Source organism: Callospermophilus lateralis, chromosome 6 (genome assembly GCF_048772815.1).
Source record: "Callospermophilus lateralis isolate mCalLat2 chromosome 6, mCalLat2.hap1, whole genome shotgun sequence".
Lineage (NCBI taxonomy): Eukaryota > Metazoa > Chordata > Mammalia > Rodentia > Sciuridae > Callospermophilus > Callospermophilus lateralis.
This window is the reverse complement of record NC_135310.1, coordinates 123,192,221-123,332,882: the sequence shown is the minus strand read 5'-3', so window position 1 is coordinate 123,332,882 and position 140,662 is coordinate 123,192,221. Positions and strand designations below refer to the sequence as shown.

The following is a 140,662-nucleotide window of genomic DNA, read 5'->3' as shown; positions in this document are numbered from 1 at the left end:
TCTCAGGAAGTTGCTAAACCTGGCTGCAAACTTGAGATCCTCCTGCCTCAGCATCCCTAGTCACTAGGATATAGATGTGCACCACTGGGTCAGGCTACATTTTGTTTTCTTTTTCTTCTTTAAATTTTTTATTATTCATTTATTAATTTATTTATTGAATTTTGGGTTCTCATTTCACAGAAGAAATAAGACATAGTAGAAAACACAGAAGTTTGATCCAATGGGAAGAGTATCTGTTGGGCTCAGAACCAGAACAGGGCCGGGCCACCGCCCAACAATGGCGACCACCCCTAGGGCTTTAGGCTCTAGGCTTCCTGTTCTTCTTCCTGTCTAAGAGAAGGGGCCCAGGACAGAGCCCACCAAAGGGCCATCACCGGCCCAGGAGCCCAATAGAAAACTGACCACAGATATGCCAGTCATAACCACGCACTTTCCGTGGGGGGTGATTTAAGTCCCTAAAACCACACTGCTGCTGATGCAAATGCTTCCTCCTCTACTGTAGCCTGTGCTGAATAAACTGATCTCTGAGGGACCTAGTGTGCTCCCTCACTGAGTAGTTGCGGTCTTCAGAGGTCTTTCAGTATCCAGGACTCACTCCTTCTATCTTTCCTTGAAGATCACTTAGATCCCTCCTCTTCAGAGATAGATGCCTCCTACTGTACATTTTACAGTCATCCAAGAGAAAAATATTGAAATTCTATGACCCCATCACATATTGTGTCACATGTTCTGTCACATTGTTTGAAGAAGGAGAGCCAAATGTCCTATGTTCAATTGCTGTTCACATAGAACCCTTCTCCACTTCAGCCTTCAAAGTTCTCATTTGAATATTTGCTACCCCAACCAAGATCTGCCCTACAGTGACTCCACCTGACCTGTGTCCTAGGCTTCAAGGCTCACCACAGCAGGACTCCTCTGTTGTTTTCATCATATCATTAACTTTCCCACTTTCTTTAATTAATTGCTTTAATTTTTATTTTTGTTTTCATTATATCCTTTCTTCCTTGATATTTTTTGTTGTTTGTTGTATTGTCTGTGTACTTTAGCACTTAACACTCTTATTTCCATTCTTTATTCTTTCATAATAAATGCTTTTAAGGCCATAAATTTTAATGCCTTTACATTTAAGTGCATTCATTATTGAGCCCTTTATAAGTATTCCATTGGTCTTGTTTTGAATCACAATTTTTTTGAAATTTTTAAAGTTGGGAAATGAATCACTTCATGAGACCATTGTTATCAGTACCTAATTTTATTACATTGAATTTATGAGAAGGATCAATATGAAATAAAGCCTCAGGAATGTTCTTCATTTATGTTCTCATATATTGAAGAATTTTATTAGTTAAGTATTTGTACCTGCTAACAATATGTGTTCTCCATTTGGTATGGGGCTAGGCAGATAAATATAGATGGATGGTTAGGTCATATATGATGGTTCTGCTAAATTTCTTCCATTTCTTTAAGGTGCTAGAGCTTGAACCAAGGGCCTCACATATCAGACATCACTTTTCCACTGAGCTACACCCCAGCCTCCTTCTACTTCTTATTCAACTCTGTAATGAACTCATCTGAGGCAATAATGCTGCAAGGAAAAACCTCTTAGCTGTATGCCCTACCCTGACAGTCCTCTATTACCTTCAGACTGACAGCTGGAGTCAGATCTGAGCATAACTTAGGAACCTAATGATAAAATAAATGAATTTCTGGGAAAGATTTACATAGAGAAATAATTAGAAGAAAGGAAAGGAGAATACATATGAAAAGGGACCCACAGAAGGGAGCAGGCTAAATGTGTGGACATGGGAAGGTCAATCAAAGATTTTGGACTTTTGGTGATATCTTGAGCAGCATAGGCTGGTCTACAGTTTGACTTAGTTTTCAATGTGAGTTAGTGGTGGCCTTACTAAGCAGGATTCGAATCAGAAAGTATTTGATATAAAGTATTTGCATTAGCTTTTCTTCACTGTGACCAAATACATGAGAAAATCAACTTGGAAGAGGAAAAAGATTTATTTTGATCACAGTTTCAGAGGTTTCAGTTGATGCTCACCTGGCTCCATCGCTGCAGACCTGTGGTGAGGCAGAGGATCTTGGCAAAGGGGGCGTGGTGGAGCAGAGGTGATCACCTCATGGTGGCAGGAAGCAGAGAGAGGAGGAAGGAAGGAGCTGGGGACAAGACATAGCCTTCCAGGGAATGCCCTCAATGACCTGTTTCCTCAGTAGACCCTATCTCCTCCAGTTTCCACCACTTCTTCACAAAGTCATCAGCTAAGAACTCATTAATGGATATGTTCATTGATGAGGTTAATACCCTCACGATCCAATTACTTCCCCAAAGCCCCACATCTAAACATTGCTACAGTGGGGATAAATCTTTCAACATATGAGTCTGGAGAATGCTTCATATCTAAATACTAACAGTATAGGAAGGAATCAAAAATTCATGAAGACAGGAATGTTGGGATAGATGTGCTGTCTTTAAGCAACCAGTTCTTCCTTCCTGACTCTCACCCAAAAAAAAAAAAAAGAAAAAGAAAGAAAGAAAAAGAAAATGCTCTTTCCACGGCTTTAAAACAAACTTTAGAGGAAAGCACCTGCAACTTTGACAAGTTTTGAGTGGCTGAGTGGTTTGCAGGATATTCTTGATGTTCTGATTATCAGTGGGATCAAAGGAACTCAGAAGGGGAGGAGTGAGAGGAAAAGCAGATGGTTACCTCAGTTAGCATATTACATGTTACTTGTGGGAACAAAAGAAGAATTACAAGAAAATAAATTACAAGAAAAGAATTCTTCAGAAACTCCTTAACCAGCTGGGTGCAGTAGCACCCACCTGTAATCCTAATAGCTCAGGAGGTTGTAGCAGGAGGATCATGAGTTCAAAACCAGCCTTCGAAACTTAGCAAGACCCTCAGCCACTTAGCAAGACCCTGTATCTGAATTAAAAATAAAGAGGTCTGAGGATGTGGCTCAGTGGTTAATTGAACCCATGGGTTCAATCCCCAGTATAAATAAATAAATAAATAAATAAATAAATGTGCTCCACCAAAAAACAACCTCATTAATTTCTTTATTGTTCTTTTTTATATGTTATTATCCACAGAGTCTTTCATTCTATCTTTCCATCATGAATACTCTACCAAACGTGCATGATTAAACTAAATTTCTGTATTTTGATATAAACAAAGTAAATTATACCACTGAGGTAGCCACGGGTTCAATCCCTACCACCCAGATAAAACAAAAAAAAAAGTGAACATTTTTTTTAAAAAACTAAATGATTTTATAAAAAGTAAAGACCAATATGAAAAAAACTAAAATTACCACAAAAGTTGAGAGAATTTCCTGAAGATATTTGAGTGAGAAAATGTTTCTTAAACGAGACAAAAATAGTTTGAATCATTTCTACAGCAATTTGAAAATGTTTGGACTTAAAAGGAAAAACATGTAACAAAAGTGTATGTCTGTGTGTGTGTGTGTGTGTGTGTGTGTGTGTGTGTATGTTTCTGTGCATAAGTTCATTAGAGATGAAACTGAGATTTCAACCAGGCAGCAAGATATAATAGATATTACTCTTACTGTCAAGTGGCAAACCACCATATGCATCAGCACAAATGAAAGTAAAGATAGAGAAATTAGAGTTTTCTGGAAAAATAGTATGAAATAACTATATATATGGGTTTGTCTCTGTGTCTTCTATTCTGTCTATACTGTCAAACAGACGCTGCTTATAAATACATCCTCACACTGTGAACAAGGATTAAAGGGAGACAAAATATATAATGCAGTTGTTGCAGGCATATAGCTGCAGCCAACCCAGGACTACCATCTTTGAGAAAATGCAAGTACCTGAAGTGAAACACACTCTCATCAATTCTCTTCCTAAAGCATTTTCCAAACTACAATGCAGGGAAATAGAACTCAGGCAAAGAGAAGCAATGTCAGGAGGCAAAGCAAACAGAGCAGAATTCGAGGGTGCCAAGGAGCAGGGATTAGAGGCTAGAGTACTGAGAGAGAACTACAAGAAAACCCTAAAGTCACACTCCTAGGCTGCATGTGCCCAAGGTGACATACCATGAAACCTATCATAGGACAGCTACTTAGGGTTTGCTGTGCTAAGTAGAAATCACAAAGGCTAAGAGTGCAGGGGACATGGGGGAATTTTAGATGAGCCAAATCTGAGTTTTCAGTTGAGACATCAGGATGAAGATCAAGTTGAGACCAAGGAGTGAAGACCATGACCTTGGAGTAAGTACCAACTAAAATAATCTGCCTTAACAAAGACTGAAATCAAGCTTAACGTAGGATGAAGAGTATAATGATTTTGACACAATAACCAATGGAACAGAATAGAAGACATAGAGACAAACCTATATATATACACAGTTATTTCATACTAGACAAAGGTACCATAAACATACATTAGAGAAAAGATAGCCTCTTCAACATATGGTGCAGGGAAAACTGGAAATCCACAGGTAGTAGAATGAAATTTAACCCCTATCTCTCACTCTACACAAACTCAACTCAAAGTGGATCTAGGACCTAGGCATTAGACCAGTGATCCTGAACCTAATAGAAGAAAATGTAGGCCCAACTCTCCATTATGCCAGCATAGAAAATGAATTCCTCAACAAGACTTCTAAAGAGCAAAAAGTAAAATCAAGAATCAATAAATGGGATGATATTAAATTAAAAATCTTCTTCACAGCAAATAAAACAATCAAGAATATGAAGAGAGAGCCTACAGAATGGGAGAAAATCTCTGCCACCTGCACCTCAGATAGAGCATTAATCTCCAGAATACACAAAGAACTCAAAAAAATTAACAACAACAAAAAAAAAAAACCCAATCAATGAATGGGCAAAGGAAATGAACAGACACTTCACAGAAGAAAAAAATAAAATCAGTCAACAAAGATATGAAAAAAATGTTCAACATCTCTAGCAATTAGAGAACTGCAAATTAAAACTACACTAACATTCCATCTCACTCCAGTCAGAATGCCAATCATCAAGAGTATAAGTAACAAGAAATGTTGGCAAGGATGTGGGGGGAAAGGTACACTAATACATTGCTGGCAGGATTGCAAATTAGTGCAACCAATCTGGAAAACAGTATGGAGATTCCTCAGAAAACTTGGAATGGAACCATCATTTGACCCAGTTATCACACTCCTCAGTATATACCCAAAGTACTTAAAATCAGCATACTGCAGTGACACAACCACATCAAAGTTTATAGCAGCTCAACTCACAATAGCTAAGCTATGGGACCAAATTAGGTGCCCTTCAACAGAAGAATGGCTAAAGAAAATGTGGTATATATACATAATGGAATATTACTGAGCCATAAAAAAAGATTATGGCATTTTCCAGTAAATGGATGGAACTGGAGACTATAATGTTAAGTGAAATAAACCAATCCTCCAAAAGCAAAATCTGAATGTTCTCTCTGATAAGTGGATACTAACACAGAATAAAGGGTAAATAGTGAAGAACAGAAGATCATTGGATTAGACAAAGGGAGATGAAGGGAAGGAAGGACGGATGGGAATAGAAAAGATAGTAAAATAAATAAGACATAACTTTCCTATGTTCACATATGAATACCTGTGAAACTCCACATCATGTTCAACCACAAGAATGGGATCCTAATTAGAACTAGTCATTCTCCACGTATGTATAATATGTCAAAATATATTCTGTTGGGAGTCGGCCCAGCTCCAAAGACTAATCTCCACATCCCCCAAGAAGAGCCTTCCAATGGTGAGCCCTGCTAACTCACATGATCCTTACCCACCAATCAGAACTTCCCCATCACCATCCAATGGTGAGTCCTGGTGACTCACATGATCCTTACCCACCAATCAGAAAGCACCCCATGCCAGCTGCCAAAACCATTAAACTGTTAAACTGTTTCAACCTGACCACCCCCGGCTCTATAAATATGCAGAGCTGACTCAATAAACTGGCATTTTCTCCAAGGCAAGCCTTGATTGTTCTTTCATATTCTACTGCCATGTATATCTAAAAAGAACAAATAAAAACAAGAGTATTCTGATTTTAGATATAAGTAGTTCTTTAGTAATTAACTAAATGTTGAAACTAATGTTAGCAGTCTTGGGAGAAAAAGCAAAACATAAAGGTTCTATAACAACCATCTACAATATTGGGCAAGGAAGTAATAAAATGGAAAGTGGAAAAGGTAAATAGGAAAGATAAAACAACCAAGAGAAGGTACTGAAGCCAGCAAACAAGAACTCACTTCACAATATGCTTAAGGAAAAAAAGGAAAGGTTTGGCAAAATATATGAAAATCTCCAGAAATTTCATCCATAAAATAGGGTCAACCCTCCAGCATATAGGTACAGGTAACAATTTTCTCAATAGGACCCCTAAAGCTAAGGAAATAACGCCAGGAGTTAATAAATGGATGGCATCAAATTAAAAAGCACAGCAAAGGAAACAATTAAGAATGTGAAAAAAGAATGTACAAAATGGGAGAAAAGCTTTGCTGTTCTGATGGAGGATTAATATTTAGAACATATAAAGAATTCAAAACACTTTACACCAAAAAATCAAATAACCAAATTAATAAATGAGTCAATGAATTAAACAGACACTTTCCAAAAGAAGAAATACAAATGGCCAATAAATATATGATAAATGCTCAATATCATTAGAAATTAGGGAAATGCAAATCAAACTACACTGAGATTTCATCTCATACCAGTCAGAATGGCAGTCAACAAGAATACAAATAGTAAATTCTGGAGAAAAGGGAACACTTTTACACTGTTGGCGGGATTGTAAATTAGTGCAACTACTATGGAAATCAATACAGAACTTTCTCAAAGAATCATCATTTGATCCAGCTGTGCTACTACTCAGTATTTATCCTAAAGAATTAAAGTCATCATACTACAGTGATGCATGCATGCCATGTTTATAGAAGCACAGTTCACAATAGCCAAACTATGGAACCAGCCTCAGTGTCCATCAAGGATGAATGGATAAAGAAATATACACAATGGAGTTTTATATACACAATGGAGTTTTATTCATCCATAGAGAAAATAAAATTATGGTATTTTCAAGGAAATAGATGGACCTTGAAAACAGTATATTAACCATAAGCCAAACTCAGAAGGTCAAAGTACAACTATAATGCATCAATGAAAAAATGTGGAAAATTTTTTGATTTTTTTATATACCAACAATTTATAAAAACACATTTAATAGACCAAATATTCATTTTTTTCTTATGGAATTTAAGAGACCAAGAGTGCTTGTATGTATATTTAACAATTGATTTTTTGGTATTTTAACTTACAAATAACACAGATGTTTTCTTCTAACAAATATGTTTATAAATGTTTATCCCATTTATATAAAATCTAATTAACCCACTTTAACAGCTCTTTTATATTAACCTAAAAACCAAGATATCAGACAAGCAGAGTTAATATTTTAAGATATTTTTCCTGTCCCACCCCATAAAAACCCTAAAAGCAATAGACAGTATACTTTAAACATCTTCCTTCCTTCCTTCCTTCCTTCCTTCCTTCCTTCCTTCCTTCCTTTCTTTATTTCTTAATTATGTGGAGCTGAGGGTCAAATCCAGGGCCTTGCATGTGTGAGGCAAACACTCTATCACTGAGCCATAACCCCAGTCCCTACTTTAAACATCATAGATATCATCCCAAATGTTTAGTAACCTAGACAGAAAAAAAGTGCATGTGAATAATTTTAAAGATGTCTTTACTTTGTCTTACCAAAAATTTAAATTAATTCATTTATTTAAGATTTATTTAAGTGGGCTGGAGCTGTGGCTCAGTGGTAGAGCACTTGCCTGGCATTCATGAGGTCTTAGGTTCAAACCTCAGCACCACATAAGTAAAAGTAAATAAATAAAATAAAAAGAACCATTGACAATTAAAAAATATTTTTTAAAAAAAGATTTATCTAAGTCATGTGAACTAATAAGTCATTGGATTTGTACCTTTTTTAAAATTTATGAGTACTCATTTACTTATCAGCCAATTTGGTACCATGTAGACACAATTATATGTACACAAACATACATTAAAATGACAGAAAATAAAAATTGCACTTAGATTCATCATTTGTCATTTTTTCAAACCAATCTGCTGATGCAATTACCATAGTAATAAACAATTCCTAATTTTAAACCTGCACTTCCAAAGATATAACTTGGTTGAAACAAAGCAGAATATTTACATCCCAAAGACACAGAATTTAATCTAAACATCATTGAGAAAGGTAAAGGCAAATGTCCAGTGTAAGCGAAAATTTTAAAGGTGAGATTTGTTATGCAGGCTTAAGATAACATTTTTCCCTATTTGAAGAGCTGATCAATAGCACACAGCATTTTTTGTAAAGGATTAGAAAAATCATATACTGGAGATCTAGTTGATAAGTCCTTCTGACCTAACCTATTTTCTAGTCAGATGTAGCCCTTCCAAGAGAAAGGCAAAGGGCACTTTCTAGGCCCATCTAACATGAGAAAGCCTGCTGTAAGCTTTCCAACGCTTTTTCTTCCTGCTTTAATTTATCACAGGTTTTTAGTCTTTTGAGAAAGAGTTTGCTTAAATTTTAAAACATGTCCCATTGTATCAGAATTTATATATCCTTTTGTGCTTTTATTTTACTGCCTAAGGACTCTAGACCAGCCCATAAGAAAACCAGTTTAAGATATTAAATGTTCCACATTTTTTAAGTACTTGCATTTTGAGGCATTGCAATCATCAAACATAAAACCAGCTGGAGTACCAGATTTTTTTTTCCTCCAAACACTCTCCCCCCTTGAATTTGTTTCCCATTTTAGCAGAAGTCCCCTTTCTCCCAAAATTGCAACCTTCGGAGTAAGTGGTGGACTTGTGTTTTGAACTAAAATGTGCAAGTTTGCAATTAGGAAAAAGAGACATAAAGCAAAAAGGCAAATTTACCTAATGGAGTGTGAGGAGAAAAAGACTAAATATATTATCCAACAATGTTCTGACAAAGTTTATGAAACAAAAAAATATTCAAATTAACCAGCTCAGAATAAACCAAGAATTGTCAGTCAAACAAATTTCCAGTAGAGATCGTCATTGCCAGCCATCATATTTTTTTCCTTTATCAAGTCAGTCTACATAAACACACATTAACAGATAAATAAACTCATAAAACAATTATGTTAAACTAGCATGCACTTTCAGATAAATAGGCCATACTGTACAAAAATCCAGCACACCTATAATGCCTGTAATCCTAGTGGCTCAGGAATCTGAGGCAAGAGGATTGCAAATTCAAGGCCAGCCTCAGCAACTTATTGAAGCCCTAAGCAATTTAAGGAGACCCTGTCTCAAAATTTTTTTTAAAAAAAGAAAGTAATTTTAAAAGGCTAGGGATGTGGCTCAGTGGTTAAATGTGTGGGTTCGATTCCTGGTACTAAAAAAAAAAAAAAAAAAAAATTCAACAAAATCTTCTCACTCTCCATTCCTATGCAAATCATAACTGAGATCTCCCAAAACCAACCCAGTTTCTCTGTGTACCTTAGGTCTACTTGGCACCACAGAAGAATCCTAACTTCTCTTTCAGACAAATGGGAAAAGCCCAGAGGGGTTCAGGAAAGAGCCCCCAACAAGGAAAAGGAAGGACAAGGCCTGCCATGCACTGTCAGGGAGAATTTATCAGGGGTCAGACTTCAGGGGCCAGAATCCCGAAGTTTGTTTCTCTGCTTCAGTAAATGATGGTATAAAGCAGCCAATGTCATTCCACAGTAGAAAGGAAGGGAGAGACCCTATAATAAATGTAATTTCAGCAGCTGCATGGGTAACTCCTTTTCTGCCTCTCACTGGGAGAAGAGGTGTCACAGAAGAAGGGTTCATGGAGTTCCCAGAGAGAAGAGAGAACTGGACTTTAAGACCAACAGGATCCTTGGCATTCGTGATGGAAAACAACTTCAGCACATGCCTGTCAAAGGCATAGACAGAGGTTTATTTAGGAAAATAGATACACAGACAAGGGAGAATGTGGGCAATCTCCAGAAGGAGAGACAGTCACCCACTGGTGTGGGATGTTAATATTTATAAAGGGCCAGTGCTGGGGGCTGGACAATTGGTGGAGACAGGCTGGAGCTACACAATTTCCTGGCAGTTTTTCCTTTGGGTATTTCCCTCATTTTACAAGGGCATGTGCCAAAGGGCATATTACTCAATATTTATAAATGTGCTTTCCCATCTCAAGGACTTGTGGGTCTTTAGACTCTCTCTTTATCAAAAATCCCTATTTCATGCCCTCTTCTTTCAGGTCTGGCCGGCTGTAAGTGGATAATGTTCAAAGAGCATGCTCTCTCCTGGCTCATCTCACCTAAATTATTATCCGACTCCCAGGCCAGAGGCCTGACTCTGGGAATCCAATAAATAAGATCTGGCCATTCACCCTAAAAAAACAAATCAAAAAAGTAATAATGAAAAGCAAGAAAGGAGCCAAGCATAGCGGTGCACGCCTATAATCCCAGCAGATCAGGAGGCTGAGGCAGGAAGATCGTGAATTCAGGCAGCCTCAGCAACATAGCGAGATGCTGCCTCTAAATAAAATATATGTTAAAAAAAATGGCTGGGAATATGGCTCAGTGTTTAAGTTCCCCTGGGTTCAATCCCCATAACCAAAACAAACATTAAAGGAACCAAGGAATCTTAATCAGTGTATCTGCACAGGGAAGACAAGGGAACACATGTCGTTAGCCTCATCTAAACTGATAATTATATCTTCACTTTTGAAGGACAGTCTACCAGGAAAGAGAGTTTGTGGTTGACAGTTTTAGTCTTTCAGCCTATTCCATATGTCATCCCATTGCCTTCTACTTCAGTGGTTGCTGATGAGAAACTGGTTATTAATCTTAATGAGAACCCCTTGTGTGTGGTGAGTTTTTTCTCATTTGCTTTCAAGTTTTTCTCTTGTCTCTGCATAGTGTATCCTCTGCCTCTTCCCACTAGGACCATGCTCCACGAGGCCAGCATTTTTTGTTTCTCCTCTAATGAGATTCACAGATGCAAAAAATACTGTCACATATCTGACACACGATAAGTGTCAATTGAATAAATGATCACTGTAGGGCACCTCCCTCTATCTTTATTGAAGGAGTCTCAGTCTCCGACTCCCCATGGCAGATGCAGCAAAACTGTCCTTACACTGACATTGGGGATGCCTGGGCTTTTCTCACAACGGCTCTTACACTCCCTCCCAAAACAGCCCTCCTGCTCCTGCTCTACACAGCGCATGCTCACACTTACACCTTCAGCAAAGAAAAGTCCTTGACATTTGGGTCTATTTTCCAAAATGTATATAAATAGGAATTATACTCTGTCCTATAAACCCTTCAGTTTAGACAGGAGCCAGCACTAGGATTACTAGAGCTAAAGGCATGGAGAGGGGTAGGCCAGGAGAGCAGAAAAGAATTTCAAAAGGAATTTACCTAAAAAGAGAAACAACAGGATCTCTCCCCTTGACTAATCCTAGAATCTATAATTCAATTTTTAAATATTGGGGGAAAGAAGGAAAGAACACAAACAAGGAAGCAACCTTGTAAGGAGGGCAGAAGATCATACTGTGAAAACTCATCTCTTGATACCACAGAGAGTCCTGTTTGCAGGGGCCTTATGAGAACAATGACAGGAAAAACTCCTCTTGCTGTTATCAAAAATGAAGGACACTAGAGGACAAGGAGACCAGCATCATTCCCAAGAACAAGAACAGACACAATCCTCTATGAGAAGCAAGAAATAAACACAAAAGTCATGGGCTGAAGACCACACCAGGGGCTGAGCTTAGGCTGGCCTAGTGTTGGAGCAGGCCCCAAATGGCCATAATTAGGCTCCCTCACCTAGGCTTCTGGCAAGCTCTGTTGTGCTTTTAGTGTGCGACCAAAACCATGAATCATCTATGCTATGGTCAGTGTAATCAAAGTCAGAAACACTCTGATTCAACATATATACTCAAAGTCATAAACATTCTGCTTGTGAGCACACATCCACTTATGTGACTAGTTTGCAGTGTGCCTTTGTTGTTGGCCTGAATATAAAAAGAGCCAAAGGAAAAGACTTGGGGGCTAAATGGAACTAACCAGGGCTAAACTGACGGGGGGCTAAAGCTGAAGCTGGAGGCTGTTGTCACCTCTGAATAAAGCATGTCTACTATCCTAACCGCTCCTTGCATCTTCTTCCACCTGTTGGGATACTGAATCTGTTTCCTAGGTCCGAGCCCCTACCCAACAACCTGGCCACAGAAAGCCCTTGCTACCCATGGTCCTGGCAATTCCTGTATCTCTGAGATCACAGATTGTAGAAGTTTTACCAGAGGGGCAAAGAGAAAGGAACAGGGACGATGACCAAAGTCCAGCATGAACTGAGCACTGACTGGGCACAGTCCCAATCACTCTCTACTCCTCACAGTCTTCTGTCCCCACCTGCAACAGACTCAGCACAGCAAAAACAGACTGTGGATGGTTCTCAGTGCTCCAATTTATTTCCTTCCTCAAATTTCAGGCATCTTTTTCTTTCATTAAGCAATCAACCCCTCATTTCAAATAACCCCAACTGTTTAAAAATCAATTTTATATTTAGATTCTTATTTTCTGTACAGAAATAAAAACTTGAAGATCAGTGTACTTGAGTCAGCAATGGAGTCCTCTAAGTCATATCTTTGTTGGAACAGGAAAGTTGACTGTGGAAAAGAACATAGGTCAGTATTGGGATGGTGTCCTGGTGGGTAGGGGTGCTCTGGTCTCCCCACCGTCTCACATTATGCCAACAAGGACACAGAGACATGTAGACACTTTGCAGGAAGAGAATTCAGGAGTTCTTAGAGTCACAAAGAGGAAGCTTGAACAAATCTTTCAGTCCCAAACAAAGCAGCTGTCTCAGACTACAGAACAAAATAATCAAGAACAAATTCAGGTCAAGTGCTATTAGTGGCAACAGCTGAACAAAGCTTCACTCACTCAAAAGGGTCAAATTCAGAAAGTCCTGGAACCCAGTTTGGTCTTCTCTGTCCCATCCCCTCTCCTACATCAGGCCCTGCAGAGTCTCACCTTTATGCCATGAGAGGCGCATCAGAGCCCTGGAAACTGTCCCTCCCTGGAACAGAAAAACAACTAGATATATTCAGATGGTAAAAGAGAACTGGCTGAAGGAAGAATTTTGGGATGGGTGACATTCCCCATGGACTACTGCCTATGCAATCCTAAGGGTCATTTCTTTCGCCATACTTACTTGGAGCCTGAGTGTAGCTCCTCCCTTCTTTTCTACCTGTGTGAGGTCAGCAAGGAGGAGGGCCATGAAGGCCCTTTAGGAAGCCCCTAGTACTAACACTCAAAGGATGTTCCAGAACATGACTTCAGACCCAGGAAATGACCAGGAGGCATGGGGAAAGGAGATTACAGGCACTGAGCCAACTGCTCTCCCAGAGGTTTGCCCTCAGCAGGGACCTTCCCTTCTGACCTCTGACTGCTGGGAATCAGGTCCCCATCACAAAGATCATCAGGGTGCAAAATCTGTCTTTTATTTTTCATGTGCTTTATGATAGAATGTCAGCAAACAGCTCGAGGCTGTATAACATGTATGTGTGGGTGGTACTTCCTATTAATGAGGCAGGACACACTTCTACCTGGGGCCTGAAATAAGAAAATTCAGACCCAGATCCTCCTCTATCTGCTTCCTCCTCCACTTCATCACAACAACCACCACAACTCCGATGTCCACAGCTGTGAGAAGAACCAGAACCAGGCCAACAATGATTCCCTTGGTGGAGACGGAGGGCTGAGGGGGTGGCTCTGTGAAGCCAACAGAGGGGAAGGTGAGGAGCTCTGACCCCCAGCTTTCAGCCCTGACCTGCGAAGAGGCTCCAGAATGGCTCCTGATTTTCATGAAAATAAGCTCTGTGCCCTCATCCCCTCCTTACCCCATCTCAGGGGAGGGGCTCCAGCAACCCCTCATGCTGCACAAGATATGTGAATTTCTGCTCCCCTCCTGAAGGCACCACCACAGCTGCCCACTTCTGGAAGCTTCCATCTCCTGCAGGCCTGGACTCTACAGGCTCCATGTCCTGGGTCTGATCCTCCTCATACCACTGCCAGATCAGAGTGATATCCTTAGGGCAGAAACCCAGGGCCCAGCATTTCAGGGTGACAGCTCCTTCAGGGCTAGGGTGTGAGTCACATGTGTCTTTGGGGGCCTGGGAAGAAGAATGACAAATTTTAGGTACTCTGAATTCTCTGTGGGTCACTCCAGCATCACTCAAGTGTCCAACCTGAGAATGAATAGGACAACTGGTATAGGGGAATGCCAAACCCCAACACTAAACAATACCTGCTCTGCTAAATCTGTATTTCCTACCACCACTTGAAGCTACATGTAGACACATGACTGTTACCACCAACTGAACACAAACAGAAGTGAAGTATCAACTTAACATTTCATAACTTACTGAGGATAAACTACTTGTAAGTGCTACTACTTCCCATGCTGCTGTGCCTGAGTTTCAACTTGACCATGCAGATGAAGATAAAGAACCACAAAATGAAAGAAGCTACATCCTTAAACAACTGTGTGGAGTTGAACTGGCTTCCCATGTGAGACTTAAAGAAGCCACAGTCTAAACCACAATATTTTGGGACCCCACGTTATAATTGCTTTGCCTATGTGTTAACTGCAACAATAGACTTCTGAAGAAGCCATTGAAAATTGGAGTATTACTAAATTGATTTGATAAAACAGTTCTTATACCAACTCTTTGCTGGAATTTACTATGTTTTGAATAGTAAAAGATATACTTATAAGCCAAATACAAACAAACCACAACAACAAACCCCCACATGCTAGCCTACACACAGGCAAAAGGAATAATCTATTTCTTAGAAAGTTGTAGAATCAGGGCAGGAAGCTCCAGGTATTTGAGGGGTTGTAAAGGGTCCTGACTGGGTGGAGGAGGCTGAAAGACTCAGAATCACTGCAATCAGATCTCCAAAGATATTGGGTGTAGCACAGAGAACAAGGCCTGAGAGAGGTCATGATTCACAATCTGTTCCCAGAATCAAAGGGAACCGCTGATCAGTTATTTCAGAGATCCACTCTCTTTTTCACAGTCACAGATTCCCAATTGTCCTGAGAGAAGAAAAAGTGGACCCTGAGGTCAGTCATTCTCTGCTACTGGATCTGAAAACCCAGGAGCACTTTACCTCCCCCCTGTTGATAAAGACAGTATTCTAGCTAGGATCTCATTTTCCTCCCCTCCTAAGAAGAAGCCCCACCCCACAGATGGGGAAATTGCCTTGTGGCAGCTCTTACCTTTGCGTCACAGTGTCTCCTTCCCATTCTCCAAGCTTCTCTGGAGCAACTCCACGCACTTGCCCTCTAGGTAGGCTTTCCATAGCTCTGCTGCACGCACCTTGGAAATTAGCATTATTCAGTTAGGTTGAATAAAATATGCTTTTGAATGGTACAATCCTATTCTTTATCTTTTTAAAAATATTTTTATTTAATTGTAGATGGACACAATGACTTTATTTTATTTTTTTATTTTCATGTGGTGCTGAGGATTGTACCCTGTGCCTCACACATGCTAGTTGAATGCTCTACCACTGAGCCACACCCCAGCCCCCTATTCCTGATTTTATGTTTGAGATCTTTCTTGCCTGTGTGTACAGGAGACATGTGCACTAATGTTTATGGCAGAGTGGAATCAACCACTTTTACATCCACAGGAAAGTACCACATGGTGGTATAATCATCAAAAGTAAAACTTCTGCATTAAAGTGAATGAAGGACAGCCTTGCACAGGAGGGATAAGGCTTCTACATGTTATGTGCATCACAGAAACACACATGCAGCAGGAAGGTTATAAACAGGAAGAATGGATTAACATTTAATTGGGGATGATACAATTATTGTAAAATTCTTTAGAGAAATGGAAGGGAACAGTTAACCCAAGACTCAGGATGGAGTTTCGATTTGGGGGATAAGACAAGGCAGCAGCTCAGGAGACTGCATAGTTTCTGTTTCTTGTGCCTGTGGTTAGCACCCAGGTATTCACTTGATCTCAACTCCTTAAACTGGCATTTTCAAACTACAACTTGTGAACAATTCCTGATTAATTTTTTTCCATGAAAGATAACAAAGCAACAAAGTTTATTGCAAGAATTGTTAGCAAGAATTATTCACGTTGGAATAAAGCCACCACTTTATAGAATTGCTTTATAAAACATTAGAAGCACATCCTAATGGGGTTTTTGTTTTAGAATTATACTGGTGTACAAATAGCCTCTGCCATATTTCATTCAAAAACATAGTGAAGGACATTTAATTCATTATAGGAAGCCAACCAAATAGCCAGTTTAAAAAAAAAAAAACATTAGTTTCTGGATGCAAGCTAACAATTTCTGACTACCAAAATTGTCATAATGATAGACTGAAGTATACACTTTAGACAATTCACAGTTTTCTTTTTTTAATTGATTTTATTATTTTTTAAATACATGACAACAGTGGGACAATTCACAGTTTTCTAACCGAAAAGCAATCTGTGTGTATTTTTGAAGATGACATTTGAGTATAAAAATTGGCAGGCTTAACAAGTAAATTTGAAACTTCCTAGGAAAAACAAAGATAGTTATCATTTAAAGGAACTATTGTGATTGCACTGAAGTCCTGGGTCTATGTCATGGCCTACCATACACCACTCTCAATGATGTTGCAACGTATTAAAAAGGAACATTTTTTTATTGAGAATTCACTTTCATGGTGAATAATACAATCATGATTTCAAATTTTTTAAATTTCTCAAAATTTATTTTATGACAGAATATAGTCTATCCCTATTAATTTTCTACTTGTCATTTTTTTGTGTGTGGTTCTCTATAAGTAACAAATAGGTCAAGGTAGCTGATAATGTTGTTAAGCCTTCTATATTATTATTCCTTCCAGCAAAGTGAGGGGGCTTAAAATCTCCAAATATGATTGTGGATTTGTCTTTATAGTTTTATTAATTTCTACATCATGTTTTGGAATTTTGTTGTTAGGTACATACATGTTTAGGATTGTTATACTTTCTTGAAGAAGTCACCTTATTATGATTATGAAATGTTCCCCTTTATCTCTGAAAATACTTTTTCTTGACATTTATTTTATATTAATAGCTCTACTTCAGATTTCTTGTGCTTATTTTACCCTTCTTTTGCTTTTAACCTACTGGTGTATCAATATTTATAGGATGACATATGTATAGAGCATATAGTTATTGTTTGCTTTTACACAGGTTGAAAATTACTACTTTTCATTACAACATCTGTATCATTTATATTTAAATTAATTATTGATATTGTTGGGGGGAAAAAAGAACCCCTGGCATGAAGATTAGTGAAAAATTGGGTAAATGGTAGTTTTGATGTAATATTGTGGAAAATGGATTGAATAGTCCTGTTATAGAGAGAAGATTGTTAGAAGGTTTTGTTTCAACTCTTCATTCTCTGATCTATCATATGGTACACAGCAACAGATTTATTTTAGTGTTTGTTAAAGTTTTTATTTTGCCAGTCAAAAATAATAGATACATATATACATAAAGCCATCAGAGATATTTTGTAAACAAGTATGTATATTGCAAATGTTAAAATAATAATAATAAAGGAATATCTTACAATAAAATATTCCAAGCCTTGAGCACATCATCCTTCCATGGAAAGACAGCTTATTTGTATTAGACCACAAGGCCATACAAGAAAGTACTAAATAAGGGCTGGGATTGTGGCTCAGAGGAAAAGTACTTGCTTAGCATGAGTGAGGCTCTGAGTTTGATCCTCAGCACCATATAAAAATTAAATAAGGGTATTGTGTCCACCTACAACTAAAGAATAAATGTTTTTAAAAAAAGAAAGAACTAATAAAATCATTCCCAGTACATAGGCAAATAAAATTTCTTCAGATTGCTTGCTGAGAAGATATTGCTACATTTAATTCCAGTTTTCCTGGTTTCTGGGTGGACTAGAAATCTATATCCCATTGAAACCACAACATTATTGCTCAGGCAAAAACAGATTCTGCTTGGATGTCATCTGTCCATAGTTTACAAAGGGTCTAACAGCTGGAAGGTAGCTGACTTTTTTCCAATGAAATCTCCCAAAGCAACACCAAAACTGAAGTTTCAGTGGTTGAGTGCATGGCTCCAGGGCAGAAACATCACAAGGAAGAACATGACAGAGGAAAACTTCTCCCCTTGTGGCAGCCAGAAAGCAGAGAGTGAGGAGCCAGGGACAAAATGTAATCCCCAAGGGCACACCACCACTGGCCTGCTTTCTCTAGTCAAGCACTGTGATTCATTCAAATTATTAATTCACCCAATGGATTTATCCACTGTTGAGGTTATGTAATAATTTAATCACTTCATCATTTAATCATTTCACCTCTGAACATTACTATATTGGATATCACGTTTCCAGTACATGGTTTCAGATCCAAATCATAACCGTGAAATTGCCTTTTCTTTTCTTTATCACTCATTTCTAGTAGTTACAACATAGAAAACTGTGCTTGTAGTAGTCAGGGTTCTACAGAGAATCACAACTAACAAGCTGTGTATCTACATGTATTTCTGTCTATCTGTTGAAGGAGATCCTTTAAGAAATTGTCATATGCAATTTTGGAGGCAATGATTTGAAAATATTCAAGGTAGACTAGCAGGATGGAAACTCAGGAAGAGCTGATGTTACACTTCAGTCCAAAAACAATGATGAGAAAATACATCTTCTTTGGGGGAGGACAATCTTTTTCTTAAGGTCTTCTATTGATTAATTGAAGCCCAACCACATTTTGAAGGGTGTCCTGCTTTACTCAAAGACTACTGACTTAAATGTGGATTTCATCTCAAAATGCCTTTACAACATCCAGACATGTTTGACAAATAACTGAGTATCGTGGCCCTAACCAATTTGACAAATAAAATTAACTATCATCAGTTCCCCCAACATCAATTCGGCACACAGAAGCATCTCCCTAAATCACAATGTACATCTAAATAAAGAGAATAACAAGTTATACTTCCACCTAACATGATAAGACTCTCTGCTTACAACTGAACTACACCCATGATGTCCTCTCCTCCTCCCCTTGATAGACATCCCAAAATGCAAGACACTAAGACATACACTTAACAATGCTTAATACTTTGATAAACAGTCAAAATTATTTATGTTACATATAAAAGGGTGAGATTCAAGAAAATAAGTATATTTGATTAATAAATACATACCACAAACATATTCATAAAAAAATAAAGAAGATATGCAAATGAAAATTACAGTCCTCTCCTCTGAAAATGGTCATGTGTTGCTGCTGGTACTCATAACTATCTTCTTCCACCTCCCATTCCATATTCCCTTCAATTCAGCAAGTAGTTCAGCTGCCTGTGGCATTTCTCCTGCTGTGGTGATGCCAGCCTTCATTCCTGAAGGGTCCTGGCCACTCTTACTCCTGCCTGGGTTAGGATGATGTAGTTCCCATGGACATTAAGCACAGGGGATGTAACACTAAGAGGCACCCTAAGGGACTTCTGTATTCCAGACATTCTCTTCCCTCCCTCCCTGGGGAGCAGCTGTCCCATGTCCCCCTGGCTGCCAGGATCCATCACCCAGGCCCACCAGCTAACTCCACTCTTGGGCTCTTGACTCAAAGCAAGAAGAGCCCAACATGGCCAGTGACAGTTACCCTTTCCAATTCAGTGAACTCATTTTTGTCCCTTGATGGAAGCATTTCTTCTGTGAAACTAAGATCTCCAGGCCAGCAGGGCATAAGATCATGGGGACAGGAAGCACATACATTGCTAGTGGGTCACTGGGGGCCATAGTGAGAGTTGCCACACCCATACCCATTTCTTGATTCCTGGACCCATGAATCCTGGCTGTGGGGGAAACAGTGCCACATGTCAGACACTAGTTCAGAGCACGTGCAGCCTCCTGAGGGACCTGGCCCCAGCCTGAAAGGTGTCTCCATGTAGCTGCCACTGTCATGGAGTCTTCAAAAGGCTACGGCACCCCTCATCAAGCCAGCTACCTCAGGAGGAGGGAGAACAAACATATACATAATCCTCCATAGAAACTAAGGGACAGGAAATACAAAGGATGAAGGGGGACAGCGTGATCTGGCCATAGGAAGCCATTGATGCCTAGGGTCTGGCTGACAGCAAAAGGCTCTGGTGATGTCTGTGTCCCAGTGATCACAAGTCCTGGTGGGACAAGGTTCTCCCGAGTGACAAGGACAAGGGAAAACAGAAGATGACCAAGCTAAAGAGGGACCACATGAAAGCCCAGCATGGACTGAGCACTAACTGGACACAGCCCTGTCCATACTGGGCTCCTCACAGCCTTCTTCTGTCTTCAGCTGTAGCTGACTCAGGACAATGAAAACAGGTTCTAGAAGGTTCTCAGTGTTTCCATTTATTTCCTCTCTCTAATTTGGAATTTTCTCTGTTTATTGACCAATCAATCCATTGGGTCAAGATTTTGAAAAATATTTATATTCTGATTCTTATATTCAGGATGGAAGTAAGAAGTTGTGGCTCAGTGCACAGTGATGTTGAGAGAGGGAAGGAGTTATCCCAGCGTCACCTCTGCTAGAACAGGAAAGGTGAATGGGCAAGGGACGGTGCAGGACAGGGGTCCTGTGCACTGGTCTCACTTCTGCACATTATGCCAATAGGAATGTGGGTGGCTTAATAATCTATGACAGAAAGGGACTCCAGAGTTCTTCTAGTCACAAATGCTTGAACAAATCTTGTGTTGCTCAGTCCCACACAAGGCAGCTGTCTCTGCTACAGAACAAAAGCGTCATGAACAAAATCAGGGCAGTTGCTCAAAGGGACAACATTCTGAAGAACCCAGAACTCACCCAAAGATCCAAGAGAATTCCCACAACCTTCTCCATTCCCCTCTATCACACCTTCTACCATTTGAAGCCCTCCAGAGTCTCACCTTTATGGGGCTAGAGAAGTATTGGAGTGATGGGCACTGTCATTGCCTGGGTCAGAAAAACAACAAGACAGAGTCAAAATCCAAAAGATATGTGAAGAATGAATAAATTATGGGGCAGATGAGGGACCCTCCTTGTTCTCCCATCTACACTACTCCAAGGGTTTCAGGGACAACACTCTATGAACAGTTATGGAATAGCTCTCTCTTTTCTACCTCTGAGAAGAAAACAACCTGTGTGTGCCAGGGAGGAGGCAGAGCTATGAGGGCATGAGGATTCCCCTAGGCCTGGATCCCAGGGAAGGTTCCTGAACTGTAACTGGAAACCTTAGAAAGGATCAAGAGGCATGAGGATAGGAGATGCCCAGGCACTTAACCAACCACTCTCCTGGAGGTCTGTATCCAGCAGGGACCTACCTACCCCTTTGCCCTCTGAATGCTGGGATCAGGTCCCCACCATGACAATCATAATGGTGATCATTTTGTCCTTTATTTTCCTTGTGCTTTACAATAGAGTGAGTGTCAGCAAGTGTGTATGGATGGTGCTTCCCATTAATGAGGCAGAGCTCACTTCTACCAGGGGCCTAGACCAGGTACACCCAGAACCCTTGACTTCCCTACCTGCATTCTGCCACGACCTCATAACAGCCACCGCAGCTCCAGTGACCACGACTACAAAGAGAACCAGGCCAGCAACAATTCCCATGACAGGGATGATGGACAGAGCAGGTGACTCTGGGAAGGGAAGGAAGGTAGGTGAGGGACCCTGACTCCTAGCTCTCAGTCCTGACCCTACTGAGGGTTTTCAGAAGGGCTCCTGCTTTTCCTGCCAACAGGCTCTGTGCCCTCAGCCCCTCCTTACCCCATCTCAGGGTGAGGGGTTCAGGCAGCCCCTCATGATGCACATGACATGTGTATCTCTGCTCCTCCTCAGCAGGCACCACCACAGCTGCCCACTTCTGAAAGGTTCCATCCCCTGCAGGCCTGGTCTCCACAAGCTCCATGTTCTGAATCTGGTCCTCTCCATCCCTCTGCCAGGTCAGGGTGATCTCCTTAGGGTAGAAGCCCAAGGCCCAGCACCTCAGGGTGACATCTCCTTCAGGGCTTAAGTGACGGGTCACATGTGTCTTTGGAGACTCTGAAGGGAAGAATTAGAAAAATAAGACATTTGGGGGCTGGGGCTGTAACTCACTGGTAGAGTGCTTGCCTAACACATGGGATGCACTGGGTTCGATCCTCAGCACCACACAAAAAATAAATAAATAAAATAAAAGTATTGTGTCCATCTACAACTAAAAATATTTTTTAATAAGACATTTTACATTATCTCCCATGGCCACTGAACCTGTGCTCATGTGACCATACTAAGAATACACAGGACAATGGAAGTGAGGAAGGAAAGCAAAACCCAAACACCAGCCTGGACTCAAGCTTCTGAGATAATCTCCTTTTCCTTGGAAAGTTGTAGAATCAGACTGACCAGGGAAAGATGCCCCAGGTCTCTAAGAGGGAATTCAGGTTCTGACCTGAATGGAGGCCCAAAGACTCACAAAACCTGGAGACCAACCCCAAACAATTTGAATGTGGAGCTGAGAACAAGGCCTGAGAAAGTCACCTTGTGGTACCCAAGGCTGCTGTCAGGGTCAAAGCAATGTGCTCTTAAGTTTGTTCAGAGATCTTCTCCCTCCCCATTCCAAGACAGACTTGATGCCTTAATTGTCTTGAGAGGAGGGAAGGCCCTCTGGTATTCTGTTAGCAATTTCATTTTTGTCCAAACTATGTCAGGCTCCCCTCATCCCCTGGTACCTGTGTGCAACAACTTGTCCTTCCCTCTCTCCAGGAATCTGCGGAGCCACTCCAGGCACTCCTCCTGCAGGTAGACCCTGTAGTGCTCTGCATCTCCTGAATCCTCCCATTTGCGCTGGGTGATCTGAGCAGCCTTGTCCCACGCGGTCCAAGAGCGCAGGTCCTCATTCAGGGAGATGTAATCCGCACCATCATAGGCAAATTCCTCATATCCACGAAGGAGGCTTCCATCTGGCCCAAGGTCACAGCCAGAAATCCACTGGAAGGTGTGAGAGCCTGCCCCGCCCCGCAAGTCAGACTGGCTCTGCTCCAGCTTTTACATCTGGTGCTTAACTGAGCCAGCGCAACCGGGAGCCAGGGTGGGAGGAGGGGTGGGTCTAAGGCCTTTTCCGCCTAAATGGAAAATGAAACCCCAGGGAATACCCGCGGGGTCTGAGTTGAGAGGCCAAGTGGTGTCTGGGGGCCTGGAAACGAGACACAGTCTCTGAGACCGCGGTCGACCTTAGCTCCTACAAAAGAGGTGGGGGCATTTGTCCCCTGCCACCGGGTCCCGGGTCACTCACCGTCCTCGCTCTGGTTGAGGTAGCGGAGGGTGGAGCGCAGGTTCCAGCGCAACTTCTGCTCGTGGGCTTCGGCGATCTTGGTTTGCGCTTCCCAAAACGCTGGCGTCTCATACTCCATCCACTGCGCGCGAGGCTCCACCCTCGGATTCAGGGCGTCGCTGTCGAAACGCAGGAACAGCGTGTCGTCCACATAGCCCACCGAGGTGTAAAAAGCCTCTTCGCGGCCAGCTTGGAACACGGAGGTGTGGAAATAACGCAGGGAGTGGGACCCTGAGGACAGAGAGCAGCTAGTGCGACCTCCTCCGGACCGGGGTCCCTGGTTGATCGGGCCGTGATGGGAAGAGGGGACGCGGGGACTCGTGAGACCAAAAGGGGGCAGAAGGACCAGTAATTTAGGTCAGGACAGGACGAGTCCGACATGGAGGAAAAGTTCAGGCTTCACAAGGTAGAAATGCCGCTTCCCTGAATCTGCGACCCCGCTGGGCGGTCGGTCCCCTAGATCCTACCCACAGAGGCTGTTTCCCGTGGGACCCCGTACTTACTCGCCCAGGTTTGGGTCAGGGTTAGAGGCCCCAAAAGCAGCAAGAACAGGGTTCTGAACTCCATGACTCACACCCCATAGACGGGGAGAATCCGAGTTCCTGCGGGTGTATGCAGCTTTTGTTACCGGGAATCGTGGCGACGACTCTGATTGGCTTCTCTAGGAACCACTAGTGTGACAAAAGAACTTCGGGCACGTCAGGAGTCACCAGGCAGAAGAACCTGACTCAGGTTGAGAGATGAGCAAGCGAAGTTCCCAGGAGGTGGGGAATCCCCAGAGTCTGGCTTCCTCCCCACACCCCCTATAGCTAGGTATTTGTTAAAAATCTATAAAACATACCGAAATCTGAGAATTCTACAACTTTAAAATTCTTTGCTCAGCTTCACATCCTCACCTCCTGTTTCTACAGCCCTGCTTTCCAGACTCTCTCATTCCTCAGGCCCTGCGCCCTCACTCACCTCCCGTGACTACTCTCCCACCTCTATGAGCCATCCTGCAAATGTGAGTCAAGTTGTGCCATTTCTTCATTTAAAATGCTCCAGTGGCTCCATCTCACTCTGGACAAACCTCTAAAATGTAAGGCCCACACATAGGCTTAGGGCTGTTTTAATTACAGTTGTATCCCCAGGATATAGAGCCATGACTGGTTCATAGGACACTAAGATAATAGGCGTTCAATGAAAGAATGACAAATCGGATTGTATTAAAGTTTAATAGCATCAATGAAATAATAAAATAAAAATAGAAAACCAAACATTAGGAAAGATATCCTGCCCACTGAAGCCTATCTTTTTTTTTAGAGAGAGAGAGAGAGAAAGAGAAGAGAGAGAGAGAATTTTTTAATATTCATTTTTCAGTTTTCATGGACACAACATCTTTATTTTATTTTATTTTTTTATGTGGTGCTGAGGAGAACCCAGGCGAGCCACATCCCCAACCCAAGAAGCCTATCTTTGATAGATTAACTGCACACTAAAGTTAGCTAGGGATGCACAAAACTCCCTCATCAAACAATCCCTTGTCTCAAATTATGGGGAGGGGGTTGGAAATCACACCTGGAAGAGTAGTTGCCAGAAACACTGGCCACAAAAAAATCAGATTCAAGTCATTTCAACTAACGTTTATATCTTCCTTAAATCCACTGGACTGCAATGTTAACAAAATAAAAGAGATTACATGTGAAAGAGATAAGATATATGGAGCCCACATTCCAGAAGAGGCTATTTTTCAAAACACTGAAAAATTGAGGCACCTTCTGTCTGGGTCCTACATGTCTTCCCTTCAAAAATCATATAAAAGACTCTCTCTTAGGGAAAGTAGAAGGCAAAAGCCAACCATCTTCTAACAATGCCAGCTTGTTCCTAATAACGCTCTTTCTTTCTCTATCACTCTGCCTCTTGAATCATTGACTCCATGAGGTGGCAGCAAACCAATCCATCTTGTGTAGTTACAAGCAGAGGTTGTTATCACTAGGTTCAATCCCTGGTATCAAAAATAATTTAATTAAAAAATGAAAAACAAATGTATCTCAAATTCTCAGCAATAATCATCAAAAAGCTTCAGCATCAAGAACCAAAGAAATTAAAATATATATTATTTAAACATCATAATTCAATGAGCATATTCAAAATGTCCTCAAAGTTCTAAGCATTGGGTGCATTCAAAGTGCCCTTTAACAGTGCTAACTAGTAACCTGTGAACACACATACTATACTAAGATGCATAATAGTATTTTCTTGAAACTGATTAACATAAATTTTAAAAGGCAATTAAGTTTTCAGCCCCAGGACACCAGATTCAAAGAATATCCTTTTTAGCAAAGATGTTATTTCATGCAAGCAGTGTACATAACAGTTCACAAGTTCATTTTAGTGTAGTGTTTTGTGCTTATTAATTGCACAAATTACCACAGAGTAGCTTCAAATTTTACTTGCTCACAAATAAAAGCAAATTTTTATTTGCTTACAAATAAAAGCAAATTTTATTTGCTCAAAATTTATTTGCTCACAGTTCACAAGGTGAAAAGTCCAAGCATGTTCAGGATTTCATCATGCTGTGATGGGGTCCTCCACAGAGCTCATAGCTGTTGGCAGCTGTTGGCAGAATTCTGTTACTTGCACTTTTAGAGATCAGTGCTCCATTTCCTGCCCCAGCTGCTGTGGTACCCAGCATTCCTTGCCACATGGCTACTCCATTCTCAAACCCTCCCTTCTCATTGGGAAGCCTCCCTCACTCATGGAATCTCCTTGCTCTACACAAAGCCAGTCCAGTGAAGGGCTGCTCTGATTAGGGAAGGATCACCAGGTTACTCACTCTGTCTTAAATTTAACTAATTTCAAACTTAAGTATTTCTGTAAAATCCCTTCTCAGTACTACCTAGATGCCTGTTTGAATAACTGGGAAATATTGAATAAGCCTAAAAGTGCACATAATCCCCAACCCCAAAAAAGACTCAATTCTCCCAAGTTTCTGCTCTTGCCTGCTCTAGCTCTTAAAGATTACTGACCACACAAGTCTTTTATAGATTAACCACACACTAAAGTTAGCTAGAGATGCACAAATCTCCCTTACCAAATACTCCCTAGTCCCAAGTTGTGAGAGAAATTCACACGTGGAAGAGTACTTGCCAGAAACAGTGATCACAACAAAAATCAGGTACAAGTCATTTCAATATTTTCCTTGGCTCCCTTTAGGTCCTTTAGATCCACTGGACTGCAAGTCTCATCAACCTACAAGAAAGAGGTAAGATGTGTACAGCCCACATTCCAGAAGAGGCTATTTTTCAAAACACTGAAAAACTGAGGCACCTCTCTATCTGGGTCCTGCACATCTTCCCTTGAAAAATCATATAAAAGATTCTTAAGGAAAAGGGTAAGATGGTCATTGAAGGCAAAAAGCCAGCTTGTTCCTAGTAACACCCTTTCTTTCTCTGTCACTCTGCCTCTTGAATCATTGACTCCATAAGGTGGCAGTGAACTAAACCTCCTTGTGCACTTACAAGAAGAGGTTGTTATCATAGGGCATCTTAGATTCTGCCTAGCATGGCCTGGGGCTTCATTTTGTGTTGAATTGGATCACATTCAGAAATCAAGATTCAAATAAGTAGATTGTTCTGAATGTTAATAAAATATTTTGTTTCTACTTAGTCATGGAACTTCTCCTTCACTCTTAAAACTAAATGGCAATGTGTATAATATCTCAAGCTAATTTAGGACAAACTCAAGTGTAATCAAAATGTAAATCTAATTAAAGTACATTATGAAGATGATGGAATATGATGTCCCCCTTTTTGTGTCCCCAGCAACAATAGTTTGGCAGCCAACTATAGAAAAAAAAAAAAAAAGCCTTTGCAGGAGCTTTGGGATCCATACAGGGTATTATAACACTCTGGTGAGTCCTAAGACAGAGAGAGACCATTTGAGAGAGTAGACCCATGCCATGGTGAGACTGGCTGATCATGGTCCCAGCTAGAGACTCAGAAAGTTGGCCTTAGTCTTGCCACCAGCACCATCCACCAAGAGATTATATCAAAATAAGAAGTTTCTGCACAGCAAATGTAACAAACAGAGTGAACAGACAGCATACAGGATGGGGAGAAATTGCAAACTATTCACTTAACAACAGATTAATATACAGAATATATAAGGAACTCAAAAATCTCAACAGTAACACAAAAAATCTAGTTTAAAAATGGGCATATGAATCTAGTAGACATTCTCATAATAAAAAATTAAAATAGCCAGAAATCATATTTTAAAATGCCAAACATCACAGACCACCAGGCAAATGCAAATGAAAATTACAATGAGATCTCAATGCATTCTGAATGCCTGTTGTTTAAAAAAAAAAAAAAAACATAATAAATCTGTCAAGGAGGCAAAGAGACTTTCCTATTCTTCCAGATGGGAACATAAATTTGTATAGCCTTTGTAAAGAACAGTAAATACTGAGTTTACTCAAAAAGTTAAAAAGATGGGGCTTGGATTGTGGCTCAGTGGTAGAGCACTTGCCTGCCATTTGTGAGACACTGGGTTCAATTCTCAGCACTGCATATAAAATAAAATAAATAAAATAAAGGTCCATCAACAACTAAAAAAAAAATAAATAAAAATGAATTTCTAAAAATGTTTATTTTTGTAGTTGCAGATGGACAGAATGCCTTTTTTAATATTTATTTTTTAATTGTCATTGTCATTCATTTTAGTTATTTATTTTTATGTGGTGCTGAGGATCAAACCCAGAGCCTTGCATGTGCTAGGCAAGTGCTCTACCGCTGAGCCACAACCCCAGCCAGCCTCTTTGGATTATTTTTATATGGTGCTGAGGATTTACCCAGTGCCTCACACATGCTAGGCAAGTGCTCTGTCACTGAGCTATAGCCTCAGCCCAATAAAAAGAATTTTTTTCAATAAAAAAATAATTTTAAAAAACTGAAAAGAAGTCTATTGTATGATCTATCTGTGCCACTTTGAGGTGTATATCCAAAGGAAATGAAATCAGCATATCAAAGAAATACTTTCATTCTCATGGTTCATTGCAACACTATTCACATTAGCCAAGATATGGATCAACCAAAATTCAAAAGATGAATGTAAATGTGGTACATGTTGGAATATTTTTGAGTCACAAAACAAGAAGAAATCCTGTTATTTGTGACAACAAGGATGTAACTGGTGGAGATTATGTTAAGTGAAATAAGCCAGGCACAGGTAGGCAGATACCACCTGTTTTCTCTCATCTGTTGAAAGTTTAAAAAGTTGATCTCCAAGTAGAATAGTGGTTATTAAAGGCTAGGAAAGGTAAAGAGGTTGCCAGAATAGGGGGGTTTTGGATAATAGGCACCAGGATACAGTGACATTGGTGGAATAAGTTCTATTTTCTACAGCACAATAAGGTGATTATAGTTTACAACACCTATTATATATTTTATGAAGGACTAGAACAGAGGAGCTCAAAGTCTCCAAACATAAAGAAATGATAAGGAGATGGAAACGCTAGTTGCCATGATTTGAACTGGATATGTATATATACATATATTAAAATATTAAACTGCAACCAATAAATTGGCAAAAGTTTTACCTATTAATGGAAAAAATTAAATTAAAAAATTAACAAGCAAACAGTGATGAAGGATCAGAAGAAAAGGGGCTAACCCTGTCTCCATTTATGGATGATATGATTGCACCCTGAAATTCACAAGAGAAATGTTGGGAAGCTACTTCATGTAAAAGGAGCACTCAGCAAATTAGTAGGATATAAATTACTCAACAGTAATTATTTTAACAATTTTATTTTATTCATTTAAACAGTAGCAGGTTAAATGTGTGTGTGTGTGTGTGTGTGTGTGTGTGTGTGTGTGTGTGTGAAACCAAGAGTCTCCCACTATACCACTGAGCTACATCCCCAGAACACAAGTTAAAATTTTTGAAAAGATGACTTCATATATAATAGGAACAATAAAAAGATTTTTCAAGTGAAATACAACTAAATAAGAAGTATTCAAATCCTATATAAGGAAAACTTCAGAGCACATATTTTACAAATTACAACATTAAAAAACTATATCTGAACAAGTGGAGAGATATTCTTGGATAAGAAGACAAATACAAAGCTGTAATAGACTTCATTTACAAATGTAACACACCCTGATAAAATGTCAACAAGTTCTTATCTCTCAAGCTGGACATATTCATTATAAAATTCACATGCGAAAATGAATGCCTAATAATCTGGAAAACCTTGAAAATGAAGAACAAAGAGAGGAAGGGTAGGTAACTAGCCATACTAAAAATTTAAAGATTTTTTTTTTCTTTTTTGGTACTGGGGATTGAACCCAGGGACGTTACCACTGAGCTACATCTCAAGCCCTTTTTGATTTTTATTTTGAGACAGGGTTTCCCTAAATTGCCTACAGCCTGGCTAAATTACTAAGCCTGGCCTGGAACTTGTGATCCTGCCTCAGGCTCTGGAGTCACTGAGATTACAACTGTGCACCACCACACCCAGTCAAGTCACCATTTCTCTTTAACATTGTATTGTGGACCCAAAAACCAACAACATAAACCAACAAATGGAGATTACATGAGAAATATTCACAGACAACATGATTGTATTGCAGAAAAATATAACACACTCTATGAATACATTACTAAAAATAACAAGTGTCGATGCAAACAAAAAGTAATATTTCCACGTTATAAACAAAGAGGAAGAACTGACATTCTTTCAACATTATTGTCTACAATACTAGAAAGAAACATAAAAGTGTAGAAATAACTTATAAATAAGTTACATAGAATCTCTAAATTCAAAATTAGACAATATTGCTATCAATGAAATGATATTATTCCATATTTTTGGATTAGAAGACTCATTAATTCTAAACTACCATTTGTCCACAAAATGATTTACAAAATTTTGCAATTCCAATGAAAATCTCAGCCTATGCTATTGGGAGATTGACATGCCCTTTATAAAATGTACTTGGGAAATCTGAAGGACCAGCTACTATGGAAAGGAACAAAATTGAAGGACCTGAACTACTAGATAGCAACTGTTACTCTAAAGCTACAGTAATTATAAGAGTGCAATATTGTTCAAGGACTGACAAATAAGTTAATAAAAGTAAATTCTACTCTTTGCTTTCGGTGTTTACATTAGAGTCTTCAATCCATTTTGAGTTAATATTTGTATATGCTGTAGTTTCAACTTTTTTTAATTTTTTGCTTTTGTTTTTGGTGTTTTTTGTTCTGTTTTGTAGTGCTAGTATTGAATCCAGAGGTGAGCTCTACCAGTGAACTTCATTCCCAGCCCTTTTTAATTTTTATTCAGGGACAGGGTCTCAATAAATTGCTGAGGCTGGCCTCAAACTTGCAATCCTTCTCTGCATCAGCCTCCTGAACAGCTGGGATTATAGGTATACAACACTACACTCATCTCAACCTCATTCTTTTTTTTTTTTTTTTTTTTTTTTTTTTGAGAGAGAGAGAGAGAGAGAGAGAGAGAGAATTTTTCAATATTTATTTTTCAGTTTTTGGTGGACACAACATCTTTATTTTATTTGTATGTGATGCTGAGGATCGAACCCAGAGCCTCATGCATGCCAGAGGAGCACGCTACCGCTTGAGCCACATCCCCAGCCCTCAACCTCATTCTTCAGGGGATATCCAGTTCTCCCAGTACCATTTGCTGAAGAGTTTATACTTTCCCTCACTGAATGGTCTTGACACCTTGACTAATGTTATTTTTTATTGTTTTTTTTTTTAAAAATAAGTGACAGCAGAATGCATTACATGCCCATGAAAAACTATTGTCTTTTTAGTTCAGTCCAAATGACTCACTTTAGAATTTCTTATAAGTTAGGTGAGTTAAAGTAAATTCTAACCATTTTTAATGATGGAGAATGTCTTAATTTCTCTTTTACTTATTTTAATTTTCTCATTATGATAAAGTAAACATAACATAAATTTTATCTTCTTAACAAGTATGTAAATACAAAGCTCAGTAATATGTTAAATACATTCATACTGTTGTGCAACAAACCTCCAGATTTCTTTTCATCCTGTAAATCTAAAAATGTGTATTTTCATTTTTGAAGGATAATTTATTGGGTAATAGAATTTGAGGTTGACAACTTTATTCTTCAGCACTTCCATCACCCCATTTCTTTCTGCTTCTGTGGTTGCTGATGAGAAACTGGTTATTAATCTTCATGAGGACTCCTTGTATGGGATGAACTTTTTCTCACTTGCTGCTTACAATGTTTTCTCTGTCTTTCAACAGGTTGATGGTCTTGTCTCTTAGTGAGGATCTCTTGGAATTTATCATCTTTGGAGTTCATTGAGTTTCTTAAGTAAGTAGCTTAATGTCTCTTATCAAATTGGTGGCTTTTAACCTGCTATTACTTTAAATACTCTTACTGCCTCTTCTCATCTCTCCTCTCCTTTGGAGTTGCCTGTTAAACACGTGTTAGTGCACTTGATGGTGTCCAGAGCTTTCATAGGTCCTACCCATTTGCCTCCATTCCTTTTCCTTTCTACTCCTCAGTCTGGATGATTTTCATTGACCTACTGTCAATTTGATGATTCTTCGTGCCTACAAACTTGGCATATATCGGTTGAATTGGTGGTATCGTGTAAGTTCCTGAGACTCCATTCAATTTCCTTTATAATTTTTTTCTGTTTTAACATTCAAACTTGATAATTTCAAATGAATCACCTATGGGTTTGCTGATTCTTTCTTCTGCCTGTTCATGTTTGCTGTTGAACCCCTCAAGTGAATCTTACATTTCAGATACTATACATTTCTACTCCATTAACTGCTGACTATCAGTTAATGATTATCATTATCATTATCATTTCCATCTCTTCATCCATAATTCTACTTAGCAGTTTGTTGTCTTAGTCTGTTTTGCACTGCTATAACAGAATAAATACCACACATTGAATTATTTTTTATTTTAGATTGAATAATTTATAATAACCATAAATTATTGACTCTCAGTTCTGGGGACTGCAAAGTCTAATATCAAGGCACTGTCAAGTTTTGTGATTTTTGATTCCAAGATAGCACCTTGAACAGTGTCCTGTGAGTGGGAGCCATGCTTCATCCTCACATGGCAGGAAGCAGAAGGGCAGGAGAGAAAGGACCTCCCCTTCAGCCTCAAACCCCATCTACAAGGTCCCTAATACCATCCATGAGCGTTCTACCCTCATGCATCACCTCTTTTTCTTGTTGGTTCCTTTGGGTTTCTGTTTGTTTGTTTGGGTTCACACAATTTATTCAGAAGTTTAAAAATTAAAATGTGGGCATTTCCCCCTAAAACAAACCACCCCCTATGACTCCCAGAACACAGAGGCTACACCCTCGCAAAACACACGTGAGTCAGCATCTCAACTGTATTTTTTTAATATTTATTTAGTTTTTAGTTGTAGTTGGACACAGTATCTTTATTTTATTTATCTATGTGGTGCTGAGGATCGAACCCAGGGCCCTGCATGTGCTAGGTGAGCACTCTATTGCTGAGCCACAGTCCCAGCCCCCCTCAACTGTTTGATAATACATAGAAACTACAAAGTTACACAAAATAATTTCATTTACATCCTTTCACTAACAGGCTATGAATGAAGGATTAAAGGATAAACATGCTACCTTCATCCAGATTAAGAATTCTCTAACATTCTTTTTTATCATCAACTAAGATATTAAAATCCAAGCAGTTTCACTTATGACTGTACCTCTAATCTCATACTCTTCTCTTCTGAATGTCTAACCTGGGGCAGAGTTCCCTTTCAAAGCTGACCTTCTCAACCTTGAGACTGAAGAAAGCAGTCTCCCAGCTGGAGCATGGCCATGATGCTTTACAACAGGCAAAGTCACCACGCAGGTGCAAATGATGCTTCAACAGTTATCAAAATTTAAAAACAGCTGGGCACAGTGAAGCACACCTGTAATCCCAGTGGCTAAGGATGCTGAGGAAGGAGGATCTCGAGTTTAAAGCCAGCCTCAGCAAAAGCAAGACACTAAGCAACTCAGTGAGACCTATCTCTAAATAAAAATACAAAATAGGGCTGACGATGTGGCTCAGTGGTCAACTGCCCTGAGTTCAAACCCCAGTGCCAAAAAAAATAAATAAATCTTAAAACCAAAATGAATCATGAGCTTTGTAATGTTTTGAACAACCAATAAAAAAAAAACCAAAATGAGCAATGCATTAATATGGAATTTCCACATTTTTGGATGCAGCAGAAGTCCTCTGAAGGTGGCAGAACTGTGACAGAAAAGGCACTTTGTGCTAAATTTCAATGGATCGCTTGTGAGAGAATGCCACAGAAGAGAAGACCAGTCAGTCCAAGCTGCAGGTGACCTTTTAAGGTGGGGGAAGTATGCCCCAGAAAGGCATCAACAAAGGAAAAATTTGTAATCATGATTTGGAAAAATGGCTGCTTAAAGTTGGGAAAGGGAAACACCAAGAAAAAAGACAAAATGATTGCACCAGGGATCAAGAAGTGAACTTCACAGGGATTTATCAGCCAGCTATGCACTTTCTATTGAGCTGGAATCTTCACCACTTCCAAGGAGGTCCTGCACACTTCGCAAGAGAGGAACCCTAGCCAGCGCTTTCCTTTCTGTGATCCCAGAATACAGTGCGTTCCGGCTGGCAGCACTTACAGGTATGGCTAGTTCATAGCAGCATCCGTCTTAGGGATTTCCTGATATAGCCTGAAGACAATGTGAGGGTTTCCACCTGATCCAGAACTCCTTGGCAATGCCCAGTGGCTTTGAGGGCCTTCTAAGAGCAACAACAGATCAAGCTAGCTATTGTTCTCCCATCAACACTCAGAAGATCAGCATGAATCTTTAGATGGATGGGAAAAGGGAGATAAATCAGTGGTCTGAGGGTCTTTATTTTAGTACCATCAAGTGCACCATGAATGGACGCTATGAAAAGTCACTCGTTCAAGGCTGAAGTATAGGGAGAAACTATCATTGCTGTCCAGTGGGATGGTGGGTCATTTCCCTCAGTCAAAATGTTGGCTGCTGAGACTGTCATTATTGCTTTATTTTCTTGGTACTCTAGAACTTTTACTGTAAAGAAAAAAGAAATACTTGGTGGGCAGAGAAGTGTGTCACCATATATCAGGAATTGGCTGATATTTAGGGAATATACATTAGAATCTCAATAATGTTGAATGGTGGCTGTTTTCCCTTTTATTCTAATGAATTTGGGGAAATAGTAATTATTTTTTTAAAATATTTATTTCTTAGTTGTACACATACAACTTTATTTTGTTTACTTATTTTTATGTGGTGCTGAGGATCGAACCCAGGGCCTCGTGCATGCTAGGCGAGCGCTCCACCACTGAGCCACAACCCCAGCCCAAATGTAATTATTTTTAAAAACACCTATCCAATTGGCTCATGATACTTCTCAAGATGCCTTATAGCCAACATAGTAAAAATGGCTGTCACTGTTCTTTCAGATTTCAGATGCATTATGGAAGAAAATCCACTTACTATCACATTTCAGGAAACTTGACTATGACATATTGATGGCTTCTATAAACTTCATGAAAGTTCCTTCAAAAAAGTGTAAGAGGAAAACTCTGATGTTGTACAAAGAACTCTGCTCCACTCAGAATTCCATGACAAGGGTTCTATTTTGCTGCTTCCATTTCACCACTCTCCCCACTTGCAGTCAGGCCCTTTAAAGGCTTGTAGGTATAATTGATGAAGATCCAGTCTTTGTTCTTGTAGTCAGTCTGCAGATGATTACTTGTGGCCACTGTTAGCATAAGCTGTGGAGACCACACCAACACTAATCAAGTTTGAGGGAGGCAGAGAGGGCAACAAAGACAAGCTCAGGGAGCCATCATATCAAATCACACAATCATATTTCTTAGAGAACAAATCTATATACCTCCTCTGATATTAGGAAACGGTACCAGGACTGTGGCACTCAGAGCTGGTGGGAGGGAGGAGGTAAGTAAAAATGCTTTCTTACCAAATTTAGGAGCTTCTTCATGCATTAAGCACTCTCTTAATTGTTGTAAGATTTTTTATTAGTCTCAAAGTTCATAAGTTAATAGCTGCTTTAGTGGATGAATGAGTTTTTGGAGTACTCTACAACACTATTCTTGGTGAAGTCAAGAAATATTAAGTTACTGGATACAGCAGCACACACCTGTAATCTCAGTAGCATGGGAGGTTAAAGCAGGAGGACCTCAAGTTCAAAGCCAGCATCAGCAATTTAACAAAGCCCTAAGCAACTTGGCAAATACCTGTCTCAAAACATAAAAAAGAGCTGGGGATGTGGTTCAGTGGTTAAGCACCCCGGGGTTCAATCCCAAGTTACAAAAAAAAAAAAAAAAGAAAGAAAGAAAGAAAGAAAAGAAAAGAAGATAAAAAAAGAAAAAAAAGAAATTCTCTTTTAAAGAGATTTTTAAATAATAAGAAAATCTTATGTATCTAACCACATACCTTTCCATCTAGTATGATTTTCTTTTGATCTGAAGGACATACATTATGAATTCTTTCACCCTCATTATGAATTCTTTCACCTTGAAATAACTTCATTTGTGAAAGATACTTTTGCTGGGAAAGAATTCTAAATTTACAACATTTTCCTTTCAGTCCTTCAGACACGTTGCTGATCCGTGTTCTCATTTGCTTTGTCTCCAATACAAAAGCTGCTGTCATCTTTATGATTTTTCCCATGAAGTATTTTCTTCTTCCTCTGCTGCTTTTCACATTCTTTTCTCTGGTGAACAAATATAGGTTATTTCAGCCCTCAATAAAATTTAGCAAAAAGTCTTTGGGAGAACTGGCTGATGGGTTTTTTGTTTGTTGGTTGATTTTTCATAAATTCTCAAAAGCAGATGTTTGTGTCTCACTTAATTGATTCTCATGTAAATTTTCTTAGAATATTCTTGACCTGGGAAATTTGATAATTAACTTTATATGTCAACTTGGCTGGGCCATAATGCCCAGATATTTGTTAAAACATTATACTGGATGTTTACCAAAGGGTGTTTTATAGATGAGATTAACAATTAATTTGTAGTTTGAGTAAAGCAGAATGCTCTCCTCATTATTACTGGTTTTCATTCAATAGTTCAAACCTTGACTAGAACAGAACACCTGAACAACAGTGTCTGGAGAGCTTCCATATTGCTGATCCACGTGCTGTGAGGGTGGTATACCCAAATTCATGGGAACAGAGGCTTCTGCACTTGGACCACTTCTAGATCTTATCTGTATACCTCTACCTCTGGCTGCTTGTTTGTGCCCTTTATAAACTATAATAATAAACAGCCTTAGGTTTTCTATGAAATTATCAACACTTAAGAAAGAGGCTACAGAAACCTCCAACATTGTACCAGGTAAAAGAGAAGTGTAGGTAACCTAGGGTCCCCATGCTTATTCTGGCATTTTAAATGAGGGAAGCCTTGTGGGAAGAACCCTTGAACTTTTAGAATGTCACATTAACATAAGGTAGTCTTAGGATTCAATAGCAGAACTCCCAGTTGCTGGTGGAGAATCACATACTTGGATGGATAGAGGGAAAAAATTCCCTTGCCATCTCTCAAAGACAAATTCCAGAACAAAAGATGAGCAAAATATGAGGATTTACTTCATGTCCTCAGATCTGCTAAAAACAATGCTACCAGCTAGTCATGGTCCAGACTGACTGTAGCACCATATCTAAACTGGAAGATTCAGGTTTTTTTTAAGACCTTTGCAGCACTCAACACAAAAAACAGATGTTGGAGGTTCTCTCCCTAGAAACATTTTCATGCACAAGAAAATACAAATATTCCTAGAAAACATCAGTTTACATGCAGATTCTCTGAAGAGCACAGACTTGACTGTTTTAACACTACTAATAAGAGACAAAGGCTAGGAGGTGTTTTTTAGTGACCATTTCACCATCCCACAAAGACACTTCAGTTGTCTCAAGTATAAGCTGATATAGACCAAAACTGGATCTAGTAACACATTTTTAAGGGAATGTATGAGAAGATGTCATTCATTAGTTACTTATTCATCATCCAAACCTGAGAATCTACAAACAACACATGAAGTTCTAGTTCCTGATCACTGTTCCAAAAATTAGAATGTTCCATTCTTTCTCCATTTCTCAGCCCTGGCACTAAAATCTCTTCCTAAGTTAGAGTAATTCCACACTTTCATCTTGTTAAGAGTCAGAAACCACTTCTCTTCATAAAAGGACAAACTCCACCTCCCAGGCATTATTACAGGGGAACATGACATGAGGCTTCAGCTCCACCAGTCAGATGACCACATGCTGGACTCTGACCAGGACATGATGACAGAGGGGCTAGGGAAGGGCAGACACATTTGGGATGGTGGCTCAAGTGGAAGTAGAGATGACTGGTTCCTAGCATCAGCAGCAATGGCAGTATCAGTCACAGAATCCTTTGTTAGTCATCAGAGTATTAGTGGTGTGATCAGTGGCACCTGTGCCAGCAGCAGGGACAGTGGAGCCTACATGGGATCTGTCCTAGGTTAGGATTGTAGTTTCTGTCCTTGGCTACATAACATTAAGCCTGGTTCTGTGGCCTTCCCAAACATGTAATTAGCTCCCAATATGATATATACTTTACATGAAAGCAGAAAATTTCTGGATTCCATTATTTACTCTAAGAAGTGATAAATGGGTTTGGGGAGTCATTTCAGAGAGCAGCAACAGAGATATTCTCCATGCTGAGCTCTGATCCACTTTCTGCATAGTCCACCTGGTTGTACTTCATGGGGTGAGAACAACATGATCTTCCAATTCACTATTATGATTGACAACATAAGTCAACCTTTTCTTTCTAAGGAAAAAAAACTTTAAGGTTTTAATACATATCCCACCCTGGGATAGCTCTGATCACACACCTCAATCCCACTGAGCACCAAGATGGCCTCTGTTAAAAAGAGTATAAGTTATACTTCCACCTAACATGATAAGACTCTCCTGCATACAACTGAACTACACCATCCCTTTCCTAACACAGGATGCAAAGTCCCTCTGTGATGTCCTCTCCTCCTCCCCTTGATATACATCCCAAAATGCAAGACACTAAGACATACACTTAACAATGCTTAATACTATGATAAACAGTCAAAATTATTTATGTTACATATAAAAGCGTGAGATTCAAGAAAATAAGTATATTTGATTAATAAATCATACCATAAACATATTCATAATAAAATAAAGAAGATATGCAAATGAAAATTACAGTCCTTTCCTCTGAAAATGGTCATGTGTTGCTGCTGGTACTCATAACTATCTTCTTCCACCTCCCATTCCATATTCCCTTCAATTCAGCAAGTAGTTCAGCTGCCTGTGGCATTTCTCCTGCTGTGGTGATGCCAACCTTCATTCCTGAAGGGTCCTGGTCACTCTTACTCCAGCCTGGGTTGGGCTGATGTAGTTTCCCATGGACATTAAGCACAGGGGATGTAACACTAAGAGGCACCCTAAGGGACTCCTGTATTCCAGACATTCTCTTCCCTCCCTCCCTGGGGAGCAGCTGTCCCATGTCCCCCTGGCTGCCAGGATCCATCACCCAGGCCCACCAGCTAACCCACACTTGGGTTCTTGACTCAAAGCTAGAAGAGCCCAACATGGCCAGTGACAGTTGTCCTTTCCAATTCAGTGAAATCATTGTTGTCTCTTGGTGGACGCATTTCTTCTGTGAAATTAAGATCTCCAGGCCAGCAGGGCATACGGTCTTGGGACAAGAAGCACATAGTGGGTCACTGGGGGCCATAGTGAGAGTTGCCACTCCCATTCCCATTTCTTGATTCCTGGACCAATGAGTCCTGGCTGTTGGGAAAACAGTGCCACATGTCAGACACTAGTTCAGCCTCCTGAAGGACCTTGACCCAGCTGCAAGGTGTCTCCATGTAGCTGCCACTGTCATGAAGTCTTCAAAAGGCCACAGCACCCCTCATCAAGCCTGGTACCTCAGGAAGAGGGAGAAGATGGTAGGAGCAGAGATTCCAAATTTCCGGGTGTGGTCACACTTCTTTGGCTGTGAAGGAATTTCTGGGGCAGAAGCAGAGCTCTGTGGACACCATGACAAGGCATTTGTCAGATGAAGCCCAAGCTTTTAGGGCCTTTAGGCTACAGATCTGGAAGCCCCTCTGACATCATCTCAGTCTTTCTCTTCTCTTTTATGCGCACACACACACACACACACACTCTTACACACTCATTCCGCCCTGTCACTTGCAGTGCAGCTTCTTCTGGCATGGAAAGAACTCCTCCAGGTGTCCTCATAGCTAATTACCTCAGGTCCTCACGTCTCTCCTCAAATCTCACTTTCTTCATGATGCCCACGCTGCCCACCCCAGCACACAGCCCTCTTCGCTGCCTCACATCATGCACTAGATCACCTTCCCTATATTACTGCCATGAAAACTACCCACTGCCTAGATGAAATTTTCTACCTCTGCCCACTAGGACACCTGCTACTCAGAGAGGACAACTGATTTAATTTCACTCATGTTTCCCAGGTACAGAAACAGTGTAACAGATCTGACACACAGTATCAGTTGGATGAATGATCACTCTGGAGCATCTCCCTCTTCTAGAGACACTATCATTATTAATGGAGCCTCAGGCCAAAGGCTGCTTGTGGCAGCTACAGCACAATGTCCTGTCACACAGAAGTCCAGGCTGTCTGCACTCTTCTCATAAGAACTGCTCTTCCTCCCTCCCTCCCTCCAGCCACACCAGCCCTCTTGCACTCCACAGCACATCATTTCATTTTCCCCTTTAGGGGAAAAAAAAAAACCCTAAGCAGATGGATTTAATTTTTCACCAGATATAATTTAAATTAGATGCAAAGCAGGAGACCAGAACTCATTCACAAGAATAAGAACAGGCATAATCCTCTACAGAAACGAAGAAACAAACCCCAAAAATGGGAGCTAAGGGTTGAACTCAGGCATGAGCCATGCTGATCTGGCCACACAAACCCTTTCTGCCTCTGGTCCTGGACACAGGACAAGGCCCAGGCAGTATCGAGTCCCTGTGATCACAGGTCTAGTGGACAAGACTCTACTGAGGAACAACCAGCTGTTGAGTGACCACATCAAAGCCCACAGAGACTGAGCACTGCCTGGCTGCAGCCCTACCCACACGCAGCTCCTCACGGCCTTCTCCTGTGCCCACTGCAGCAGACTCAACACAGCAAACACATGGATTCTGGGAGGTTCTCAGGTCTCAATTTGTTTTCTCTCACAAATTGTGGAATCTTGTGCGCCTTGAATAACCTCATCAATCTCTCTAAAGGGCAAGAATTTGAAAAACACATTCATACCCAGATTCTTATTTTCAATAGTGAAATAAGAAGATGCAGCTCAATGCAACATAAAGTTAAACCAGGGGTAGAGACATCCTGGCCCCTTTTCTGATACACAAGGGAACACAGGTTAGTATAGGGAAGAGGGTCCTATTGGGCAGGGATAGGCTGGTTATTCCACCTCTTCACATTTTGCCAATAGGAACTCAGACACATCCAGAGCCATTTGCAGAAAAATAATTAGGGAAGTTCACTAGAAGTCGCAACATTCTGAACATCACTCACTCAAAAGGTCCAGATTCAGAGTCCCCAGAACCCAGCTGTGCCCCTCCATTCTATCTCTTACCCCTTTCCAATCCTCCTTTAGAAATCATGAGAGACTCATTAAACCCCTGGGACTCTTTCCTGCCCAGGGTAGAACAAGAGCTAAAGAAAAGAAAACTACTCAGAGTCCAAAGGAGCTATAGCTAAAGAGAATCATGGGGTAGGTCAGCTCCCCACTGGGCTCCTGTTCATACTACCCCAAGGGTCTCAGTGATAATACTCCAACCCATACTTATTTGTAGCCTGAGTGTAGTTTTTTCCTTTCCATCAGTAGACAGAAAGTGTCCTGTGAGAGGTCAGGGAGGATGCAGGGCCATGAGGTTCTAGAGAAATCCCCTGGTTCTAAACCAGTGACATTTCCAGGACTGTGACTGCAGACCCAGGGAAGGATCAGGAAACATGAGGAAAATGACCTGGAACTGCTGGGAATCAGGTCCCCATGGTCATGATCATCAGGGTGAAAAGTTTCCTGTTTTTCACCTGTGCTTTTAAGAAAGTTTCAGCACACAGGGACTCACTCTGGGTACACATGCATGTGAATGGTGCTCCTCAGTAAAAAGGCAAAAGACTGGAAAACACCTGCCTGTTGCTTGAAACCCATACAGGGACAAAAAAGAATTCAGACTTCACCTCATTTTTATCAGTCAGTTCCACTTCACACTAGCAAACCCAACTCCAAAGAGAAGGAGGCCAGGAAGAATTCCAATGATTGAGATGGTGTGCTGACAAGATAGCTCTGGGAAGGGAAAAGAGGGAAGATGAGATGTTCTAACCCCCAGCTCTCAGCCCTGAGAATGGCTCCTGCTTTCTGGGCAAGAGGCTTTATGCCCTCATCCCCTCCTTACCCCATCTCAGGGTGAGGGGTTCAGGCAGCCCCTCATGATGTACATGGCATGAGTACTTATGCTCTTCCCCAGCAGGCACCACCACAGCTGCCCACTTCTGAAAGGTTCCATCCCCTGTAGGCCTGGTCTCCACAAGCTCCATGTTCTGAATCTGGTCCTCTCCATCCCTCTGCCAAGTCAGGGTGATCTCCTTAGGGTAGAAGCCTAAGGCCCAGCACCTCAGGGTGACATCTCCTTCAGGGCTGAAGTGATAGGTCACATGTGTCTTTGGGGACTCTGAAGGGAAGAATTAGAAAAATAAGACATTTGGGGACTGGGGCTGTAGCTCACTGGTAGAATGCTTGCCTACACATGGGATGCACTGGGTTCGATCCTCAGCACCACATAAAATAAATAAATAAAATAAAGGTATTGTGTCCATCTACAACTAAAAACTTTTTTTTAATAAGACATTTTACATTACCTCCCATGGCCACTGAACCAGTGCTCATGTGACCATACTAAGTACACACAGGACAATGGAAGTGAGGAAGAAAAGCAAAACCCAAACACCAGCCTGGACTCAAGCTTCTGAGATAATCTCCATTTCCAGAATCAGACTGACCTGAATGGAGGCCCAGAGACTCACAAAACCTGGAGTCCAACCCCAAACAATTTGAATGTGGAGCTGAGAACAAGGCCTGAGAAAGTCACCTTGTGGTACCTAAGGCTGCTGTCAGGGTCAAAGTAATGTGCTCTTAAGTTTGTTCAGAGATCTTCTCCCTCCCCATTCCAAGACAGACTTGATGCCTTAATTGTCTTGAGAGGAGGGAAGGCCCTCTGGTATTCTGTTAGCAATTTCATTTTTGTCCAAACTATGTCGGACTCCCCTCATCCCCTGGTACCTGTGTGCACCAACTTGTCCTTCCCTTTCTCCAGGAATCTGCGGAGCCACTCCAGGCACTCCTCCTGCAGGTAGGCCCTGTAGTGCTCTGCATCTCCTGAATCCTCCCATTTGCGCTGGGTGATCTGAGCAGCCTTGTCCCACGCGGTCCAAGAGCACAGGTCCTCAGGTCCTCATTCAGGGAGATGTAATCCGCACCATCATAGGCAAACTCCTCATATCCACGAAGGAGGCTTCCATCTGGCCCAAGGTCACAGCCAGAAATCCACTGGAAGGTGTGAGAGCCTGGCCCCGCCCCGGAAGTCAGACTGGCTCTGCTCCAGCTTTTACCTCTGGTGCTTAACTCAGCCAGCGCAACCCAGGAGCGGGGGAGGAGGAGGGGTGGATTGGTCTAAGGCTTCTGCATAAATGTAAAATGAACCCCCAGCTAACTCGCCCAAGTTTTCTGAGTCAGGGGCCAAGGGATGTTGGGGACCTGGAAATGAAACTAAGTCTCGGAGACTGTAGTCGACCATGGCCTGTCCCAAAGAGATGGGGGCATTTGTCCCCTGCCACCCGGTCCCGGGTCACTCACCGTCCTCGCTCTGGTTGTAGTAACGGAGGGTGGAGCGCAGGTTCCAGCTCAATTTCTGCGCATGCGCCTTAGCAATCTTGGTTTGCGCTTCCCAAAACTCTGGTGCCTCAAATTCCATCCACTGCACCCGCGGCTCCACCCTCGGATTCGGGGCGTCGCTGCCGAAGTGCAGGAACAGTGTGTCGTCCACATAGCCCACCGAGGTGTAAAAAGACTCTTCGTGGCCAGGTCGGGACACGGAGGTGTGGAAATAACGCTGAGAGTGGGACCCTGAGGACAGAGAGAAGCTAAGACCCGATGCGACCACCTCCTGGGACAGGACCAGGGTCCCAGGTTGACGGGCCGTGATGGGAGGAGGGGGCGAGGGGACTCCTGAGACAGAAACGGGGCAGACCGAAAGGACGGTATGGTAGGTGATTCAGATCCGGATAGGGCGAGTCTGAGACGGAGGCTTCACAAGGTAGAAATGCCTCGTCCCTGAATCCGCGACCCCGCCGGGCAGTCCCCTAGATCCTACCCACAGAGGCTGTTTCCCGCCCAACCCGGTACTCACTCGCCCAGGTTTGGGTCAGGGTTAGAGGCCCGAAAAGCAGCAAGAACAGAGTTTTGAACTTCATGACTCACACCTCCATGGACAGGGAGAATCAGTTCCTGCAGCGGTCCCCGGACCTTGTCACCTGGAATCGCGGCGACAACTCTGATTGGCTTCTCTAGAAACCACTGGTGTGAGAGTGAGAACTGTGGACGCGTCATGAGTCACCAGGCAGAAGAACTCAGGTTGAAAGAGGAGGAAGTGAAACTCCTGGAAAGTGGGGATTTGGTTTCCTTCTGGTTCCCCAACCCCAGAAACCTCCTTCAGGCCTGAGACCTTGAGCCCAGGACCTGCGGTTTTCTTCTGACCTTTCTCCTCCAGCACCAAGCTGTCTTTCTCACATCATCTCTCTGAGTCCTGGCCCAGAGGCTGTTTGAAGAAGCCAAGGATAGACCTTCTAAAAGAAAGCACCTCCCCAGGGCATATGATGTCAGAGAGTGAGCAGCCCTGGGGAAAGGAGGTGGAGAAGCAATGGTTTCCCTTTCTATCTTAGAGAAGTGCCTGGGAAACCACACAGAGATTCCCAGAGACTTTTTTCCTTTGATTTACCCACTGAGGGAAGCACAATTTTCACAGTCTGCAATGATCTGGATTCCTATCTACCCCTAGTGATTTTACCCTTCATATGTAAATGTGTCTGAGCCTACACTGTGGTCCATGCTGGTAATCCCAGTTCTTAGGATTAAACTAAGGTTTTAACCTTACCTTAGGTCCTCTCATACTGAAATCTGGAATGATTGGGCTTTTCTCACAAGTGCTGCCCTCTCTCCCTCTCCCTGTCTCTCACCAGCCCTCCTCCCTCCACTTCATAGCACAGGATCAAGTTTCTCCAACACAGGATAATCCTTAATTTATGGGTCTTATTTTCCAAGTAAATATAAATCTAAATTAGACTCTGCCTTATATGTTTTTGCATTTACTTTGAAACCAGTACCAGGATTACTGGAACTTAGGGCTGGGAGAGGGATAAGTAGGCAGAGTAGAAAAAGAATTCCAACAAGAATTAACCTAAGATGAGAAATTGTGGTATCCCTCCTCTCTGCTAATTCTAAAATCTGATATTGGATTTTTAAAGATTATGGAAAAGAAGGCATTTAAGTAAACAGCTCTGGAAAGAGGTCAGGACCTCATGAGTCTGAAGATTCATCTCTTGATAATATAGAGTCACCTGTTTAGGGACCTGTGTAAGAGCAATGATGAGGATGGGGGGGGGGGGGAGTAGCTCTTGCTAATGTCAGCGACAGGGAAAATCCAGAGAAGGTTTTCAGAGCCTTTATTTCTTTTCTTTGTTTTCTTTAGAAATGTCCTTTAATTACTTGACCAAATTCTCATGTCAAGAGTTTGAAAAAATCTTGTTTCCATTCTTAGTCTTCTGAGGAATCTCCAACCTGCTTTCCAAAGTGGTTGTACTAATTTGCAGTCCCATCAATAATGTATAACTTCTTCCCCTCATACTCACCAGCAATTATCAATATTTGTTCATATCATATTGGTTTGTTCATTTTGTTTTGTTTTATTTTGTTTTTGGTTCCAGGGATTGAACTTTACCACTGAGCCACATCCCCAGCTCTTTATTTATATTTTATTTAGTGATAGGGTGTCACTGAGTTGCTTAGGACCTCACTAAGTTGCTGAGGCTGGCTTTGCACTCCCAATCCTCCTGCCTCAGCCTCCCAAGCTACTGAGATAGCAGGTGTGTGCCACCACACCTGCTTCATTATTTGTATTCTTGATGATTGCCATTCTGACTGGGGTGAGATGAAATATCAATGTAGCTCTGATTTTAATCTTCCTGACTGCTAAATATTTTGAACATTTTTTCATATATTTCTTGATCATTTGTATTTCTTCTTTGGAATAATGTCTATAGATCTTTCATTCACTGATTGAGTGGGTTATTAGGTTTTTTTGGTGTTAAGTTTTTTGAGTTCTTTTCATATTCTGGTTATTAATCCCCTGTCAGAAGAGTAGCTGGCAAAGATTTTGTCCCATTCTGTAGGCTCTCTCTTCACACTCCTGTTTCCTTTGTTATACAAATCCTTTTAATTTGATTCTATTCCTATTTTTGATTCTTGGTTTCATTTCTCGTGCTTTAGGAATCCTAGTAAAGAAGTCAGTACCCTTGCAAATGTGTTGGAGTGTGTTCTTCTGGCAACTTTGAAATGTTTCTGCTCTATTTCCTTTGATCCATGGTGAGTTGATTTTTGTGCAGAGTGAAAGGCAGCAATCTAATTTCATTCTTCTATACATGGCTTTCCATATTTTGCCAGCACTATTTGTTACAGAGGCTATCTGTTCTCCAATTAATGCTTGGAAAGCAGTATGGAGATTCCTCCAAAGACTAGGAATGAATGGAACCACTATATAACCCAGCTATCCCACTCTTTGGTCTTTATCCAAAAGAACCAAAATCAACATACTACAATAATACCTGTATACCAATGTTTATAGCAGCACGATTCACAATAGCCAAGTTATAGAACCAGCCTAAGAACCCATCAGTAGAGAAATGGATAAAGAAAATGTGATATATATACACAATGAGTTCCACTCAGCCATAAAGAACAATGAAATGATGTCATTTGCTGGTAAATTGGTGGAACTGCAGAACATCATGCCAAGTGAAATAAGCCAGACTCAGAAAGTCAAGGGTAAAATGTTTTCTCTCATATGCACAATCTAGAGAGGGGGAAAATGGGGTGGGGGAGATCTCACAAAAATAGAAAAGAGAGCAGTAGAGTAAAACAGGGGATCAAGTGGAGGAATCTGGGGATGGAAAGAGGAACAATCAGGGAATAAAGTTGACCAAATTATGCTATGCTGATGTATGAATGTATCACAATGTATTGCAATTTTAAATAAATAACTATAGTACACCAATTTAAAAAAACAAATAAACAGAAGGAAAACCAATAGAGTAGAAAGAAGGGAGTCAGGGGAGAGGGAGGATGGGAGAGAAGGAGATAGAAATGGAGAAAATTGCATTTAAATGCAGTTATGAATATATCAAAATGAATCTCACTATTATGTACAACTAAATGCACTAAAATCAAAAAAAATTAAAAATCAATAAAAAGAATTTGAAAAAATTAATTTATGCTCAGGTTCTTATTTTTACTACAGAAGTTAAGAAGCTGTAGCTCAGAGCACCATGATGTTGAGACAGGGATGGAGACAACCCAGCCCTTCCTTTGCTGAAGAAGAAGGTTGATTGTGAAAGGGAACACAGGTCAGTGTGGTAAAAGACATCCTGGGTGGGAAGGAGTGTGCTGGTCTCCCCACCTCCTCACATTATGCCAGTAGGAATGTGGGCATATTTAGATACCTCTGCAGAAAGAGATCCAAGGTTCTTCAATCACAAAGAGGAGGCCTGAACAAGTCTTATGTCACTCAATCCCACACAGGCAGCTGTCTCATGCTACAGAACAAAAGAATCAGGCACAAATTCAAGGCAGTCGTTACATGTAACAACATGTTGAACAACCCATCAATCAATCAAAAGGTCCAAATTCAGAAAGTTCTTATACCCAGTCCTGTCCTCTCTGCCCCACCCCCTCTTTTACTTCAGTCCTACAGGTTCTCACCTTTATAAGCCATGAGAGACACATTAGAGCCCTGGGCAATGTCACTACCTGGGGCAGAAAAAGAATATTAATCAGCTTTTCATCGCCATGACAAAATACCTGAGAAAACTGAAAGAAGGAAATATTTATCTTGGCTCACAGGTACAGAAGTTTCAGTCCATGATCCACTGCTCCATTGTTTCTGGGCCTAAGTTAAAACAGTACCTCATAGGGGCTGGGGTTGTGGCTCAGTGGTAGAGCGCTCACCTAGCATGTGCAGGGCACTGAGTTCAATCCTCAGCACCACTTAAAAATAAATAAAATACAGGTATTATGTCCAACTACACTAAAAAATATATTTTAAAAAAAACAGTACATTATAATGGCAGGAGCATGTGGTAGAGGAAGCTACTCATCTCATGGCAGCCAGGAAACAGAGAGAGCAAGAAGAGACTAGAGATAAGGACATACCCTCAGTGACTTATTCCCTCTGCCTATACCCTGCCTCCTACAGTTTCCATCACCTCTCAATAATCCATCATCTCCAATAGTCCATTCAGTTGTGAATCCATCAGCATTCATGGGATCAGAGCTTTCTTGATCTGATTACTTCCCAAAAGCCCTAATGGGAACCAAGCCTTTGACACATGAGCCTTTGAGAGACACTTCAAATCCAAACTATAACACAAATATAGCAGAGCCCATAGAAGATATAAGTGAGTGAGCTGCCCCATGGGCTCCTGACTGCACAATCCCAAGGATCATCCCCTCCAGCATTCTTACTTGGAGCCTGAGCATAGCTCCCTCTTTTTCAACTTTTGAGAGGCCAGGAAGGAGACTGGGCCATGAGGGTCTAAATGAATCCCCTAAACCTGGACTCCAGGGAAGTTTCCTGAACTGTAACTGTAGACACAGAGAAAGATCGGGAGGCATAAGGAAAGGAGATGTGCAGGGTCTGAATCAACATGACATCTGTCCTCAGCAGAAATATTCTCCTGACCTTTAATTGCTGGGAATCAGGAGACCCTGATAGATGAGCGTGTGTGTGTGTGTGTGTGTGTGTGTGTGTGTGTGGCTTCCTATTAGTGAGGCAGTGCTTAAAACAAGAAAACTCACAATCCTCTTCCCTTCTGTGGTTCATCTTCAACCAAATTGCAATAGCAACCACAGCTCCAAGGACAACTAGACCAGCAATGGTTCCCACAACGTAGATGATGAGCTGAGGATGTGGCTCTGGAAACAGAAGGCAAGCGAGGCTCAGGCCCTTGATCCTGCAGAGAACAGCTCCTGCTTTCACTGACAAGCCACTCTGTGCCCTCATCTCCTTACCCCATCTCAGGGTGAGGGGCTCAGGCAGCCCCTCATGATGCACATGGCATGTGTATCTCTGCTCCTCCCCAGCAGGCACCACCACAGCTGCCCACTTCTGGAAAGTTCCATCTCCTGCAGGCCTGGTCTCCACAAGTTCCATATCCTGGGTGTGATCTTCCCCATCCCTCTGCCAAATCAAGGTGATCTCCTTCGGGTAGAAGCCCATGGCCCAGCACCTCAGGGTGACATCTCCTTCAGATCTGAGGTGGTGGGTCATATATGTCTTTGGGGGATCTGAGGGATAAAGTTCAAAATTCAACCATTTTGCATTATTTGTGGGTCATTCCAGTCTTATTCATGTGACCTTACTAAAGGGACACTAACCCAGCCACAGATTATCTGGGATAATCTATTCATTGTTCTAGACTCAGGGTGAGCCAACCCCTGGTAGAAGACTCCAGATTTCTGTGGGAAAGAAAAAGAACTATTGGTCCTGACTGAGTGGAGACCGAGAGACTCAAATAACTGCAGTCAGACCTCCAAAGACATTGGGTTTGGGGCAGCGAACAAGACCTGGAACAGGCCATGGTTCACCTCTGCTGCCTGAGTCAAAGAGGACTGCTACTCAGCTATTTTGGGGATCTTCTCTCCTTCCATTCTGAGACAGATTCTTAATTGTCCTCAGAGCGATCCCTCCAGCGAATTACTATCTAGTGTTGGATATGAAAACCCAGGAACACTTATCCGGGTTCCAAAGCAAAAGAGAGTGGCAGTATTTTGGAGATGATCCCATTTTCCTCTCCTCAGCGGGAGATGTCGGTCCCAATCCCAGGACAGATGGGGAGGTTCCCTGAGGTCCCTTGCACCTGTGCGCAGCAATGTCTCCTTCCCGTTCTCCAGGTATTTGCCAAGCCACTCCACGCAAGGGCCCTCCAGGTAGGCTCTCCATGGCTGGGAGGCACCAGCCGCCTCCCACTTGCGCCGGGTGGCCTGAGCCACTGCGTTCGCTGCAGTCCAGGAGCTCAGGTCCTCGTTCAGGGCTATGTAATCCGTGCCGTCGTAGGCTGACTGACGGTACCCGCGGAGCAGGCGGCCTTCAGCATCCACGTCGCAACCAGAAGAGATCTGGAGGGTGTGAGAGCCTGGCCCCGCCCCCGCGGTCAGTCCAGTCCGCCTGGCCCCGCCCCCCGCCCTCCGCCCCCCGCCCCCCGCCCCCCGCCCAGACTAACCCGCGAGGATTTTTACTAAAACTGAAAACGAAACCCGGTTAACACTTCCTGGTTCCGGGGTCTCCGCGGGTCCCGCAGCCTCGGTGTGACCCTCTAACCAGGTACCCGGGGCTACTTGGACCCGTCTGTGAAGATCCGTCACGTCCCACCCGGGCCTGGGGTCACTCACCTCCCTCGCTCTGGTTGTAGTAAACTCGTAAGTTGTTCAAGCTGCCCCAGTAAATCTGAGCGGCGTCCTTAGCCTTCTTGGTCTCCCGGTCCCAATAATCCGGCCCCAGCTGCTTCATCCACTGCACCCGCGGCTCTGCCCTCGGCGTCGTCCCGGAGTCGCTATCGAAGCGAAGGAACTGCGTGTCGTCCACGTAGCCCACGGAGATGAAGCGGGGCTGCTGGGGGCCGGGCCGGGACACCGCGGTGTCGAAATACCTCAGCGAGTGGGAGCCTGGGAAAGGGAAGCGGCTGAGTCCCGGTGGACCCTCCTCCCGGCCCCGGATGAGGAGTCCAGGTCGTGGGATTGGGACGGGGCTAGGGGCTTGTGTGACCGAACTGGGGCAGCGGGACTGGAAGGCCCTGACGTAGCCGGAAAGGAGGAAGCGGGAGACTAGGAATAAGGACAGAGAGTGGCTGGGATGAGGCCGGTGGCGGCGGGACGCAACTACTCCAGGTCCTGGGCCTCTGCCTGATGGTCCCCTCGCTCCTTCCTCGTGGAAGCGGTTTTCCTCCCGACACTGCACTTACCCGCCCAGGTCTCGCTAAGGGTCAGCACCCCCGAGAGCAGCAGAAACAGGGTTCGGGGAGCCATGACCCCGACCCGTGGGATTTAAGGAAGAATCAGTCTCTGCAGACTTTCCAGTCGGAAACGCGGGCGAGGCTCCGATTGGCTTCCCTAGAAACCCTACGTGCAATGGGAATGAGAACTGGTGCAGCGTCATTAGTGTCCAGGCAGAATAACCTGGCACAGTTTGGAACCCAGGAAATGGTGCATTCTTATGCATGGCTTCCTTTAAAAAACACTGCCCTCGGGCCTACTAAGTAACAATTAAAAGTTATAATAAATGTTATGAGATCTCTTTCAAAATAACCAATTATATTTGTTATGGTTTAGATGTGGTGTTCCCCCAAAGCTCACGTGTGAAACAATACAAGAAGGTTTGGAGGAGAAATGATTGGGTTATATAGCCTTAGCTAATCAGTGATGGGATTAACTGAAGTGGTAGGGTATAACTGGAGGAGGTGGTAATTGGGGCGTGGTTTAGGGGTATATATTTGTATCTGGAGAGTGCAATCTCTATCTCTGCTTCCTGATCACCATGATGTTAGATGCTTGCCCCCACTACACTCTCCAGCCATGATGTCCTGCCTCACCCTCAGCCAGAGAAATGGAGCCTTCTGTCAACCTCTGAAATAGTGAGCTCTCAAATAAACTTTTCCTCCTCTACAATTATGCTGGTTGGGTCTTTTAGTCACAACATCAAGAAAGCTGACTAAAACAATATTCTCTTCACTAGTAGCTGTGCATTGACTATTTTATGAATCATCCACATCTGTGTTATTCAGCATTTCATTGCTGTGACTAAAATACCTGACAAGAACAACATAGAGGAGAAAAAGTTGATTTTGGCATACAGTTTCAGAGGTTCAGTCCAAGGTGGGCCAACTTCATTCTTTGGGGCCCAAAGTGAGGTAGAACATCATGACAGAAGGACATGGTAGAGGAGTGCTGATCCTTTCAAAGCACCTGGAAAGCAGAGAGACAAAGGAGTAAGGGCTGCAAAGAAGATGAACCCTTCCTGGACATGATCCCATTGACCCAACTCCTCCAGCTATGTGCCACCTGCCTTCAGTTATCACCCAGTTAGTCCAAAAAGGAGGGATTGATTAGGTTACAGCTCTGACAGTTCAATCATTTCCCATCTGAACATTCGTGTATTAACACAGAAGTTGGGGGCACCTCACATCCAAACCATAACAACATCTAAGAGATGTGCTTATTTTATTGGAAAACTTGGTTGTGGTATTTTTTAATGTGATTGACATAAGGAGACAATTAATTTTTAGGCAGTCCCACTGAATATATTGAATAATAAATGCAAAATATATTGTGCTAGACTCTGTAGTTAAGAATATTAACCTATTAAACTTATAAAACAGCATACTTAAATCTGAGGACGACATTGCTTTAAAATTTTTTAACTTTCCTTCTTTTCCTCACCTCACTCTTCTCTCCCTTTTTCTGTCACTCCCATCCTAAAGGCCGTCTGCACCCCTTAGTCCCCACCACCCCATCATTCCTAAACTGTGGCACTAGCACTGTCCCCTCACCTGCACCCATGACTATTGTCCTCACTATGGTCAGCTCCCCATGAATGGGTTGCCTCAACTTGAGCCCAGAATGATGGAGTCACCATCTATGGACTGAGACCTCTGAAACTGTGAGCCGCAAATAAACTTTTCCTCCTCCAAGTTGTTATTGTCAGGCATTTTGGTCACAAAGACAAAAAAGGCAATTAAAACATATCCCCAGAAAATAGAGACATTAATTTTTGTTGAATAAATAAATGAAATATGACTGTAATAAAATGAAATTGTATCACACAAAAATCAAAATGAAAAATACAAAAAAAAATTTAGGAAAGGTTTTATTTCATGTACCTAATGTGTACAACAATTCATAAAATCATTCCAAGGGAGAAAGCACTTATCTGTGCTTATCTATTGCAAAATGACCCAGTTTATTAGTCTTTTTTATTATTATTTTAAGACAGGCTCTCACTAAGTTGGTTAAGGCCTTGATAATTTGCCCAGAGGCTGGCCTCAAACTCATGATCCTCCTGCCTCAGTCTCCCAACTTACTGGGATTACAGGCATGTGCCACTGTACCTGGCTGTTTATTAGTTTTTGATGACTGCATAGCAAGTTACTACAAGCCTATTGGCTTAAAAGAATACCTGTTTTTGGTTCACAGTTCCTTGATCACAAATCCAGGCATGGTGTTCACAGATTGTTCAGGGTTTCACAAAGCTGTGTTCTCATCTTGAGTTATGAAGTCCTCCTCCAAACTTACACAGAGCTTTATGCAGAATTCCATTTCTTAAAGGACTGAGGTCTCCTATCTTTGTGGGCTGCCAGGGTTGGGAAGAAATGTGCTCCCAACTCCCAGAAACCACCAACATTTTTCAGGACACTGATTCTCCACACCCCATCAGCTTAAAAGCCTACATTGCAAGAAATCTCTCACATCATGAGTTCATTTGCTCAGGAAGAGCCTGGATGTTTTCAGAGCTCCCCTCATTAGGACAGTCCAACTCACCAATGGATTGATACATTCATGTATCATAGCTGAATGGACTATGAGGGGCGGGGTGGAAACTATAGGGTGTGGGACCCAGTTGAAGGGAGTAGGTACTTGGGAGCATGCCCTTGTCCTGAGTGTCTGTCGCTCCCTCTCTCCTCCCCTACCCCATCACTTCCTTCCCAGCTGCCCTGAGCTAAGCAGCTTTGCTCTGCCATTTTCTTCTGCCATAAAGTTCTGTTTGCCTCACCCTGGGCCCAGAAATAAAAAAGCCAGGTGACAATGGACTGAAACTTCTGAACCATGGGGCAAAATGAATCTTTCCTCCTTTAAGTTGTTCTTATCAGGCATTTTGGTCACAGGGATGGGATGCAACCAATGCCTGTCTCTAACAACTAGACCCCCAAATTCACTAAAGTGATCCCTTCTGAATCTCCGTGAGGTTTATTGTCCACATTCTGGAATTCACGTGTCTTACCATGACGTGCTCATCCATCCCAGACAATCTGGTATTACAATGAAATGAACAGATTTCATATTCTAATGAAATTCCAGATGTCCAGATAGCTTCACACTGTATTGTAGAGAGCAGGGGCTTCAAATAGTCCAGAGAGCATGCTACCATGCTTGCACCCTTCATCTCTCTAATGGTGGCTCCAATCTCCCCCTTTACTACCTTTATCCCCAGCCTGCAGAGAACAGCACCCCAAACTTCCTAGCAATGCAGGTCAGAGGTTTCCATTGGCTTCCTAACAATGCAGGTCAGTGGGCAGTGTCAGAGGTTTCCATGTTGCTTTAGCACAATGAGATCCTTTCTCCAAAGCCAAGGCCTAGTGTGGGGTTCATCCAATTTCAAGGGTTAATTATGCACTTGAAGAAATAATCTGGGTGTTTGCAGACCCAGGAGCCCCATGGTGAGCCAGATTTTGTTCATGTTAATTACCTGGTCTGCGGGCCCCCACTGTAACGTGCAGACCTGACATTGTGGGAGGCTGGTGTCTATATCAACTCAATCTCAATGCACAATACTCCTTAGCATTCTGCCTGTTTCTTTCCTGTCAAGTCCCATGACTAAACACTCCAGGTGAACTAGGCTGGCACAAAAAATCACACAGAGGCAGAGAAATACATTTTTGGGGGGGGGGGGGATCCTGTGAGAGCTCCTCTGATTTTAGGGGTCTGTGGGAAGAAGAGAGCCACTGGAATTCTTTATTCTTATATAGGGAGGTTCCATGGAACATTCTATTCCAAAGGGCAAAAGCATAGGATTACAAAGGAATAGTTGAATGTAATTCAACCCTAGAGGGTACCACCTACTCCTGGAGCCATGCCTTGATATTCGAGCTGGGCAACCCCCAAGTTACTGAGGCCTGTCACTATTGCCAGTCTAATGCAGTAATTGTTCAGAACCTCCTGCTTCAGGACTTCAAAGTGTCTGTATCCAGTGCAGCTCCCGACACGCTCCCCTGGTATAGTCTCCCGGACAAATCAGTGGGGTTCCTTGGTAGAAGGACTCAGGATATATACTTACCATGATATTCCAGGTCCTTCTTCCTTCAGATATGGACAACATCACAGTTTGGAATTTGAACATTGGCTCAGATTTGGAAATTGAGAATGGAAACGATTTGTTTTTAATTGGCTCAAACACCTTCAGCCTTCTGATCTGTAACTGCTTTTTTATCACAGATACTGAGCACTGTTCTGCAGGCTGACTGTCTGTTTTGACCTTTAATTATATCAGCCATGTCCCCTCTGACACCACCCTTCATGAACCTTCTCCACCGCCCTCTGCAGGTGGAGTGCTCCTGGCCTCTGCTCTGTGGTTACTGTGGTGACTTCCTCTCACTTGTGCTAGTTAACTGTCACCACCTGGTCTCCTGCTGTTCAGGGCTAGGATTTCTCCTTAGGTATTAATGAGCCTAACTCGGGGATCACCTTTACTATGTTTACCACCAGCCTGCAGAGAATAGCACCCCAAACTTCTTAGCAATGCAGGTCCCTGTCACCAGCTCGTTTCTGAAGACTGTGGTAAAAGTCGGGGGCCTGCTGGGTCTCTTACAAAATATGGGTCTTATGCCTTCCCAAAATCTCTATATTCCACACCCCCACTTCCCTCAGCCTCTGTATTCCATCTGTTGAGAGTTGGAAATCATTTTTCCAGGCTTCACAGAGCTCCTGGAGCCACACAAATTACCACAACTTAAGCAGCTTTAGCCAGCACCATTTATGACCTGACAGTTATGAATTCCCAAGTCCAGTAATGGGTCTCACAGGGCTAAGGTCAAAGTGTCAGAAGGTCTGTGAAACTTATGGTAAGCTCTAGGAATAAATAAGCTTCCAAGCTCATTCAGAATGTTAGAATTCAGTTCCTTGCAGATGTAGGGCTAAGACTCCCAGTTCCTTGCTGACAGTAATTTGGGAGCCACATTTAACTCCTAGAGCTCTCTTCCTAGCCCTCACACATAGCCCCTAGAGCACATACCAATCCTTCTCTCACTGAAACCTCTGACATCCTCTCATCTGTTTCTGATGTCCCCTCTGCCTGCCTCTTCTGCAACATCTCTCTGACTCCAGACAGAGAAGGTGTCTGCTTTTAAGGATTCATGTGATTTGATGGGTCACCCAGATAATCCAGGAACATCTCCCTATTTTCAGGTCCTTAACCTTAATTATATCAGCCAAGTCCCCTCTGCCATGTGATGCATCCTATTCACTGTTCTAAGGATTAGGGCCTGGGCATCTTTGGGACTCATTCTTCAGTCACCAATTCTGCTTGTGTTGAAATCCATGAGGATCAAGGAGACATTGCTGCTGGAGAGGCGACAGGGACCCAGAAGCAAAGAGCCCAGAAATAGGGGAATGAATTGGGGAATAGTAGCAATGAGGGGAATGGGAGCTCTACTCTGGTGACAAGTTAGGGAATGGTAGAAATCAAACAAGCAGGGCTGGGGATGTGGCTCAAGCAGTAATGCGCTCACCTGGCATGCTTGGGGTGCTGAGTTCCATCCTCAGCACCACATTAAAAAAAAAAAAAAAAGACGTTGTGTCCACCAAAAACTAAAAATAAATATTAAAAAATTCTCTCTCTCTCCTCCCTCCCCCGCCCTAAAAATAAATAAATAAATAAAAGAAGCAAAAGGTCTGAGAACCACAATGGGGAATAAGGTCTTCACCTCACCTCCTAACCCAGAAGTGCAGTGTCCCCGGGGAAGCACCATGTGGAAAGATATTGAGAAGGGCTGGGTCCTCAGGGAGACCCAGGCTTCTGTTAGATACAAGATGAAGGGACATCCTGAAAGGATGCATAATTTACTCCTGTCCTGTAAGAAGAGAGGGCACCCACCCCAGGGCTCAGGTCCTGTGGCACCTGCTACTGGAGGTGAGATTCCTGGGAACATGTCTGACTCCAGAACAGGACTTTCTTCTGCCCTGCTATGGGTACCAGAGGCCCAAGGAGGAGAGAGGCTATGCCCTTGGTCCTGATAGTCCCAATGTGCATGTCCACATTCTAGGATATTAGGTGGATATTAAGACAATGTTCCCAAATAAGATGTGATCTTATTTTAAAACCTAGTGAATAGGAAAATTCTTAACTGAGCTTCAAAAAACAGAAATAGGGAGTAGAGGAAAATGTTTCTCATTGTCATATGTAATGGGGTGTTGCCAGGAAGCTAAAAAGGTGGGTAGCAGAGAGAAGATAGAAGCCTTTGGGAGAGTGTAAGGTCTCCTGAGCTTTCTTCTTCAGTCTCTGCCACATCCTGACCTGGACCTCAAAGAGTCCAGGGCTCCTCAGAAGCTTCTTCATTCCCATTGACACCCAACCCCAGGGTGGAACCTCCAACCCACTCACAGTCCAGCTCTCTCCTGGGCTGCTCAGGCAAAATTTCAGAGTAATGTGACACCGCCCCCGTGTGGCCACAACGCTGAACACAGAAATCCAGTTCGGCTTTTTCCCTCCTACAAAGGATACTTTGGGATCCCAGCACCAGGACAGAGCTCTGCACTCTGGGGTCCTCCTATCCGCATAGTGCCAGGTGCAACGTGTTTCCTAAAACCACAGTGGTATTCATATTTCCTGTTCACTGAATGAGCACAAGGCAGGAAAGGTCTCCAACCCATAACATCTGAATCCCAGGTCCAGTGTAGACCCACAAAAGTATTATTGCCCTTAGTCAACTGGATGGGAAGTTGAAGTTGAAGCCAAGTTCCTATCATTTGTTCTGTCTGCTCCTGCTGGGACTTGGACCTCCACCTGAATCAATCCAGTGATTCGTCCACCCTGAGATCTTAGCAGGAGTCTGGGAACATTAGCTTTAAGGAATTCTGGTCATGATACTTTCTCATTGTTTTAGTCAGTTTTTCCATCACCATGACCAAAAGAATTGAAAATAACAATCACAGGAGGAAAATTTTATCTGGAGCTCATAGTTTCAGAGGTCTCAGTTCATAGATGGCCAACTTCATTGCTCTAGGTCCAAGGTGAGGCAGAACATCATGGCAGAGGAAAGTGGCTCAGGATATGGCAACAGAAAGCAGAGTTCTGCTCACCAGGGACAAAATATAAACCCCAAAGGCATGCCCCCAGTGACCTACCTCCTTCGGCCACACTGTCCCTGCCTGCAGTTAATGCCCCCCAACCTCCACCGCCCAGTTAATCATGTCTGTAGATCAATGCACTAATAGGGTTAGGGCTGTCATAACCCAATCATTAGATCCCTAAACCTTCCTGCATTGTCTCACACATGAGCTTTTTGGGGACACCTCATATCTAAACTGGAACATGAATTCATTTCATACTTTCATTTCTCTGACCTTATCCTTAACCATGAAGGGTATTGGCAAGATTGGGTCTAAACTCAAGGGATAAAGTGCATATAGAGAATTCAAGGTCCTTGAACACCAAAAAAATAAAGGATTCTTAGAAGTAGGTCTAATCTAATGAAGTATGAGCTGAAAACTGAGTCAAGTGGATGAGTAAACACAGTTTTATATTATCACTCTCAGAAAAAAACAATAACAATAAAACAAAACAAAAAATGAACACAAAAATTTTAAAACAAATTGCTTCCACTAAAAGGATCTACCTTTTACCCTATAGTTATTTATCTTGATGGGGACTTTTGATGTGATCATCATATCAAAAATAAAATATATTCAGATTCTTTCATTCAACAAATATATATATATATATATATATATATATATATATATATATATATATATATATATATATACACACACACACACACACACACACACAATCTGGCAGGCAATATTGTAATTGTTCTGGGAAAATAGCTTAAAAATAACAAAAATCCATACTTCATGGGGTGTTCATTATAGTTTTAGGAGATTAGGAGACAGAGAATAAATTAAATGACAGTGGCGTGGTTTATCAGGTCATGATTTATGCTGTGGAGAAAAATCAAGGCAGAAAAGGTATGTAGAAGGTAGTAAGTATGAGATTGGAATTTTCTAGAAGTCAGGCAACACTGAGACCAAAGACAGGAGAGAAGTGAAGGAGGATGCCTTGGGAGACCTGGGAGAAGCCCTCCAGGCAGGAAGGTCAGCAGTGCCAAGGTCATGAGAGAGGTGCATTGCTCAGACTATTTCCACAGAAAGCAACTCACTGGGGGGGGGGGGAATCCCTTATTGGGGATTTTGAGACCAAAGTATTCCTCATGGGCCATGTGCCTCAGACAAGGAGGAGTCTAGGATCCAGACCTGTGCTTGAACCTTGATCCAGTGCAAGGATGTTGGTTTAGCCTCAATGGCACTTCCCGGCTCCCTGGTTCCTCTTCCCAGGGGTTGAAGGTGCAAGGTTATTCTGAGTGAGAATCTGAAGGAGGCATAGAGTGATTCCCAGTGACTGGCAGCTCTGCAGCTCTCACTTCACCTGGGATCCTGAGCTGCAGGAGTGACGCTCTCAGTGAAAACTGTCCATACACCAGCACGCTCCTCTTCAGACTCACCATTCCTGTGAATTCACTCAGATAGTGGAAAGAACATTTCCTAGGCCATATTTCCTTAGATCTCTGTGAATAGGGCTTCACCAAGTTAAGTATTTATTGTTTAATCTCAATCTCTCTCTGGAAGGTGTTTCAAGTAAACATTTTTTAAAGACTTTATACTTTTTCTGCCTAATAATTGTGAATGATTTTCATTTTTTTACACAATATCATTTTATTTACAGATCTCCATAGTTAGTTCTTCTTTAAATCACCATAATTTTTTCTCCCCAGGAGATTTTCTGCACTCCCCATTTGTTTCTCTTACCCTTCAGGTGCCAGAAACCTGAGAACCACAGCTGGTGCTGAACATCATGCTTGACTGTGTCTCACATCCTCAGAGTATCGAGATCTCTGCCCTGTAATGTGGATTTTTATTGTTTATTTCTAATTTCCCCACTATAATTGTGCATTATGATATAAGCCATTCAAGTCCTTTGTCCAAATAAGAAAATAAACACTCCCATAAGATGTTTCCGTCTTGTCCTTCCTTCTCAAGTCCACTGGGCATAGGCCCTAGGTCAGGTGCCAAGTCTCATTTCCAGCCCATGTCCATTGTCTAGAATGAAGATGTTACTAGTAGCCAGGAAGGAGCTGCTTCCTCCCAGTTTGAGTGAATTGCATAAAATTCATTTTTCTTTTTCCATCACTTGCCTAGTTCTTAATTGGAGCTGGTGGCCAAATCCCACCGCCAGGATCTAGACAGGGTCCCTGGTCTCTGCTGGTAACTGAGGCATTATCCAGGGTTGAGTGAAAGCAGCGCATGGGACCTAGGAAGTGGATCTGCTCCAAAAACAAAGTTTAATATCAAATCTAGTGAAAACCTCAGGGCAGAACTTATCTTAAGTGTTCCCTGAGAAATATAATTGCTGACATGGTCAGAGATGAGGGTCACCCTCATGCTAAGTCACTGCCTGCGCTCCCACAGGAACAACTCCTTGTTTGAAAGGGCAATGAGTAGCACCAACTCACATTTCATCAAATTCCTCAGCAATCCACAAATCCTGATGGAAATAATCTTTATCAATTAGAGAACAGAATAGGGGTTTAAATCCATGCTCAATCTCTGGAAAGATCCATTAAAAAAAAAAAAAACGATAAAAAGCAGTTCCTTAGGAGATGGCAATAGGGTAACTGGAGGAAGAGAAGAAGAAGCCATTTACTTTTCACTTGTGAAATTTACAGATGAGGGTCAGAGATCTATACATAATTAGGGGGATTCAAGGTTTTTTATTATTTATTTTACAGTACTGGGGATTGAATTCAGGAGCACTCTTCCACTGAGCTACATCCCACCTTTTTTATTTTTATTTTGAGACAAGTTCTCACTAAGTTGCACAGGCTAAATTTGCAATCATCCTGCCTCTGCCTCCTGAGGCAATGGAACTATGGGCATGTGACACCACACCCACCTGAGACCCAAAGTTTTTGCAAACTAATGCTTATATAACTTGGAAATCTTCCTTAAGAAAGAAAAGAATCCAAAAATATAAATATAGTATTACACACAAAAGCAAAAGATGGTTAAGAAGGCCCTAAGCAAGTGAGAGCTCCTGAGCAAGTGGAGGGGCCCTGAGTAAGTGCAGGGCCCTGAGCTTCATCCTCCTCAGTCTCAGGGTCATCTCACTTCAGGCCTCAACACAATCTGAAAGCTTCCAGAGAGTTCACACAGTTGAAGCAAGAGGCAGAGGAGCCATGACTACTGGTGGGGGCTGGCGTCTGTGAATCCTTCAATTCCTGGTCTCCAGTTTCTCGTGTCTCAGGAAATGGGTACATTCTATTTAGAGGCTCTTATCCCTTCCATGGATGTGTATGACTTCCACAATCTGAGGCCACCAACTTCGCACAATACCTGCCCCAATCAAAACTCACTGATCTACATCCCACACCACCGTGCCTCAGCTTGGGAAAAGGGGTAAATAGGACCCCTGAAAACCAAGGATCTCGAATCTTGTCATACTTTCAAAGAATGGAAAAAAAGTCCTGGCAACAGGGACCTTCCAGGTGTCTCTGCTGACCCTTCAGCTAATGCTAGTCCTCTTTCCTGCAACTGATCTCAATGGAGTACTTAAAATTCCCCCCCCACACACACACACATACTCCTGGAGTGACCAAACCAAGTTTTGAGGAGGAAAATGAGGAGTTTGGAGATATCTAAAGACATCTTGTCCCTATAATTTCATTTCAAATGTATTTTTATTGAAGCTTTGATTTGAAATTAAAGCCAGTATCTCTGATGCTTTCACAAATGTGAGAAACATGATGCCTCCACCTGTCCTAGTTACCTGGATCCTTTTTTTTTTTAATTTCTAGAATGCAAGAGGGGTTTTGTTAGAGCTTCTGAAACTCTCACTGATGCACAGCATCAAAACTACTGATCTCACAGAGACCTCCAACACAACAGCCCAAACCCAAGGAAGCAAAGACCAGCACTCACCAAGCAGAGGTGCACCTGAATCTGGCCATCTGAACCTGACAGGGTAAGAGAAACCTTCTCACTTTGTCTGCCATGTCCCTTAGAAGCCCCATGACTTTAACAGAGCAAGGCCCACACACAGAAATGCAACTCAACAGATGGTTTGCTGGTTGCAAACACATGCAATTAAAACGCTTCTGCTTTCCCAGAGTCAGTGCCTTTTCATCTGAACTCCTTAAGCAACTCTCCTCTTCCCAGGGATGCTGAGGGCAGAAGACATTGGACATCAGAGGCTGAGAAATGCCCAGCAGAGCTAGACACTGGCACTGTGTGGTGACAGGATGGCATGGATGGACAGATGGTCATAAAATTCAGTTCCTTTAAGTAAACACAGATATCTAGATCCTTATTTTGAAACCTACTAAGGACACATTAAGCACACACACAAATGGAGAGAAGAGTACAGGGAAGTCCCGTTCCCTGCACTTCATAGCCATGAAGCTCTCCAGTCTTGGTGCACCTCCTTCCCTACCCAGAACCACACTGGGTCTTTTTGAAAAAAATCCCAAATAGGATGTTATTTCATCTGTTGATAATTATTTTTGAGGATGCCAGTATTGCGCTTCTTTAAAGAGAGAGTGCAAGCTCTGGTGTATGTTTTTTGTTGACTGTTCAGCACCTCTCAGACTCTCCTAACAGCCCCAGCTCAGGCTGAGAAGTCCCTGTGGAAGGAGAGCTATTTCACATTCTTCTGACTGTTTTCAGGGCAGTTTTGTCCATTCTAAATTGTGCTCTCACTCTTGCAAAGAAATTCCAGCTCAGATGAAAAAATTGTCAATGGTGATCATTTGTACCTCCAAATCCTCCCTTTTCCCCCAGTGATTCTGACTTCCCCTTTGAAGAAGGGGAGGAAAATGGGGACCAGAAAATCGAATTGCTAGTGCGCCATCTGCAGGCTATTTGCTTGAATAACAGGAAAGACCAACATGAGGACAGAATAGGGTGTATTTCCTTCAGATAATTTCCCCTGGAGCAGTCAGAGCAACAGGAAGCAGGACACTAGCAGAGGTCTGGTCACATGTTCACTTTTCCACTTTCCTTCATTTGTCATCATCGTTTTGTTGACACTTCATATCCAGAGCACCTGTGATGGCCGGGCCTCCAGTTTAGTCACTTCCCTCCCAGATGTGGGTTTTCCATTCTGTTTGTCAGAAACACTACCTGCTCTTGGCTTATTTCTAAGACTTCAGGCTTTTTCTGGAGAAAGCTGCTGACAGAGGCTGCTGGGTGGACAGAGCCCATCTTTAGTGCAAGAAGCAGAAACACTTGCTCAGTATTGTAGATAGAACTACACTACAAAGAAAGTACAAAAGAAATATCTCAGGTTGAAAGAAATCATACCAGATGGAGACCTGAACCAACAGATAGGAAAAATAACATGAGAAATGTTAAGTCTATTGGGGAAAAAAATACTCTTTTTATCTTAGTTTCTTTAAAATGCAAATGAACAATATTAACCATTTTGCCCTAATTGACCACTACAGAACACCACAACTATATGTCACTTTATATTTCTTTTTAACAGATACATAAAAACATAAAAATTAGACATATTTATGGAGTACCATATGATGTTTCTATGCATAATGTGTATATACATATACATTATGTAATGTTTATATCAGGTTAAACATTTCCTCATCAATTTTTTTTTCTTTTTGATGGTACTGAGGACTGAAGCCAGGGGCACTTTACCACTGAAGTACATTCCCAGCCCCAGCCTTTTTTTTTTTTTCCACCTGAGACAAGATCTCATTAAATTCCAGAGGCTGGCCTCAAACTCATGATCCTCCTACCTCAGTCTCCTAAATGACATGTGCCATCTTGTCTGGCTTAAAAAGACTCTCAGGGAATTTTCATTTTTTTTCCTCAGTGCCCCATACACTCTATCAGTGAGCTAAATCCCAGCACTCATTTCTTTTATAGTGAAAACATTCAAAGTCTTTCTTCTGGTTTAAAAAAAATACAACAAAGCCAAGCATGGTGGTGCTGAGGAGGAGGATCACAAGTTTGAGGCCAGCCTCAGCAACTTAGTGAGATCCTGCCTCAAAATAAAAGATAAAAAGGACTGGGGATGTAGCTCAGGGTAAAAGTCCCTGGTTTAATCCCCAATACCAAGAAAAAGTATTTTTTCATTGTTATGACCAAGAGACCTGACAAGAACAATTTTAGAGAAGGAAAAGTTTATTTGGCACCTTCAGTTTTAGAGGTCACAGTCCATAGACAGGCAGCTCCACTGCTCTGAGCCCAAGATAAGGCAGAAAAGCATGGCAAATGCGTGTGGAGGAGGACATGGAACCAAAAAGCAGAGAGAAAGAGTTCCCCTCATCAGAGGAAAAATATAAACCCCAAAGACACACTCCCAGGGGCCCACCTCCTCCAGCCACACCCTATCTCCCTACAGTTACTTACCATCCAATTAATCCCTATCAGGGAATGAATGCCTGCATTAGGTTAAGAGTCTCATAACCCAATCATTTTACCTCTAAACTTTCTTGCATTGACTCACACATGAGCTTTTGGTGGACACCTAATATCTAAACCTATGTAAAATAAATTATATTGTTAAATCTATTGGGGAAGAAAACAATAAATTTCAAAAGTCTTAAATACCTATTTTGAAATACCTATTTTGCCATATGTATGTCTTCTTTTGGGAACTATACAAATTTTTAAAGTGCCTAAGTATATTTACTAAAATGAGTCAACAATAAATTTCAAAAGTCTAAAGTCATACATAGTATGTTTGGGGACAAAACAGATTTTATTGGAAATCAAAAGCAACTTATCTAGGGGGAGAAAATAAATATTTGAAAATTCAAAAGCGCCTTTCAAAATAACCTGAACCAAAGAAGAAAACTTAAGAGAAATTAGAAAATATTTTGAACTGAATTATAATGAAAACATACCACTGAAGATTATGGAATACTATTTTAAGATTTTTTTATAAAGATACATTAATCAAAGAGAATATGGTACTGGCAAAAGGGTATAGAACAGAATGAAGAGGTGAAAGAGAGCTACATAATGTGTAGTTGTAGTTGTTCTTGTCAGGTATTTTTGCAAATCTGACTAACATAAAAACCAAGACTTCCTCAAGGCCACACAGCATCCCTCCTGAAAATTGAGAAAACTCCAAATGTATATAATTAATTGCAAAGTGTGAATGTGTGTGTGTGTGTTATTGTTTTTAAGTCATGAACATCAAGACAGAGAAATCATCCCTAACTTGTGATTGCTCTAAGCCATTATTTAAACAAATTCACTGGCCTTATTCACTTGTGAGAAAAAAAAAAGTGACATTTTTGGTCAGTTAGTCTGCTGAGGGATTCTTCCTTTCTTACTGGATTGAATTTGTAAATTGATTCCTATGCAGTTTTCATCTTGAGTAAACTAATTATAGCATAAAGATTTAGAAATTCTTACTGTATGTTTAAAAAAAACACACAAGTTTCCACTTTCAATGATGGCAGACCAGCCTGTTTCAGACTGAGCCTCCTTCAGGAACAATGGTGAAAGTGGTCGGTAGGTAAGAACATGCACATTAAGACACCGCAGAGCCACCAAGGCACTGAAGACTCCATGAGACCAGAGTTCAGAGAGGGAAATGCTAGGTATGTGATGTCAGTATTTGGTAACACTCTGCTTCAAAGTATTTGTCAAAGTCAGAGTGGTAACTAGGAGTCCAAGAAGTACAGTAGGGCTTTTGGCAGATTGCACTAGTGGAGAGATTTAAAAATAGAGAAAGAATATTTACAGAATGAAAATGAACAAACTATTGCAATACACAAAATACAGATGATCTCACTGAAAATACATACATATATACATTTCATCAATACCACCTAGACACAAAAAAAAAGCAGATGCTGTATGATTCCATATGCATAAATTCCAAAAACTGAACTAATTCATAGCACTGAAAGACATGAAAGCAGTTACTTCAGTGTCCTTATTTATTTAGAGAGTATCTTGTTGTTGTTTTTGGTTTGGGGGGGATTTTTTTTATCGCACATACCGTAGGTTTTTGCTTTGTAGCTAGCTATGAGCTTACAAAAAAATTAGATTTAGAGCAAGTTATTTTATTTATTTTGGACTTAATAATTCATTATGATTTATAAGTGTTATTATGAAAGTGTAACTTCATGAAACAACGCAGAAATAAGTATACAAAAGTCTGAAAAACAAAACATAGCTTAAACATGGTAAGTAGATAGATTATCCGAAGTTCTGGATTTTTCAGTCACTTTATTATTATGCAATGGCTTCTAAGTAATACTTAACTTCAGCTGGAATAAACCCCCTAGATCCAGTTTAATTGTAGATCTCAACTTCTATAACATCTTCTGTAATTTTCCCTTCAAAGCTTTCCTTTGGGGTTCAGAGGCCTCAACAGCATCTTCAAGCTCCAGATTTTTATTAAAGCTTTTCTCAAGGAAAGGTTTCCCATTCACAGTTATTTTTCATTGCTTCAGCCTTTGAGGCAAAGTAAACTCCAGATGGAAATGCCAGAAATGAATATGGTCCTCCCTCATTCCATCCACAAATAAGGAAACTCCAAGTGGAAGAACACCACCTGCTGCTGGTGCATGGATTCTTGCATCTTGGACCTGGGGACCTGGGATACCCAGGAGGGATGTGAAAGGGTCGTGACCTCCGACCCGGACCTGGGTTCATTCACCGCCCTCGCTCTGATTATAGTAACCAAGTAGGGTCCAAAAATTCAGTTGGTAAATTTGTGTGTGACCCCTGGCATACCTCATCTGCTGTTCCCAATACTCTGACCCCTCCTGTTCCACCCAAGGCACCCACGACTCCATCTTCAGTTATCCTCAAATATGCCCCTTCCATAGTCTTCCAGCAACTCCACCTATTTTATTCCACAGTCCAAAACCACTGGTGTCCTCCTTGACTCCTTTCTCACATTCCAGATTCGGTCCATTAGGAAATGCTGTAAAGTCCATCTTCAAAATAGATTCAGGATCTGACCACTCCCACCATTTTCACTGCTCACATCTCTGCTGAGGGGACCCACGTCTGCATCCAGGAACAGAACACTAGTAGTCCCCTGCAGTTTTGCTGCAACCTAGTTATGCAACCTCAAGATTCTCTTCTCAGCAGAGAAACCACAGTTCCTATTACAACACATTTCTGTTACAAAACAAATCACATAGTGGTCCTCTTCTGCTCAAACTGACTTCCAACTCCCTATTACTCAGAAAAAAAGTACAAAATCTTCCAGCATCCTCCAGGACTCATGATCTGGTTAAACCACCATCCAAATCTCAGTGACTGCTTCAGACACCCCACTTCCTTATTCTTCCCAGAACATGTAGATACACTCCTGCCCCAGTGCACTTGCCCTAAAGTTTCTCCTGCCTGGAAAGAAATTGTTCTGGACACCCTCAAGGAATGATTCCTCACGTTCTTCAAAGCTTCAAAGATCTCCTTCCCAGTGATTTCCATGCTGACCATCTTAGTAAAACAGTCATCTTCCTTGTCCCCACACACTGGGATCACCTGTCCCATAACACTTTCCAACTTCTAACAGCAACATTTTCCTTACTCTGCCTAGAGTGTATCCTCTGCCTCTTCCCATTATGACACATGCTTCACAAGGTAGGCAATTTTTCTATTTCTCCTTCAATAAGGTTCCCACATGCAAAAAATAGTGTGTCACATATCCAGTACACAACAAATATCAGCTGAATGAATGATCACTGTAAAGCACCTCTGTCTTCTAACACACTATGTTTTTTAATGGAGCCTCAGGTCAAGTGCTGCTCAGCGGCTACTACAGCACAAGGTCCTCTAACACTGAGGTCAGGGCTGTCTGGGCTTTTGTTACAGTACTATTGTCTCTCTCTCTCACACACAAGGCCTCCTGCACTTCACAGCATACAAGTACATTTCTCCCTTCAGAAATGACAATTCCTGGCTCATAGGTCCTATTTTACAAATAAATATAAATTAAGGCCAGGCATGGTGGTGCACACCTGTTATCCTAGCAGCTTGGGAGGCTGAAGCAGGAGGAACATGAGTTCAAAGCCAACCTCAGCAACTTAGTGAGGCCCTAAGCAACTCAGCAAGACCCGTCTCTAATTTAAATATAAAAAATGAGCTGGGGATGTGGCTTAGTGGTTAAGTACTCCTGGGTTCAAATCCCTGGTACCAAAAAAAATTAAATTAGGCTCTGAATTATGTACTTGAATTTACATTGGAGCCAGTGCTAGAATTACTAGAGCTAATGACAGGGAGAGAGGTAGACAAGCAGAGCAGAAAATGAAAACCAGCAGGAATTTGTCTAAAATAGGAACTATGGGATCCCTCCTCTCAGCTAATCCTAGAATTAGAAATCAGACTTTAAAAGATTGGATAAATGGGCTGGGTTGTGGCTGAGATGTAGAGCTCTCCCCTAGCGTGCGTGAAACACTGGGTTCGATCCTCAGCACCACATAAAAATAAAATAAAGGTATTGTGTCCACCTACAACTAAAAAATAAATATTAAAAAAAAATTAGATAAAGAAGGACAATCCAGGAAAAGGCCATGGAAGGAGGACAGGAGTTTATGAGTCTGAAAATCCATCTCTTGATACCACAGATACTGTGTGCACCGGCCTTGTGAAGACAATGACAGGAAAAATACCTCTTGCTGTTGCCACATCAGATGCCACAGAGAAGAATGAGACCAGAACTCATTGGCAAGAAAAATAACAGGCATAATACTCTTTAGAAAGTAAGACAGAGAATAAACACAAAAGATGTAGGATGAAGGTCACACCCAGATCTGCGCCTACATGGACCTGGTCACAGGACAGGAGACAGGTCTAGGAGACAAGACAAAGCTCTGGTAATATCAGTCCCCGTGATCACAGGTCCTGGTGGGACAAGGTTCTATTGGAGGAACATAGACAAGGGAGTAAGGAAGACAACCCAGCTGAGGAGTAACCATGTCAAAGCCCAGCATGGACTGAGCACCAACAAGCCATAGCCCCATCCACACTGGCTTCCTCACAGCCCTCTCCTGTCCCCATTGGTTCTCAGTGCTTCCATTTATTTCCTCCCTCAATTTTTAGGAATCTTCTCTGTTAATTAACCACTCAATTGTTTGGGTCGAGATTTTGAAAAAAAAAAAAACATTTATTTTCAGATTATTATTTTCAGGATGGAAGTTGTAGTTCAGTGCACCTTGATGTTGAACCTAGGATGGAGTCGTCCCAGCTGTACCTCTGCTGGTACAGGAAAGGTGATTAGGGAAGAGACAATGTGGGGACGAGAGTCCTGGAGAGCAGGGTTGGGCTGGTCGCTTCATCTCTTCTCATTATGCCCATAGAAACACAGACATATTCAGAAGTCATCTGCAGAGGTGGATGTGATAGTGTACACCTGTAATCTCAGCTACTTAGGAGGCTGAGGCTGGAGGATTGCAAATTCAAGGCCAGCCTCAGTAACTTAGCAAGGCCCTAAACAACTTGGTGAGACTCCAAAGTAAAATATAAAAAGGACTGGGGATGTAACTCAGTGGTAAAGTGCCCCTGGGTTCAATTCCCAGCCGCCCCCCCCCCAAAAAAAAAAACAGAAACCAGTTGCAGAAAGAGAAGACAATCCCTGTGTTCTTGGAATCACAAAGGGGAGACTTGAACAAATCTTGTGTTGCTCCATCCCACACAAGGCTGTTGTTTCATGCTTCAGGACAAAAGTACCATGAACAAATTCAGGGCAGTTCCTACCAGTGATAATGTTCTGAACAACCTATAGGTCACTCATAAGATCCAGAGAGTACCTGTAACCTAGTCCAATCTCCTGTGCCCCAACCCCTCTCCTACTTATTAAGGCCCTCTAGGTCTCACCTTTACAGGCCTAGAGAAACATCAGAGCACTGGGCACTGTCATTACTTAGGGCAGAAAAACATGATATACTCAGAGCCCAGAAGGGTGAGTTCCCCCATGGGCTCCTATACACACTATCCCAAAGGTTCTAGAGACAACATTCTCCCCCAATACTTACTTGGAGCCTAGATAACTCCTATCTGTGAGAGAAAAAAATAAAAACAACAACCTGTGAGGAGCCAAGGAGAAGGCAGGGCCATGAGGGCCCAGAGGAACGCCCTAGTCTTAGACCTCGGGGAAGTTTCTAGATTGCGACCACAGACTCAGGGAAAGATAAGGAAAGGAGATATTCAGGAACTTAATCAACTGCCATCCTGGAGGTCTGTCCTCAGCAGTGACTTTCCCTGTGACCTCTGACTTCTGGGAATCAGGTCTTCATCATCACCACCATAAAGGTAATAAATTTGTCCTGAATTTTCCTTGTGCTATGCAATAGAGCGTCAGCAAGTGCCTGTGGATGGTGCTTCCCATTAATGAGGCAGAGTTCACTTCTACCAGGGGCCTGGAACAAGAATAAGATCTGAGTAGATCCCTCCATTTCCCTACCTGCATTCCTCCTCTGCATCATAACAGCTACCACAGCTCCAGTGACCACAGCTACAAGGAGAACCAGGCCAACAACAATTCCCATGACAGGGATGGTGGACTGAGAAGGTGGCTCTGGGAAGAGAAGGGGAAGTAGGTGAGGGACCCTGACCCCCAGCTCTCAGCCCTGACCCTCCAGAAGAGCTCCCGCTTTCCCTGCCAACAGGCTCTGTACTTTCATCCCCTCCTTACCCCATCTCAGGGTGAGGGGCCCAGGCAGCCCCTCATGATGCACATGGCATGTGTATCTCTGCTCCTCTCCAGCAGGCACCACCACAGCTGCCCACTTCTGGAAGGTTCCATCTCCTGCAGGCCTCGTCTCCACAAGTTCCATCTCCTGAGTCTGGTCCTCCCCATCCCACTGCCAGATCAGAGTGATCTCCTTAGGGTAGAAGCCAAGAGCCCAGCACCTCAAGGTGATGTCTCCTTCAGGACTGGGGTGGTAGGTCACTCGTGTCTTTGGGGGGTCTAGTGGAAAAGTTGGAAAATTCAGCCACCTTGCATTATTCCTGGTACACTGAAGCAGCCCTCATGAGACCATCAGAGAATAGACAGGACACTGAGGGTGGAGGAGATTGCAAAACAGAGGCATCTGGGATAACTTATTTCTTGGAAAGGTCTAGAATCAGAGTAAGCCAGCCCAGGTTAGGAGGCTCGAGGTCTTTGAAGGGGAGAAAAGGGATTTCTGTTTCTGACTGGAGGCCAAGAAACTCAAAATATCTGGAGTCTGATAAGCAAAGGCTTTAAACGTGGGGCAAAGAACAAGATGTGGGAGAGAGGAGTTCCCAATCAGCTGCTAAAGTCAAGGGGAAGTGCTGGCGGACTCTGTGGTGCACAACTATTACTCAGAGGCTGAGGTAGGAGGATTGTAAGTTCAGTTCAAGGGCAGCCTGAACAATTTAGAGAGATACTGTCTCAAATGTGAAAAAAGAAAGAAAAAAAAAAGTGGGGTGGGTGGCTCAGTCGTAAAGCCCTTGCCTAGCTAGCAGTGAGTCTTTGGGTTCAATCCCCAGTACAGGAAGGAAGGAAGGAAGGAAGAAAGGAAGGAAGGGCGGGCTCGTGGGTTATTTCCGGGACCTTCTCTCTCACTCCCTGGTGTTGGATCTGAAAATTCGAGATCTCACCCTTTCGCTCCAGAAGCCAGAGAGCTGCAGAATTCTAACCAGAATCCCGTTTTCCTCCCCTCCTCAAAAGACGCCAGAGCAGTAGGAGGGCAGAGGGGAGATATCCAAGAACCTCACATACCTGAGCGCTGCAGCATCTCCTTCCCCTTCTCCAGGTATTGTGGAGCCACTCCACGCACGGGCCCTCCAGGTAGGCCCTGTAAAATTCCGTGTCCCACTTGTGCAGTGTGATCCGAGCCGCCGCATCCACCGCGGTCCAGGAGTGCAGGTCCTCGTTGAGAGCGAGGTAATCTACGCCGTCATACGCTGCCTGACGGTACCCGCGGAGGAGGCGTCCATCTGGCCCCACTTCACAGCCCAGGGTCCACTGGAGTGTATGAGATCCTGGCCCGGTCCTCGTGGTCAGCCACCGCCCCCAGCCAGCCCCCACCCTCACCAATCCAAGGGGATTTCTACCAAGATTGAAAATGGAACCGGGTTAACGGCCCCCAGCAGTTTTTTCCCAGGTGGAGGGTCTTCGCGAATCTCCAAGACTGGGACAACTCGGGCCAGTCGATGGTGGTGGGGGTAGTGATTTCCTGCCGGGACCCGGAGTCACTCACCGCCCTCGCTCTGGTTGTGGTAGCGGAGCAGGTTGCCCAGGTTTCCTAGGTCGATCTGTGCCGCGTTTTTGCAGATCCGTGTCTGATCTTCCCAATACTCTGGCCCCACCTGATCCATCCACTGCGCCCGCGGCTCCATCGTTGGATTGGCGGCGTAGCTGTCGAAGAGCACGAACTGCGTGTCGTCCACGTAGCCGACGGTCATGTACTGGTACTCTCTGCGGCCCGGCCGGGTCATGGCGATATCAAAATACCACAAAGAGTGGGAGCCTGAAGGGGAGGTGCGACCAGGATCCCAGTTGGATGAGACCGGAGGAAAGGAGGAGGGGCAGGTGCTGGTGAAACCGAACAGCCTGCGGCGGGATGCAGAACTCGAGAGGGGAGTGACCAGGAGGGAGACGAAGTAGTGGGGTCTGGGCTGTGAACTACCAAGGAAGAGTAGTTAGGGTAGAAGTTGGGGGTTAAAGATCGGTGGCAGCGGGTCGCGATCTCCCCCTGTCCAGCGCTTCCTCCGGGCGGTCCCTCCCGAATCCGCACTCACCTGCCCAGGTCTCGGTCAGGGCCAGGACCCCCAAGAGCACCAAGAACAGGGTTCGGCGCGCCATGATCCTATTCTCATATTTGGGGAGACCTCCAGTCCCAGCCTGTCTCTGAGGACTTTATAACCCGGAACCGCGGCGACGATGACTAGCTTCCCTAGGAACCCAACACGCAATGGGATTGAGAACTGCGGTCGCGTCACGAATATCCAGGCAGAAACACCCGAGTTGGGCTGGGACCTGGAGGAGCGAAACGTTGGGCCAAAGGGGAATCCCCAAAACTCGACTTTAGCACCATAGACCTTCAAACACCAGGCTTGGGCCTGAGACCTTGAAATCCACGAACTGAGATCTGGAACTTTATCCTGACAATAGCTCTCTGTCACATCATCTCTCTGAATCCAGGGTGTGAGAAAACCTTAGGAGACAGACACTCAAGTTGAACCCAAACCCCTTTTCTCTTCCTGGATTCCCTCTCTCTGAATCTATGTTGAGCCCCACTCCTTAACAGAACTCTTGGATTTTTCTAGAAGAAAATTCACCCACAGGAAAAATGATGCCAAACAATGAGTTGGCCTACAAATGGAGACAGAGGGAAGCTTTCTCCTTAAACTTGGCACAACATAGATTCCCATAGACACCAGGATCCTGTTTTTTTATTAACTGCAGCACAGTCTGGATAACCCCTGAGTAGTCAGAAATCATATCTATATATATATATATATATATATATATATATATATATATATATATAATGTATACATGACAACAACTATATATATATAGTTGTTTATATTTATATATACATATATGTATGTATATACATAAACAACATATATAAATATATATAATTATATAAACAACTATATACATAATTTAATATATATAAAATTATATATATATATATTTGTTGTTCTTGTTTTTGACTGGTGTGGTGGTGCTGTTACAGGGGGCATTGACCTTCCCCCAAGCTGAGGCAGTCCACAGATGAACCCCATCTCCCTTCAAAGCAAATTCTTACAATCATGTCATAAAGATTTTAGACAGTTGCTCAGAATAACAGGCATGAGTTTATTAGAAGGGATAGGAAAGGGGGAAAGGGAGAGAATGGGTCTTCTCTGAAATAAGAGGGTCTATAACACCTTTCCTGTCTTCCAATTTTATTAGGTGACCCAGGGAAGTTTCTAGAATGTCCAGTCCAGGTCCACCTTTCGACTTTTGACTAGCAGCCTAGAAACTGCAAGGTCTGTCTTAAAGACATGATGTGGTGTTCACAGAGTTGGAGACTTTAAGGAAATTGAGCCCCCCTGTTTTTGCCTCAGTTTTCTGCCTCCTTAATCAGATTATTGAATACCCCTCCACAAACTTTCTTTGTGAAGGTATTGATGTTTGGGTTGCCAGGGTGATTGGGTGATTATGGTAAATTTCCATGAAATTTATGGGGGATCCAGGCCACCTGGTAGGATGCAACATTGTGGGGAGCCGCTCTGAATGAACATGCCTTCCAGTCCTGAAGCAGGGAGCTCTGACTAATCACTACATTTCATAGTGACTTGGGGGTTGTTCCAGTTCAGATAGCAAGGCCTGACTTCAGGGGTAGGCATATCTGCTGGGATTGAATTACACTCACCTGCTCCCTTGTAATCTTACCCCTTCTGCCCTTTTATGAATAGAACTTTCTAAGAATAGTGTCCCCACCAAATAAAAGCTCACTTTTGAATAGGCTTCCCTCTCTCTCATCAGCCTCTTCTGACTTTCTGTTGCTCTCCCTTTTGGGGAGCTTGAGGCCAAGAGCTGGAAAAAGCCATCCTGAAGCTTGTGTAAAGGTAATTTGTGTCTGTGTTTTATTTTGCATCACCCCAAATTCACACAAGCAACCTTAGTTCAGCCATCCGCGCTGGACAGGGGCGGCACAACATGATCTTAAACAATAACTTTTCTTAAGGGGATGTTAATATGGCTGGGGAAGGTTTTAACATACCAAGCCCCCATTTTCCATGTGCTTCTCTGTCAGATAAGGCACCTGTGGTTTTCAGTTGCCTTTCATTTTCCTGTCTTTTTTTTTTTTTTTTTTTTTTTTTTTTTAATACTGGGGATTGAACTCAGGGGCACTCAACCACTGAGCCACATCCCTAGCCCTATTTATTTAGAGACAAGGTCTCACTAAGTTGCTTAGCACCTCACTTTTGCTGAGGCTGGCTTTGAACTTACAGTTCTCCTGCCTCAGCTTCCTGAGCTGCTGGGATTACAGGCGTGAACCTCTATGCTTTGTTCCTTGTCTTTTCCTTTTCCTTTTTTTTTTTTTTTTTTTTTGTACTGGGTATAAGAAAAGAAGCAAATGAAGTAAATAAAGAGAGAAGAGAGGCAGTAACACAGGTTTATTCATGACAAACCTGCAGAGCTGGGCTCAGTGGAGACTGAGACCCATCTTCCACTTACAGCGGGGGTAGATATAGGGGCATGAGGGAGTAGGGGAATTGTTTTGCAGTTAAGCCATTGATAAGGGGTTGTCAGGGAAAGTTTCTCATGGTCCTCACCTCTATTATTTTAAGTTTCATGTCAAACCAGGTGTTTTTAGGATTCCAGTCCCAGAAAACAATTTCCTTTTTTGTAAGATGATGGAGTATTGTCTGGGTTTTAGGGTCAGGCTGAGTCAGAGTGACTGTGAGAGGACTCATTCTAAGATGGAGACTATGTTTCAAAATGGTGTTGCCTGTGTCAAGTTCTATCTAACATTCCTGCCTTTTTCTTTTTATTCCATAAGAAAGGGGTGAAGGGAGAAGGAGTGGCAATGTCTTTTGAATTACTTCCTGCTGAGAGAGAGCTTCCATTGAGAATTCATATAAACATTGGTACTGAACAGCTCTAATGGAGCTAGCAGGAGGATGTTCTGGACCCTCTGATCAATACTGGTGTTGATGGTTCTATAAAAGGGAGTTGAATAGCTGAAACAGGAAGGGCCCAACTGTAAGCAAAAATGACCGAAAACGGGAGCAGACCTTGGATCAGCAAGCTGTCTTTATTAAGCATCCATGAAATGACACATGACAAATTTTTAGGGGAGAAAATGGCGACTGGTTATAAGAGGGGTCTGCTTTTTATAGTTTTTAATGAGAGTTAATCACAGCAGAATGTTTAGTGGGATTTAATCATCAGAGACTTGGGACATGCCAGCCAGGGTGTCAGGAAACTAGTTGTGCAGATTAAAAATCTAACTCAGGAAAACAGTTGTAATAGCTTGAAACTCATTGTTACTGGGATAAAAATCCAGAGCCCAGAGCCCTTTTGTTTGCCTTCCCCTCTCAGACTCAGTGTTACTGGGAAAGGATGAAAGCCCAGAGCCTAGGGCCGGGTGTTTGCCTTCCCCTCCTCTCCTCCTGGATTATACTGTCCTCCTTTTCTCCCTGGAGGCTGTCATTTTCCTTTTCTTGGGAGATGTTATTTTCCATATCCTTCACAAACAGCAAGGCCAAGAATTATACAGAGAATTGGAAAGAGAAAAAGGGCCTAGGCAATTCCTGTCTAATTAGTGGATAAACAGTTATAAGAATTATATTTACAAAGAAGATTCACTGATTATAGTTGAGGCAGCCAGAGGGGTGATAGGAGACAACTTCCTTTAGCCCAAGGTAGGGTCTTGTAGGAAAATTTTAATGGGAGTGTGGTGGGTGGCCATGTGGGCTTGGAGGTATCCCACATTGTGGTTGACATTTCAAGGAGGAGCAATGGCAGGGATGTTAGAGGGGAAGGAAAGGCATCTGGTTGGCATAAGAGAATAAAGGAAGCAGAAGAGTATAGTGAGCTATGGTGGGAATGAAAATGAATGAAAATGAATGAATATGGTTAGGATGTCACTGCCAAGGATATGGGTTGGGCAGCCAAGCCAGAGTGGAGTCTTCTAGTCAGGCAGCCAAAAATAGACAAAAAAAAAAAAAAAAAAAAAAAAAAAAAAGCTTTAACCTAGGGTTTTAATGTGGGGTAGTGGGATCCCATTCTCTAAGGTTCCCATTTCTAATTAGTGGATAAACAGTTATAAGAATTATAGATTACCTATAGATAATCTATTTCATGCCTCAATCCCTCCTCTGAAGATGTCCTTGACTGCTATCAGGAAAAGGGACAATGACTGCTATGGTTTCTTCAAGCTAATAGTGGGTATCAGCTGTGGCAGTCAGGAAAACCCTTCAGAGGGTCTATCTAGGGGTCCTCAGTAGAATTTGGGAGGCAGCTCCATGGGGTGGGGGGGTTCTGGTTCCATGACCATCTGGAGCTTAATGGTACTGTAGGCATCTTATGAATCAGGGAAGTCCAGAGGTCCATGATGGCTGTTAGCAGGTGACTAGACAAGTTGTACAAAGGGCACAAACAATAGAGCAAAGCACTGTTTTCTACAAACAGCACAAAAATCATCAGTGTTACCAGCCAGCCTCTAAGACCACAAAAATAGTAACTTATTAGAGTATAGGGTATAGTCTGACGTGTCATTTATTTGTGAGTGGAGGCCATACAAATTTTTTGGAAACAGTAGCAGAATTGCTTGAAATTAACATTTAATTTTTATAATGGCATAGGTGGCCCCTTGAGCTGTGGAATGCCATCTGATTTCTGTAAAGTAGCTTTTTACTGGTATTATCTCTGTATTCGTTGAAAGATCCCTTCAGTTTTGTCACTTAATTCTCTCTTGGTAAAGTCAGTTAGGGCTTTTATGTATCACATTATATATCTCCTAAACTTTACATCTTAAAAGACTTGTATTCTTACAAACAACAATAAGTGTTGGTGAGGATGTGGGGAAAAAGGTACACTCATACACTGCTGGTGGGACTGCAAATTTGTTCAGCCAATATAGAAAGCAGTATGGAGATTTCTTAGAAAATTGGGAATAGAACCACCATTTGACCCAGCTATCCCCCTCCTCCGTCTGTACTCAAAGGACTTAAAAACAGCATACTACAGGGACACAGCTATATCAATGTATATAGCAGCACAATTCACAATAGCTAAACTGTGGAACCAACCTAGATGCCATTCAATAGATGAATGGATAAAAAATTGTGGCATATATACACAATGGAATATTACTCAACAATAAAAGAGAATAAAATCATGGCATTTTTCAGTTAAATGGATGGAGTTAGAGAAGATAATGCTAAGTGACGTTAGCCAATCCCAAAAAATACAAATGCCAAATGTTTTTTATGATATAAGGAGACTGATTCATTGTGGGATAGGGAGAGGGAGCATGGGAGGAATAGATGAACTCTAGATAGGGCAGAGGAGTTGGAGGGGAAAAGAGGGGGCATTTGTTAGAAATGATAGTGGAATGTGATGGTTATTATTATCCAAAGTACATGTGTGAAGACACAAATTGGTGTGAATATATTTTGTATACAACCAGAGATATGGAAAATTGCACTCTATATGTGTAATAATAATTGTAATGCTTTCCACTGTCATATATAAATAAATTAAATTAAATTAAAAAATATTGTATTCTTGTAGGACATGAATACATCTAATATACAAAGAAGCTAGTAAGAAATTGCATCACAATTATACTAATGTCCTCATTTTAACTAAGTTTAACTTTTAGAGAAAAAATTAGAATGTTACCCTACACTAGTAGGGTAACAATAATCACAGGTCTGCATGGGTTAGAAGTACTAGAAAAAAATCGGAGTATCCTTAAATTTCTTCTATACTTAGGAAACTGTATTAATGATCAGAAATAGACTTAGTCAAAGCAAGCAGATATAATCCAGGCTTTTAAATGGCAGTGTGGCCCTTTTTATGTCAGATATAATGTATAAAAGAGAGCAATTATTGGTTACTTGGCTATAAACCTACATAAACTTTCATTTTACAGAACATTTAAACAAGGCTTACACAAACATAGTTCTAATAAACAGGTGTATACATATATCTTGGCATATATATCTATGGTGAAACTATATTGTAATAGCTAAAATAACAGTGGCTTATTTAACCAGTTACCCAATAATCATTTAAAAAACTTTTAAAAATGTATAAATCCTAATTTATTTAAATTAATTTCCCTAAGTAATAAAACTTAACAAACATAAGAAATTATCTTGATAAGAGCACATCTCTGTGTTACTTTACTTCATATCAGTCTTTACTTTGATTGTGCTAATTGTACCCTGTTAGAGTCTGTAAACAAGTCAGGATAGCGCCTGGCATTTTGCCAGAGAAATGTTAGCATCTATAAACAAGTCTGGATGGCGCCTGGCAAAATGCCAGAGGGAGTGGTTTGTGAAGTAACACCACCGAGCCATTAAGTGTGGAGATTCCTTATTGGTTGACTGATGTATCTAGTTTATGTTAATTAAGATAAGCTGTGTGGAATGTATAAATACCGTTCCTGTCCTACAATAAACGGCTCCCTCTCCTGCTGTATCAATCTACACAAGTTGTTCGTCACCCCCTGGTTATTTTGCTGCAGCCGGACTGCGGCAGTAGCCCACTTAATCACACACATGAATTTTTTGAGTTTTACCTTCCACAAACTTTTGCAATTTACTTAGATATTTTACAACTTTTTTACATCTTAGTTTTGTTCTCTTTCATCTTGGACTTTAGCAAAAGAACATTACTTTACCATATAAAATACTTTCTCATCCAGAACATTTCCTTTCCTTATAATTTTCTATAATAAAATATCATGGCCATAATTACTTCAGTAAAGAAGCATATGACACATCAGATCAGAATGCAAGGAACTTACTGAAAGAGGAGAATTCCATTGTACAAGAAAAGAAGAAACAGTCTTTCATGTACAAGAGCAGCTTGGATGTAAAAGTGACAGCCCACTCCAATCTCCAACCAGTTTGGGCATTTGCTCCTGTAGCTTACATTTTAGATGGATATTAGGCAGATAGTTAAGGATCAAGGAAAGCTGTTATTATGAGCATGAGAGGCAAAAAGCTCTGGGTGATGTCCCCATTTGAATAGGCAAAAAGTTTGATTCCCTGAACTAGAAGAGATAAGTGGTAGTTTACTATAATTAGTTAAAATAGAACTTTTGGACTTTTTCCTGCAGAATGAGGAGGAGTACAGAAGAAAAGGTATCTTGTGAAGGTCCAAAGAAGACAGTCTAATTTTGAAGGTAGGAAAGCTTTTTCTTGGTAATCTCCCACAAGGGGTCCCTATTTAAGAGATGGACACCAGGGACAGACTTGGTGTTGGGTCCCAGAAAGTGTTTGAAAGCCTGTAGGTCCCTAGAGATTCTATTTAGGCACTTGGAGATAGAAGGTGAAAGAATTGAGGATAAGTAGGAGACATAGAGTAGTTGGAAGTAGCCTGAGCATCAGGGCTTACATGTAGAAGAGGCATTTCTGCAAAGGAAAAAGACTATTTGGCTCACACTCTGGGGATTAATGGATCAACTTTCTCCCAAAGACCTCAGATCAGACTGAGGTCTTTCTGTTTCTGACTAACTTGGTCCAATGTTCATCTCAGGATCCAAGATTTGTCAGGAGAGGGTGCCCTTCACCATTGGGCCATGTCAGTCAGAAACAGAAAGACAGATGATGGTTGATATTTGATACTCGTGAGTGCTGTCAGGGTCAGACTCGGGACATTAGACCTTCATGCAGCACAGGGGAGTCTTTTACCTTCAGTTGTCTCAAGCTTTCCTCTGTCCCATACGCCAATTCTCTTCCACAGAAAGGAAACTGAAGCAAGTCAGAACTGACATTCTCAATGCCTAAGCAAAAGGGGATTGTTCCACTTTCACCAGTAAGCCAATCACCTGAGTCTTAAGATCAGCAGCGGTGCTAGTCACTTTTAACTGGCTTGTCCATGAAGAAAGAGCATAGAGAAGAGAAATAAGAACTCCCTTTTTGGTGTTACTGTTAGAAATAACTAGATGTCACAAGAAATCAAACATGTGCAGGAAAGTGAGTAGGCAAGGTAAACCTTTACTTCTAGTAGAAAGGCATACTACCAGAACCTGACTAGTTAGCATGCCTGAAGGGCAGACCGCCTGCTTATATCTCTAACCTAAGGTAGTACTGCCCTTCACTCTGATTAGAGGAATTTGGGGTTACAATCTGTGCAATTGGCTAATTTTAATATTAGGGTGGGCAAAATGGGAGGGCTACAATTGGATCCAATTCAGGCTGAATATTCTGAAAATGGAACTCCGGACCTTCTATTTCTCACATTACTTACCCTTCCAAAAATCCCAGGTGGGCCCCCATAAATGTAACACAGAGGGTGGATGGGTAGGTTTTCTGTCTTGTAAATTTTTTTTAAGAGAGAGAGAGAGAGAGAGAATTTTTTAATAATTATTTTTAGTTTTTCAGTGGACACAACATCTTTTATTTTTATTTTATTTTTATGTGGTACTGAGGATCGAACCTGGGTCCCTGCCAGTGCTAGGGGAGTGCTCTACCACTGAGCCACAATCCCAGCCTTTGTCTTGTAAATTTGAAGAATGAAATCCATGGACAAAAGGATGAGAGAGAGAGCAAAGTAACAGGATTTATTAGAGTAATAGAAAGTAGAGCTCCCAAAGAGGGAGGGGTCCCAAGAAATAAATGCCTTGAGGGTTGTTGTTGTTGTTGTTTGTTGTTGTTTTAATTAAAGAATGTGAAAAGTTGAGTAGTTTTGGCAGAGAGAAGGTTTGGAGTGGAGGTATCAGGCCTGGACATATGGAACCTTGGACCATTTGCCATTGCAGTGGAGAAAGTTTTCAAGATCTCAAGAGAATTTGGAAATCAAATTCATTATCAGGCCAGTGACTTGTATTGGGGCCAGGCAGTAAATCTGACAGTGTCTTGGAGCCCCAGAATCTGGGTATGTTCGTGAAGGCATCCCAGTGGGGTGTGTCATGGAGGTTTTGACGGGGTCTGGCCCATGCTGGACAAATGGATTGAGGAGGGCCCCCCCTAAAAACTCCAGCAAAGAAAAAAGACAAAAACAAGGAGTGTCCCCACAAGAAATTGATTTCTTTAAGGTTGTTCTAAGAACAATCAATAGAAAAATAGGCAATTGATGGTGTCCCCCCATAAAACAAGTCATTGCCACCCAGTGGTAGTGAGGTTTCTCTCACCCAGGGCTGGGATTTGTCAGTGGAACAGTACCCATGGAGAAAGAAATTGAGGCAGGGATTCCAGAAATCCAGATGAGTCTATGGGGGTCACTCACCTGGTGATGGCCAGTGGTGGATGAGAAGTCCAGCAATGTGAGTGGTCCTTATGGAGACATCAGAGGAAGAGGTAGCAGAATAAGAGAGGGAAAGAAAGAGACTGGATTGAGGTCAAGGGAAGGCCTGGAAGAGCTTCCTGAGGGGGGGACCTCAAATGCCAGTCCTGGGTTTCAGCACTAAAATGTAAGGAAAGAAGTGAATGAAGGAAATAAAAAGAGAGGGGAGGAGAGGGGGCTCAACAATAACAAACCTGCAAAGAGGACCCAGTGGAGACTGAGACCTATCTTCTGCTTACAGCCTGGAGCAGGTACAGGGGAATGAGGGGGTAGGGGTATTTTTTACAGTTATACCATTGCTAAGGGGTTGACAGGGAAGGATCCTTGTGGTCCTCATCTCTATTCTTTAAGGAGATCACAGTTCCGTGTCAAACCAGGTATTTTCAGGATTCCAGTCCCAGATAACAATTTTCTTTCTTTGTATGATGGAGTATTGTCTGGTGCTTATTGTCTTGGTTTAAGGTCTGACTGAGTCACAGTGACTGTGAGGTAACTCCATGGAGGCCATGTTTCAAAATGGTTTTGCCTGTGTCAAGTTCTTCCCAACATGGGGGATTGAACTCAGGGATGCTTTATCATTAAAATACATCCCCAGCTTTTTTTTTTTTTCAGACAGGGTCTCACTAGGTTGCTTAGGGCCTCACAAAATTGCTTAAGCTGGCCTCTAACTTGCAATCCTCCTACCTCAACCCCCCATCACCAGGATTACAATGTGCACCACTGTGTCCAGCCTTTATCATCTTTCCCCTGCTCACCCATTCATGTCTCACTAGCTACCTAGCAGTACATGCCTGTAATCCCAGCTACTCTGGAGGCTAAGGCAGAGAATTCACAAGTTCAAGACTAGTCGATCAACTTAACAGGACTCTGTCTCAATTTTTAAAAAATTAAAAAAGGGCTGGAGAGCTAGCTCAGTGATAGCATTTACCTAGCATGTGCACCATCCTGGGTTCAGTTCCCAGTAGGGGTGGAGGGTATTTGGGTCCCTTCATTTGTAAGTATGTCCAAATAGCATTGCTCTTAAGACTCACAAAACTCCTAAATATTACTTTCCCAGATAAAACATCAGACTAAGTGTTGTTGTGCTTTTAAAATTATCTTTATTCCATAGTCCTGAATTCGTCTGTGTAACCCTAGGACATGGCTTCAATACAGCAGGTCCCCATTTTCCATGAGGAATATATTTCAATATACCTCCTTGGTGCCTGGAATATGACATAGTACTGAATCCTATCTATGTTATGTGTTTTTCTATGTACTTAAACACCTGTAATAAAGTCTAATAAATCAGGCACCATCACTGATTAACAATAATAACTAATAATAAAATAGAATAACATACTATAATAAAGGCTATGTGGTTGTTATCTCTTTCCCTCTCTCAAAATATCTCCTTGTACTGTACTCATCCTTCTTATGATGATGATACAATGCCTATATGAGATGAAGTGATTTAAATGATGTAGGCAGAGTATGTAGTACTACTATGCACTGCCACTCTATTACAGTTAATCCAATAAACAAATTGGCTACTAAATAACCTGTACAACATGGATATACACTGCACAGAGGGATGATTTACATCCCAGCAGGAGGGACCAAGTTGGCAATGAGTTTCATCACACTACTGAGAAAGGTACCTGGTGGAGGCGATCCCCCACTCACTGTCTTGACAGGGTCACAGTGAGAAAAAGTGTTGGCAAAGCCGCTCTCCCACTGTCTTGACAGGGTCACAGTGAGGATGAATGCTGGCAAAGCCACGCTGGTTGGTGGGTAACCGAAACCATGAGACCCTTTTTTATGTAATTGGGACTTTGCATTTTCATGCTTATGTTTCTCACAGGAGGCATGAGCATGTTAAATGCCAAACAAATTAAATTTCAGATGGCTAGAACAGAACAGGTAGTTCATGCCTTGGAGGCCGTTCTACCCACCCCTCAGCATATCAAGGACAAAGTAAAAGGCTATTCTTCTATCTTAGTACATTGTGGACAAACCTAATAATGGACAACAATCATCCTCTGAAAAACAAATTCTTTGAGAACTAGTGCACCTTGACTGAGAAACAAACTCTTTGAGAACTAGTGTACCTTGACTGAGAAACAAACTCTTCGAGAAAGCAGCTCAACCAGTTTTATGAGAATAAATTTAGGAATTAATTAAAATAGCTTTATAAGACACAGTTTTAAAATAATGTTAGAAATATTATTTTATTTAGATTCTTAAGTTTAGAAATTCTTAAGTCTTTAGTTGTATAGGTTTCTGATATGTTTTAAGGATGATTCATAAACTTTAAGATATTTTAAATATAAGATTTAAAGGGACTTTTTTAGATGGGAATTTTGAATTAGAAATAAAGTACAAATGTACTTTAGGTTAATGATTGGCTAAAGACTTAGAGTCTGGTTACGTAGTTTGGCATTAGTTAATAAGGAAATAACATATCTTGGGAAAAATAGTAAATCTTGGGAAAATCTGAAGGATGTAAATTGGTGACATGTTTTATTGATGATTTTGTACTTTGATGATTGTATGGCTGGGGGTCATATCCTGGAAGAATGTAGATTGGTGTGCTCTCAATCATGGTTAAAGAAATGTCATGTCTTGGCAAAGTTTTAAATTATATAATCAATGACGTATTGTGAATCTATAATGATGAGAAAAATTGTAATAAAAAGGGGACCCAGAGAAAGCAGTTTTAGCTCTCTCTCTGGAGATTGCTCAAACGGAACGACTCCTGTCTCATCACTTCGCCGACGCCACTCCTCCTTCAGGACTCCCTGGACCCCGCTGGGGCTGGACCCCGGCAGGTACCCAACCAAAAAATTATGAATTGTTTCTTTTCCATTTCTGGACCTCCTTAACTGAGGGTAACTGAAACTTCAAAAAGGAAAGCCACAGATAAGAGGGGATTGATGAAAAGAGAAGCATACAAAAGTACAATTTGTTACTATATGTTTCAACCACAGAAACCTCAAGTTGCAAGTGTTCAAGCATTGCCTCTTTTATGGATTATTCACAATTAAATGGCGTGCAGATTAATTTGGAAAGCTTGATAATGTTATTTTTTAACCTGAATTAACATAAGGAAGCAATTAATTAACAGGCATCTCATAGAATGTATTTCATAGCAAATGTAAAGGGTACTCTGCTAGGCTCTCTGTATGTATGTCTATTTAAAATTATAAAAAAAACATGCTTAAGGGATGGGGTTGTGTCTCAGTGGTAGAGTGCTTGCCTAGCATACATGAGGTACTGGTTCAATCCCTGGCACCACATAAAAATAAACAAATAAAATAAAGGTATTGTGTCCATCTACAACTAAAATATATATAAATAACACACACACACACACAATGCTTAAGTCAGAGAATACCACTGCTTTAGAATCCTTTACCTCTGCTTTATTTTCTCACCTCTAGCTTCCCCAGCACTTCTTTCTCATCCCTCAGACACCAATCTCCCCTTGGAACTTACCACCCCTCACTGAATTTTGGTACCAGGATTGTCCCCTTATATGGCACCATAACTATTCTCACCATGATCAACTATCCTGCTAATAAGTCAGGTTCTCATTTCTTCATTTAAAATGTTCCAGAGATTCCATCTAATAGGTCCAAAGAAATCTCTAGAACATAAGACCTATGATTACAGAGGCTTTTAGGGCTGTTTTAGTCAACATTGGACTCACAGCAATTAAAATCATACTTGGTACACAGTAGGTACTATTCATTTTTGTTGAACAAATGAAATATTATTGTATTTAAATGAAATTGCATCACAAGGAAGTCATTAAAAAACAAAAAAATATTTTATTTCATGCATTTCATGTACACAATTTATAAATTCATCCAATGGAGAAAACACTTATCTGTTGCACAGTTGAGCCTGACAGTTTTTGATTACTACATAAGAAGTTACCACAAACTTGATAGCCCAAAACATTACCCTGTTTATTTGCTTACATTTCCTTAGTCAGAAATCTAAGCATGGTATGCATGGATTCTCTCTTCAGGATTTCATAAAGTTGTGGTCTCAAGTATCCTCCAAACTCACACAATGTTGTGGGCAGAATCCCATTTCCTGCACTTTTAGGGCTGAGGTCCCTCTCTCCTTACTGGCTGTCAGGGTAGAGAGGGGGAGGACTACTGGCAACTTGGTGACCACTTAGCCACATCCCCAGCCCAATTTTGTATTTTATTTAGAGACAGGGTTCACTGAGTTGCTTAGCACCTTGCTTTTCCTGAGGCTGGCTTTGAACTCACAATCCTCCTGTCTCAGCCTCCAGAGCTGCTGGGATTACAGGCATGCCCCACCGCACCTGACTTGCCCCTCCATTTTCAAAGCCCACATTTAAGAAGATCTCTCACACTGAATCCTTCTCACACAATGGACCTCTTCTCTCAGGAAGAGCTTGGTCCTTTTAAAGGATCACCTAGTTAACACAGACCCATGTTAAGGTTAACTGATTTGAGACTGTAATTTCATCTGCAAAAATCCCTTCATAGTAGCAAATACCTTAGCATTTGATTGATTGAAGGTGGCTAATTGGGGTGGTGTTAGGGTCCATCACAAAATCAGACTAACATAGTCAGATTCTTACTTTTTTGTGTAATTGAGTCACAGCTGGATCATGAAAGTCAAATAAATAGATGTTTGAGAATAGTAATAAATTACATCCCACTTAGCTGTGAAAAATCTTAAATCCAACTGACATGTTAAATATCATTTAACTGACATGTTTTATTTAGGGCAAATAAAAAAGTACAATGATTTAATCTTTCCTTAGAATCTATATTACTTATCTACTGCTATATAACTACCCAAAACTTGGCAGCTGGAAACATGGAACATTATCTCCCTCAGGGTGTGATGGTCAGGAATCCAGGAGAGGTTCCTTGAGTGCTTCTGGCTCAGGGTCTCTCACAAGATCGCAGTCATCAGCCCAGGCTGCATCCTTTGAGGACCTGACTGGCACTGGGGGCTCCCAAGGAGCATGGCTCCCTCATATGGCTGTTGGAGAGGGCTCAGGTACTTGCTAGCTGGTCCCAAGAGGCCTCCATTTCTAGTCACCTGGACCTTTCCACAGGCTGCTCATGACTCAACAGCTGGCATCCCCAGAGCTAGGGATCCAAGAAACAGAAAGAACCAAAATGAAAACTGCAATGTATTTTAATCTTACACACAGAGTCATAACCCATTACATCAACCTTATTCCATCACAACACAGAGGCGAGTTGGCAAGTTCAGGCCATACTCCATTATAGAGACGGGAATAAGCTGCCTCTCTGCAAGAGAGGATCATCAAAGTGTTTGCATATGTTAAAACCAAAATTAAAGCCAGATATTGTGACACATGCATGTTATCCCACTACTGGAGGGACTGAAACAGGAGGATCACAGGTTCAAGGCCAGCCTGGGCAACTTAGCAAGACCTCGCCTCAAAATAAAAATTTTAAAAGGCTGAGGGTATTACTCAGTGCTAGAGTGGTAGCATGCAGGAGGCCCTGGGTTCAATTCTTAGTGACACACACACAAAAAAAGCCACAAAATATTGTTTCAAGACTCTGTAAATCAAATGCTCTCATCTAATTTTTTGTTAATAGTAATATTTCTTTTGGGAAAGCCATAATTAAAAGTTTGAGACAGAGAAAGGTGATAAAACACTGTCTCCGAGTCTTGCAAACATCTTTAATAAAAATACTCTATTAGTTTAAATAAAACTGAGAACATAAACTAGATCAAAGTTTCAAGACTTATGTCATAACAATTATGTTTTTATAATAATTATTATTTTCCTATGATGTTTCATATTTACTTTATGTATGCCAAAAATACAACAAAAAGAAAAGAAATCCTTGGAAACAAAAAGAATATATAGTAAGGTTGCAGGATACAAGGTTAATATATAAAATTCAATCACTTTCCTATATACCAGTAAGGAATGAGTGGAAATTGAGAAGCAAAACATGATACCATTTACATTAGCAATCCCTAAAAGTAAAATACTTAGAGCTTGTTCTTCTGCCCCTTGGTGTAAGTGTGTTCTTTCTTGGGGATCAAACCTAAAGGCCTCACATGTTAGGCAACTGCTTACCAATGAGCTACACTTCAACTCAATACTTAGGTACAATCTCATCTTAGGTTATAAATCTAAGTATGTATAAAAGCAAAACTACAAAACTCTGATGAAAGTCATCAATTAAAAAATGCAGTATATTCCATGTTCATGAATAAAATAAATATTGTCATTGTAATTTTTCCCAAATGATCAATCCCAATCAAAATCTCAGCGAGTTATTTTGTGGAAATTGACAAACTGGTTTAAAAGTTTATATGGAGAAGAAGAAAATCTAGCTAATACAATGTAGAATAAAAACAAAGTCAAAGGACAGTCACTACCTGACTTTAATAATCATGACTATGTAGTAATTAGTACCACATTGGTAGCCATTATTAAAAACAGCATGGCTTTTCCCCACACACAAAAAAAAATTAAAAATAGAATGACTGTATGATTCAACAATCCTACTAGTGAATATATATCCAAAGGTATGAAATCAGTGTCAAAGACATCTGTGTTACCATGTTGATTGCAGCATTATTTACAATAGCCAACATATAGAATCAACTTGTGTTTATCAGCAGATGAAGAAAGAAAATGGGGTTATATACACAATGAAATACTATTAAGCCTTGGGAAAAAAAAAAAGGAAATCCTATCATTTGTGATAAGGATGAACCTGGAAGACATTAAGTGAAATAAGCCCAGCATAGATGATTTCACTTATAGAGAAAAAAAAAAATCAAATTTATGTAGAGAGTAAACTGGTGGTTACTATAGGTTAAGTGGTGGGACAATTGTGGTGATGCTAGTCAAAGACCAAAATTTCAGTTACATAGGAAGAAATGAGTTCAAAAGATATTTTTTATCTCGTGGTGACTAAACAATATCCTGGTATAGTTGAAAACTGCTGACAGTTAAGTGTTCTTGTTACAAAATAAAATGGTATATATGTGTGATATATGCTAAGTAACTTGAGTTAGCCAAGTTTGGTAAGTGGATACACTTACCAAAATATCATAAATACAAAATTTTTGCCAACTGAAATGATTTTTAAAATACACTGCAGTAACACCAAAAGAATAAATGAATGTGTTGAACAGAATGGAGAGACCATAAACAGACCCACCTAGATACAAAGGAGCAAAGACAGTTCAGTGGAGAATACAGTCTTTTCAACAAAGGGTGCTGGACCAGACATCACATGCAAGAAAAGTGAAATGAGAAAGGCTCTCTTGAAAGGTTGCTATGAACATCAACTGTTGACAGGAACAAAAATGTGCCCAGCTAGTTGTTTGACACTTATTTTCACATAAATACAATGAGTGCACCTCTATATCTCTAAGTCCCCATCTGCATATGTTTCACAAGACATAAATTCATGTCAGTCACTCCATCACTCTGGTCCTGTCACTCAGTAGGGTGCAATATTGAAGGGGTCTTCAGAGACCAGAATTTTCATGATTATGACTCCAAAACATTCAGGAATGACAAAAGGTAAATATATACACTAACATAAAAGTAGGCAATCTGGTTTATACATATTTATCTTCACTCCATTTCTATGATTCACAGTTCATTCAACAGATTTCAACCAACCCAAATCCCAGAATTCTTTAGTTCACATAGATGAACAAAGCCAAAATTCAGACTATTTTGTCCGTGGCTTATGAATACCTACTATAAATTATTGTAGGTTAGTCCACTTTATGAGTGCATAACCTAAAGCAGATGGTTGAAATGTCTGCTTTTCAGGAAGGGTTATTTAATTTATCATTTAGATTACCCTGCAGAAATGTCATGGTTTGTTTTGTTTTCCTGAATAGCTGCTGAGCTTGCTTTTAACTGACAAACATGGTTAGGTTAACTTCAATGTTGGTGAGTTTCACATTATCTGTAATGACAGTACTTTGAGCCTATTTTCCAGTAATTAAGACTTTAAGCCATTGCAAATTCAAATATGAGAACCTTGTCACTAAGAAAAAGAGAAAACCATTCTCCCTTTTACAGTTTTTGCCTCTTTTTACACTAGGAAACAAGTCAGCTGACAAACTGAGGTGTTCCGCCTCATCTAAATGCATTTCAGCCCAAGCTTGAGCAGCAAGGACCTCCAGAAAACTCTCCCTGTCTGGCTTCTGGACCCCTCAGCCATCTTCCCTGTTTCCAAATAGTGAGTTGGTTAGCAACTGTCTACTCACTAGCAATCCTGCCTTCTGAGGACCTTCCATTTCCCACATAATCAAAATATAGATCCCCCTGAGCCACCACTGCCCACAGGAATGTGCCTGGGGTCTCCAGCCACAAGAGACACTTTAAAACAAACTGCAGGACACCTGCCATCTGTACACAGGTTCACACTGTGTGGACAGGTTTATGTACAGGTGCCAAGGGAGACTTCACTAGCTCAACAAAGCTTGACACCTGTACTAGTGTCACACTGTCATAAGCAACAGGTGATACAAAGGAGCCTGGTCTAACTAAAGGCAACCCCTACAACACATACTGCAAAACAGGACAGGAAAAAAGGTCATTCTGGGCCAACAAAATTAGAGAAAGGTAAACAATCCTAGTTAGTTTTCTCATCTAAAAACCAGTGGTGTAATTCCTATTACAACATTGAGGGAGAAATTAGAAGATAGTGCTAGCAGAAACAAACTCAAGACATGGTAGGCTAGGCATTCTAAACCAAATTCTGTCTAAACTGATAGGAATATGTTCATACCAGGACTCTTGTTCCTAGACTGTTCAGCCAGGCTAGGAAGGTAGAGGCAAAGAGGGTCAGGCAGGGGCGGGTCCCTCGGCAGGACAGGCACTCAAGTGAGGCCAAGGCCTGGAAGACAGCCAGTTCCTAGTGGCTATTGGGCAGCTCAAGACAGCTCCCTGCCTCACCAGCCATGGTCCTCCCTCTGGTCTGGATCACTCAGTGCTGTCGCCTTTGCCTCCTATTGCCCTCCTGGGCCCTGGGCCCCCAAGGATCCCGAATCCCAAAAAAAGCATGGAAGAACAGACCAGCTCCTCAGGTGGTGGGAAGATGAGGTCACCTGCCAGGGTAAGTGGTAAAGGTGGGAGGAGTGTGTCAAGATTTGTATGGGGGGGCTGGGGGTTGTGGCTAAGTGGTAGAGCACTTGCCTGGCATGTGCAAGGTGCTGGGCTTGATCCTTAGCACCACATAAAAATAAACAAACAAAATGAAGGTCTTATGTCAAACTAAAAAAATAAAATGATTTATATTAAAATAAAATGATTTGTATTCGGGTAAGGAATAGAAAAAAAAATGTCCAGTTTATGCTGTACCCATCAAACCTTGCAGCTCCTTGCCTAATTTTAACTCTCAACTCCTTCCCACCCCCACAGTAACCTAGATCTCAGGGTTCCCTCTCTCCTTGAACAGGAATTTCCCCCTCATCTAACAGTTAATTATTTCCTAGGGAGGAGGGACAGTTAGTCCTCTCATCCATAAACCTTTTTAAGGCAGCCCCTGAGCCAGTGATATCTACCTAATCCCCTTCCCCCCAGCATGTCTTTGATAGAGGAAGCTACCTCAGCTTCAGAGATGACTTTAAACTAATAGGGTATTTAAAAAAAAAAGATAGAATTCTTAATTCCAGCCACACTCTGCAACACAGCTTCCCAGTGCCTCAGCCCCCCATCCTGGATGATGCTGCTGCCTCCCCCAATTCCTGCTTCATCCAGGAACCTTGGCCCCACCACAAAGCTGAGCTGACTCAAGCTGAATAGTTGCTGGAGCAGCAGCTGGAGCTGTACCAGGCCCTGCTGGAAGGGAGGGGGGAGCGTGGGAAGCCCAGGCCCTAGTGCTCAAGATCCAGAAGCTGAAAGAACAGATGAAGAGACACCAAGAGAACCTGAGAGGAAATGCCTAAGCTTCCCACAAGTGCCCGCATAACCCTCCAAAACCAGAAATACTGCCCAGCACCCTGCAATGGGCCCTTTCAGAAACATTCCAGCCCATCAAAAAATGAAGACAACTCTATAAGGGTCCAAAAAATTGGAAAGTAGTTGAGGAGCCATGGCCTATGCAGGCTTATTCTCACTTTGACCCCATTCTACAGCAGGGTACTCAGAACTGAGAAATTTACCCTGGATTAAGCCCTAAATAACTTTACCATAAGCAATAAAGGATGGAGCACTTACAGATACCACAGACACATTTGTGTTTCATTTTTAGTTTTGTTAAAAAAAATTCTGATAAATCAGGAATGGGGTTTAGGAGTGGTGGTGATGCAAAAGAAGGAAGCCTTGGGGAGGGGTGGGGGCTGTCAGGGCAGGTGGCAGTAGTGTCTCCTTCACCCCCACACCTGGTGTCCTCTCCTGAAGAGATAGACCGTCACATTCCAGAATGGGTGAATCCTCTACCGCGTCTGTTCAACTGAAGACAAAACAAGGCAGTTAAAATAAGGCACACAAAGGGGAAACCAACACAGAAACACAGGTACATACATGAAGATGTTTGTGTACCATGTAGATTGAGAGGACAGACTCAGGAGTACGAAAGGAAATCCTTTGAAGAAAGAAAAAAAGACCCCACAAAAATAGTAAATAAAACACCCCAATCAGTATCAAAGATCAAGGGACAAGAAGTCATCAAAGGGCTACCAATAAGGCATCAGGTGACCACTACCTACATAAGGGATTCAAGACATACACAATAAGAACAAGGAAAATCTAAGAGCTGGGGGAGCCAGTTTTCTGAGCTCCATACTCACTGTAGGAGGAGATGTCTATCTCATCAGGCAGCTCACTGATGTTGACCTCAAAGCGGTCCTGCACGTCATTAAGAATCTTGGCGTCATTCTCATCTGACACAAATGTGATAGCCAAGCCCTTGGTGCCAAAGCGACCTGCTCTGGCCACCTGGAAGAAGAAAAAAAGTAAAACTGGAAGACCCTAAAGATGGAAGATGCCTCAAGAATAGGAATATGTAATGTACAAAAAAGGATGGGCACAGTTGTACACGCCTGTACAGGCCGAGGCAGAACGATAGCCAAGTTAGGGGCCAACCTCGGCAACTTAATGAGACCCTGTCTCAAAGTGAAAGAAAGGGCTAGGATGTGGCTCAGTGGTTAAGTGCCCCTGTGGTCAATCCTTGGTACGGTTCCATCCCCTCAAAAAAAAAAAAAAAAAAAAAATCTTAAAGAAAAAGATACATAAAATAAGGGTATGGAAGAGTGGGGTATCCTGGATGTGGTACTTACCCGATGTAGGTAGGTGTCAGAATCCTCAGGCATGTCATAGTTAAAGGCAATGTTCACCCGCTCAATGTCCATGCCTCGGCCAAATAAGTTGGTGGCCACAAGAATCCGTCGTTGAAAATCTTTAAACTGCTGATACCGAGAAAGCCTTTGTGAGAAAGGAAATTAGGAAAATGTTGAGGTCCCCTTCTCTCAATGGTTCACTTTTTCCCCAAGGTCACAAAGTTGTTCTCCAGCTCCAACTCACCTCTCCTCCTGAGGCATCCCACGGTGGATGGCAATGGCTGGAAAGTTCTGCTCCACTAGGAGCTGGGCCAGGGCGATGCACCGCTGCACAGACTTCACAAAGATCACCACCTGTATGGGAGGGGTGGTGCATGAGAGTGAGGGGGTACATAGTATTTAAAAGAAATTACACATGTGGCAGTTTTTTTAATAATCTTACTCATCTGAAGGAATTCCTCTCAGTCCCTATTATACCCTATCACATATTTCCTTTTCTGTTCTAAATACAATTTAGCCTTTCTCTCCAAGTTCTGATGATTTCTAGGTAGGCTGACCTCTGAGGTGGTGTGGAGAATAATCATCCAAACTGGCAGACATGTTATGAGACAAGGATAAGGCCATCTCATAGATAAATGCTAAAAGTTACAACAAAGTTTTAGGAAGACCACAACTAATATTCCTACTTACCAAAAGACTAAGGGGCTTACCCTAATTCTAGTAGTCTCTAGAGCAAAGACATCACACACCAGGTAAACTGATGGGTTGCTTCTCCTCAACAAGGAGTACAAGAAATAAACCAACCCTAAATGCCTAGAATAGCTCAAGATTTTTACAAACTTCCTAAAACCCTTCAAAAATTTTACTTTGGGAGCTGAGCACGATGGTGCAGGCCTGTAATCCCAGCAGCTCGTAGGCTAAGACAAGAGGATCACGGGTTCAAAGCCAGCCTCAGCAACAGCAAGGCGCCAAGCAACTCAATGAGACCCTATTTCTAAAAATACAAAAAAAATTGGGCTGGGCATGTGGCTCACTGGTGGATTGCCCAAGTTCAATCCCCGCTACCAAAAAAAAAAAAAAATCTACTTTTGAGGGTTTATTTTACTTGACATCTTCATTATTTATCCCACAGTCACAGAACACCTTGCTCATGCTCAGTCCCCAAAAAACATTTATATTTCCATTTATGAGAATGTCTCCACCATTCTCTCCTCATATGTGGCTCCCTCAACACACCTTGGTCACAGGTTTCTGCTATAACTTGTTATGTATCCAATGCTCATCACTCTACTGAACCTTGAACACTGACCTGGTTGAACTCAAGGACATCCAGAAGGTCAAAGAGTTTCCGGTTCTTCTCGTTGTCCTTCAGTTTCACGTAGTACTGCTGCAACCCGTGCAGCGTCAACTTCGTCTCATCATCCACGAAGATCTCCATTGGCTGAGGGGGAGGAAGGGGGTGGGGAACGGGAGGAGGGCAGAGTGGGGGGGTTAAACCTGGGGGGGTGGAGGAAGTTGATCTCCAAAACACCCCATGGGGGGATGGGGAGAAGAGAAAAGATTGAAAACCCCACCCCACCACTAAAAATACCCAATTTTACTGTGGTCTTTTTCACACTAGATCTAATTTCCTTCCTTCCTATCAGTTGAGTTTTAAGATAGCCCAATTGAAAACTATCAGGGGAAAAAGGAACTTTGCAAAGTAATGGAGCAGTGAAACCATCCAATGGCAAGACACCATTACCTCAAATGGAGGTGGTAAAAGAAAGAAAATAGGTGACATTCAAAGAGATGATATGATTCAAATACCTTAGAAATGATGGGGAACAGTGACTCAAGGTCAGAGTAATTCCATCAGAGCTGGTTATTAAGAACATGGGGGAGATAACAAGGAATGCTCCATTTTCATTGTCTCTCAACTAAGAGAATCTTATACACATTAGAAAGTGGATGTCTTTAAGATCAGAATGGCTGTAATGGATCTAGTCAAAAAGTCCATTTAAGAACCAAAAATTACTCAAGATGAGTATATTATATGGAATAGTTTTAGATGAGACTGGTCTCTAATAGTCAAACCATCTACAGTTTGGTTTACATGGACAGCACTAGTAAAGGGTGCTTAAAAAAAAAAACCAGCAGATAGCATTCGTCTTTAAAATTGAAAAAAAAATTTTTTTTTTTAACACACACACACACACAACCCTTGAAGGGGTGGGAAGCAGCATAAAAAAAGACATAAGAAGCTGACACAAGACAACTCTATAGCCAGACTTTCCTAACACTCTCCCTACCATCTTGGGGGACCTAATTAACGTATAGATCCAGAGATCAAGATGGGCAAGGATGTGTGTGTGTTTGGGGGGGAAAACACTAATCCAGAAGCCGAATCCCAGAAGGCAGGCTAGCAAATCATGCTTTTCAAAGAGAAATTCCAAGGCCGCCTTCAAATCTAATTCTAACCCCAAGTGCAACTTAAGAGAAAGTTATTTCAAGGGAAGGAGCACTGCAGGGAGGAGAAGAACATACTCCACTGCTCAAACAATGGGCTCCCCCAAGCCCCAACCCTAACACCCATCTGATTACATCAAGTGGAAATCTCCACTTTACCTTTCCCATATCCCTCTCCTCTGAAAATTGAAAAATAATTCTTTAAAAGAAAAAAAAAATCCACCACCCATTCAGGAGACCCCACCCCCAACACATATGGGGGAGAATGGGGCACAGCACGTGTTAGGTTCAGGAAAAAAACCGGGAACGGAAAAAGAGGCTGGTTTGGTCCTCAGCTTCCTGGTCAGGTTTCCCCGCGGCCTCCGCTGCCGCCATCCACAGCTCGGTGCCGTCCGCATTCCCTCGTCGTGCCACGGTGCTTCTCTGCTGCCGGCTCACATCGACCGAGGTTCCGATGGGTGCAAGGAGGTATGGGTGGGAAGGAGTAGGGGACTGGGGACTGAGGTGCCAGAGGCCCCCACCCCTGGAGGTGGGGAGGGGGCAGATTCATTTGTGTTGTTTGCTCTTCTTCTGGACATGCCCTGCAATCTGTCTGTCCCTCTCTTACTCTCCTACCACCGGGAGTTATGAGTTTTGATGAGCAGAAACTCCAGCTGTATGCTTGATGTCACCTTGGGGTGCGTGGCTGTAAGGGGTATGTAGGAGATGATGGATGAATGGGTGGTAGGGCAGAAAATCCTGCCCTCCCCCAAAAGGGAGAAGAGGTTCAAAAATGCTGGGATTAAAAAAATGTCGAACTCTACCCGCTCTCACGTTAACCCGACCAAGTCTTCCGGAGTTTCCCTGGCACCCGCGCAGACCCTAACACTAGCTGTCTCTGCCTCTGTGTGTCTCTTCAAGGAGTTGTTGCTCCCAGACGGGCAAAAGCCCCCTTCTTGGCACTTGAAGGACAAGGGAGTCTGGAGGAAGAGGGCGAGGAAGGGGAGGAGGCAGTGGGCGGGGAGTGGAGGGAGAGAAGGTAGAAGGGTATTTACATCTTGCATGAACTTGCGGCAGACTGGACGGATCTCTTTGCCCAAGGTAGCACTGAACATCATGACCTGCTTCTCATGGGGGGTCATGCGAAAAATTTCCTGGACATCCCGACGCATGTCTACAAGAATGAGAGATTAAAAGAAAATAGACATCTGTGATAATAATCAGAAACAGACTTCCCAGTGAGGTGACTACTGGAAATGGATAAGGAATCATTTCAGGGAAAGATGACTCAGGTCTCTCTACTTTCTCCAACAACTCTAAAATCAAATAGCAATAACAATGGAAAACACAATGACTACAGAATAAAGACTTGGGATCAGGTTCCAGCTGCTCTAACCAAGCAAGAAATATGATGAAGCCCTAAAGTTCAAGACAATACAACAGACACAAAGCCCGCTACAAAGGCTCACAAGGACATATAAATACACTTTATAGGCCCTTGTCCCAATTCCTCTTTACCCAAGTTCCAAGTTCTAGCAGTCTACAAGTACTGAGCACTTATTACACATTCTAAATGTCAGTCCATTCCATGCCTCCTCTGAATCACACTTTCCTACACTGTCAAGCAAATATAACATCTCTACATCTATCTTACAGCTCACCACCTTGAATAGTCAAAGATCATTTAAAATGACTTGTCTGGGTCTATATCCATTCCCATTCTCCCATTCTTCAAAATTTGGTCTTACAGAAATTTTTTCTTTTATTAACCCCACTTAGCACACTAGAATACCACACCACACAAACTCCCACAAACACTCACCACATTAATCCTAGAACTTAAGTCTAGAAACCTATTCAGCTATAAATTCTGATCACATATGCTGTGCTGGGGATGCCAGAGGGTGGACTGTCTCCTCCTTCAGTTTAACATCTCTCCCATGACACTCAGTATAGGAATCTATAAAGAAAAGGGTGGTGGTGGTGACTTTTATCTAAAATTATCATAGTCCCCTACTCTCAAAGAACATCTATTATAGAAAGAATACCAAAGGGCTAAGGCTATAGCTCAGAGGTACAGCATGTGCTTAGCATGCATGAGACCCTAGGTTTAATCCCAGCACAAAAAAACTAAAATAACAAAAATAGTCCAGGGAACTCAGAGCCATCAGTCATGGGTGATAGATTAAGAGTCGTCCTTGCACCAAAGTGCTCCAGTATCAAATAAACATCATTTGGCTCCAAAGAAGCAACTCCCCAGACCACGTGACCCCATCCCAGCACTACCACTCACCGAGCTGGTCAAGCATCTTATCACATTCATCCAAGATAAAGTGTTTAATATGTTTGAGGTTGAGGCTCTTATTTCGAGCCAGGGCTAGGATGCGGCCAGGAGTCCCCACGACGATATGCGGGCAGTTCTTCTTCAGCACCTCTTCATCCTTCTTGATAGACAGACCACCAAAAAAAACTGCAACCTGCAAGTCAGAATAAAATAGTCTCACAAAGAAGGAAAGAGTCCATCCTCCCCAGAGTTTCCATGCTTTCAGCTAAATCTAAACTGGCAGGACATTTCAGTACTAAAACCAACTTTAGTGATCAAACATTGAGGCTAAGAAACAAAAGTGACTTGCCCAAAGTTATATGGTTAATGGAGGCAGTCAGGGCTAGCAGTTTTTCTGCCTTAGCCCATTATGTCCCATCATCCTATACAAAGAGCATCAATAAAAACTTAAAATTAAGCATTTTTATAGGTGTCCTAAATATAGGAAAAACAGGGCATAAGGGCTTAACCATCTACCCTCATATGACTCTAAGGCCAGACTTCATGTTAAGAATAAGGACAGCAAGAAATCACCAGTATCAAGTTCCACAAAAACCACATGGAACACCAAGCTTTCCCAACTGGACCAGCACACAAACCCTACACAATTACTAATTTGAGCTAAATCTATTATCCATGTTTAAACTTTAAACCATCAGGCAAGTAACACAGAAACTGCTTTCTAGTTTCGAGGGGGAAAAGAACAAGAAATCAAAATGAAAAAGCCATGGACCAGGGATATAGCTGAGATAGTGTGCTTGCCTAGAATGTGAGAGGCCCTTAGTTCAATCCTCAGCACTGAAGGAGGGGAGGGGACTCAAATTGTCATAACCCTAACTCTATGGTAAATCTGTTTCTTCCCTGGTGTAAATCTAAAATCACTGATGCAAGATCAACCAGGTTTGTGGAAAAACCAGAGGAACAGCATTGCCCATAAAGGACTCTTGCCAAAAACGTTTGGCAATGTTCTTGCTCAAATCAATCAGTTGAACTTCCAACTATAAATTTTTATTTTTATAAGAAATACTGGGAGGAGGGCTGGGGCTGTGGTTCAGTGGTAGTGCACTTGCCTGGCATGTATGAGATACTGGGTTCAATTCTCAGCACTGCGTATAAATAAATAAGGGTCTATGAATAACCAAAAAAGGAAATACTGGGAGCAAACAAATGGCTAAACATGATATGAGAGTAACCAGGCAAATCCAGAATGGGACATTCTGTAGAACTGACCAAGCTTCTTCAACAAGTCATTTCAATCATCAGGAAAGGAGATATTGCTAAAGATCAAGCCTTAGGAATGCTAGGCAAGCACTCGCCACTGAGCTGTAACAATTTAACACTCTATCAATGAGCTATAAGACCTCAGCCCTCACTGTAACAATTCTGAACAGAAATAGGTAAAGAGTTAAATAATGACAATTCTTTTTTTTTTTTCACCCTTTTAACACAGGGTTGTGCCTAATTGTCCAGGCTGACCTCAAACTCTGAGGCTCAAGTGATTTTTTCCTGTTTCACCCTCCAAGTAGCTGGGACTACAAGAATGCATCACTGGGCCCAGTGTCATATTTGATTCTGACACCAAGTGTTTTAAGGGTGACAACAAGTGTTTTAAGGGTGATGATGAGCTAGGCCTACAGAGGTGACTCTCACTCACTACGGAACTCAATAGTAAGTAGTTCTAACAACCTAAACAGTTTTCTGGTGTGTAACTTTCAGACTCCACCTACAGATTATACTGCTTAGTAAAAGGACAGAATATAAACCTATTCATTCTGGCAACATAATAGGAGAGATATTCCTAACATAAATATATACTATACTACATATACAGGGCCTTCAGACTGTATTTAAAGAATTAACATAGCTTTCAAAATACCCAGAGGAAAAGTAGTATAAACAAGACAAATAATGTTTCATGAAAAGAAGTCTGAAAGCCTAGAATTGACTAATTAATAGTGCCTAATACTTAATTACACAGAACCATGCGGATTTTTTTTAAATGGTTGTGATTACCTTCCGTGAAATAGGATTACAAATGGGAGAGCACAAATTTTCTCATTATAAAACCTAAACTACTTAAATATTTTTATCATGCACTGGTGGTACTATTTCAGTTTTTAAGAAATTATTTTCAGTTTTAGGCTATGACTCAACATTCCTAGTTTCTTTAAAATGTGAAATAATAAATGGGTAACGATTTGAACAAAAGTAGTTTTTCACTCTAACCTAGAAGAACAGTGTTATCTACATCAGTGTCTCTCAACCTCCCATCACATAAGGATCATGTTAGAACATTATTTCCATCCACTGTAGGTCTGGGACAGAACCCATATACCCTATATTTCCACCAAGTTCCCAAAGGATGCTGAAGCTATTGATATTGGAACCACAACATAAATATTAATGACATATAATGGAAAACAAATCAACTCTGTTGCAGCCCCCTCATCTTTCAATTTTCTGCCATTTTAAAGAATTCTCACAATTCACACAATATATTGCAGCTTTCTTTTGCTTTTAGAGCTTCCTCTTGCCACATACCCCAAAATTCTCAAAACTTACCAAACACACTAAAATGATTCAAATTCAGTGTAAAGAAGTATGAAGTAGTCCATGGTAAGCATTATCCATCAACCCAATCATGAGTTCTCATGCTACAGTGTATTTACCCTGTATTACACCAAAGCAAACTAAAGCCTCTTCAAAATTAAAAACAAGCATCTCTGAAAATATAATGTAAATCCAAGAGTTCCATATTTTAGTAATATATCTAATACACCCTAAGTCTGCAGAAATTTACTATCAGTTATGTGTTTGCTGAAGTTCTTGTATAGGTCTTTAACATCTGTGGAACAGAAACTGTTGATCTACAAGTTTCAGGTGCCTATAACTCCCCATACCCTCATTTTCTCATGTTTCTTTACTCTGGCTTACCTTGACATTGGGCATGTATTTAGAAAAGCGCTCATATTCCTTGCTGATCTGAAAAGCCAACTCCCTAGTATGACACATCACCAGCACGGACACCTTGAGAGAGAAATAAACAGAGATAAATAAAATTAAGTACATACCTCTTTGTTATCCCCTCAGACAAAGAGATTGTCACAAAAGCACATGTGACATTTATAAATGACTTCAATTTCTAAGATTTAAATCGTTAAGCTCATGCTTACTGCAGAACACTCCCCCTAGTTTTCAAGGATGATAAGAGGTCATCTAAAAGAGAGAAGTAAATCTGAAACTGGGCCAGAAACATTTCCCACATATCCCTAACCAAAATGCTTTCCCCAACACTCTCCCTAAGTATACCTGTCCAGTAACTGGTTCCAGCTGTTGCAGTGTGGCCAACACAAACACTGCTGTCTTTCCCATGCCTGATTTGGCCTGGCACAGGACATCCATTCCCAGAATGGCCTGAGGGATACATTCATGCTGGACTAGAAGAAAAAAAGAAAGAAAAATTTAGAATGCAATCCCAAGTAACTCCACAACCATTCCAAATTCATTTCTTCCCACTCAATTCCCAAAGTATTTACCTGATTCTTGCCAACTTTCAAACCCTTTTAACCTCTCTCTGCTCCCTCAATCATATTATATCCCAAAATGAAATCCTCCTAGTTCCTTCCAGATCTCACCTCCTCCAGGTTCAGGCCACCCCAGTGATGCTAACAACTCTCTTAAATCTACCAACAGCTCACCTTCAGTATTTCTGGCTCTGTCTGTATTTTTCTTAAACTGTAACAATCCATGATATTTAAACGCCTGCCACAGACCATTTCTCCTACTTAAGTTACCATACTTTGGGTCTCATAACCCTACAATCTTAAACAAAATGGACTTATTACCTGACCCAGACCAGTCATAAAATTTCTAAAGACCAGAGTTGGCCTGACCCAAAAGTGGAAGGTCCAAACAGACCCTTTCTGGAAGTCTAAAAAAAAAAAAAAAAAACTTTTTTGAGAATTTTTTAAAAATATTTTTTAGTTGTTGATGGACCTTTATTTATTTGTATGTGGTGCTGAGCGTTGAACCCAGTGCCTCACGCATGCTAGGCGAGCAGGCTACTATTGAGTCACAACCCCAGCCCCTGGAAATTTAAAATTAATGGTCAAAATAACAAAGTTAAAAAAACAAGCAAACAAGAAAAACCAGACACAAAAGTAAAAAGTAAGCTTCTAAATTGTTTTTGGATCACTAGCACTTTCATGCTATCATGAAAGAAAAGCCTACACAGCCTCTTCTAATGTTAAGATCTTTTTTGGTACTTATTTCCTGGTCTAGTCCAAACATAAATCATTACCACCTGAGGAATCATAAGCACATCCTTTCCTTGTATCCCCAAAGAGCCTAATGTATACTCTATGACCAAAAGAAAATTTACCTTCTGACGGATGCTCAAAGCCACAGTCAACAATAGCCCGGAGTAATTCTGGCTTGAGCAGGAAGTCCCGAAAGCCAGAGCTATGGATGGAGACATAGGAGCCCTTGACATCCTTCTTGGCAGGAGCCTCAGCTCCATCTCCCCCAGCTGCTGTTTCCACCTCATCATCTTCATAGTCCAAGAGCTCATTGTCCACATCATTCTCTGCCATAATTGGGCCGGCAGGGGGAGAAGGGGAGGGGTCTCTCGATGAGTTCTCCCAGAACAGGTGAAAACAAGGGGAAAGAGAGGGGCTTGATAAAGGGCAAAAGAAAAGGTACTAGTTCTGATAGAAGAGCTGAGTGGGGAAAACAGACAAAAAACTTATCAGTCACTAGCAGACTTTCACCACCTCTTTCCCACTGCCAGACTTTCTACTTTCCCTGAACTGTGAACCCTTTATCTGTTAAGGAACAGATATAAAACATAAAAATAAAATCCAAATATAATGAAAACAGTGGTCTCAGGAAATACTGTTCCCAAAAAGATTGAGCTCACAGTAGCAGAACCAGTTAGTTTGACAGGGGAAGACCAATGTATACATTTGTAATTGTAAATAACAATGAAAAAAACAGATCATGAAAAGGTGACTATGACTAAATAAGTTTCCTTATAATCTCATGGTGTCCATTCCTAAGAGCAGCCATCAGTCAAGGGTGATAGATTAAGGTCAGCACTGCGCAAAGCGCTCACTTCTCGAAATGAAAACATCATGTGGCTGCCAATCACCTCCTACACCTCTCCAGTGTCTCGCGCCTAAGTACCCTCCTTCAGTTGCTTAACAAACCTATGTCATTAACACCGAGGAGCAGGCCTAAGTGAGATGGCTCAGAAACAAAAAATAAAAATGGGCTTGGGTGTAGCTCAAGGGTAGAGCAAGACCAGTACCGCTATATATATATATATACCAGAAGATATAATCAAAAATATATTAATGATAGATATATAACAAGCTTTAACAGAATGTTTACCAAGTGGTCTCACATCACTCTTGCGTTGCTACCTCCACAAGACACATTTCTAAGAAACACAATGACACTACCAATAAACATTTGGAAAGCCTCCAAATTAAAGTGGGTAAATCGAGGTGAGAAAAATCCAACTGGGCCCATAAACGTGCTCCTCCTCCTCATCCCACAGGGGGCCCAAAGACCCAGAAGAAAGGTGAGAAGAGCCCCGCCCTCCACCAATGCCCGGGACCAGAATAAGCCTAGCGCCGCCTCTCGACGTCGCTGGGGCCTCGGGAAGCAAGGGACCCACTGGTAGAGCTGGGAGCAAAAGGGACACAATGGCGCCTGGGCCACCATCTTGGATTGTGCCCCCCTTGTTTCCCTGCCTCCCCCTAGGAGCTCGGCGCTCTCGAAAAGAACAGAAACAAAGAAAATAACTACCCAACCAGGCCCCAGTGACCATATCATCGCTTGTGAAAGGGGTATCAAGAATCCATGTGATAGGATGACCAGGGAGAAGCGCAGATGGAGGCGGATGGTAGCAAAGGCCAAAGCTTACCAGAGCAGGGCGAGCGCGTATGGCGGCAGCAACAGCGACGAGGGAGGGAATCTCTCTTCACTTCCGGTTCCAGGCTTCCCTCAACCCTAGCCTCCCGCCGTCTCGGCTGCCAGAGCGCAGGCGCATGGTGCCGGAAGAAGGACCTTTCGCTGTTCTTTACCTCCGCGCGCTCTGGGGTTGCCTTTGGAAAATGCCTGTCAGAAAAAATGTTAAAGCCCTTTCTAACTCCTCCGTTATTGCCAAAATCAAGACATAAGGAGACTAACTTCTCTTCCTGCTGTTTTTTGTCCACTTCTATTCACGCCCCTCATCTCTTCGTTTAAGTTTCTGCCAAGCAGGTCTTCTCTCTGGGCATACCTCCGTGGGCGCGCGAGGAACGAGTGCGGCAGGGGCTGTGAGTTCCCACGGGGTCCTTGGCCTGGTAGTCAAGGTGACCTGGAGACGGTGGGTTTGCGCTAAGAAATGTCTGACTCCAGGTGAAGGGTGGGCAAGTGTCAGGAGACCGGAGTGAGATGTGCTTGAGGGTTATACTCTGTGCCTTTCCCAGCTATGAGGACGTAAGGTAGTATTTTCCCAAAATGATGTTTGGTGAAGTAGGCTAGTAAATAAGGAATGTGTCAGCCCAGTGGTACACTGCCTTAGGGGACAAACAAATGAGGATGGTGGGAACACGAGTTTAAGAGAGTACTATAAAATGGGCCCACTCTGCTGACCCCTACATGCTTTCTTTGCCAAAAAGCAATTTATCTGCAGCCGTGCCTGGCCTAAGTGATTGGCCTAAGTGAACAGGTTATGTCGCATTCCTCAGCAAACTACCTGTTATCTGTAAGGAAATGCATTTACAAGAGGAACCCAAGTTACTTTGAAGGGAGAGACATTTGTGACCCTTTTCACAGACCAGATTATAGAAGATAAGGATAATTCCTCCAAATTAGGAAGAATCTAATTAGAATTGATGAAGAATCTAATTAGAACCAATTAGAATTCTGCCTGGGCCAAGGTGAGAATTGTTATGCAATGAAGATTTGAAAGTTTGATGTCACTCTGCTGTCAGTCAAAAGTCAAGACCTGGACAGAACTCTGGAAACTTCCCTGCCCACCCCAACCCCCAATAAATTGTAGTGCAGGAGGGGCATATTGTCTCTCTTCACTCTGAGAGGACCCACTCTCTCCCTTGAGAGTGTCCCCTTTCCCTTTTCCTGTCATTTCAATAAACTCATTCTTGTTACTCTGAGCTACATATCTGAAATCTTTCTGACTTGATCACAAGAATTGGGTTTGACAAGAGGGTCTTCGTGCTGCCTCAGTTTCTCAGAAGGCCCCAGCTCTTTAACAATAGGACCTATGGTCTGGGGCTGTAGCTCAGTGGTTGAGTGCTTGCCTCACATACGTGAGGCACTGGTTCAGTCCTCAGCACCACATAAGTAAAAATAAATAAAATACTGTATCCATCTACAACTTAAAAAAAAAAAATTCTTAAAAAAAAAACAAGATCTAGATTCTGCCAGTTACAAAAAATAAATAGTAGGGCTTGAGGGTTGGTTGTAAAGCTTTCTAATGTTCATTAGAGCAGAATGTTTTTTAGCCCCACCCCAACAGCCCTATTGTTCAGCCTGGATTTTTTTCCTAAAACATTTGACATCCCCCTCTTTATTTAACCCTAAGAAGTAGCTACCATTATTCCCATTTTATAGCTAAGCAAATAGAGAAGTAAATCAAATATTCAAAGCAAACCATCTAGTAGGGGCTTAGGTTGTGGCTCAGCGATGGAGTGCTCGCATGTGAGACCCTGGGTTCAATATTCAGCACCACATAAAAACAAGTAAGTGAAATAAAGATATTGTGTCCAACTACAACTAAAAAATAATTAAAAAAATACATCTATTAGGTAACAGCCAAGATGTAAACATCTCTAATTCTCTATCATATCCTGCCTCTCTGCTTAAAGAATCTTGTTAATAAACACAGTATAGATTATTACCTCATTAGTTCAAGGCCTTGACAAGAAAGCTTATCCTCTGTGGTGAAGAGAAATAATCATAGGATGGTATCACAGAAGGGCAGTTTTCTGAGTCCTAAGTATTATTTAATTTATTTCACAGTATTTATCAACTGTCTACACTGTGCCAACTACTATCCTAGGACTTGGGGACACAGCAGTGAACAGCCCTGTGCTCAGAGTTTACATAACAGAGGAAACAACACATAAACATATAATGTCAACTCTTGAGTGCAAAACAAGGTAAAAGGGGAAAGAGTGCTTGTTCCTACACTCCAGTTTTTCTCTTTCCAGTTGTTGTCTCTAATCCTCAGACTCCAAAGCAAAGAAACACATGTGTTTCTCTGCACTTTAGAGAAATAATGAAGTGCCATTTGCTTTTTTTTCTCCAGAAAGTTTCGAAGGACAGCTCTTTTGGTGTTTCGAGAATATGTACACATGGAATAAGAGAGTGACTGCAAAGGAACAAGAGAGTGAGGCAAAAGGAGGCTGCTCAACTCACCAACTGATTTGCTCTTATTTTATTGACTCTTGTTGTTACAAAGGGAGAGCAAGGTGTTAAGGATACACAGAGGAAAGTCATGCATATGGGGGATACATATCACTTTAGATCTCAGGAAGCAGTGAGCATCTGGTAGTCTTTGGGGAAACAGAAAGAGAGGGGAATCCAATAAAGAGAAAGGCCATCTTAAGTGATACAAAACGAGAAGCTGAGAGATGCCATAGCTACCTGGAACATAATAGAGGGGCTAAATTAAGAATTTTTTGCCGGGGGGGAAGGGCCATACTGGGGATTGAACTTAGTGTCTCTATGTTGCCAGGCTACGTCCCCAGCCTTTTAATTCTTTTCTTTTTCTTTTTTTTTTTTTTTTGAGACAGGTCTCAAAAAAAGGTTGGCCCAGAACTCACAATCCTCTTGCTTCAGCTTCCCAAGTAGCTAGGATTACAAGCATATGCCACTGGGCCCAGTTCATTTACTCTTTTCAGAGACCATAAGGTCTCTGGGGAAAGCAAGGTAAGAAGAACAATTCTTCAGAGAATTATTAGGACACAGAATGAAATGAGTAAAATTAAAGAGACACTGGCAGAAGTCAGGAAATAGCAGTATTTAGGTTTTGGTAGGTGAACAGAGGTGGGAATAATGTCATGGGATTGCCATTTATTGAATCATAACTACTACCTGTCAGGAACTATGTTAAGCTCTTTACAGAATGATTCCTAATTGTTGAAGCAATCTCACAAGGTAGGCATTATTATTTCAGTTTTTATAGAGGAGAACATTGAGGATTCCAGATTAAGTAGCCTGTCCCAATTGCATGGTCAACAAGTGGCAGGGTTGAGAAAGGAACTCAGATCTGCCATTTTCTGAAGTCACGGGGCTTTCCATGTTCCTACTTCTCCATGTTCCACCCTTCACATGAAGGAAGGGAATGACTTCGGTACTTACAAGGATCCAGTGAGGATTAAAAAACATAAATTGAAAAAATAAATAAATTCAGGTTTGAGCAGAATATTTACAAGTTTCACAGGAGAATATTGGATTCTGGTTCCCAGATTTTCCAAAGAATGGAGAGGTGATTTTTTTTTTTTTTTTTTTTTTTTTTTTGGCACTAGGAATTGAACCCAAGGCTTATGCATGCTAGGCAAGGGAAGGTGATTTGACTTGGGAGATTTCTTTGAGGAGGAGAACTGGCTGGAGGAGTCAGACCCCATAGTCGATCCTAGGCAGTGATCCGGTAGTTGGGGTGGACCTGGGGCCTGACATCGCAGACCATGCCAAGAAGCTGGGCCAGGACACGCTCCCGGTTTCTCTGCTGGGAGCTCTGCATGCCCTGTACCTGGCGCCTTGTGGCCTGCTCCACTTCAGCTGACAGGTTCCCCTGGGAGCCCATGGCCTGGGGGATGGGAAAAGGGGTGGAGGAGAGAAAGAAAAAAGCAGAAGAGAGAAAGGTCCAGGCATGTGGAGAGGAAGATCCTGAGCAAGCCAAAAAGAAAGGCCTTTTCAAAAACTGTCCCCATCCCACAGAAATAGCCAGATATCAAAGAGATCAACACAATCCCCTGTTCTCTAAGAACAGACATGCAACCTCATCCTAAAACAGAGATTGTAAAGTCCCCACCACCTCACCACCCCTGACCATAAAACTCTGCCCTCACCCTAAATGTTATCATACCCCACACAGATTGTGGAGATTCCCCTGGCCCCCAAGCTGTTCATGTCCTTCAAACTGCCAGACTCTCTTACATATCATCTCAAAGCTTTACCAACACTATGAGCCTTGCCAGAGTCCCTTAAGCCCTCTACCATAGTATTTTCTTGCCTAGTCACTTGTACACACCTCACAACATGCTCCTACCAACTTGCAACTGGGTGGGTGCTGTCCAAACTCCCCCCACCCCACAACTCACCGCCTGCTGCTTGCTCTGGAATTCCTGCTCTCGCTCTCTGCGGTACTGCTCCACTTCCATTTGTGCCTCTTCCTTTGCCTGCTTCAGCCTCCGAGCCTTTCCTGGAGGCAGAAGAAAAGACAGTGGATAGGATGGATCCCCCACCAACTGTGATATTAGGGGTCAATCCCTTCCAGAAAGTTGTTTGGCCTTCTCTCAGCCAAACCAAGTGTTAGATTCTAATACCCACCGATTTCTTCCCTCCTAACCAACATTCAGCACCCAGCTCTCGACCTAAAAGCCTTGAGTTTGCTAATCTCCATCCCTTATTTTCCTTCCAGATTTCTAAGGGAGAGGCGACTCACTCTTTCTGGCATCTGCTACCTTCTCAGCAGCCCGCTTCTCAGCTTGCAGGAGCTGCTGGATACCCTGGGACTGACTGGCCATTTCCGTCCTTAGAGCTGATGCTGTTTCGTAGGGGACCAAGGTATCAGATGGCTTCCCCCACCCCCAATGCCTACTGCTACTCCTCCTCCAGCTCGTTGCTGCAGTCCTCCACTACCCCTGGGTCTTAGTGCTCCCCTTTTCACTCAGTCTCCTGCATTGGTTGTCTCCCCCAATCTGATCCTCCCACTGATGATGGTCCTCCTCTCCTACCTCTCTCTCAGGCAGTACCCAAAAGGACCGCTTGGGAGCAGCAGAGACCAGGTCCAAACCTGCCGGTTAACTTCTCTACAGGTGTAGGATCTTTCCAGTCACCAAAGTCTAGGGATGGGAATAGAGACTGAGAAGGGAGGAATATTTGGGAGTATTTGGGTGGGAGGAGGAGAACTTGATCAGTGGTCTCAGAGGAGGCTCAGAGGGAATGAAAATGAGGTGAGAAGGTAAGGATGTTATCATGCGACGCGTGCTGGAAAAGAGATGTACTGGACTTCTCTTTTCTCTCCCCTCTATCTCCATCTTTTCCTACATGTTTCTAAAGTCCAAATTTCTGTAATGATCTCTCTTATCTCATTTGCCCTGTGCTACAGCTACAGTTGTCTTTTTATGTCTTATCGTGTCCGTTTTTCTCTACTGATCTATCCCTGTTCTCGGTTTAACTGTGGTTTTGGTTTTGCATTTTCACTATGATTTTTATCTTATCTTTACCTCCCCTCTTTTCTTTATCTTTTTATCTTTCCATCCATCACCTAACCATGCCCTTTCTCCTCCCAGTTGAGTGAGGACAGGGGTAAACCTCCAAATAGCCCTCCTTTTTTACCCCGCCTTTGCCTCGGCTTCTCATCCTATCTTCCGGTTTATGGAGGAACCTTTGTCTTAAGTTCCCAGTTCTCTCCGGAGGCATAACCGAGTAACTACCGGTTCGGGGCAGAACGACTTCCGACAATACGCCTTACAGTTCATTTCCACCCTAAACCTTCGTCTGTGCTTGCGCCATTTCCGCCAGCCTGGAGTGTCTCCGCCCTTCCCGCCTCCCTTCTCGGAGCGTCTTAAACACAGGCCTTGGGCCTACAGCTCTGGGGGTACTTGAGGGGCGGGGGGGGGCTGGTCTGATGAATAACCCCTCCCCCCAGGTCCCAGAGGAAGAAGCCTCTACATCTGTCTGCCGGGTACATTATATTCAATTTCTAGATCATTATTGGAAATTGTGACTTTTAAATTCAAGTTTCTCCTGATAAAATTTCCACCATCAGGCCCTATTCGTTTTTTTCAAAGTCAATTATAAACAAATTTTAAATTTACCTGGGCTTTTGAACCTTAAAGCAATTATGCATCTTTTTCTCAAATTTTACGTTAAAAAATTAAATCTGTGACCCTAACCCCACTCAAAAATTTTTTTCGAACCTATAATCTGGTAAAGGATAAGAGTACAATAGGCCTCATTTTTTACTGCAGTTGTGAAAAGAAACAGGGAACTAAAAGGGAATGTCTGAGATGGAGGGGGAGGGACCAGCCAAGGCTGGAGTCCTGACTGCTGCCTTTCTTCCCTTCTTTCTCAGCCCAAGAGTTCCATGGCCTCCACTTCCCGCCGTCAACGCAGAGAGCGTCGCTTCCGTCGTTACTTGTCTGCAGGACGGCTGGTCCGGGCCCAGGCCCTTCTCCAGCGACACCCAGGCCTTGATGTGGATGCTGGGCAGCCCCCACCACTGCATCGGGCCTGTGCCCGCCATGATGCTCCTGCCTTGTGCCTGCTGCTTCGCCTTGGGGCTGACCCTGCCCACCAGGACCGCCATGGGGACACGGCGCTGCACGCTGCTGCCCGCCAGGGCCCCGATGGTGAGTCAGCCTCGTGGGGAACAAGGTCATGAGTGATGGTCATCAGAAGTGAAGGCCAACTAGTAGCTGGGAAACAAGCTAGTTATTTGGTCAGTTGAACCTAGGGAGGCAATTGACAAGGTTGGCGTGTGGCCATGGTTTGTGCCTTTACATTACTGAAATACCATTGTCTAAAGAGCCTGACATTCCCAAAACAGCAACTACTCTTCCAATTTCACATCTTTGCAGTTTAGTAGCTACTTTGTTTCTTGACTGGTTGTGTTTAGCACAAAAATAGAATAGAAGGTAGGCTTTGAAGTTGGATTGCCTGAGTTCAAATCCCAGCTGCACACTTAATAGCTGTGTATTCAGTTATTAAATTGTCCTGAGGCTTAGTTTGCCAATGAGCAGAATTAAAATAACAACCTTTACTGTGTACCCTATATTTCTCATAAAGTAACTGATTTAATCCTCACAATAACTCTACAAGGTAATAAGTATGGATATTTTACCCCACTTTCCTGATGAGGAAACTAGGCACAGAGAAGTTAAATCATTTTCCAGACTTATACAGCTATTCATTTGTAGAACAGGGATTATAATCCAAGCAACCTAATTATGTAGTGTCTTGTGTTATACATTATGGAATTATATAGTGATTGCGCCCACATTCATATTCAGGCTGTGACGTATATTTTGAGAATCAATCAACATAATGCATAATTAGAATGCCTGGTACTTGATAAGCACTTGGTAGATGCTGGTAGTGGTTGTTCCTATTGTTATCAACAAGTACGTACTCCCTTACACACAATTCTGAACCTCAGAAACACTCTGGGAACAAGTTTTTATCAGTTTGCCACCAAAACTCATTTGGTGACAAAAACCTAATCCGAACTAAAGTGAGGCTATCTCTGATTTTTTTTATCCCACTGATGTCAATATTCAGAGATTTCATATCAGAAACATTGATGTGTTTGGTTACTAGGGCTGCCCAGACTCCCCTGGGATACCTAATCTACAGTATATGTATTTTGAGATCAGTTCTATCAAATCTCAAAACATCTGAGTTTTGAAAAACCTTTGATCCTGAGATACAGACATGGAACCTGTTTATATTGCAGTTGCAGTGGTAACAGCTCTGTAGCAATATAGCTTACCAAAATCAAAGGTGAAACCCCTTTCTACATCTAGAGATTTCCTTCTAGAGTAAGAGGAAAGCCTCTATGTTCAGATGAACAATGCTAATTTAATTTGATTTGCTATTTTTCCATCCTTGGGTTTCCAGGTATGTACAGGAACCCCTTCTTCTCCCATACGGTCTTAAATCCCCTTTAATTCTGCTTAACATAAGTTGCTTTCACTCCCATAACTTGGTATCCTCTCAGTATATCAAGTGAGATAGCTGGTATATTTTAATTTTTTATTTTATTTTATTTTTGGTACCGGGGATTGAACAGGGGCACTTTGCCACTGATCTATATCCCCAGCTTTTATTTTGAAACAATCTTACTGTAATTGTCCAGGCTGGCCTTGAACTCATGATTCTCCTGCCTCAGCCTCCCAAGTAGCTAGGATTATAGGCATGTGCTTCTGAACCGACTTGGTTGTTATGTTTTGTTTTGTTTTTTGTTTTTGTTTTGTTCATTTGTTTTTAACTTAAAAACAAAGAGGGGAGGCTTACCAAGTACAGATATCTAACTGGCTGGCTGATATTGTAACAGGCAGGGCTTTGGAAGGCAACAAAGCAGGCTACCACAAGGCAGAGCTGCTTCCAGATAGATCTCAGCTCTACGGAGGACAGAGACGTGCAACATAACCTCTGAGCCTAATTTGCCTCTCTAAAATGGGAATTGTGATGAGTAAGTGAGCCAAACATTTGGTGCAGTTTTGACACCCCCTAAATGATATGTATGTTATTTTTATATAATTCGTTAAGGCTTTTTCAGTAATAAAAATGTCTGTAATGATGTGGTAGACATTTCCTTCATTATACTGAATTCTAAGAAGCATGTAAGATTGATATTATACAATTTACAGATGAGGAAAGGGGGGCCCAGAGGTTAGGAACTAGCCTGAAATCTCATAGCTGTGAGGTGATTGGATTCTAAAGGGGGACAACCGCTTTCACTCCCATAACTTGGTATCCTCTCAGGATTTATTTCCCCCAGTCCCTTGCCAGCTCTGCCACGAGGTGGCCTTCTAATACCTGTGTTAGAAGGCCCTTCTCATTCAGCCAACTATTTTAGAAACCACCTGCCTTAGTAAAATGAAAGGATCTTCTTTGAACAGATTAAATGGCCCATAATCCCCTGCCAGGATTTTTTTCCCCTAATTCCCATGTTAAGTCTGAGGGATGCTCGAGTTCATGCTGGAACAGCTGGCTGAGTTATACCCAGTAAGATGCAAGTGAAGGGCTCCTACCTTTTAGGCTTTGGATGACTTCTTTTAGAACCCATCACTTAATGGGAAAGTGGTATTAGCTGCCAGATTACCCCCTAAGTAAACACACCTTAATGAAACAATAACCATCCTTTACATAGAACAAGAATTAGTGAACACTGAGAAGCAGGGGGTCATTTTCTCAGTCTTTTACAAAACGAATAAAACTCAAAGCCAGTCTGTTTCTTCTTTTTTAAATATAACATTCACTGCACTTCTGCTCTGTGCTAACATAGTACCATACATTCAACATCAATTACTCACTTTGATCTGTGCAGTAGAAACAAGCTTTGACCCCATTTTACAATGACTAAGCATCCGGTTTATGTTCTACTTGCCTTTCTAGCCTTACCTCTTGCTGCCTAGCCACAGACCCATGACTCCAGCTATGTGGCTCTCTGCCTTCAATGACCCTAAACACATCTTTCACAAATCTGTTTGTCTCTTAAATGTTGCTTTCCTAATTTCCACTTTGCTAAGCGTTATCCTCCCTTACCAGCTCAAGCCCAACCTCCTTCTTGAAGCCCTCTCTGACTACCTCACCGACTTTTACCTTTTCCTCCTCTGGGCCTCAGTTAATCTTCAATCAGTATAAAATTTTGATACTACTTTTTTGTCTTTTTAAATAGGCTGGTCTTGAGCTTCTGGGCTTAAATGATCCTCCCACCTTCGTCTCCCAAAAAGTTGGGATAATAAGCATACACTACTCTGCCCATCTGTGATACTTGCATTTTTAGAAATTATGTTCAGGGCTAGGGTGTGGCTCATTGATAGTATGTGCAAGAACCTTGTTTTGATCCGCAGCACCACAAAAAAGAAAAACATTGCATTCTTTTTACCAGTTAGTATGTCTGTACCTGTAAGGTAGAAATCATGCCTTTTTATGGATAAGGAAGGAGCAAGTGCCTCCATCACTAAGACAAAGTAAATTTTTTATTCCACAAAAGTTTTTCATTTTTTTTTTCTAGTATGGATGTACAACATATTAATTAATGAACACTGGGAAACATTGATCTATACTGATAAATTGATGATAAAGGTGGCATTTCAAATGCTAGAAGAATATAAAATGTTTAATAAATGATGTTGAAACATTTGGCTTATCTAGAGGAAAAAAGAGTCCTACCTCACACCTAACTTGAAATTCCAGAGCTAAGCATGTGGTGATCCTCTACAGTACTAGCTACTTGGAGGATCATTTGAGCCCAAGAATTTGGGGCCAGCCTAGACAGTATAGTGAGACTTTGTTTCTTATAAAAGTAAATTCTAGGGCTGCAGTTGTAGCTCAGTGGTAGAGTGCTTGCCTAGCATGTGTGAGGCACTTGGTTCAATTGTCAGCACTACATATAAATAAATAAAATAAAGGTCTATTGGGCTGGGGCTATAGCTCAGAGGTAGAGTGCTTGCCTAGCATGCGTGAGACACTAGGTTCCATCCTCAGCACCACATAAAAATAAATAAGTGAAATAAAGGTATTGTGTCCAACTACAACTAAAAAATAAATATAAAAATATAAATAAAGAAAGGCATTCTGCCCATCTACAACTACAAAAAAAATTTTTTTTAAACTTGGGGTTGGGTCTGGGGTTGTGGCTCAGTGGCAAAGCTCTCGCCTAGCACATGTGAGGCCCTGGGTTTGATCCTCAGCATCACACATAAATAAATAAAATAAAGGTATTGTGTCCAACTACAACTAAAAGATAAAAATATTTAAAAAAAAAACAACTTGAGGCTGGGGTTGTGGCTCAGCAGTAGAGTACTCTCCTCGCATTTGCAAAATCCTGGCAGCACCACATATAAATAAATAAGTGAAATAAAGCTATCGTGTCCAACTACTACTAAAAAATAATAAATAAATTTTTAAAAAACTTTTTAAAAACTTAAAAACTGTCAACAACTAAAGTGTGTGTGTGTGTGTGTGTATGTAAATTTAAAAATAAATAATTAGATTCTGTAACCCCTTCCCATAAATAAAACTTAGAAGGCAGTATCAAAGAAAGTCAGCTTTATCTGTGATAGTTTTATTTCTTTAAAAATAAAATGATGATGTAGCAGGCATAGTAATGCAGGCCTGTAATCCCAGTGACTTGGGAGGCTAAGGCAGGAGGATTGCAAGTTTGAGGCCAGCCTCAGCAATAAGGCAAGACCCTGTTTGAAAATAAAAAATTAAAATTGGGGGGCTGGGATTGTGGCTCAGTGGTAGAGTACTTGCCTACCTAGCATGTGTGAGGCAATGAATTCCACTTTTATGTATAACTATAACGCACCAATTAAAAATAAATTTTAAGGAAAGATGATAACATTTTTGGCAAAGGAAAACAGGCTTATTTATGTATTCTTGGCACAAACAAATATTGAAAACAATTTAGAAGAATTGCATATATGCCTTTTTTCCTTTTCTTTTTGGTTTTGCACATTTTTTTTGACTGACTCAGAAATTCCACTTCTGAAAATCTATCCCACGCAAATACTGTCACAAGTCCCCAGAGATATATGTATAAAAACAATAGTTTTGAAAACAAAGTCTGTCAGGGGTGAGGAGATTTGTACACACAATGGAACACTAACTACACAGTCATCAAAAAGAATGAAGTGGATTTTGTATTTCTGTGGAAAAATATGAATGAGATATTAAATGAAAAAAAAAGTTGTCAAATAATATGTATAGTGTGGCTCACATATCTTTGAGTAAATTTATCATATGTATGCATTAATGTACACCAGGACAGGACTGGAAACTGTTAATAGCTATAATTTAGCAATAAACTATTAGTAGCTCTTATTTATTCCTTCTTTAAAAAGTAAAGAAGTCTTCTATTTAGTCTAGCCCTTTCACATTAAAATATCAATTAAATAAAATTGGAAGGAAACCCAGTAGTCTTACTATTCAGAGATGAGAATTTTTACTTTTTTTCCGTCTGTTTTCTTCAATTATATGATTTTTGTCTCTTTTTTTTTCTTTCTTTTTTTAAATTGTTTGTTTAGAGATGGGTTCTCACTATGTCACCCAAGCTGGTCTTTCTGGGCTTAAAAGATCCTTCTTAGTTCCAGCCTCCTGAGTAGCTGGGACTATAGGCATACACCCAACTTGATGGGTCTCTCCCTCCCCCCCCCCTTTCTCTCTCTCTCTCTCTCTCTCTCTCTCTCTCTCTCTCTCTCTCTCTCGTGTGTGTGTGTGTGTGTGTGTGTGTGTGTGTGTCTCTATTTTTAACAGTTATCAGATCCCATAAGCAGTTTTGTAGCCAGCTCTTTTCACAAACAAACATCATTTATAGTGATTGTAGGATATTCTGTAGCACATTTTACTGATCATGTTTTTCTAATTGGAAGCCTTACTCCTTAAAAATCTATGAATTAGCCAGGTATAGTGACGCATTCCTGTAATTCCAGCTGCTAAAGAGGCTGAGGCAGGAGGATCGTGAGTTCAAAGCCAGCCTCAGCAACAGCATGGCACTAAGCAACTCAGTAGACCCTGTCTCTAAATAAAATACAAAATAGGGCCAGGGATGTGTCTCAGTGGTTGAATGCCCCTGAGTTCAATCCCTGGTACCATTAAAAAAAAAAGAAGAAGAAGAAAAAAGAAAAATCTATGAATTAAAAAAAAAAAATGTGCAAGTCTAAGGAACACACATACACACCCCTGCAGTGAGCCCTGGTGGGAATAAGCAGTTGAGAGACAGGACCAAGTACTTGCTGGGTGGGAAGTCAAGAGGGCTTGTGACAGGTCACAGCAGCAATACTAAGGAGAAGTGCCCATTCCCCTCGCCCTGATATAGTTTGAGTAGTTTGGGGGCCTTAGCTAACCAAAGATGGACCCATTTGTTTCCTTGCCTTTCTGGTAGTGACACGTCAATCCTTTCCCTGTGCCATCCTTCTGCCAGGGAAGCAGTTCTTTCTAGCACCACCAAATAAAGATGTAAGGCCTGCTGACCCATTTCTCCTACCCTAGGAAAAAGTAGGTTCACAGGAAGGGAGGCTGCCTCACTTACCTCCCTTTGTCCTCTGAGCGAAAGAGGTGTTTGGTGGCCACAGAAGATGAGCTTGTCCCAGAATAGGGTGCCTGGGTTGGAGTGAAACAAGCAGCACTGCACTCTACTTGCCCTGGAACATACGTAGTGAGGTCAAGGTTCAGGGAAAGGGATGCTTGGGAATGTCAGTCCCTGTTCTACTTCCTACCAGCTCCTGAGAGAGGCTCTGTGTCTTAGGCCCCTTACACTGCCTTAGGTGAGTAGTCATTTGGAAAGAGCTTGTTTTTTCCAGTTGAACCCAGGGCTTTACACATGTTTGGCAAGCACTGTACTACCACTGAGTTACATCTCCAGCTTTTTTATTTTTATTTTGAGATAAGATCTTGCTAAGTTGCCCAGACTGGCCTCAAACTTGTGCTTCTCCTGCCTTAGCCTCTTGAGTGGCTAGGATTACAGGTATGTGCCATCTGCCTGGCTCCTGAACACATTTATGTGGATCAACTCATTGCTGGCCTTTGCTTCATTTCTGTTGTCTCTTGGGGAAGGCTAGCTGAGAGAAATTACCCTGAAAACATGTATTTTATTCAATATATTAAAAAGTGATATGAGGGACTGGGGATGTTGCTCAGTAGTAGAGTGCTTACCTAGCATATGAGAGGCCCTGGGTTCAATCCCCACAACTGCAAAATAAATAAATAAATAAACTTGCTTTAATAATAAAAAAGTGATGTGAAATATAGTTATGTATTTATAGTGGTACAGAATAGGGCTTTCAGATATTTTGCCAGTCTGATCTATAATTTGGGGGTGAGAAACACAACAGGGGATATGTAGTGACAGCATTTTCAAGCCAAAAGTAAAAATACAGTGAAAGGACTTTGATGTAACCCTAACTAGAGACAGATCCCAAAAATGTCATTTGATGGGCTAGGGCTGTAGCTCAGTGTAGAGCACTTGCCTAGCATGCCTGAGGCACTGGGTTCGATCCTCAGTACCACATAAAAATAAACAAAATAAAGGCATTCTGTCCATCTACAACTACAAAAAAAAAAAAAATTTTTTTTTAAATGTCATTTGACACAGTAGAACTCTGAGCCCACCAAAATAGTTTGTGGGAACCCAGGTCAGAGCATTTTAAACTATCAGTCTTAGAGTGAGTGCCTGTAAACTAACAGTGAATATTTGTTAGGGATGTTTTCTTCCTAATATTCAAGAGGCATCCAGATGGGCCATCCTTTCTGTTGTGCTAAACCAAGGAAGTATGAGTAACTAGCATAATTCCAAGATTGAGGTCCTGCTGAGGTTTGGAGTCCCTGCTAATTTCTGCTGTTTTTTCCCCACCCATAGCTTACACAGACTTCTTCCTACCACTGCTGAGTCGCTGTCCCTCTGCCATGGGAATAAAGAATAAGGATGGGGAGACTCCTGGGCAAATTCTGGGTTGGGGCCCCCCATGGGATTCTGCTGAAGAGGAGGAAGAAGATGAGGCTTCCAAAGAGCGGGAATGGAGGCAGAAGCTGCAAGGCGAGCTGGAGGATGAGTGGCAGGAGGTCATTGGGAGGTTTGAAGGTGAGGAATTTATCGCCTTTCACAGTTACTCTTCCCCCATCGGTCATTTTTTCAGTCCCCCTGCATGAACACTTCACCCTGGGTTCCTCTGCCTTCCCCCCGCCCCCACCATACTTCCTTGCCTCTCCTGCCCCATCATCTTCTCACAGCCTTTCTTCAACTATCCCATCTCCCTTCCCAACCAGATGATGCTTCCCGTGAGACCCAGGAACCCGAGTCCTTCTCAGCCTGGTCAGATCGCCTGGCCCGGGAACATGCCCAGAAGCGCCAACAGCAGCATCGGGAAGCAGAGGGATCCTGCCGACCCCCAAGAGCTGAGACTTCCAGTCACAGCTGGCGACAACAGGAGGAAGAACAGCGTCTCTTCAGAGAGCGAGCCCGAGCCAAGGAAGAAGAACTGCGTGAGAGCCGAGCCAGGAGGGCCCAGGAGGCTCAAGGGGACCAAGGGCCTGAGCCAACCAGGGCTGGGCCCAGGGCAGAGCAGCCCAGAGGGGTGGGAAGGGGCAGCCTCTGGCGCTTTGGCGATGTGCCCTGGCCCTGCCCTGGGGGAGGGGACCCGGAGGCCATGGCTGCAGCTCTGGTGGCCAGGGGCCCCCCATTGGAGGAACAGGGAGCTCTAAGAAGGTACTTGAGGGTTCAGCAGGTTCGCTGGCACCCTGACCGATTCCTGCAGCGATTCCGGAGCCAGATTGAGACCTGGGAGCTGGGTCGTGTAATGGGAGCTGTGACAGCCCTTTCTCAGGCCCTCAATCGCCATGCAGAAGCCCTCAAGTAACTCTAGTGAAAGAACAAGAAACTGTGGGGATGCAGGCTCAGGGGTGGGCAGGAGGAAGGGTAAGGTCAGGGATGGGGACGCAAAAGGAAGAGGCACATGCCACGTGGAGAGGATATGGGTGGGAGCGAAACTTGTAACTAGCGGGGGTGGTGGCAAATGGGCCTCTACCGCTGCTCTTGACTCTGCCATTTCCTAATAAGACCTGGTTCCACGTCTCACTCCCAGAGTCTCCTCTGCCTTTTTCCATCAGTATGGTTTTCATCACCCATGACATCTCCTTTCCCACCCGCCAGCCGAAACCCACAGCTCCTACACAACTGCAACAAACACGCACGCACTGATATGTGCCATCAACTGGAGACCAGAAGCCCTCTGCTTGCCTACTCTCGAGGTCAGCCCTCAGAAAGCCTAGTTTACCCCAGCCTCATCACTCTGCTCCCTACACTGGGGTTCTGTCCACTCTGCATTCTGTGGCTGGAGAAACAGATGTGAACATAGGCCAAAAAAGGGAACAAAACCAGTTTCCCTCCACCACCACCACCCCCAGCTAACCAAGCAGAACCACATCCTTCTCCCCACTTGACACCCCCTCCACCTAACACAGGGCTTTCCCTTTGCTGAGTCACTGAAAGAGCGAGTAGGGGGCAGCTAGGGCTGGGGACCATGAGGAGACCGAAGGTAGAAGAGAGAAGCAGGATGGATGGAGGAAAAGCCCTGTGGGGGAGGGAATTTCGGTTGCTAAAATTAGATGCGGCGGAAGGAGGCGGAAAGAGCCAAATTATGTAACCTGGGTTGTCTGTTCTTGGGCAACCAGAGATCCACCCCTATGGCTAGATGGGCTATTGAGCTCCCAGCTAGCTTTGCCCTCAAGCCTCTTAGTCCCGTCCCTCCTGTGGAGCCCTCTTCCATCCAACTTCTGCCCCATCCCAAACCCAGTCTTATCTCTGGGCAGCCCAGGCTTGGTCTGTCACATAAACATCTCTTTTTGCAAAAATTCATAGTTGAGGTTCTGAGGAATGGAGGAAGAGGACTCAGGATTCCCACGAAGAGAGGGGGCTCCATCTCTCCCACTGTTCGAACTTGGCTCCTACTCCAACTTCCTGGAAATAAGGAAGTGTAGGCCTAACCCAACTGCCGTCGCCTAGAACACAACTGGGAACTTGAAGAAAGAAAGGGCAGGACTGAAAGGAAAAAGTACAGATGTGCACTGGTATGTGCATGTCCACATGAAAATCTTTCCAGTCAAAAACTTAATCGTCAGGACTCAAGCCCAAGCCCAGGTCTACACAAGAGATCCTAGGAATGCAAGTGGAGAGTGGTAAAGGATAGGGAGAGGAAGACACTGGGGACATGGGATGGGCCTGAGACCCTGGAGAAGATAGAAAACCTGAAGTTAGCAAGAGGCTTTAGAGAGCCTTGGGGCTTTAGAGAACCAGGCCAATGTCCTGGGACAGGAGGGGAAGAGGCTGGTGAGAAAGATGCTGTGAGAGGAAGCTGCTGTGATTCAGAGAAGAGACTTCGAACTGTGAGCAACCCAGGCGTCCGGTTCCTCTCACAGACCGGAGATTTCGGAAGTGGCATGCAAAGAGCCCAGGTTTGTAGTTGGGGGGAGTTGGGGTTAGGGTCCCTGAGCTGGCAATTGAGAGAGAACTTTGGTGTCCACATTTGTTTTTCTATTCAGATATCTCTAGTTTTTAAGTACATCATCATCTTCTCTGAAAGAGTTATATAAAACCAAAGCAAGATGACCCCTGACACATGGATCCCCAGACCTCCCTCTTTTCAGCATCCCTCCCTGGTGTCTGGCCCCCAGCCCTGATGGGGGTTCCCCTGAGATGAGGGCTGTTCACTTTCTCTGACCACATGATTTCCGTTTCTATGTCTCTTGTTTCCTAGGCTGATAAAAATACTGAGCCCTAGAGGCCCTGGCTTCCTCTGACCCCCTGGTGCCAGGTAGCAGGCATCCTGTCCACCACTGTGGGGGCTGGGAGGGGCCACAGGGATCCCCCAGGGGTGACTCAGTGCCTACTGAGAAACACTGGGGAGTTGCAAGATTGTGTATCCCTGCTCTCAAGCTGGAACTAGGAGTTAGTATTAGTGGAAGACGCATTAGGTTTCAGTTTGAGAAATGGGGTTAAGAATGAGACTAGTGAGATTCAAGAGGGTCGGTCTGTGGATTGGGGTGAGGATATGTTTGGGTTATGTTAGGAAAAGGATATGGAAAGTATTCTGTTCAGTGCAGATCAGCTGAGCATGATGTATCCCAAAGAAATACAAACTCTACTTCAAGTTTGAAGTCCCACAGGGGGACAGACCCATATTAATTGACTGGTTGAAGGCAGGCCAAGTAAACTTTACAGTAGGGCACATTGGATATAGAAAAGGGAAACAGGATGGAGAGCACATCTGAGTAGGCCCCAGAGAACAGATGGGGTTTCAGTGGGTGAAGAGCTATGGAAAGGCTTCAGAGGCAAACAAAGTAGCTTGACCAGAGACTGGGAAGTCAGAAAGCCTGGTATGTGCAGGACAAGATGAGTGTCCTGAGGTAGAGCAGCATATGAGGAAGCACGTGGTGAAGAAAGGGCCACAGAAGGCCAAGGTTAGGAATTTGGGCTTTATGAGAACTGCTGTGAAGAGGGGGATCAGGACAGCGCTGTGGAAGTGCACACAGTAGTAAAAAGAAAATCACTGTCTTTTTGAATACTGGCAAGGTGTTAACCAGCCCTTTTCCTACCATCAGTAATCTTGTTGGGGGCTCGGATCACAATACTCCAAAGAATGATGCTTTGGCATGCTGAATAAGTGCTTCGAACTGAAGGGAACAGGCTTCAGAAGCCAGGCTCTCTGCCTTTCTCTTGTCCTGTCGTACTGCTAAAGTGAGTCATAAAAACCAGACTCCTCTCCTTTAAGATGGGTCATAGAAACTAGAATCCTTCCACAAAGCCAGCTGTAAAAACTTAGAAATATTATTCAAGCCTACACACACACACACACACACACACACACACACACACACCCTTTCTGTGTAAGAGCCGGCCATAAGAAATCCTGTGGCAGTGAATCATGAGACCCTCATTCCAGAGGGCTCCTGCCCCAAACCCAAGAACAGGAATACCACACGGGCCAACAAGAAGCTGAACAGGCCTGCTGAGTTTTCCTGCTCTGTGTCCATCAGGTCATACCCTTTATTACCCAGTCACATTTCTACATCACTCTTCATTTTTCTTCATCAACTCCAAGCATAAAAATGGACAGTTTTTCCTGATATTTACATCTTCATTTCTGAAGTCACTGGTGTCATGTAAAATTTTGATTAAATAAATTTGTTATGCTTTTCCCTTGTTAACCTGTCCTTTTTTTTTTTTCCTGTCTTATATGAGTGTGGGTGATGCCCCTTAAGAAGGGTAAGAAAAGGGATCAAACATACCTTCCTGCCCCTGCACCACCAACATCTGTCCAAAGGCAGATGATGGAATCCATTATGCAGATGAAAAAAAATAAGGCCAATAAGTAATTTCGAAACCTGTCCAAAGCTACACAACTAAAAAGTGGTGGAATTAGCATTAAGCTCATCTGACTCCAAAACTTGTGTTCTTTCTCTTTTAAGTCCAAATAACATTAAAAGATGGAACAGGTTTTTTAAATGTTGAGGGAATATTAAGACATGACAACTGGCTAGGCACATAGTAGCACATGCATATGATCCCAGCAATTCTGGAGGCTGAGGCAGGAAGTTCACAAGTTCCAGTCCAGCCTGAACAACTTAGTGATACCCAGTCTCAAAAAATAGAAAGGACTTGGAATGTAGCTCAATGGTAGAATGCTCCTGGGTTTTAGAATAAATAAATAAATAAATAAAGGACATGAAAGCTGATTGGTGGTGAGAATGGGGAAAGAAGTCCTAGATATCTTACTCTAAATTTTGAGCCAGAGGGATTGAAAAGATAATGATGGCCTAAATCAAAAAGCAAGAGCATGGCTGGGTGTAATTTCAGACAATCAATACATTTTTATTAAGCACCTATTAGGAGTAAACTGCTAGACAATGCGTATAAAGGAAAAAATCACTGTCAAAGAACTTGCAGTCTAGCCAGGCCCAATGGTACACTACTGTAATACCAGCTACTTGAGAGGCTGAGGGAGGAGGATGGTAAATTCAAGGCCAGCCTGGGCAACTTGGCAAGACCCTGTCCAAAAAAAGAAAAAAGAAAAGAACTTGTGCTCAAGGGAGACAAACAATACACAAGTAACAACTTGGAGTGCCAGCTGGGCATAGTGGCACATGCCTATAACCCAGCGACTCAAGGCTGAGGCAGGAGGATCAAAAGTTCAAGGCCAGCCTTTGCAACTTCTTTACCCCATCTAAAGATTTAAGAAAGGAAGGATGGGGGGTGTTTGCTGGGGATATGGCTCCATGGTTAAGCGCCCTGGTTTTAATTTCTCATTACCAAAAATAATACTAATAATAACAAAATAATAGAGATGCATCTGCTTAGAGTAGTAAAGTAAGTGCCCAAAGAATTCCTACTGAGTTTGAGATGGTCAGCATGACACTCAGGTGGAAGTTTCCAGCAAGCAGGTCTAGCGCTCAAAAATTTGGGCTAGAGGGATAGGTTTGGGCATCATTCTCTTCCAGTAGAGGTTGAACCTTTAAAAACAGGATCCTCAGGAGAGAGGGTGCAGTGGCCAAAGAGCCAAGAGGGTGATCAAAGAAGAGGAACCAAAAGAGGAGAGGAGTCGGAGAGCAACCCCAAAAGTAGGGCAAGGGAGATGCACAAGCAGAGACTGGGCAGCTATATCTGGGGCCTCAAGGTCTGGTAGGTAAGAGTTGAAAAGGTCTTTTGAGTTCAGGAACTAGATGTTTACCAATTTTGAGAAAACAATTTCCATTTAGTAGAGTGGCAGAAATCATTATACGGTAAGGAATGAGTGGGAGGTGAGACCAAGGAGGCAGGGGGCACGAGGAGCAGATACAGAAGACAGCTAAGAATCATCTCTTAGTTCTACCCACAAATTTAACAGATGAGGAAAATTTTACCAGTTCCTGAAAAAAGCAGTTAGTCAAGGGGTCTTGAGACATCATACAGAAAGGGAAGGTGAGAAATGGAGTGGAGATTTGAAGGAAAAAGAGTCCAGGGAGGGGTTTTTATGTCTGTTTTCAAGAAATAAAATTGAATATATTTATAAAAGGAAAAGAAAGCACATGAAGAGAGAAAGGTACAGAAAATATAAGAAATGTGAGAAGAGGAAGTGGGATAAGGAGTATAGATAAACTGGGTGCAGTGGCACACTCCTGTAATCCCAGAGATTTGGGGGTTGAGGCAGGAGGATCCAAAGTTCAAGACCAGCTTCATCAGTTTAGCAAGGCCCTAGGCAACCTAGCAAGATCCTGTCTCAAAATGAAAAATAAAAAGCGTTGGGAATGCAGCCCCTTATGGTAACACAATTCTCCTGGAATTCTTGGCAGCCAAGAAGAAAGACCCATAAATGAGGACTTTGGGTTTACTCAAGTTTTTCAAGGCCTTTTTGGTAGAATAGCAGGTAGGTAAGAAATTCTAAACCACCAGTGAGAGTGCAGTTAGAACTACTGAGCCTGAAATATGTGTTGAACAAAATCAACAAGGAAGAAGAGAAGCTGGAGGTCTGGATGAGAATGAAGAATGAATTTGATGGAGTGGGTGGAGGGATGGGAAAAGTTGAGCAGTTGTGATGAGAAGAATTTGGAATTCAAGGTTCTGAAAGGTAGATCATCCGAGTGATGATGAGGTTGGAAGTGCAACCCTTTTCAGGGATGGTTAAAATGAAGCAGAAAAACAAATGGTAAAGCTGTCATAGTTAAGGAAGTTGAACAACTGGGTGGCTAGAGCATACAATTCACTGGATTTGTGTGTTGGGAAGGTTGTTTGGTTTTATATTATTTTTTGATTTGTGTGGTTTCACATATTTTTAGTTGTAGATGGACACAATATTTTTTTAATATTTATTTTTTAGTTGGACATAATACTTTATTTTATTTACTTTTATGTGGTATTGAGGATAGAACCCAGGGCCTCGCACATGCTAGGCAAGCGCTCTACCACTGAGCCACAACCCCAGCCCCAATATTTTTATTTATTTTTATGTGGTACTAAGGATGAAACCTAGGGCCTCACGTGTGCAAGGCAAGTGCTCTACCACTGAGCTACAACCTCAGCCCGATTTGTGTGGTTTTGAAGTCACTGAAGACTGTGGTAGAAGATGAGAGAAAAACTGAGCTAGATGGACAAGTTAAGAGAACAGTAAAGATGTTGATGGATTAGATGGTGCTGTGACAACAGGAAGAGCGTGGCAAATATAAAGGCATGGGCTTCAAGAGAGGAGGACAAGGTAGCAAAAGCATAAGCAGAGGAGAGATCAGAGGACACAGACCTGTCTCCTCTGCCCCACTTCTCCTAGTTCTGGGGTCAGAGAAAGAGCAGTTTTTGCCAAAGAGCAGACACATCATTAGGGGAAAACCAGGTTTCACAGCGCTCAAAGGGAGATACTTTCAAAATTGCAATAAAGGAGTTAGGGTTATGTAGCTCAGTAGTAGAAAGCTTGCTAGTATGGGCAAAGTCCTGGGTTCAAGTCTCAGTAGCACACATACACACAACAAGAAAGAAAGAAAGGGCTGGGATTGTGGCTCAGTGGTAGAGCGCTCCCCTAGCATGAGCGGGACCCGAGTTCGATCCTCAGCACCATATAAAAAATAAAGGCATTGTGCTGTGTCCATCTATACCAAAAAAAAAAAAAAAAAAAAAAAAAAAAAAAAAAAATTCAAAAGAAAGAGGATTTGAATCGTAAAATGGTACATACCTATAATCCCAGCAATTTGGGAGGCTGAGGCAGGAGGATTACAAATTTGAGGCCAGCCTGGACAACATAATAATGAGACTCTCAGTAATTTAGTGAGACCTGTATAAAAATGGAAAAAAAAAGACTGGGGATGTAGCTCAATGGAAGAGTGCCAACCAACTCAGTGGTAGTTCAATCCCCAGTTGAAAAAAAAAGTATTTTAATAAATAAGGTATTCCATAGAATATTGTGAAATAGATCAGTAGGGAACTGAATCCACAGAGGTTCAGAAGATAATCTGGAGGTTTTGCACATGGAAGCAGGAGATTGCTTCTTCTGGAATTCATTATGGAAAACACATTGCATTTATTGAGTAGGACATGTATATCTTAACAGGGTCTTAGGGAGACGCGTAATATGGTATCTCTTCCGGTTGCCCACATATTCTGATCTATGTGACAACATTCTATGAAATCTATTCAAATATGTAAGTTAAGGTTTCTCTTCCAGTTTTGTGGCTTTAAATGTTGTCTTCATGCATTTAAAAACTCCCAGTTTTCTCTCTCTAGTTCTGACCTTGCCCCTGAAATCTGGACTCATGTATCCAGCTGCCACTTACAATTCTAAAAGGCTTTCACTTAGTAGATTCAAAATAGAGCTTTTGGTTCTCCCACCCCCTTAGAATTCTGCTGCCACCATCTTTTCTTCAACATGGCTGCAACTGCCTCCTAACTGGTATCCTCATTTTTTGCTCTCTGGCCTAAACACAGGAGCCACAGTGAACTTTTAAAACATAAACCCAATCCCCTCCCTGCCTGCTCTCTGTTGCAGCCTCACTGTTCTTCAACACCTCCAGCTTGATCCTTCTTCCCCACCTTTGCCTCAGCTGTTTGCTTGATGTGGAATGCTTTGCTCTCAAACTTTCATTTAGGACTAGGGATGTATGTGGCTCAATGGTAGAGAACTTGCCTAGCATGTACAAAGATGTAGATTCCATCCCCAGCCCCAAAAACAAATAAATAAAAATAAAATAAGGAGAAGGAGCCTTGAACTCTTGGTTTTTTTGTTTTGTTTTGTTTTGTTTGTTTGTTGTTTTTTTGTTGTTGTTGTTGTTGTTGTTATTTATTTTGGGGTGTTTTGGATTTTTTTTGTTGGTACTGGGGATTGAACCCAGAGGCATTGAGCTACATCACCAACTTTTTTTTTACTATTTATTTTGAGACAGGGTCTTACTGAGATGCCAAGGCTGGCCTCGTCAAACTTGTGATTCTCCTGCCTCAGCCTCCTGAGTTACTGAGATTACAGTTGTGTGCCCCATGCCCAGAGCTGACTACTGTATCTAAAGGTAGTTCCCTGCTACTTTCCACATTATCCTGTTTTATAATCTTACAGCACTACTTACTGATTTCTTCTTCCTTATTTGTTTTTGTTTTTGTTTTGTGTTTGTGCAGTGCTAGGAATAAAACCCAGGACCTCATGCATGAGAGTCAAGCATTGTTATTTCTGAGCCACAAGGCCAGCCCTCTAATGCAGTCTTCTATTGATGGGTTTTTGGTTTGTTTCTAGTTTTAGCTGATGTGAAAAACATTGATATGAACATTTTGTACATGAGCCAGTTTTCACGGAGCTTGTTAAGTAACAGATTTTTTAGAAAACCCAAGTTTCAGAAGAGGATTTTATTCATTTTTTGTAAGATCAAGATAATACCAGCTGGCCACCTCAGATATTATCATTACTGTCATTGCTGGTATGATTCATCTGGAAGGTTGTAGCAAGGCTGGGGCTAGTGGGGATGAAAGCTAAAAGTTCTTCTGCTCTTCACTGGGCACATTGTTGTTCTCAGGCACAACATTCAGGAGTTGTTTTTGGGTTTTGTTGTGGTGGTGTTCTATTTTGAGGGGGAGTTGGTACGGGGAATGGAACCCAGGGGTACTTAACCACTGAGCCACATCCACAGCCCCTTTAATTTTTTATTTTGAAACAGAGTCTCACTAAGTCTCTTGGGGCCTCACTAAAGTATGGAAGCTGGCCTCGAACTTGCAATCCTCTTGCCTCAGCTTCCCCAGTTGCTGGGATGACAGGCATGCACCACCATGCCTCACTTGTTCCTTTAATATTAAAATCCCTTGTGTCACTATTGGTTTCCCTCTTAGCCCGTGTTCCTTTCCTTTTCTCTTGTTCCTCTTTCCCTGGAGGTCTTTTTTTTCCTTCCTGTTATTTCCCTCTCTAATAGCATGAGCTAATGGGCCCACAGACTCCAGCCAAAAAAAACATATTGAAGTACAAAACAGTATTGCAATTAACACTAAGAAAGATAGAAATTTAGTCCAGAGAGGAAGACTGGGACATCCAGAGACAGCAAGAAGAAGACAAGGAGAATGAAAAGACATGAGACAGAGAGGAAGGAAGGGCAAGAACTAGGCTGAGGCTCAGTGTCACGGGAGTTTGCAATGTGCTGAAGGATGCTCCTTGAGACATGCCAATCTTAGTTTCAATCTCAGTTTCAGAGGTTGTATGAAATTCAGTTTCTTTCTTGGGGAAGCCAACAGTTGGTTTGGGGCTTTCCCTGGGTGGGAGGCTGATGACTGGAGTCTTGTGCCCAAACTCAGGGAAATACAGCTTTATAGTGGTCTCTGTGGAGTACCAGTGAAATCACTGGGCCTCCAAATGAGGCTGAAATGACATTAACCTTCCACTTAAACTTAGCCTCAAAATCTAGTTTGGTTTAATTCCAATTTCAACCTCAACCCAAATCACAACTCAAACTTAACCCCAAAGATAACCCTACCCTCAAATCCAAACACATCCCAATCAATAAAACTCCAAATAAAATTTGTCTTCTAAAGCAACCCAACCTTGTTTCTAGGGTTACTCTTGAAACTTACTTATCCCTATTCCTAACCTAAAACTTAAATCTGACTCTAAATATAAGTTCCATCTGAGCCACAAACCTAAAGTTGAACTTTGTCCGATTTACTTTATTATTTATCCTTCTTCACTTAATAGGTATTTATTGAGTGCCTACTATGTGCTGGTCCTTGATCTAGGCAAATAGTGGCAAAAAGTGAGACAAAGTACTGACACTCCTGGAGCTTATGTTCCAGTGAGGCAAAGAAGAAAAAAAAGAAACTGACCAAGGTGTGGTGGCACATGCCTTTAATCCAGGCCACTTGGAAGACTGAGACAGAAGGATCACAAGTTCAAAGCCAGTCTTAGCAACTTAGTGAGGCCCTGAGCAAATTAGGGAGACCCTGTCTCAAAATAAAAAAAATGAAAAACGGGCTGGGGATGTGGCTTACTGGTTGAGCGCTCCTGGGTTCAATCCCCAGTACCAAAAAAAAAAAAAAAAAAAAAAAAAAAAAGAAGAAGAAGAAGAAGAAGAAGAAAAAAAAAAAAAGAAACTGAAAGGCTGGGCTATGGCTCAGTGGTAGAGACTTGCCTAACATGTGTGAGACCCTGGGTTCTATCCCCAGCACCGCATACAAACACACACACACACACACACACACACACACACACAATGTATTAGAGTATATTTATATATTAGAATATTGTATCACAACAACAACAACAAAAAAAAAAACCTCTGATATATGCTACCACATGAATGAATCTCACAAATAAAATGTGGAGTGGAAGAAGCCAAACACAAATGAATAAGTTCTGTATGATTTCATTTATATGCAACTGAAAGCAGAAAGAATTAGTCTATGGTGTTAGAGGTCAGAGAGTGATTGTCTTTAGAGAATATGCACTGGGAGAAGCCATAGGGGAACCTCTTGGGGAAATGGAACTGGGTAGTGACTACATGGTCATATACTGATGGAAACATTCATTAGCTGCACACTTCAGAGGGGAGCACCTCATTGTACACTGTTATACATTAAGAAAAGAAAAACAGCTGGTGGTATGGCTCAATTGTAGAGCATGGTACTTAGTATGATTGGGCTCAATCCTTAGTACTAAAAAATAAATTAATAAATGGAAAACAATCCTGGATGATTTCAATTTTTTAAATTAAATTTAAATTTTTTGTAGTGCTTGGGAATCAAACCTAGGGCCTCACACTTGCTAGGCAAGCATGATACCACTGAGCTACACCACCAGCTCCTTAAAACAGTGTATTGATACCATAAATGCAAGTTCCAGACAAATCCCTTAGCCATTCCCACCTGACCCTAGGTTGTTACCATAAGTCTAGCCAATGTGGAATTCTGAAGCTCCCCTTATAGAGAACTTTGGAAGTTGTTGGCCAAATCGACTCAAATGTGTGTGTTTGGGGCTGGGGATGTGGCTCAAGCGGTAGCGCACTCGCCTGGCATGCATGCAGCCCGGGTTCGATCCTCAGCACCACATACAAAGAAAGATGTTGTGTCCGCCGATAACTAAAAAAAATAAAATTCTCTAAAAAAAAAAAAAAAAAAAAAAAAAAAAAAAAAAAAAAATGTGTGTGTTTATTTGGAGTTATATAAATCTAATCCGTGTGGCCACAAGATGGATGGCATCTTTTAAGAATGGGTCGAGACTTCATTATATATGAGTGCCTAGCATCATCTCTGGGTAAGGGGACAAAAATTAAAATTAAATTAAAACCTCATCTTGGGCTGGGGATGTGGCTCAAGCAGTAAACGCGCTCGCCTGGAATGAGCAGGGCCCTGGGTTCGATCCTCAATACCACATAAAAATAAATAAAGATGTTATGTCCACTGAAAAAAATAAATATTAAAAAAGAATACCCTCTCTCTCTCTTAAAAAAAAATAACACCTCATCTTCCAAACAAGGACAGTTTGGAGTGTGTAAGGAGGCTCCACTAATATTTTCACTAGGACAAGAGCACACATGAGGATGTTCCAGGCAAGGGGTTATATAGTAGAACTCCTTGATATGACACCTTCCAGAAGACTGGAAAGTATACATCCTGGGACAAGTGTGACTTGAGTCATTTGGGACAAGGACAGTGGGGGGCACTGGGGATAAGAGGAGGAAATGGGCAGAAAGAAGCCTGTAATTTGCGGAGGGTGCAGAGGTGTCATAAATGATAGCTCTTCAGGGAACCAGGCCCCCAGCATACACCCCAGTGGCTCCCCCTTCTTCTCCCCGAATTGCCTTTCTCTGGAACTCCTAGGTCTGACCTTGCTCCTGGGCAGTCCTGGCCCCCAGTTCCCCTGACCTCACTCCCTTTCCCAGAACTCAGTTGCCTGAGCCCCCAGCCTGCGGTTCTCTTATAGGCCTCAGCCTTTCCTGCCTTCGACTGAAACAGCAGCATCTTCTAAGCCCTGGGGGCTTCCCCAGGCCCCAGCCCTGGCCTAGAACCCGCCCGCTGGCTGCCACGCTGCCACTGCCGCTTCCTCTATAAAGGGACCCAAGCGTCCTGGCCCAGGGGCCCTGCACACCAGGTAGGACTCTCCTGCCCCATCTCCTTGGGTTGCCCCTCTGCCTGGGTCCTGAGCCCTGGCTCCTCCTGCACCTCCCACCTGGATCTCCAGCCTGTCTGGGCCTGGGCCTTGGTTGGGGTGGGTTTGGTTTTGGTTTGTTCCGGGTTTCTATCTCTCCATCTGTCATTCTCTGTCTCTCTGACCTGTCACTCATTCTGTTTCTGCAGCAATCTCCTTTTGTTCCTTTCCTGTCTCTCTTTGTTTTTATGTCTCCCTCTGCTCACCTTGGGATTTCCCTGCCCATGTCTTGTCCCCTTCTCTGTCTGTCATCCTCTCTCAGGGTGGTTGTCTTTGCAGGGCAGGCAGGCAGGAGGTCTGTCTTCCTCTGTGTGCCCCGCCCCATTCACTCTCTCTCTCCCTGCAGATTCTCCCCATGACACCACCTGGACGTGTATACCTCCCAAGGGTGCTTGGCACCCACCTCCTCTTCCTGCTTCTGGGGCTGCTACTTGCGCTGCCACCTAGGGCCAAGGTGAGACAGTAGGAAAATTGGGGCTGCAGGGGTGGCTCTGCCCAGCTTGGATCCCTAGAGCCCTCTCAATTCTGTTCTCCCCTAGGGACTCCCTGGTGTTGGCCTCCTGCCCTCAGCTGCCCGGGCTGCTCAGCAGCACCCCCAGAAGCATTTTGCTCATGGCACCCTCAAACCTGCGGCTCACCTTGTTGGTAAAGTTCCACCCAACCTCCCAGACATGCAGCCCCCCGCTCCCCTCCTACCCCCATCTAGGGACCCAAGTAGCCACCCCATCTTTCCCTGCAGCTTCCCCTACAACTAAAGACAGAGCCTACTCCTCCTTCTCCCCAGTCATCCCCTATAAACTCCATTGTTTAGTACTTGCTTCCTCAGGGAGGAGACCTCTAACGTAGATCCTTGACCCTTCCTCCCCCACCTCCTGTGGCTCTTCCTAGGAGACCCTAGCATGCAGAACTCTCTACGCTGGAGAGCCAACACGGACCGTGCCTTCCTCCGCCATGGCTTCTCTTTGAGCAACAATTCCCTCCTGGTCCCCACCAGTGGCCTCTACTTCGTCTACTCCCAGGTGGTTTTCTCCGGGGAAGGCTGCTCCTCCAAGGCCGTCTCCACCCCTCTCTACCTCGCCCATGAGGTTCAGCTATTCTCCTCCCAGTACCCCTTCCATGTGCCTCTCCTCAGCGCCCAGAAGTCTGTGTGCCCAGGGCCACAAGGACCTTGGGTGCGCTCAGTATACCAGGGGGCTGTGTTCCTGCTCACCCAGGGAGACCAGTTGTCCACCCACACAGATGGTATCTCCCACCTGCTCTTCAGTCCCAGCAGCGTCTTCTTTGGGGCTTTTGCTCTGTAGGACTTGGAAAGATCCAGAGAGAAAAAGAAATTGGTTTCAAGTCCTTCTGTCCATTTTGCCTTCGTTCTGACCATTTCAAGGGTCACCACCACCTCTCCTGTGCCCGTTCCAACCATCGCCTCATGTCTTCCCCACTCAAGTCACTTGAAGCTTTCAAAGAAGAAATTCCAGGCACTCCAGGGACCACAGCTCCCTGAAGCACCCTGGATATTCTACTGAAGATTTCAAGCCTGCCTAGAAATTCCCAACACAGAGCTCTTCTTCTGTCCCAATGGTCTAGGTGGGGCCTTGACCTGGACATGGAAGAGGAGTAGACACATGGGGCAGCCTGGGTGGATGACTAGAGGCAGGGAAGGGGGACTATTTATGAAGGGGAATATTAAGTTATTTATTTATGGAGGATAGAGATAGGGGAACAATAGGAAGGCATTAGAAGAGAGAGTTGAACAGGCCCCAGAGATGGAGAGTGAGAAGGCATGGGCTCAGAGCTCACCTAGAGAGAAAAGTAGGACTAAGGGACTGAGGGGCTCTAGAAGGAAGCGAAAGGCTCTAAAAGCCAGCCACTGCCTGACTAGACACCCACAAGGAGCCATCTGCTCCCTCGATAAAACCCAATAAACCTCTTTTTTCTCTGAAATGCTGTCTGCTTATATCTGTCTGTCTGAAGTGGGGACAATTTCTTAGATCTCTCTAGGGAATGAAGGGAGAGACCGAGGTCTCAGAGGGGTCAGGGGCTATGGGCAGGACAAGGAGATAAGGGGGCCCAGGAGCTCCAGGGATTTGTAGCCTGTTCACAGGGACCAGGCAGTCTAATTGCTGCAGGGGAATTGAGGGAAAAACTGGAAAGAAAAATGGTGGTGATGCTGGGAGGACAAGGTCCTTAGGGGTGGTATTTAGAGGGTTTCTGGGAGCTATGGCCACATGTAGGGCTTCTTAGGAACAGGGGTCACTGATGGCCTCTGGGGAGAAGTTACAATACCAAAGGGTGAGAGAATGTCCAGATCTAGGGAGGTGGAATAAGGGGATTCTCTGGAAGACATGGCCATGTGTGGGCCCTAAAGAGTGGGAGAGCCTCCAGAACTAAGAGGTATGAAATATAGTGGACATCTGAAGAGACATGGCCAACATCAGAGGTCTGAAGTCTTCAATTAAAAAAAAAAAAAAATTCAGGGGTTTCAAAGTCCTTTGGAAGCAAGACTGAAACCAGTAGTTTGAATTCCAGATAAGAATGAAAGAAGAAGGCCTGGGGTTTGTGAATGAAAGGAGAAGGCCCTCTTGGGTTTTGTGAATTTCCAAGTCAGAGTTCACTCCCTCTGGGGCTGTCCCAGTCTTGTCCCTGCTACCCCTTCCAACCCCTTCCATAAGCCAATGTGTGCCCCCAATTTCAAACTGTTCTGGCCTCTCCCCCCACCCCAATTCCTTCCTACTCTGAAGCTCCAATTCATGTCTTCCTTCTCAGGAGTCCTGTCTAGAAATCAGAGGGGAGCCTGGTGCAGTGGTGCATGCCTATAATCCCAGCGACTCAGGAAACTCAGGCAGGAGGATCATGAGTTCAAAGCCAGCCTCAGCAACTTAGGGAGGCACTAAGCAACTCAGCAAGAACTTGTCTCTAAATAAAATATAAAAAGGGCTGGGGACGTGGCTCAGTGGTTAAGCACTGATTACCAAAAAGAAAAAAAAAAATCAGAGGGGAAAGACCACAGCAGACCTGGCCCTCCAAAAAACAGAGACAACAGACATTAAGGGTCAGGAGGAACTGGGTCCAGCTTCCAGAGGGTCTGTTTCTCTCTCTCTCTCTCTCTCTCTCTCTCTCACACACACACACACACACACACACACTTTGTTAACTAGCCCAAGAAGCTTGCCACAGTATCCGGGTGGGGAGGATGAGGAGTATCCTTGATGCCTGGGTATCCCCAACTTTCCAAACCCCCGCCCCCATGATGGAGAAGAAACCGAGACAGAATGTATAGGGCCCACTACCGCTTCCTCTAGATGAGCTCATGGGTTTCTCCACCAAGGAAGTTTTCCGCTGGTTGAACCGAGAGTCTTTCCCCGCCCTCCTCTTGCCCCAAGGGCTATAAAGGCAGCTGTTTGCACACCCAGCCAGCAAAAGCTCCCTGAGCGAGGACACCAGGGGACCAGCTAGGAGGGAGAGAAGCAACTCCAAACTCCCCTGAAAATAATCCCAGAGAGGCAACCAGACAAGCAGGTTCTTTCCCTCTCACACACACACTGCTCCACATCCAGGGTTCCACATTTTCCTCTGGGAAGGACACGATGAGCACTGAAAGCATGATCCGGGACGTGGAGCTGGCCGAGGAGGCACTCCCCAAGAAGGCATGGGGGCCCCAGGGCTCCAGCCGGTGCCTGTGCCTCAGCCTCTTCTCCTTCCTGCTTGTGGCTGGAGCCACTACGCTCTTCTGCCTGCTGCACTTTGGAGTGATCGGCCCCCAGAGGGAAGAGGTGAGTGCCTCCCCAAACTTCACTTCCATCCAGACAGAAAAAGGGGAGAAAGAGAACAAGAGAGAGGTGGGGAGAAAGGAGTGCTGATAGGGAGGGCTAGAGAAGATAGGGTAGCAGAAAGAGATGTGGAAAGAGAGAGACTGAATATCTGACACAAGAAACATGCTAATCAAATACTTGTTCAATGAATGAATGAATGAATGAATGAATGAGCAGGCAGATATACATATATAAAGAGTTCCAGAGAAAGATGTGGAGCATGAGCAGAGAGACGGGAGAAAAGAAAGTTATATGATTAAAGGTGATGAGACAGAATGAGATGTGAATGATATGAAAGAAAAGGAGAGAATTGAGGGAAAGAGATATAAGGAGAGAGTTGAAGAAAAGTGAGATAAGGAGAGGCAAAAATTTGGCCCACAGAAAGCACTTGTTGGATGTATGTAAGGATAAATGAATGAATGGAGAGACGAAACCAGATGTTTGGTGCAGAGAGCTCAAGCTGAATAAGCAGCCAGCTGATTCTCCTCTGGGGTGATTCTTCGAGTACTAAATCTTTTCCTTCTCCCACAGTTCCCGAATAACCTCCCTCTCAGCCCCCAGGCCCAGATGCTCACACTCAGTAAGTATCTCCCAAGCTTCTTTCCTAATTCTGGTGAAGGGAGGAGTGTTAGTCCTGGGATGGAAACAGTGGGGGAAATTTAGAGTTTTGGGTTTTGGGGAGAAGGAATGGAGGTCAAAGTAGGCAGGGATTTTCAAAGAAGTTTGAGGGGCTCAACTTTTTCTTTTCTTTCTTCCTCAGGATCATCTTCTCAAAACATGAATGACAAGCCTGTAGCCCACGTTGTAGGTAAGAACTCTGAGCATGTGTCTTGGGGATGAAGGAGCACATAAGACATGGAGGCATAGGACTGGTGGGTTGAAAGTAGAAGACCCTGGAGACAGTGTGTGAAGGAGGGTGGAGGAACAGAAAGGCCTTGTGATGGATACTCAGAAACTCAGGGCCTGAAGAGATGTGAAAAGAGAGGGGACAGTAACCGGAAGTTGGGGTGAGCAGAACTTGAGGGCCAGGATGTGAAGTAAACTCACAGGGTCATACTGACTCACCTCTCCCTCCCTCTAGCAAAAAATGAAGACAAGGAGCAGCTGGTGTGGCTAAGTCGTCGTGCCAATGCCCTCCTGGCCAATGGCATGGAGCTGATAGACAACCAGCTGGTGGTGCCTGCAAACGGGCTATACCTCGTCTACTCCCAGGTCCTCTTCAAGGGCCAAGGCTGCCCTTCCTACGTGCTCCTCACCCACACTGTCAGCCGCTTTGCTGTCTCTTATCAGGACAAGGTCAACCTCCTCTCTGCCATCAAGAGCCCCTGCCCAAAGGAGAGCCTGGAGGGGGCTGAGTTCAAGCCCTGGTATGAACCCATCTATCTGGGAGGGGTCTTCGAGCTGCAGAAGGGTGATCGACTCAGTGCTGAGGTCAACCTGCCCAGCTATCTCGACTTTGCTGAGTCCGGGCAGGTCTACTTTGGGGTCATCGCTCTGTGAGGGAGATGGATGTCCATCCACCTCCTCTCCTTCACCTACCACAATCCCTCGGCCCCTGCCTCCTTGTCCTTTTTTGGCTGAGAAAGGGAATTAGGGTCAGACCCCAATCTTAGAACTTTCAACACCACTCAGAAAACTTGGATAAAGGGATGTATGACCTGGATGATGGGGCACTCTAGCAAGAATTCAAACCAAGACTACCAGAAACCACTGGGGCCCTCAGGTTTTGATCCCTGAATTCAACCTGGGACATCTGAAATGTGGGGATCAGGAAGCCTTTGGTTCAGCATACTCTTTAAGAAGACTTCACCTCGAATACTTCACAAGAGTGGACCTCAGGCCTTCCTCTCTTCAGATGTTTCCAGACTCCTAAGATATGGAGCCCATCCCTTCCCACAGGGCCAGCCCCCTCTATTTATGGTTGCACTTATGATTATTTATTACTTATTTATTATTTATTTATTTACTGATGAATGTATTTATTTAGAAGGTCAGGGTGTCCTGGGGGCCCAACGTCGGAGCTGCCTTGGGCCAGACATGTTTTCTGTGAAAACGGAACTGAACTATAGGTTGTTCCCACCTGGCCTCCTGGCCTCTTTGCCTCCTTTTGCTTATGTTTTAAACAAAATATTTATCTAATCCAGATGTTTTAATAATACTGATTTGGTGACCTACTGTTGCTACATCGCTGAACCTCTGCTCCCTAGGGGAGCTGTGTCTGTAATCGCAGTGGCGAGAAATAGAAATAAAGATTGCTTAGAAAAGAAACATGATCTCTCTCTTGGAGTCAATTCTGCATCTGTCTCTCCCTGGGGGTAGGAGCCCACTCTCTGAAGTCTTCTCTCTGCAGAGTTTAAGATGCCTGGACATGGGCTGGGGATGTGACTCAAGCGTAGGGCGCTCACCTGGCATGTGTGCGGCCCAGGTTCCATCCTCAGCACCACATACAAACAAAGATGTTGTGTCCACCAAAAACTAAAAAATAAATATTTAAAAAAGATTCCCTCTCTCTCTTAAAAAAATAAAAATTTAAAAAAAAATTAAAATTAAAAAAAAAAAAAAAGATGCCTGGACACAGACAGACCCTAGTACTTAGATTCTTTAGATTTAGGAGATACTATGTAACAAAGCCCAGCTGAATAGCCTCCCTCCTCCAGGAAACTGGAGCTTGAACCTAATTACCTGTCCCTCAGGGCATGGGAATTTCCCACTCTGGGAATTCCAAGTACTTGCTGGGAAAATCCTGCTACTCTTTCCGGCTATTGTGGCCTGAGAGAGCTGGGGAGAAGCCACATTCTCAGGTACCTGAATCACAGCCAAGGGACTTCCAAAGATTCAGGTGTCTGGGCTCCAAATCACTCCATCCCAACCACCTTCCCCCCAACCCTGTGCTAACTGTGCAACCTAAACCAGTCAACCTCACCTGCCACTGCCTGAAGGGCACATGAAAAAAAAAAAAAGGCCCAACTTCCATCAGACCCAGCTCAGTACTTGGCATGATAACTACTCAATAAATGCTGCCTTACTTCCTTTATCCATTCATTCTTCAGTGGGTAAAATTGGAAAAACCCACTAAAATTAAAAATCAAAGACTAGAAGCAAGGGATATAGCTCAGTGATAGAGTGCATGCTTAGCAAGTGCAAAGCCCTGAATTAGACCCCCAGCACCAAACAACAACAACAAAAAGACTGGAGCAATGCCCATGCCTATAATCCCAGTGACTCAGGAGGCTGAGACAAGAGGATTTAGAGTTCAAAGCCAGCCTCAGCAACAAAGAGCCACTAAGCAGCTCAGTGAGACCCTGTCTCTAAATAAAATACAACATAGGGATGAGGATGTGACTCAGTGATTGAGTGCCCCTGAGTTCAATCCCCAGTATACCCCCACACCACCACCAAAAGGTATAAGATGTTGGTGAAGGACCCACTTGCCAGCTTTGGTCTCATTGATCTTTTTAGTGAATGATGAGGGGTCGGGTATAAAGGGAGTGAATTGGAAAGAGAAAAAAACCTCTGTTAAAGAAAAAAAATTACTCAATGGAATATGTAAGTCCTAGGTTCCATCCTCAACACAACACACACTCACATACACACACATTCACATTACTCAATGGTACTTGGTAAAGCATGGTAGGAAAGACTATTCAGAGTTGGGTGTGGTGGGGCATACCTGTAATCCTGATTTAGGAGGATGAGGCAGGAGAATTGCAAGTTCAAGACCAGCCTCAGCAACTTATCAAGGCCCTGAGCTACTTAGTAAGGCCCTAAGCTACTTAGTGATACCATGTCTCAAAATAAATAAGTAAATAAATAAATAAATAAATTGTGAAGAGGATGTAGCTCAATGGTAAAGCACCCCTGGGTTCAATTTCCAGTACCAGGCTCCAAAAGGAGGAGGAGAAGGAGGAGGAGGCAGCAACAATTCAGGACCATGGTGATACCCTGCAATGAAATCTTGCAGTGAGGAAGAGAGACTGGGCTAAACTCCAAATGCAGCATGGGCAAGAGGGAATTGATAGCCAAGGAGCAGGGTGAGGGTCAGTGGATGGAAAATAACTAAAAGGAAATACAAATCAGGGATGGGGGATTCTGGTTAAGCAGATCTGACAGAATATTTGCTGAGACAGGCCAGGGTAATTAGACATCACTTGGGAATATAGAAGATAAGGAACTTGAACAGATATTGAGAGTGATCAGACATGGAGAAGGTGGTAGGTTTGTGCTAAACCAACTTAGCAGCGTTTGTGGCTAAAACTGGATTTTATGAGGAAGTATACAAATAGGCAAAGTAGAAGATTCAGAAACCTGACTAAAGTTTGGCCAAGCAAAATATACTTATCACCCTCAAACCCCACAGGAAGGCTCTTCTGAACATGGAGTTACAGTAGAGGTAATAGAGGCCGAATCGAGGCAGAATAGGAAACAGAGCCTCATAGAGTGGCCTCCATTAGGCTCAGAAGTTGGGTTTTCCTTCAGTCCAGATGCATAGCCAGGCAGTGGAAAACCAATAAGTGATGTTCTGCGGGGGTGGGGTGACCCACTGGGGTGACCTAGATAGGGCTTTGAGTACCCCTCTGCCTCCTCCAGGCTGCGGCTGAAAGTCGGTCATGGTGTGGGGAGACTGCTGTTACTCACCCCAAAGGTACCCATACTTGTCCATTTGGGGGAAGGAGGACCCGAAGTGTGAACAAAGGATGAATACTTTCCATCCCACCCAACATAGGATCTTCATCAGTTTCCTCCTCCACCTCTCCTCCCTAGGCTCTCCCTGTTGGGGTGGGGCACCACAGGCTCCTCTCCTCCCAAACAACCTCCATTCCTTCCTGTAGCCTCCTGCATTCACACCCAGGAGCCTGATTACTGCTCCATTTAGAAGAGAAGGTTGGGGACTAAAGGGACCTTTAGTCAGCCAGAAGGGGAGAGCTACTGGAGCCGTCGATGCTTCCCCCCTCAGCCATACTAGGGGTTCCCTCTTGCCGCTGGGTCGTTCTGAGTGGTGCTTGCTTTCCCCTGTAATGACTACTCTCAGAGTGGAAAGGGACCCAAGGGAAAAGAGAATAGTGAAGATCTGGTGGGGATTACCATGCCCTGAGAACCAGGATGCTTGGCAATGCTTCAGGGTTTAAAGAGGCCCTTCCTTATACCCTCCAACTGGACTCGTGCTGGGGTCTGGCCTTCAGAGGTAGGGTGAGTGGGAAGGGCAGGCCACACAGAGTGGGAGCAAAGGCCACACACAGTGTTATGAATGGTTTTGAGCAACGAGAAAGACACAAAAACAATTAACCAACACATTGCACCACTATGAATTAAGACGCGTTAGCATCTCTTCCGTACTGACGGCACTAAAGCTTTACATTCTTTATTTTCATTGGGTTCAAAATCAGTTTCTAAACAGTTTCCTATATTTTTCTT

The 140,662-nt window shown here is 42.7% G+C and overlaps 10 protein-coding genes, 2 non-coding genes and 1 pseudogene across 32 annotated transcripts in view; 4 read left to right on the top strand and 9 right to left on the bottom strand.

The window, feature by feature from the left end:
- Positions 1-14,162: 14,162 nt before the first annotated feature.
- Positions 14,163-24,049, bottom strand: LOC143401467 (saoe class I histocompatibility antigen, A alpha chain-like). Of its 2 annotated transcripts, XR_013091652.1 has the most exons (8): positions 23,934-24,049; positions 23,392-23,661; positions 22,829-23,104; positions 21,885-22,160; positions 21,644-21,757; positions 21,026-21,071; positions 15,354-15,453; positions 14,163-14,241 (listed from the first exon to the last, which is right to left on the bottom strand). XR_013091652.1 is itself a non-coding variant. In XM_076858983.1 (7 exons), exons 1-6 carry the CDS (start codon positions 23,995-23,997, stop codon positions 21,028-21,030), a joined length of 1,044 nt encoding a protein of 347 aa, XP_076715098.1. In that variant the 5' UTR covers positions 23,998-24,049; the 3' UTR covers positions 17,398-20,865; positions 21,026-21,027. The 2 variants fall into 2 exon arrangements, 1 of the variants encoding a protein (XP_076715098.1); XM_076858983.1 differs by lacking the exons at positions 14,163-14,241; positions 15,354-15,453 and adding an exon at positions 17,398-20,865.
- A 14,644-nt stretch (positions 24,050-38,693) lies between these two features.
- Positions 38,694-45,024, bottom strand: LOC143401466 (class I histocompatibility antigen, B alpha chain-like). The gene is given in 6 exon segments (XM_076858982.1): positions 38,694-39,513; positions 41,925-42,200; positions 42,809-42,965; positions 42,968-43,092; positions 43,382-43,651; positions 43,935-45,024. Coding segments are annotated over 6 exon segments (939 nt in total). The 5' UTR covers positions 43,999-45,024; the 3' UTR covers positions 38,694-39,466.
- Positions 45,025-47,052: 2,028 nt separating this feature from the next.
- On the bottom strand, positions 47,053-50,931 carry LOC143401465 (patr class I histocompatibility antigen, A-126 alpha chain-like). 5 transcript variants are annotated; one of them, XM_076858980.1, is made up of 7 exons: positions 50,815-50,931; positions 50,246-50,518; positions 49,714-49,989; positions 48,866-49,141; positions 48,653-48,769; positions 47,558-47,605; positions 47,053-47,391 (listed from the first exon to the last, which is right to left on the bottom strand). In XM_076858980.1, exons 1-7 carry the CDS (start codon positions 50,876-50,878, stop codon positions 47,387-47,389), a joined length of 1,059 nt encoding a protein of 352 aa, XP_076715095.1. In that variant the 5' UTR covers positions 50,879-50,931; the 3' UTR covers positions 47,053-47,386. The 5 variants fall into 5 exon arrangements, 4 of the variants coding, with proteins under 4 accessions (XP_076715095.1, XP_076715094.1, XP_076715092.1 ...); XR_013091651.1 differs by having other exon boundaries at positions 47,558-48,769; XM_076858979.1 differs by lacking the exon at positions 47,053-47,391 and having other exon boundaries at positions 47,401-47,605.
- Positions 50,932-58,645: 7,714 nt separating this feature from the next.
- Positions 58,646-72,724, bottom strand: LOC143401464 (HLA class I histocompatibility antigen, alpha chain G-like; annotated as a pseudogene). Its single transcript, XR_013091650.1, has 6 exons — positions 72,599-72,724; positions 72,058-72,327; positions 71,577-71,839; positions 70,524-70,799; positions 70,293-70,406; positions 58,646-60,162 (listed from the first exon to the last, which is right to left on the bottom strand). The product of XR_013091650.1 is annotated as an HLA class I histocompatibility antigen, alpha chain G-like (transcript).
- A 12,892-nt stretch (positions 72,725-85,616) lies between these two features.
- Positions 85,617-103,898, bottom strand: Ddx39b (DExD-box helicase 39B). Of its 3 annotated transcripts, XR_013091648.1 has the most exons (12): positions 103,781-103,895; positions 102,233-102,569; positions 101,161-101,288; positions 100,786-100,878; positions 97,822-98,005; positions 96,584-96,702; positions 94,411-94,542; positions 93,346-93,455; positions 93,102-93,246; positions 92,613-92,760; positions 92,205-92,275; positions 85,617-86,947 (listed from the first exon to the last, which is right to left on the bottom strand). XR_013091648.1 is itself a non-coding variant. In XM_076858963.1 (11 exons), exons 2-11 carry the CDS (start codon positions 102,441-102,443, stop codon positions 92,259-92,261), a joined length of 1,287 nt encoding a protein of 428 aa, XP_076715078.1. In that variant the 5' UTR covers positions 102,444-102,569; positions 103,781-103,895; the 3' UTR covers positions 92,057-92,258. The 3 variants fall into 3 exon arrangements, 1 of the variants encoding a protein (XP_076715078.1); XM_076858963.1 differs by lacking the exon at positions 85,617-86,947 and having other exon boundaries at positions 92,057-92,275; XR_013091649.1 differs by lacking the exons at positions 85,617-86,947; positions 92,205-92,275 and having other exon boundaries at positions 92,669-92,760; positions 93,102-93,227; positions 103,781-103,898.
- Mccd1 (mitochondrial coiled-coil domain 1) lies at positions 90,783-91,769 on the top strand. Its single transcript, XM_076858976.1, is given in 4 exon segments — positions 90,783-90,864; positions 90,867-90,937; positions 91,582-91,672; positions 91,675-91,769. Coding segments are annotated over 4 exon segments (339 nt in total).
- LOC143402661 (small nucleolar RNA SNORD83) lies at positions 97,691-97,767 on the bottom strand. The gene has a single exon (XR_013091737.1). It is a non-coding gene; the product is annotated as a small nucleolar RNA SNORD83 (small nucleolar RNA).
- LOC143402660 (small nucleolar RNA SNORD83) lies at positions 102,913-102,990 on the bottom strand. The gene has a single exon (XR_013091736.1). It is a non-coding gene; the product is annotated as a small nucleolar RNA SNORD83 (small nucleolar RNA).
- Positions 103,899-103,913: 15 nt separating the features above from the next.
- Positions 103,914-122,523, top strand: Nfkbil1 (NFKB inhibitor like 1). 9 transcript variants are annotated; one of them, XM_077109693.1, is made up of 7 exons: positions 103,914-104,224; positions 105,883-106,022; positions 106,659-106,794; positions 108,509-108,654; positions 110,168-110,444; positions 118,181-118,402; positions 118,588-122,523. In XM_077109693.1, exons 5-7 carry the CDS (start codon positions 110,180-110,182, stop codon positions 119,175-119,177), a joined length of 1,077 nt encoding a protein of 358 aa, XP_076965808.1. In that variant the 5' UTR covers positions 103,914-104,224; positions 105,883-106,022; positions 106,659-106,794; positions 108,509-108,654; positions 110,168-110,179; the 3' UTR covers positions 119,178-122,523. The 9 variants fall into 9 exon arrangements, with proteins under 9 accessions (XP_076965808.1, XP_076965805.1, XP_076965806.1 ...); XM_077109690.1 differs by having other exon boundaries at positions 106,172-106,794; XM_077109691.1 differs by having other exon boundaries at positions 105,883-106,252.
- On the bottom strand, positions 107,501-108,638 carry Atp6v1g2 (ATPase H+ transporting V1 subunit G2). Of its 2 annotated transcripts, none has more exons than XM_076858974.1 (3): positions 108,533-108,638; positions 108,189-108,289; positions 107,501-107,674 (listed from the first exon to the last, which is right to left on the bottom strand). In XM_076858974.1, the coding sequence occupies exons 1-3, from the start codon at positions 108,612-108,614 to the stop codon at positions 107,501-107,503; spliced, it is 357 nt and encodes a 118-aa protein (XP_076715089.1). In that variant the 5' UTR covers positions 108,615-108,638. The 2 variants fall into 2 exon arrangements, with proteins under 2 accessions (XP_076715089.1, XP_076715090.1); XM_076858975.1 differs by having other exon boundaries at positions 107,501-107,632; positions 108,267-108,289.
- A 9,276-nt stretch (positions 122,524-131,799) lies between the features above and the next one.
- Positions 131,800-133,135, top strand: Lta (lymphotoxin alpha). The gene is made up of 3 exons (XM_076857783.1): positions 131,800-131,898; positions 131,984-132,089; positions 132,333-133,135. The coding sequence occupies exons 1-3, from the start codon at positions 131,800-131,802 to the stop codon at positions 132,743-132,745; spliced, it is 618 nt and encodes a 205-aa protein (XP_076713898.1). The 3' UTR covers positions 132,746-133,135.
- Positions 133,136-134,879: 1,744 nt separating this feature from the next.
- Positions 134,880-136,913, top strand: Tnf (tumor necrosis factor). Of its 3 annotated transcripts, XM_076857781.1 has the most exons (5): positions 134,880-135,211; positions 135,495-135,497; positions 135,782-135,830; positions 136,011-136,058; positions 136,332-136,913. In XM_076857781.1, exons 1-5 carry the CDS (start codon positions 135,026-135,028, stop codon positions 136,748-136,750), a joined length of 705 nt encoding a protein of 234 aa, XP_076713896.1. In that variant the 5' UTR covers positions 134,880-135,025; the 3' UTR covers positions 136,751-136,913. The 3 variants fall into 3 exon arrangements, with proteins under 3 accessions (XP_076713896.1, XP_076713895.1, XP_076713897.1); XM_076857780.1 differs by lacking the exon at positions 135,495-135,497; XM_076857782.1 differs by lacking the exon at positions 136,011-136,058.
- A 3,659-nt stretch (positions 136,914-140,572) lies between these two features.
- Ltb (lymphotoxin beta) overlaps positions 140,573-140,662 on the bottom strand; it is a 1,876-nt gene continuing 1,786 nt past the window's right edge. For both annotated transcript variants that reach the window (XM_076857778.1, XM_076857779.1), the window contains exon 3: positions 140,573-140,662. This exon is cut by the window's right edge and continues 550 nt beyond it. The gene's annotated coding sequence lies outside the window, so the exon portion shown is untranslated.

Bases quoted from the DNA above. Each gene is read 5' to 3' on its own strand.
- LOC143401467 (XM_076858983.1), bottom strand. From the start codon at position 23,997: ATGGAGTTCAGAACCCTGTTCTTGCTGCTTTTGGGGCCTCTAACCCTG. The intron at 22,161-22,828 runs GTACCAGGGGAT...TCTTCCCTTCAG, and splicing joins GGACAAGTTGTTGCACACAG to AGTCTCCAAAGACACATGTG. The intron at 21,072-21,643 runs GTAGGGAAGTCA...TTTCTGACCCAG, and splicing joins GAGGTCGTGGCAGAATGCAG to GCAATGACAGTGCCCATCAC.
- LOC143401465 (XM_076858977.1), bottom strand. From the start codon at position 50,878: ATGGCTCCCCGAACCCTGTTTCTGCTGCTCTCGGGGGTGCTGACCCTT. The intron at 49,990-50,245 runs GTGAGTGACCCC...GGGCGGGGCCAG, and splicing joins CTACAACCAGAGCGAGGGAG to GCTCTCACACCCTCCAGATC. The intron at 48,770-48,865 runs GTAAGGAGATGA...TTCTGTTTCCAG, and splicing joins GCCCCTCACCCTGAGATGGG to AGCCACATCCTCAGCTCATC.
- Ddx39b (XM_076858963.1), bottom strand. From the start codon at position 102,443: ATGGCAGAGAATGATGTGGACAATGAGCTCTTGGACTATGAAGATGAT. The intron at 98,006-100,785 runs GTAAGCCAGAGT...TCTGACTTGCAG, and splicing joins AATACATGCCCAATGTCAAG to GTTGCAGTTTTTTTTGGTGG. The intron at 92,761-93,101 runs GTAAGTACCACA...TTCTTCTTCCAG, and splicing joins CTGACACCTACCTACATCGG to GTGGCCAGAGCAGGTCGCTT.
- Atp6v1g2 (XM_076858974.1), bottom strand. From the start codon at position 108,614: ATGGCCAGTCAGTCCCAGGGTATCCAGCAGCTCCTGCAAGCTGAGAAG. The intron at 108,290-108,532 runs GTGAGTCGCCTC...TTCTGCCTCCAG, and splicing joins GGTAGCAGATGCCAGAAAGA to GAAAGGCTCGGAGGCTGAAG. The intron at 107,675-108,188 runs GTGAGTTGTGGG...CCCATCCCCCAG, and splicing joins TCCAGAGCAAGCAGCAGGCG to GCCATGGGCTCCCAGGGGAA.
- Nfkbil1 (XM_076858972.1), top strand. From the start codon at position 109,721: ATGAATAACCCCTCCCCCCAGGTCCCAGAGGAAGAAGCCTCTACATCT. The intron at 110,445-118,180 runs GTGAGTCAGCCT...CCCCACCCATAG, and splicing joins TGCCCGCCAGGGCCCCGATG to CTTACACAGACTTCTTCCTA. The intron at 118,403-118,587 runs GTGAGGAATTTA...CTTCCCAACCAG, and splicing joins GGTCATTGGGAGGTTTGAAG to ATGATGCTTCCCGTGAGACC.
- Lta (XM_076857783.1), top strand. From the start codon at position 131,800: ATGACACCACCTGGACGTGTATACCTCCCAAGGGTGCTTGGCACCCAC. The intron at 131,899-131,983 runs GTGAGACAGTAG...GTTCTCCCCTAG, and splicing joins CGCTGCCACCTAGGGCCAAG to GGACTCCCTGGTGTTGGCCT. The intron at 132,090-132,332 runs GTAAAGTTCCAC...GGCTCTTCCTAG, and splicing joins ACCTGCGGCTCACCTTGTTG to GAGACCCTAGCATGCAGAAC.
- Tnf (XM_076857781.1), top strand. From the start codon at position 135,026: ATGAGCACTGAAAGCATGATCCGGGACGTGGAGCTGGCCGAGGAGGCA. The intron at 135,831-136,010 runs GTAAGTATCTCC...TTTCTTCCTCAG, and splicing joins GGCCCAGATGCTCACACTCA to GATCATCTTCTCAAAACATG. The intron at 136,059-136,331 runs GTAAGAACTCTG...CCCTCCCTCTAG, and splicing joins GCCTGTAGCCCACGTTGTAG to CAAAAAATGAAGACAAGGAG.